The 114,235-nt window shown below is 59.8% G+C and overlaps 7 protein-coding genes across 37 annotated transcripts; 6 read left to right on the top strand and 1 right to left on the bottom strand.

The window, feature by feature from the left end:
* The first annotated feature begins 14,655 nt into the window (after positions 1–14,655).
* SEC16A (SEC16 homolog A, endoplasmic reticulum export factor) lies at positions 14,656–47,370 on the top strand. 5 transcript variants are annotated; one of them, XM_081590693.1, is made up of 31 exons: positions 14,656–14,933; positions 18,377–21,985; positions 23,576–23,706; positions 26,039–26,136; positions 27,777–27,903; positions 28,321–28,510; positions 28,595–28,769; positions 29,726–29,868; positions 30,533–30,594; positions 30,700–30,838; positions 31,187–31,426; positions 32,597–32,694; positions 33,087–33,168; positions 33,322–33,439; positions 33,589–33,700; positions 33,861–33,966; positions 35,110–35,250; positions 37,226–37,339; positions 37,473–37,665; positions 38,153–38,386; positions 38,777–38,859; positions 39,703–39,834; positions 41,721–41,801; positions 41,982–42,038; positions 42,143–42,254; positions 42,652–42,783; positions 43,024–43,100; positions 43,698–43,775; positions 44,239–44,298; positions 45,119–45,196; positions 45,924–47,370. In XM_081590693.1, exons 2-31 carry the CDS (start codon positions 18,446–18,448, stop codon positions 45,990–45,992), a joined length of 7,002 nt encoding a protein of 2,333 aa, XP_081446819.1. In that variant the 5' UTR covers positions 14,656–14,933; positions 18,377–18,445; the 3' UTR covers positions 45,993–47,370. The 5 variants fall into 5 exon arrangements, with proteins under 5 accessions (XP_081446819.1, XP_081446818.1, XP_081446821.1 ...); XM_081590692.1 differs by having other exon boundaries at positions 23,573–23,706; XM_081590697.1 differs by lacking the exon at positions 14,656–14,933 and adding an exon at positions 15,256–15,290 and having other exon boundaries at positions 23,573–23,706.
* Positions 47,371–47,796: 426 nt separating this feature from the next.
* Positions 47,797–58,724, top strand: INPP5E (inositol polyphosphate-5-phosphatase E). 8 transcript variants are annotated; one of them, XM_081590669.1, is made up of 11 exons: positions 47,797–47,869; positions 48,712–49,791; positions 52,980–53,103; positions 54,277–54,374; positions 54,920–55,044; positions 55,136–55,255; positions 55,498–55,605; positions 55,954–56,115; positions 56,212–56,327; positions 56,465–56,581; positions 57,072–58,724. In XM_081590669.1, the coding sequence occupies exons 2-11, from the start codon at positions 48,944–48,946 to the stop codon at positions 57,327–57,329; spliced, it is 2,076 nt and encodes a 691-aa protein (XP_081446795.1). In that variant the 5' UTR covers positions 47,797–47,869; positions 48,712–48,943; the 3' UTR covers positions 57,330–58,724. The 8 variants fall into 8 exon arrangements, with proteins under 8 accessions (XP_081446795.1, XP_081446798.1, XP_081446793.1 ...); XM_081590672.1 differs by having other exon boundaries at positions 56,465–56,601; XM_081590667.1 differs by having other exon boundaries at positions 56,465–56,605.
* Positions 58,725–59,300: 576 nt separating this feature from the next.
* On the bottom strand, positions 59,301–69,876 carry PMPCA (peptidase, mitochondrial processing subunit alpha). 3 transcript variants are annotated; one of them, XM_081590676.1, is made up of 13 exons: positions 69,353–69,876; positions 67,963–68,165; positions 67,453–67,532; positions 67,133–67,215; positions 65,427–65,521; positions 64,568–64,668; positions 63,925–64,188; positions 63,484–63,576; positions 63,019–63,137; positions 62,836–62,926; positions 62,689–62,751; positions 61,270–61,414; positions 59,301–60,300 (listed from the first exon to the last, which is right to left on the bottom strand). In XM_081590676.1, the coding sequence occupies exons 1-13, from the start codon at positions 69,715–69,717 to the stop codon at positions 60,131–60,133; spliced, it is 1,872 nt and encodes a 623-aa protein (XP_081446802.1). In that variant the 5' UTR covers positions 69,718–69,876; the 3' UTR covers positions 59,301–60,130. The 3 variants fall into 3 exon arrangements, 2 of the variants coding, with proteins under 2 accessions (XP_081446802.1, XP_081446803.1); XM_081590677.1 differs by having other exon boundaries at positions 69,798–69,876; XR_014082182.1 differs by lacking the exon at positions 63,019–63,137 and having other exon boundaries at positions 62,836–63,018.
* Positions 69,877–69,966: 90 nt separating this feature from the next.
* ENTR1 (endosome associated trafficking regulator 1) lies at positions 69,967–76,290 on the top strand. 13 transcript variants are annotated; one of them, XR_014082183.1, is made up of 10 exons: positions 69,967–70,191; positions 70,293–70,442; positions 71,172–71,240; positions 71,954–72,066; positions 72,292–72,696; positions 73,201–73,274; positions 73,679–73,790; positions 74,055–74,225; positions 74,476–74,639; positions 75,325–76,290. XR_014082183.1 is itself a non-coding variant. In XM_081590691.1 (10 exons), the coding sequence occupies exons 2-10, from the start codon at positions 70,397–70,399 to the stop codon at positions 75,351–75,353; spliced, it is 1,047 nt and encodes a 348-aa protein (XP_081446817.1). In that variant the 5' UTR covers positions 69,967–70,191; positions 70,331–70,396; the 3' UTR covers positions 75,354–76,290. The 13 variants fall into 13 exon arrangements, 12 of the variants coding, with proteins under 12 accessions (XP_081446817.1, XP_081446809.1, XP_081446806.1 ...); XM_081590691.1 differs by having other exon boundaries at positions 70,331–70,442; positions 74,055–74,117; positions 74,500–74,639; positions 75,329–76,290; XM_081590683.1 differs by having other exon boundaries at positions 70,331–70,442; positions 74,055–74,117; positions 74,500–74,639.
* Positions 76,291–77,399: 1,109 nt separating this feature from the next.
* On the top strand, positions 77,400–99,866 carry SNAPC4 (small nuclear RNA activating complex polypeptide 4). 3 transcript variants are annotated; one of them, XM_081590666.1, is made up of 23 exons: positions 77,400–77,449; positions 78,392–78,532; positions 79,414–79,460; positions 80,506–80,673; positions 80,796–80,921; positions 81,303–81,381; positions 81,751–81,832; positions 82,554–82,658; positions 82,738–82,810; positions 83,044–83,208; positions 86,010–86,157; positions 86,329–86,435; positions 86,527–86,621; positions 88,456–88,550; positions 92,245–92,324; positions 92,639–93,040; positions 93,788–94,028; positions 94,425–94,495; positions 94,902–95,006; positions 95,665–95,692; positions 96,217–97,775; positions 98,758–98,881; positions 99,688–99,866. In XM_081590666.1, the coding sequence occupies exons 2-22, from the start codon at positions 78,403–78,405 to the stop codon at positions 98,872–98,874; spliced, it is 4,023 nt and encodes a 1,340-aa protein (XP_081446792.1). In that variant the 5' UTR covers positions 77,400–77,449; positions 78,392–78,402; the 3' UTR covers positions 98,875–98,881; positions 99,688–99,866. The 3 variants fall into 3 exon arrangements, with proteins under 3 accessions (XP_081446792.1, XP_081446789.1, XP_081446790.1); XM_081590663.1 differs by having other exon boundaries at positions 93,785–94,028; XM_081590664.1 differs by lacking the exon at positions 77,400–77,449 and adding an exon at positions 77,518–77,650 and having other exon boundaries at positions 78,396–78,532; positions 93,785–94,028.
* Positions 99,867–101,399: 1,533 nt separating this feature from the next.
* Positions 101,400–108,901, top strand: CARD9 (caspase recruitment domain family member 9). Of its 4 annotated transcripts, none has more exons than XM_081590658.1 (14): positions 101,400–101,544; positions 102,804–102,989; positions 103,210–103,347; positions 103,919–104,223; positions 104,339–104,518; positions 104,595–104,747; positions 104,868–104,993; positions 105,751–105,942; positions 106,306–106,347; positions 106,616–106,664; positions 106,827–106,910; positions 107,937–108,013; positions 108,474–108,556; positions 108,643–108,901. In XM_081590658.1, the coding sequence occupies exons 2-14, from the start codon at positions 102,806–102,808 to the stop codon at positions 108,740–108,742; spliced, it is 1,713 nt and encodes a 570-aa protein (XP_081446784.1). In that variant the 5' UTR covers positions 101,400–101,544; positions 102,804–102,805; the 3' UTR covers positions 108,743–108,901. The 4 variants fall into 4 exon arrangements, with proteins under 4 accessions (XP_081446784.1, XP_081446787.1, XP_081446786.1 ...); XM_081590661.1 differs by having other exon boundaries at positions 102,804–102,993; XM_081590660.1 differs by lacking the exon at positions 106,827–106,910 and having other exon boundaries at positions 104,604–104,747.
* A 144-nt stretch (positions 108,902–109,045) lies between these two features.
* DNLZ (DNL-type zinc finger) lies at positions 109,046–110,861 on the top strand. The gene is made up of 3 exons (XM_081590662.1): positions 109,046–109,287; positions 109,732–109,871; positions 110,582–110,861. The coding sequence occupies exons 1-3, from the start codon at positions 109,087–109,089 to the stop codon at positions 110,763–110,765; spliced, it is 525 nt and encodes a 174-aa protein (XP_081446788.1). The 5' UTR covers positions 109,046–109,086; the 3' UTR covers positions 110,766–110,861.
* The last annotated feature ends 3,374 nt before the right edge of the window (positions 110,862–114,235 follow it).

Here is a 114,235-nt window from a genome sequence, read left to right as displayed (position 1 = left end):
TTCGTTTCTGGGACAAGAGGTACTGGGAAATGGAATATGGCAAATGGCTGAACTTTCATCTTGGAGGGGGCACTCAGCCTGAATTCTACCCAAAGAACTCCCAGCACCCCTAAATTACACTCCTAGGTGTACACCCAAGAGAAGTGAAAACGGGCTCTATAACCAGTCCATCTACACGTGTGCTCACAGCAGGCAAGAGGTGGGAACAACCCAAATGCCCATCAGCTGATGCCTGGTGAACCAAGTGGGGTAGGTCCACACTGTGATGGCTAATTTTATGTGTCAGTATGGCTGGTGGGGGGTGGGGGCACAGATTTGGCCACACATGAGGGATGAGATTAGCATTGCAATCTAGTCTGAGTAAAGCAGCTGCGCCATCCCCTGCCACCATGCGGGTGGGTCTCACCCAATCAGGTGAAGAAGATATGAATAGAACAGAAAGGCTGAGGAAGAGGGACATCCTGCGCCTGACTATTGGAGCTGGGGCATCTGTCTTCTCCTGCCTTCGGAGTCTCCATAATCACATGAGTCAATTCCTTGTAATAAATTTCTTTATGTATTGATACATCCTGTTGAGAGTTGGACCATAAACAAGGCTGAGCACCGAAGAATTGATGCTTTCAAACTGTGGTGCTGGAGAAGACTCTCCAGAGTCCCTTGGACAGCAAGGAGATCAAACCAGTCCATCCTAAGGAAATCAACCCTGAATACTCATTGAAAGGCCTAATGCTGAAGCTGAAGCTCCAATACTTTGGCCACCTGATGCCAATAGTTGACTCACTGGAAAAAGACACCAATGCTGGGAAAGATTGAAGGCAGAAGGAGAAGGGGACGACAGAGGATGGAATGGTTGGATAGTGTCACCGACTCAATGGACACAAACTTGTGCAAACTCCGAGAGACAGTGAGGGACAGGGAAGCCTGGCGTGCTGCAGTCCGTGGGGCCGCAAAGAGTCGGACACCGCTGAGCAACTGAACAACAACAGCATCCTGTTGGCTCTGTTTCTCTGGAGAACCGAGACTAAACACACACATGATGGACTATTGTGTGTGCGTGTTAGTTGTTCAGTCACGCCTGACTCTTTGTGACCCCACGGACTGTAGCCCACCAGGCTCCTCTGTCCATAGAATTCTCCAGGCAAGGCTACTGGAGTGGTTTGCCATTTCCTCCTCCAGGATGGACTATTATTCAGCCATAAGAAGGAATGAAGTTACCAACACCGGCTACGGCTCAGTCAAAATGCAGAAAGATCACGCTGAGTGAAAGAAGCCAGACACCAAAGGCTGTGTGATTCCATTTGTATGAAACGTCCAGAGTAGATAAACCCAGAGAGGCAGAAAGCAGACGAGTGGTTCCCAGGGCTGGGAGCCGTGGGCAATGGGCAGTGAATGCCCAGTGGGTCTGGGGCGTTACTTCACGTGATGAAATGTCTTGGAACTTGACAGAGGTGGTGGTTGCACATTTTTAATATGTTAAATGCCATTGAATTAGCTGTAAAATGGTTAATTTAATGCTCTATGAGTTTTACCTCAGTTATTTTTTTTTAAAGAAAGAACTCCTAGCAGTGTTTGTACTCCCAAGAAGTTTCTGGTGGTTGTGGGATTCCCACAAAGGCAGCAGGATGGGCCTCAGGGGACCTGTGGGTCTTAAGGAGCACCTCACTGCTCCCCCAAATCCTCGGGCCCCCAGCAACAAGGAGAATGATGCCATGTCAGGTTTAAACTGGGCATGCCCAGAACCTGGCCCTGCCCGTTGCCTTGCGGGCGAGTTCCTGGGGCAGACCAACCACAGCCACAGGCTGAGGGCTCTGCCCTCCCCTGTCTAAACCTCCCCTGATGCCCAGGGACGCAACCCCCAGCTGTGCCCAGGCTCAGAAGCATCGGCAGGGATTCCCCAGGCCCCAGGGTGCCCACCGCAGGCTGAAAGACAACCTGAGACCCGCCCACTGGGGCCTGAACCTACTCCCACAGCCTCAGCTCCACTGCCCACCAGCCTTTCTGCAGTTCACCATTCTCATCCTGGACACACAGTCTGAGCCGGCCTGCTCCACCATCTCTGTGTTGGAAGGACCCCTCCCAGGCCACGGTGTACCTCCCACAAGGGAGAGGACACGCCCCTCCCTCGGGGCTGTACTCGGCCAAGACAGCCCTGGCTTGGGGGTCTGGCTTTTTCTGGCTTGGGGCTCTGGTCCTCCCAAATTCATATGTGGAAGCCCCAGCTCCCAGGACCTCAGAATGTAGCTGTCTCTGGAGACTGAGTCTTTAAAGGGGTAATTTAGGTAAAGTGAGGTTGGTGGGGGGGCCCCAAGCCAACGTGACTGGTGTCCTCAAAAAAGAGGTGATCAGGACACAGACTTGCACAGAGGGAAGCGTGGAGATCCAGGAGAAGGCGGTCACCTCCCAGCCCAGGAGAGAGGCCTCACGAAATCCACCTCACCAACAGTTTGGTCTCCGTCTTCTGGCACCCAGAACTGTGAGAAGTGAATTTCTGTTAAGCCACTGGCCTGTGGCAATAATGTTTTTTTTAGCAGTGGGATCTTTGTTCCCTGACCAGGGATTGAACCCGGATCCCGGCAGTGAAAGCTCTGGGTCCCAAACACTGGAGCACCAGGCAATGGCGTGTGGCACTTGTTCTGGCAGCCCTAGCAGACAGACATCCCCGGGCATTCCAGTGCCACGTGCATGCCCACGGCCCCCACGGCCACGGCCAGCTGGCCCAGGCGTCTGCCCTGGTCACCTCCCCTCCTCATGGTGTCCCACCCCAGGGGCTTTTCAACCCGCAAAACACGTGAGGTCAACACGGAACGGCCAGTCCACCCTCCTGTCGTGCCCTCCTCTCCTGACTGCTTGCCGTCAGGGGCAGGGTGGGGAGGCACCTTCCCTGAGGCCTCCAGGGTGATTTAGAGCAGCGCTGTCTGCCAGAAAGGCAATGCAAGTCATGTGTGCAATTTCAAATATTTTATTTTATTTATTTATTTTTTTAATAAATTTATTTATTTTAGTTGGGGGCTAATTACTTCACAATATTGTAGTGGTTTTTGCCATACATTGACATGAATCAGCCATGGGTTTACATGTGTTCCCCATCCTGAACCCCCCAATTTCAAATATTTTAGCAGCTACGTTAAATGCGAAAAGAAACAGGTGATGTTTATTTAGTAATACATCTTAGTTAATCCAACAGACCCAAAATACTATCACCTCAGCATGTAACCAACACAAAATTAATGGGTTCTTTTACCTTCTTCTTTGGGGGTAGGAGAGGGGCTGTCTTTAAAAGCTTGTGGGTGTTCCAGGCTTACGGCGCACTTCAGTTTGGACCAGGCACAGCGCAGGTGCTTGACAGCCGCACGTGTGTACGGACACCTCGTTGGCCGGTGTGGATTCGGCGGTCAGGGGGCCTGTCGGCACCCTCAGCCCTGCAGGAAAACCCGAGGCCCATCACTGGTATGGGGTCTGCTCCACCTTGTCCCAGAGCGAGCCCCAGAGGTGGCTCTGCACCCCTCTGGCCAGAGCAGAGATGGGATCTGTGAGCCAGGAAGGACAGCATCAGGGCCCACAGATAAACAGACCCACAGGGCTACGCCGCGCCAAGAAGTGAGCGGAGCGTCTCAGGCCTTGACGCTCCTCGGGGGGCGGCCCGTAGCTTCCATCCTCTTTGCTGAGAAAGGCTCGCTTCCAGAGGCTGTGCTTAGCCTTGGAGCAGAGGACCACTCTGCGGCGGCAGCTTCATATCCCATCAAGGCTGATGGCGAATCCTTTGCGGGCCAGCCCAGATTCAGGAACTGCGCCCGGGAGTGCTGCTGGAGGGGCAGAGCTGTCAGCAGACAGGGATGGAGACCTTCGTACGCTCGCTCTCATGATGGGGTCCCAGGCATAACAGCAAAGCATTATTCCGTCAAAGTACTTCAATCAGGAACCTACACAGTGTGGTCCCACTTGACCCCAGGGCGAATGGAGGCCCAGAAGCCCTGTGTCCCAGAGGGTGCTTCATGGGTTTGGCAAGCGGCCCTGGGTCGGGGGATCCTTACCTGCAGGACCTCTTGGGCTCTGAAATGACGGTGTGCACCACGTATGCATGTGCAGTGGCTCCCAAACGGCTCACCGTTGTTGCAGAAGATGGTGCAGCACGGGCTGTGCCCGGGCTGGGAGGCGCTGCTCCATGCAACTCCATCTTAAAGATGATCGAAGGGGCCACACTGGTTGCTACTGAGCTTCCTGATTTGTGTCGCTTGTGTTTCCACCTTCCCGGTCACAGTCGGAGGACTGCAGGGAGGTGACGTGCTGTCTTGGAGACTCAGCCTCAGGGTAAAGCGGAAACGGCTCCAACCCACCCTCCTGGGCTGGTGGTGGGGCCGCAATTGTCAGGTCCCTGGCACAAAGCTCGTGGCACAAGGACAGGACTCAGAAATGGCACCAAGTTCTACAACTGCGTTCTTGGTGCTGCCTCCGGGGACCCGTGCGCTCGTGCGAGCCAGGCAGTGGCCGCTTTCTGTGGACACGTCACCATCCCAATCAGGACCGAGAAACCCAGGCTGGACGCAGTGATGCTCTGAGCTCCAGAAGCGTTATTTCCAGGTAACACGACAGACACCACGTGTGAAGGGCCTTGGGGCTACAGTGTTTACTTTCCTCTCACGCCCTTGAACCATATGGCGGGTGATGTTTTATCAATCACATCCGTAGCTGAACTCGTAGTTCTGTGTAGATTCATGGTATTTACTGAAAATCTCTGTGCAGGCGCACTTCAGAGATACTATGAGTTTGGTTCCAATGCATTTGGCTGCAATCAAATGAATGTCACAGTAAATTAGTGTGAATGAAGTCTGGACAGAAGTCTCATGAGTATTTCGGTTTCCCAGTGCACGTACAAGTTATGTTTCTGTTAGACTGTAGGCTATAAGGTGTGCAATAGCCTTATCTCTGAAAAAAATCAAGGTATACATCTCAGTGAAAAAATACTTCACTGCTAAAAAATGCTAACTATCCTCTGAGCCTTCAGTGAGTTGTATAATAGTAATAAATTCAATGGAGAAGGAAATGGCAACCAACTCCAGTATTCCTGGTTGGGAAATCCCATGGACAGAGGAGCCTGGAGGGCTCCAGTTCATGGGGTCACATGAGTCAGACAAGACTTAGCGACTAAACCAGCACCACCACCACCAATAACATCAAAGATCACTGTCCACAGGTATTGTAACAAATATAATGAAAAGTTTGAAATATTGTAAGAATTACCAAAATGTGACACAGAGACAGGAAGTGAGCAAATGTTGTTGGAAAATGACTCTGACAGACGTTTGACGCAAGTTTGCAACAAACCTTCAATTTGATTTAAAAAAAAAAAATCGCAGTATCTGTGAAGTGTGATAGAGTGAGGCGGGCCCATACCAGGGCTTCTGTCACCCTGTTTCTCATCTCTGCATTTTCAAAAAAAGAGTCTTGGGAAGTCCCGGGTGGTCCAGCGGTTACGAGTTATCACTGCCGAGGGCACAGATTTCATCCCTGGTTGGGAACTAAGGTCCCTCAGTTCAGTTCAGCTGCTCAGTCGTGTCCAACTTTTCATGACCCCATGGACCGCAGCACGCCAGGGCTCTCTGTCCATCACCAATTCCCGGAGCTTACTCAAACTCATGTCCATTGAGTCGGTGATGCCATCCAACCATCTCATCCTCTCTCGTCCCCTTCTCCTTCTGCCCTCAATCTTTCCCAGCATCAGGGTCTTTTCCAATGAGTCAGTTCTTCGCATCAGGTGGCCAAAGTATTGGAGCTTCAGCTTCAACATCAGTCCTTCCAATGAAGATTCAGGACTGATTTCCTTTAGGATTGACTGGTTGGATCTCCTTACAGTCCAAGGGACTCTCAAGAGTCTTCTCCAACACCACAGTTCAAAAGCATCAATTCTTTGGCACTCAGCTTTCTTTATAGTCCAACTCTCACATCCATACATGACCACTGGAAAAACCATAGCTTTGACTAGATGGACCTTTGTTGGCAAAGTAATGTCTCTGCTTTTTAATATGCTGTCTAGGAGGTTGGTCATAGCTTTTCTTCCAAGGAGCAAGTGTCTTTTAATTTCATGGCTGCAATCACCATCTGCAGTGATTTTAGAGCCCAAGAAAATAAAGTCTGTCATGGTTTCCATTGTTTCCCCATCTATTTGCCAGGAAGTGATGGGACCGGATGCCATGATCTTTGTTTTTTGAACGTTGAGTTTTAAGCCAGCTTTTTAACTCTGCTCTTTCACTTTCATTAAGAAGCTCTTTAGTTCCTCTTCTCTTTCTGCCATAAGGGTGGTGTCATCTGCATATCTGAGGTTACTGATATTTCTCCCGGCAATCTTGATTCCACCTTGTGCTCCATCCAGCCCAGTGTTTCTCATGATGTACTCTGCATGTAAGTTAAATAAGCAGGGTGACAATATACAGCCTTGACATACTCCTTTCCTGATTTGGAACCAGTCTGTTGTTCCATGCCCAGTTCTAACTGTTGCTTCTTGACCTGCATACAGATTTCTCAGGAGGCAGGTCAGGTGGTCTGGCATTCCCATCTCTTTAAGAATTTTCCACAGTTTGTTGTGGTCCACACAGTCAAAGGCTTTGGCATACTCAATAAAGCAGAAGTAGGTGTTTTTCTGGAACTCTCTTGCTTTTTCTATGATCCAATGGATGCTGGCAATCAATTTGATCACTGGTTCCTCTGTCTTTTTCTAAATCCAGCTTGGACATCTGGAAGTTCTTGGTTCACATACTGTTGAACCCTGGCTTGGAGAATTTTGAGCATTACTTTCCTAGCAGGTAAGATGAGTGTAATTGTTCAGTAGTTTGAGCATTCTTTGACATCGCCTTTCTTTGGAATTGGAATGAAAACTGACCTTTTCCAGTCCTGTGGCCATGGCTGAGTTTCCCAAGTTTGCTGTCATATTGAGTGCAGCACTTTCACAGCATCATCTTTTAGGATTTGAAATAGCTCAACTGGAATTCCATCGCCTCCACTAGCTTTGTTCATAGGGATGCTTCCAAAGGCCCACTTGACTTCACATTCCAGGATGTCTGGCTCTAGGTGAGTGATCACACCATCGTGATTATCTGGGTCATGAAGATCTTTTTTGTATAGTTCTTCTGTGTATTCTTACCACCTCTTCTTCATATCTTCTGCTTCTGTTAGGTCTACAGCATTTCTGTCCTTTATTGTGCCCACATTTGCATGTTCCCTTGGTATCTCTAACTTTCTTAAAGAGATCTCTAGTCTTTCCCAGTCTATTGTTTTCCTCTATTTCTTTCATTGCTCACTGAGGAAGACTTTCTTATCTTTCCTTGCTATTCTTTGGAACTCTGCATTCAGATGGGTAAATATTTGCTTTTCTCCTTTGTCTTTCACTTCTCTTCTTTTCACAGCTATTTGTAAGTTCTCCTCAGACAACCATTTTGCCTTTTTGCATTTCTTTTTTGTGGGGATGGTCTTGATCACTGCCTCCTGTATAATGTCACGAACTTCCGTCTATAGTTCTTCAGGCACTCTGTCTATCAGATCTAATCCCTTGAATCTATTTGTCACTTCCACTGTATAATCATAAGGGATTTGATTTAGGTCATACCTGAATGGTCTAGTGGTTTTCCCTACTTTCTTCCATTTAAGTCTGAATTTGGCAATAAGGAGTTTGTGATCTGAGCCACAGTCAGCTCCCGGTCTTGTTTTTGCTGACTGTAGAGATTCTCCATCTTTGGCTGCAAAGAATATAATCAATCTGACTTCGTTGTTGACCATCTGGTGATGTCTATGTTTAGAGTCTTCTCTTGTGTTGTTGGAAGAGGGTGTTTGCTATGACCAGTGCGTTCTCTTGGCAAAACTCTATTAGCCTTTGCCCTGCTTCATTCTGTACTCCAAGGCCAAATTTGCCTGTTACTCCAAGTATTTTTTGACTTCCTACTTTTGCATTCCAGTCCCCTATGATGAAAAGGACATCTTTTTTGGGTGTTAGTTCTAGAAGGTCTTGTAGGTCTTCATAGAACCATTTGACTGCAGCTTCTTCAGCATTACTCTTTGGGGCATAGACTTGGATTACTGTGATCTGGAATGGTTTGCCTTGGAAATGAACAGAGATCATTCTGTCATTTTTGAGATTGCACCCAAGTACTAAATTTCAAACTGTTTTGTTGACTATGAGGGCTACTCCATTTCTTCTAAGGGGTTCCTGTCCACAGTAGTAGATATAATGGTCATCTGAGTTAAATTCACCCTTTCCAGTCCATTTTAGTTCACTGATTCCTAGAATGTCGATGTTCACTCTTGCCATCTCCTTTTGGACCACTTCCAATTTACTTTGATTCATGGACGTAACATGTCCATGTTTCATGTCCGGTTCTAACTGTTGCTTCTTGACCTGCATACAGATTTCTCAGGAGCAGGTAAGGTGGTCTGGTATTCCCATCTCTTTAAGAATTTTCCACAGTTTGCTGTGATCCACACAGTCAAAGGCTTTGGCATGGTCAATAAGGCAGAAGTATATGTTTTTCTGGAACTCTCTTGCTTTTTCTATGATCCAACGGATGTGGGCAATTTGATTTCTGGTTCCTCTGCCTTTTCTAAATCCAGCTTGAATATCTGGAAGTTCTTGACTCACGTACTGTTGAAGCCTGGCTTGGAGAATTTTGAGCATTACTTTGCTAGCATGTGAGATGAATGAAACTATGAGCTGTGCTGTGTGGGGCCACCCCACACGGACAGGACACGGTGGAGAGTTCTGACAAAATGTGGTCCACCGGAGAAGAGAATGGCAAACCACTTCAGTGCTCTTGCCTTGAGAACCCCATGAACAGTATGAAAAGGTCCCACAAGCTGTGCCCAAAACAAACAACAACAACAACACGAGCCTTAGAAGAGTGTGTGACCTTAAGTAGGTTAGTTATTCCCACCAAAAGGAAAGAAAGGGAAGTTCACTGCCCCAAGCGACGTCCTTCCCGCCTCACCGGGCTTAGGACCTGCCAAGCGACCAGTGACCTAGTGGGTGCCTGCGGGTGCCGAACCTAGATCCAGCCCCCATGGCTGTGAGGACTCAGTCACTGAGCACAGAGCTTGAAAAAGCCACGTTCTCTGCTGTCCATTAAGCTCAACCCCGGGAGGATGTATGGAGCATGTACTGGGCTCTGCAGACCCCACCACCCTCCCAGTGTCCAGCGATGAATACCCTCCAGAGACGGCTGCAGTCTGGGCCTGATGCAAACTCTTTTCTCTGGCTGCCCCGAAGCCCTATCCTGAATGAGCCTGGGCAGTCCCTGACGCCAGCACCCAGAGCCCAGATCCAGCAGGGCGGTGGCTTTGCGGGGCCCAGCCGGCCCACTCAGAGGCGGCACTCTGCCTCCCCCTACTGGCAATGCTCTGCCAGGGTCCCCTTTCCAGAGCGGATGATCCCCAGGGGCACCTCCAGAGGGCCCAGTGAGAGTGAGTTTTGGCTGTTTACCGTGTATATGTCTGCACCTCACCTGACGCTCAGGGCCATCGCCCACGATGGTGCTGTTGTCCCATTTTACAGATGAGGAAGTTGAGGTTCGAAGAGGAAGATCATTTCTCTGAGTTTGCCCACTCAGGCCAGAGCCATGTGACTCCCCAGGCAGTGTCCTCACAACCCCTCGAGGGGCCACTTCCCTTTGGAGGCCCGGAGAGCCTCCCTTGCTCATTCATCACTGTTCGGACAGAGAAGCCCGTGCTCACGGAGGGGTGTGCCAAGCTCATCTTGCCAGGAGTTGAGGCCACAGCCAGCCTGGCACTTGGCAACCTGCAGATGTAGGAGTTTCTCCTGGCTCCGCCCTAGGCCCTCTCCAATCTGGATCCCCAGTCCCCCCGGCCTCCAGGTCCACATCTGTGACTTAGGTCACCACGATGCTGGTGCTCAGGGGTCTTGCCCTCCCGTCCTATTTGTTCCCTTGGCTGATGTGTGTGAAGCGTGTGCTGTGCCGAGAGGGTGCAGATGCAGCTGGTAGCCAGAGAGCCACGTCATCCGAGGTTCAGCTCTCCCCACCAGTCTGGCCCCCACAGCCTTGCCACGCCCCTGGGCACCCTGAGCTCCTGGCTCTGGCTACTGCTCTGCTAGACAGCCCTGGGGAGGTTAAAGAGATGATGTCATTCCTGGCTGGAAAGTCCCCCAAGGCTTCCCTCGCTTTCAGAAAACAAGCGTGAATCCCCTCACGGGGCCTGCAAAGCCTCACACAATGAACACCCGTTGGCTCCCACGCCGTCCCCCGCCTTCTGGGTCTGCCCCTTGTCCCTCCAGAAGCTTCTCTTCGTTTCTGCCACAAAAGCTTCTCCTTTCCCACCCCTGCTTCTCCCCAGCAGGTGGGATCCAGGCCTTGCCAGGTGCCCCCGCCTGCACTGAGCGCATTCACAGCTGCCCCGTGTCCAGCTCCCCAGGGGCAGAAGACATGCTGGTCTGCCCCATGGCCACAGCCTCAGCTCCTCCGGGTGCCCAGGGCTGCTCGGTGGGAGCCTGGCAAACATCTGTGTTCAGCTCTGAGACAGAGGGCTCGCAGGGTTTCCGGGGCCCCGTCGCAGCTAAGAACACAACGCAGATTTTCCTCGTGGCTCCCATGGAATCAGCATTTTCCTGCGTCCTCTACTTCACCCTTATTGCTTCCCCGATGGTTCAGTAGGAAAGAATCTGCCTGCAATGCAGATGCGGGAAACTCTGGTTCGATCCCTGGGTTGGGAAGATCCCCTGGAGGAGGAAATGGCAATCCACTCCAAGATTCTTGCCAGGAAATCCCATGGACAGAGGAGCCTGATGGGCTACAGTCCATGGGGTCTCAAAATGTCAGACAGGACTGAGCAACTGAGCAACAACATTATACGCTTAGTACTTGGCTATTATGAAAGAAGTTCTCTGAGACCTGCGAGGTGCCAGACACATTTCCAGATGCTGGAGGTGAGAGACAGAGCTACGTTCAGGCTACAGTGATACTCATGTGTTGACATTTACCAAGCCTGGCCAGGTCAGGGCTTGGCCTGGGTGTGGAACGTTCTCCTGTGAGGCCCTCCAGGGGTCTGGCAGGGTTCTAACGGTGCTGGCCTTACGCCTCACGGAGGTGTCTCCCACGTCTCACCTTTGGCCTGGCCACACACCAGTACAACCTGCACACACCCCGACAGGTGCCCCTACACACAGCCGCCCAACACCCAGGTGCCAGAGAACAAACTGAGAGGCCCAGCCCTCTGCACCTCTGGACCCGCCTTCTCCCGAAGGAACCGACTGCCACCCCTTCCTCTCCAATTGTTCAGTCCGCCTCAGCCCTATCCCTCTCTGGAAGCCCTCCCTGCAGCTCTTCCCACCTCTGAGGCCCTGACACGCTTTCTGCCTGGACCACCCAGCCCTCTCACAGAGGCCGCCCCTTCTCCCAGGCCGAGCCGGGCAGGTCCCCTCCCACGCCCTCAGCCTCAGCATCCAGGATTGGAGGTGTGGTCAGGGCTGGAGCAGAGCAACTGACCTGCCCTACAAGTCACACCCACAGGTCACAGCTGATGCCCCGAGCAGAGAGAGGGGCACAGGCTCCTGGCCACAGACCACCTGAGACGGCTGCCCAGTAGGTTGGTCATCAGGGGATACTGAGGGGGGCCCCTGACCCCCCGACAACGTGCTCACAGCTAGACCAGCACTGCCCAATGGAAATGTAATGCCAGCCGTAGGTGAGATTTTAAATTTCCTGGCAGCTACATTAAAAGGAAACATGAAATAAATTTGAATAGTGTATTTTATTTAACGCAATACGCCAACATATTTTCATTTCAACAGGTAAGGCTGTCACTGAGCCAGTTCACATTCTTGGCGCCAAGGCGTGGACTCTGCACTCGGAGCCCACCTTGGTTTATGCCAGCCACCGTGGAAGGCGCAGGCTGATGGCAGAGGCCACCATCACAATGCTGCACACGATGCAACAGGCCAGCCCGGTTCTCTGGCTCCGCCTCTCTCCACAGCAGTTCTGCGTCCCGTGTGCCCTGGATAAGGGGACTACAGCTCGGATCGCACCTTTGCCCCCAGGAAAGAGTGGCTGATTCTAGCCCACTTCTGGAAGTGGTAACATTTGTATCCAGACTCTAAGTATGAGTCAGGGGAGGAGGGGCTGGGAGAAAGGAGAGAGAAGTAGACACTGCAGGCAAAAGGAAGGGCGCCTGCCAACTCACGAACAGCAACGGCTGTCACGGCGGCATACCCCGCAGCTCACATGTGTCAGCAGTAGTACCCTCTTTCAGCCCCCAAACTGCCCAGGTGCTCACCCTGCTTAAAGCCCGGGTTGACGAGGTCAAGGAAGGTGACAAACGGCACACAGCACCTAGGCAGTAGCCTGGGTCTTAAAGCAGATAGTCTTTGACTCAGAGCCCTGCCTCCATGGCCCAGAGGTTTGATGGCTTGGCAGTGGGCCCAGGAACTCTCTCCTGCACACCAGGCTACAGACAGAACCTGAGAGGGATTCCACACAGAGGCTTAAGAGGGAGAGAGGAAGGGAGGGGAAAAGCCCTAAGACCTGATCTCAGCTTTCCTTAGTCACCACGTAGGAGTCTACATCATAATGCCTCTTTAATATCCTGCCCAGGGCCCTGAGGTCTCCAATTTGCCCTGGGCAGGTTGCTTTTTGCTGCTTCCGGTGTCTTCAGGTTAGAGCTCAGTGGGGCTGACCACAGGGCTCCTCGGGTCACCAAAGGGGAAGTCTGGGCTCCAGGTCTTGAGCGCTTTGAACTCAACTTGAGGAGCGCTGACCCTAGGAGAGTCACTGCTCTCCCCTCTGGGTGAGGGTGGGGGTGGGTGGTAACAGTGACATCTCCCTGCAGGGTGATTTGTTGGGACTAGCGATGGCAGACTGGTGGCTCAGACGGTAAAGCATCTGCCTGCAATGTGGGAGACCTGGGTTTGATCCCTGGGTCAGGAAGATCCCCTGGAGAAGGAAGTGGCAACCCACTCCAGTACTCTTGCCTGGAAAATCCCATGGATGGAGAAGCTTGGTAGGTTACAGTCCATGGGGTAGCAAAGAGTCAGACACCACCGAGTGACTAAACTTTCACTTTCAGTGACTGCAGAACACAATGACCACCAGGAAGAAGGGGCCGGAGTGGTGGGGCCCAGGGCTGTGTTCTACCACGTGTTCCCTAACTCTGTGTTCGAACAGGCTGGGAGCTTGATTTCTGCAAGGCAAATGTTAGCTTAGCACAGTGGCCACGTCAGGGGTTGAAAGTCTCCCCGCACCCGCCCAGGGTGCTGACAGCGTGGCTGCTCCCTTGCCAACAAATAGAACCACACTCCTTCCTTCTTCCTAAGCTTCTGGGTCCCACCAGCGCCCAGGGTGCCCTCCCACCCCTACCAGGCCAAAACACAGCGGGCAGCGCTGCTGGGAGCTCAGTGGCTGGGTGGGGGACAAGTGGACAAGCCCCACGTGCCACCCCTTCTGCCCTCCATAAGGCCTTGGGGCCAGCCGGACAGGCTGCTGCTCTTCCCTGTGCCAGGCAGGCGGCAGGTGAGTGCCCTGGGTCAGGCTGGCGGCTTCTTCACCTGCCTTTTCTCACTGGGAGAATGAGGGTATCAATGGCAGAATCCTCTCCTCCCTAAGATCCTCTATGAGTGCGATCGGATGGTGTCTCGGCTGGGCACCGGGAAGAGAGAGAAACCACAAGGAGACACAGGAGAGTGAGGCCTAGCGGCCCAGCCTGCCACTCGGTGTCTCGGGGTCGCCCTCATTCAGCACAAATATCCACTTGACAACGGTTAGGGAAAACCACATAGAGCCCCTAGCTTCCGTCCACAGGGCATCACTGGGCTAATGCTGTTCACTGGCAGGAGAGGTAAGGGCCTTGATGGGGCTTAGGGCGGACAAAAGGGGGTGCGGAGGCTGCGCGGCCAGCGCCGGGGAGCGCGGGGAAAGGAAGCGACCGGACAGAGCACGTGTCAGGGGAAGGCAACGGCCGAGCCGGGGTGGGGCGGCTGGGGGCTGCAGGTGGACAGGACGACCCCCCCGAAGCGGGAGCCTGGGCGGCTGTGGACTGGGGGCCGGGGCGTGTCTCTTCCTGCCCCATGGGTACGCAGCGGGAGGGCTTCCAGGGAGCTACCGGTGCACCGGGACGAGGTTGCTGGGCAGATTCTGGAAGCCCCCGCAGCCAGGGGCGGTAACTAGGCAACCCGCGCGCCGCCGCGAGCCGCGCACGCGCAGCCCACGGGGGCGAACGGCGCATGCGCGGTAGCCTTCCGCCCGTCTCCCAGGCTTCGGAAGTCTAACGGCAGGACGCGAGGAACGCGCCTGCGCCGAGGCGCCCCTCGGGTTCTCGGAGCAGCCCGGTAGCCGCTCTCGGCCGGGGTACCTGCTGGCGTCGGTCGTTCAAGACTGAGCTTTTCCTTGGGTCTGCTGGAAGGCTCCCGACTCTTCTCACATCCTCAGGCCAGAAGAGGCCGGGAGAAAGAGACAGCATAAGCCGTGCGGCGTCCCAGAGCGGTGCCTGACCGGGCAGGTGGGCGAGGGGCGGGGCCCCAGGGATGGGCGGTGGAGAACGGGGGGCGGGGTGAGGGGCGGGGCCATGAGAATGGGGGCGGGACTGGATGCGGGGAAGGGGCGGGGCCCAGGGATGGGCGGGGGCCCAGGGATGGGCGGTGAAGACCGAGGGGCGGGGCCATGAGAATGGGGCAGGACTGGATGCGGCAGGGGTGGGGCAGGGGCGGGGCGTCCCGAGGTCCCCTGCGAGGGGCGTGGCGCGCGCTGACGTCGCTTTCGGACACGTCGGCGGCGCGGAGGCCGCGGCCTCCGGAGCCGGATGTGCCAAGATGGCTACCGTGGCTGCCGTGTCGGCGCTTGTAGCAACCGCCGAGCCGTCTTCCGCGCGCGGCTCTTGAGGAGCCGGAGCCGGGGGTCGCGGAGGGGCCGGGCGGGAGCCGGCGGGGCCCTCGGCCTCCCTGCAGCGCGCCGGTGAGGGTCAGAGTTGGGGCGGAGGGAGGCGACCGGACCGGGCCCAGCCCGAAGCGAACGGGAGCGTCTCCTGGGAGCCGCCGGGGGGTTCGGGCGGGGGCCCGCCGGCCGAGTAGGCCAGGCGACCACCTTGAGTGCTGACGTGGCCCCACACCTGCACAGGCTGTCGGGTCAGTTGTGTGGACCCTGGCCGTTGTGGTCTCGATGTGGGGTTATGCTGGAAAGGCTGGAGGAAAAGCCAGACCTGCAACTCTTTAAGAGAGTAGAAACATCTCGGGAATTCCTTTCACAGTTTAGCGTGCCCTTTGCTTCGAAGGGTCCGCAGTTTGGTTTCTGCTGAACCGTGCCGGCGGTGGGGTACATTGACATTTGAACCGAGGAATGACAGCCTTGTTGCGTCTATTGGTAATCTCGTGGCGAGGTCACCAAGATGTTGCAACCGAGATCAGGCGCTGTGTTTTACATCAAGTGGCAGAGGAGTGTGTCCACCAGCCTGCCCTTTCTGTGATGAAAGTATTATTGTAGAGCGTCTCGGACGTGAGACAGCCACCTAAAATGTTTTGTTGTTTTACCTGTGAAGTTTTAAATGGCTTGGAGGCTGGGTTGCTTATTAAGATTTTGTTTTAAATACATTCGATGTAGAGGTTAACTGGAGAGGTGTGTCCCTTCCCCGGAAATGGTTAAGAAGCAAACTTGAGTCACAGTTGTTCCTAGGGTGATATTTGTTCAAGTCTCTGCACCAGCCTTCTTCCCCCCTCCCCCCACGCTCTTTCTTAGGGTTCCGGGTGCTCTTGTCTTATAGAGATCCAGCAAGAGGCAAAAAGTCCTTTCCTTCTTCTTTGTGACTCATACACCTTAACAGCAAATTGCTGCAGTTTAAGTCTCAAAAGTTTTCTTTAGGATAGCGTGTAAATTTTAATATGGTTCCCTCCTGCCTCTGTAAGCATCTTGACTTGACGTCAGGGTGTCCTTTTGGCTGTTGGTTGCTTTCGGCAGTGTTTAGAAACCCCCTTCCTTTTTCCTAACATCTAAATGTGTTTGATTCTGTACTCAGAAGAGTTGGAGTCTATGCTGTCTTTGTGGCCGGTGTCCCATAGTCTGATAGATATGTCGCGTAGCAGTCGCCTCAAGGGCAGAGCCTGGACTCCTAGGTGCTTCTTGGAGCTCTGGTTGGTTTACACACTCATGCTTGAGGCGGCTGCCCTAGTAGGAGAGAAGTGTGCTTTCATTATCTCAGTTCAGTAGCCAGGAATTTATATTGAGACAGGTTGTGCTTATTTCAGGTAGATCCAAGGCAGCTTAATTGAAGAGCTACAGTTATGAATAATGTATCTTTAGGAAGATCAGCTGGTTTCTTTGCAGCAGTCTGCCATTTTTAAAGCTAAATGACCTGAGGCTACAGAATGACTTACTGGACAGAATGAAACTCCCTATAGTCGAGATAAATGATATGTGCTTGCACTGTTTTTCTGCTGATGAATAGAGAAAAAGATCAAAAGAATAACGTTCACAGCAGAAGATTGTTCCAAATGGAAGTGATTTATTGTTGAAAAGCTCTTAGTTGTCAGGGGGAGAGAAGGGGAAGCTACTTTGTAGGGAAGTGATAGTGTCTGCTTATGAAGCGATCCTTAGGAGTTGAGAAAATAATGCTAAGAAAGTTTCTGCAAGGAAAATAATTGAGTATAAATGTTTTGTGAAATTTAGATTCAGATAACATTTCACTTGTAAACAGCCGTAGGGATTAGGGCCTCCCAGAATCCACTGTGAATAGAATTTCATAAGATTAAACCCAGAAGGGACTTTGAAACCATCATTTCAGTTCTCTCACTTTATAGATGAAGAAATTGGGTCACCTACGGAGCAGCGGTGTGGCTGAGCCATTCAGCTGGCGCCCAGTCTTTTTCTCATGATGACACCTGAGGAATTAATCCTGTGGGCCTATGCTCTGTATTTTATTTTTTAATATATACTGTTTAGTGTGATTGAGGGTTTCTCGCTTAAGCCTTCCAAGGAGGATGGCATGTCTTGTAAGAGGTCCTGGGTGCCTCCCTTTCAATATAAGAGGAAGAGGCTCTGCTCTCCTCTGGGTCCATGTAAAGCTGAGCTATAAGTGTTCTTTGTTTTAAAATGACAGCTTAGAACCAAAGGAAGTCCCTGATGCAGTTCTTCATAGATTTAATTCCATGAAATCTAAGTGAGTGTCAAAGTGCTTGTCTGTTGGAAAGGGTTCCCTGTTGGCCCCGGAGAAGACCATGTGCCAGCAGTAATTGTAGCGGATTCATAGGGTAACTTTTGTTAGTAAATAACTTTATTTAATATGCATTCATTCACTTTTTATTTTGTCTGAATTTCTTTTGTCCAGGGACAGAAAGAAACATTGTACACTTGCAGAAATATGTAGATTACACTGCAGAGTCCTTCCATTATTTCTTCCCTTGGTATTGACTTTTTTCTGTGATGGGCTTCCCTTAATCCATTTGTGGGGGTGGCCCTGGGGAGAAGGGCTGACACTCAGAAGAGGGCTTTGTAAAGATGTGGGACTTGGGTTTTTGTCTCAAAATCCCGGTTAACTGTTCAAGATTATACTTAGTGTGTTTTATTAAAAAACAGACAACCACAAAAAACGCTGTAAAGAGAATTTCTGCTCCTTTGTTATTTGTAAAGGGTTTGTGGGCCCTCTGCTTGTTACTGACAAGTTTTGAATGAACTTAGTTGGTCAGTTTTAGCGCTGTTTTATGGTTACTTGGGATTTTCATTCCAGGCATAGTTGTTACAACTCCAGTCATCAGATGCAGCTTGTTTTGCTGGTGGTGTGCAACCAGTCACAGGGTGGAAAAGGAGACATTTTACAGGGTGGGTTAAAAGGTGTTTTCAGTGCATGTAATTCAGATAGTTATTATTTTGCAGCTTAAGTTACTCTGTGCTTTATAACGCTCTTTCGTTAAAACGGAGGAGCAGGTTTTTAACTTGTGTTTTCCTTTCCAAATATAAAATTAACCTGTGTGAAAAGTACGGTATGTGGTCTTAATAGATGAGGTGGTTCTTTCCAGATCTAGTGATAATTTACTGGAAAATGTGGAGGCACTGTGTACCTGGTGCCTGGTGTTGGGTTCTGCTTGGTCCCTGAGAGCTTGCTGAGGGCATTGTGGAGGCGGTGGGCATTCCACTTGGGTATGTAGCTCAGTTACGGAGCTGAATCTCACAGAAGGGCAGTGACTTGTCTGAAGTCGCTCCGGCACGGCCAGCCTCGGCGCCCAGGCCAGTGCTCTCGCTCCCCAGATAGCAGTGGTCACGGGAGGGTGCGGGAGGGGTAGCCCTCAGGACTTACATGATGCGAAACTCTTTTCCCGGGTTTTTCTCCTTTCTCAATTTTCTTGATTGTAGCCAGGACTTTGAATAAATGGATTTTATGCTAACTTTTTTTTCCTTTTTTTCTTTTTCAGTTCGAATTAAGGAAAACCTCCCTCCTGCTTCTTTCTGCAAGCAGCATCTCATTGTACACGAGCTCAGTCATGCAGCCGCCGCCCCAGGCCGTCCCGTCTGGCCTGGTCGGGCCGCCTCCATCAGGGAGTCCTCAGACCATGTTCTGGTCTAGCAGCCCGTACAGGAGACAGGCCAGCAGTCACACTCCGGTGGCCTCGATAACCTGCCCACTGCAGCCAGTGACAGATCCTTTTGCTTTCAGTCGACAGGCTCTCCAGAATACATCGTTGGGTGGTTTGTCCAAAAGCAACCCACCCATTTTGCAAGGCCCAGCCCCACCGTCATCCCTGCAGCGTGCTGGTCTGCCTGTGCCTCACACAAACGCTGGGGATAGCTCCCAAGGACCCTGCGAACCTCTGCTGGGGCCTCCGTTGCAGCCCAGGGCAGACGCCAGCCCGTTTCCCGGGGTGCCGACGCCCTTGGCCCCACACGGGCCTGAGACGAACAGGAGTGCCGAGACTCTTGGCCCAGAGCCTGAGCTCCCGAACCCGCTGTACCCTCCACAGTACATTCCAGGAGTGGGGTCCAACGGCTCTCGTGGGGGCCTTCCACAGGGGCACATGCCTCGGCCCGACAGACCCCTGAGCAGGCCGAGCCCCCCCGACAGCGCCGCGCCCCCAGCAGCGCTCCCTCAGCCCCGTGAGCAAGTACCTGGGCAGTGGGGGCCGGGGCAGGGAGGCCCGCGGCCCTCAGGTCAGCATTACTGGCCCGGCCCAGAGGGACCCCCACAGATCCCAGGGCCCCACGCCTCCAGCGTTGCCCACTTTCCCCCTCCGTCCAGCCTGCATCAGCGTCCTGGCCATGAGCAGCTTGGCTCCCCGGCATCCTTACCAGGACCCTCAGGCAGTGACGGAAGAAATGAGGCCGTCTACCTGCCCAGTGGAGACCACTCAGCAAATAGCTTTGACCCAGAGAGCACGTTCAGGCAGAATTCCAGAGTTGGGAACACTCGGGCAAACCAGGAGCTCAGGTCGAGTCCTGGAGTGAACAGAGAGCAGCTGTCAGGTCTGGCTCCTGTTAGCCCACAGGCTCAGGGAAACAGCCTGGAGAGCCACGCGCTCCACCCGCTGGGGGCCGGGGGCGGCTGGACCCCACTGGAAGCGGGCTCGGGCGCACTCACCATGTTTTTCAAAGGAGGAGAGACAGAGAACGAAGAGAACCTCTCATCGGAAACAGCGGGCTCTGCCGCTCAGGCCGACGTGGATGGTTTCTGCCCCGGCCAGGGCCTCAGCCAGCTTCCCGCACACGTGGGCGCGGGCGGCGCTTACCAGGCCTTTCCCAGAGGCTCCAGCAGCGAGCCCGCGCAGGTGGGGGGAGAGCCGCAGCCTTACTTTCCTCAGTCTGCAGGCAGCCCACACGAGAAAGCAGTCTCTAAGGCGGCCACCGTGGACGTGTGGGCAGACTCGGCCCGTGCAGGCGCTCAGTACGAGAACGTTGAGAACCTGGAATTTGTTCAGAACCAAGAAGTTCTGCCGAGCGAGCCCCTCAGCATGGATCCTTCCTCCCCAGGCGATCCGCTCAGGTGCGGGCCCCTTCCCGGCCCGGCTGGCCCCAGGCTTGGCGCGGTGGGCCCTGTGGGCAGTGGGGGCCTAAATCTCGAAGCCCTGGATGTGACGGCGCACGCTGCACGGTCTGACAGCGTGTCCTCCGGTTATAGCAGCAAAAGTCACCGGGGCCTCCTGGGTGCAGCTTGGCCCCGTGACTCGGGTACCTTTATTCAGCAGGAAGTGGGAAAACCTGAGGATGAGGCTCCAGGGAGGTTTTTTAAGCAGATCGATTCTTCTCCTGTCGGAGGTGAGACGGATGAGACCACCAGCCAGAACTACCACGGCAGCCTGTCCCACCCCTCGACCCCAAGCCCCCCCAAACCAACGGGGATATTTCAGACAAGTGCAAACAGTTCTTTTGAACCCGTGAAATCGCACTTGGTTGGAGTAAAACCCGTTGAGGCAGATCGCGCCAACGTGGTAGGAGAGGTGAGGGGGCCCAGCACCCACCAGAAGCAGCACAGAGCAGCCGCTGCCACGCCTGATGCCACCCCCGGCAACCTGGAGCAGCCCCCCGACAACATGGAGACCCTCTTCCCACTGCAGCTCTGCGTGCCGCCTCTCACCACACCTGTGGAGGCTGGACGTGGGCTTCTGCAGGCCGCGGGGCTGCCCTTAGAAACGGTGCTCCCAACACCTGAGAAGAGGCCCTCGACCAGGGTGCAGGGGGCTGTGAAGTGTGAGAGCCCCGCAACGACCTTGTGGGCGCAGAACGAGCTCCCGGATTTTGGGGGCAATGTCCTTCTGGCCCCGGCGGCTCCCGCGCTTCACGTGCCAGCGAAACCTCAGCCGTCTGAAGTGATCCAGCCCCCAGATGAGGGGATGGCACGGCAAGTGGGCGCTGGTGTTCAGAGTGGGGACAGCCTCGGTGCTTCTGAGAACCTGGAGAACCCTCCCCAGCTGGGTGAGGAGGAGGCCCTCCCACCACAGGCTGGCCCCGGCTATGCCAGCCTGCTGTCCTCCCCACCCACTGAGTCTTTGCAAAATCAGCCCGTCTTGATCGCCCAGCCCGATCAAAGCTATAATCTGGCTCAGCCTGTTAACTTTTCTGTGTCCTTACCAAATCCTAATGAGAAGACTCCATCCTGGAGAGACTCTTCGGTGGGAGATAAGCCCGCAGTCAGCGTTGATCCTGGAGAGACTGTACCTTTGTCTGGGATGCCAGCGGGCTCTCTCCTCTGCTCGCCTCCGCCTAACCATCTGGCCCAGAGTCCTTTTCCACAAGTTTCTGGTACCTATGACATGGTTTCTAATCAAGCTGCTAATTTGCTGGTTCAGCTGCACTCTCATCCAAAGGCCTCGCTTCCAGAAAGTCAGAAGGTCCACAACGTGGAGAGTGCGCCTCCTGAGGGGGTGCCCAGTGCTGCGGGCAGCGCAGGCCTGGTGTTGGTGCCACCTGCAAGCAGCACCTCCGTGCCTGACAGCAGCAAGCCAGGCCTCTGTAGCAGTTGGGATGGAGCTTCGGGAGCCCTGGACTTCACATTCAGTAGGACTTTGGAAAATCCTGTAGAAATATACAGCCCGGCCCATGCTGATGGCCCAGCCTCTGGTCAGCAGACCACGGTCAGTCATCGGCCGCCTGGGCCTGGGGCGAATGCCCCAGACCATTTCTACCAGCAGGTGATGAAAGAGGCTCAGGACCAACCCTGTGCAGAGAGAGCCCAGCAGGAGCTGGCGCCGCCACTGCCCGCTCCGCAGGGGCCCGGAGCAGCGCTTCTGGAGCCTTCAAACCCAGGGAGTCCCCCGGTGCAGGCACAGCCTCTAGACCCAGCTGGGCCCGCGAGCCCAGCTCCTGCTGACATGGGTCAGCAGCTGCTGTCCCGGCCGCCTCAGGCCTCCAGCGCCTCTGTCGTGTCCACCAGCTCAAGCCAGGCGGCCCCGCGGCCCGACCAGCAGTGGCTGCAGCCACCGCCTCCTGACTTGGCGTCCTACTACTACTACAGGTCCCTGTATGACGGCTACCAGCCCCCGTACCCCTCCCCATACCCGCCGGATCCTGGCCCAGCCCCCCACTATTACCAGGTAGGGTCACTCTCTTGCGCGGTTGCACACTCTGACCGATGGTCTCTCTCTCGTGTCCTGCTCCATGGCAGGGGTCTGCGGTCAGTCTTGGGACCCGTGGTCCCCTTGCTGCCACACACCTCTTCATGAGCTTCGTGAGAAGAGTGCTCCCCGTCACAGCTCATTCTGCGGACCACAGCCCTTCTCCTGGAGAGCCATGCTGCATATGAGCACGTTTTAGTTGGGGAGAATCACTACTTCATCTTTGTGTAGCACAGCACACCCCAGCTTACGTGAGAAAGGACCCTCACTTCCTGTCCCGCCCACCGGCTCTCCGCAGAGCCAGAGTTCTGGGTGGCACGTTTTGGGAAACTGGAATAGCGTCTTGAAGCTTCTTTTTGGTTTTAACATCAAAAATCTACGTAAGAAGCAACAGGAAAACTCTAGTCTTTTAAATCCCTTCTTTAGGATAAAATTATCTAGGGTGAAAGTCAGGTTTGGGATGTAACGCAGGTGGAACAGTTAAGAGCAGTGTTGTATACACTTCCAGGCACCTGGCCGTGGCGGAGGGCTGCCCTGTGCTGCACACGGGGTCCTTTCTCAGCTCTCTTCGCGGTGATCCAGGCCCACGAGTGTTGCTTAGGTTCCATTTAATCCTGCATTAGTGTGGCAGAGCGTGATCCACGTGGACACACGTTTGTCTGCTTGTCGCCATCTCGTTCTGGCCCAGCATTGCCCAGCAGAGGTAGAAGGATTGTGGACCAGGAGTTTGGAGCCCCCTGCCTGACATGGGTGCGGACCCCACTCTGGACATCCCACACTCAGAAGCAGCTGAGGGAGCAGAGCTGTGGTGGGCTGGGGGCCTCCTGGGGGTGGGCGGCCTGAGGAGCTTCGAGCATCTCTGTATGCATGGGAACGAGTTACACACCTGACCCGGAGACCTGGGAATCTGAGAGCCAGAAGGAGCCCCACAGACTTATTTCCGTGGAAGGAAATGACGCTCTGCGGGAGCCCAGGGTGGGCCGGCAGAGTGGGGAGGGGCCCGAGTTCCAGCCGGCCCCCGGCACTGCTGTGTGGGAGCCCAGACTCCAGCGGTGGTCAAGAGTAAGTCCATGTTACGTGCTGTCTCGTCTTCTGCCAGCTCTTGACAGAGAGTCAGGCCCACAGACAGGAAAGACTGGTCTGGCTTGTGCCTGGATCACCCATCTTCAGGTCCCAGCGTGGCCCTAGGGCCACAGGGCTGCATCATCTGGAAGGGGCTGAAAGCCTCTTGAGGCTAGAGTGTGATCCTCTTTCTGGGGCTGCCTGTGCCTGCAGGACCCAGTCCTGTGGGACCCGGATTCTTTTGCTTACTTGAATTGGTGCCTGAGATGGGACCCCAGATTGTAGGGTCTCAGCACCTATGCAGGTGAGACCTCAGGAAGCAAAAGAGAGCCCTTGAGGGTCACCTGGCATGGCCCGCTGCCATATGGCCGTCTCCTGAGCCAGGCCCGGGCCGTCTGTCTTAGGAATAGAGCCCATGTGCGCAGCCTCACCTGTGCCGTGAGACCCATGTGAGGTGCTTGAGTAGGTGGCTTTTGGCATCTAATGACGGTGTCCTTCTTCCAGCAGGACATCTATGGCCTCTACGACCCCAGGTACAGGCCCTGTGACAGCGCTGCCTATGTGGACCCCTACCGCTACCCTGAGCCCGAGCGGCCCAGCTCCCGGGCCAGTCACTGCTCTGACCGGCCAGCCGCCAGGTGATTGAAGTTTGTGTTGCCGGCTGTGGTAGTAGCTTAGTGATTTGGAAGAGACCGTATTTGCAAAGAAGCATACAAACCTGTTGAATGTGTGTTTACGTTTCATGGGTATGGACAGATCGTAGGATGCATCTTTGAATTGAACTGAGCACGCTGCCTCAGCATGGTCACAGGCATGTTGTCAGGTGGTCTTGGTCAAGCCAGGCCCTGGGCGGGGCCACCAGGAAGGCCCCCTGCCCTCGAACAGGGCTCCTTCCTGCCTGGGCAGTGGTCCTGTTGCCGAAGGCCCACATGGCAGCTTTTAACCTGTGGAGGTTCTTCCCCATGCTGGTTGCGGGGGCGCCCAATTCCTGGGCCAGGCAGGCTCAGGCTGCGACATGAAGTGGCCTGTTGGCGGCAGCAGCTGGGAGCCTGGGCTGTCTGCCTGGCACTGCCTCCTGGGCCGGGGGCCCCCAACGAACTCTCTCTCATTCCTCTACCCCACTGAGTGCGTCTCAGTTTTGCAATTACAGACAAGGCGTTTCGAAAGATCCTTGGCATCGTGCCTTCAGCTGAGTAAAAATTTAAGCAGGTCACAGTTCTCCCACTCAGAGGTGTCAGTGGGTTAGGGTCCAGCCTCGCCACCTGCCATAGTGGCCTCGTGCACCCAGGCACCTCATCTTGCAGGGCCGGGTTTCTTCAAGGCTATGAGGCTCCTTCGGCTTGTGATAAGAGAGTGGCACAGGGGAAGACCGCATCCCCCATCGCCTTGCAGATTTACGGCTGCTCTTGCTGCTTCAAGTCCTTGGTCCCAAGCTCGTCTGGAGAGCAAGCCGGGCCTGTCTGGCCGGACCCCTGTCCCTGCTGCAGAGGGATGTGCTGAGCTGCGGAGCCCTGGGCACTGGGTGGGAGGCCGTGCCCATCTGGCCCCTGGAGGCGAGGCTGGTGTCACAGTGGGCTTTCTGATCTGGGGAGAGTAGCTGCTGCTGCTGCTGCTAAGTCGCTTCAGTCGTGTCCGACTCGGTGCGACCCCATAGATGGCAGCCCACCAGGCTCCGCCGTCCCTGGGATTCTCCAGGCAAGAACACTGGAGTGGGTTGCCATTTCCTTCTCCAATGCATGAAAGTGAAAAGTGAAAGTGAAGTCGTGTCCGACCTTTAGCGACCCTGTGGACTGCAGCCTACCAGGCTCCTCCGTCCATGGGATTTTCCAGGCAAGAGGATTGGAGTGGGTGCCATTGCCTTCTCCGGGGGAGAGCAGCAGGCAGGGGTTTTCTGGAAGCCCTGAGAGGCTAGGGAGGGCGGGGCCGGGCACACCTTGCCCTTCCTGTCTCCTCCTTTTCCAGCCTGCAGGCAACCCAAGGAGCCCAGAAGGGCTGTGGGCTGTTGTAGGTGACCGAGCTGAGGCGGGCCTGGCTCCCTGGCAGGGGTTGTCACCCAGCCTGTAGTGCCCAGGCCCCCTCTGCGTCCTGCTCGCCCTGCCTGTGTGTGCGTGTGGGTGTTGAGCATCCGAGTGTTGTGCTCCTGCCGGGTGGTCACGACCGAGGGGAGCTGCTGGAGGGGAGAGAGTGCCCTGGGTGTCCATGTGGGATCCTTGCTGCCGGGTGACGGGGCTGGGCGAGCAGCAGGGTGGCCGTGCCCCGCCCCGCTCTCGCTCAGGGCGCGTCTCTGGATCCCCGTGGTGGGGCCGGCGGTGCCCAAGTGCTGCCCCAGGACCCCTAGTCAGCGAGTGCTGTTCCTGCGGGGGCGGGGGGTCTGCTCTTCAAGGGCAGCTGCACCCCAGAGCGAGCCATTCCCAGGGGTTTGCAGTCACAGTTTAAAAATCAGAAGTGCTATTAAGTCTTTCCAAGGATCTTCCTGACCCAGTGGGCCCGGTCCCGCCCGTCCTGCAGTAAGAGCCAGCAGTGCTGGGCAGTCAGCTGGAGCAGACTCGGGGCCTCTTCCCCTCTCGGGGGGCACACAGTCATGGTCGGGGGGAGGCTGTTACAGTCAGCATCAGCTTGGTTTCCGTAGCTCAGTGCTTTTCGCTTCTGCTGAGCATGATTCCAGAACCGGAGAGCCTGCTTCACTATTGGTGTTGATAGGATGGATTCCTGAGCGCACCGAAAAGGATCCGTTCTCTTCTGCTCAACAGCACTTCGGGAGTTGGCTTCAACAGATAGATTTTAATTTGTTCTGTGGTAGGGAGTCCTGTAACCTTACTGTCACCAGTTCGGATCTCCTGACTGGAATTTTTCCACAACCAAGGTGCTGTGATGAATGCCTGTGGCTCTGGGTGTATTGACTGGAATTTTGTTGCATGTTAAGAAACAATTCCTCTTGTTTTTTAACAGCACTGTGTCTATGTTTTTCAGGCAAGCGTATCCTGAAGGTTACTATAATTCCAAAAGTGGATGGAGCAGTCAGAGTGATTACTATGCAAGTTACTATTCCAGCCAGTACGATTATGGAGGTACATTCAGAAACTGTCGTGGGCTTACCGCAGCAGACGCGCGTTCAGACCGTGATGCAGCCGGACGCAAGGTGGCGGCGCTGCGGATTTTCTTAGGAAGCTTTTCCTTTTGTTAGTCGTGTGATTTTTTCCAGTAGCCAAAGTAACCGAAAGTAGTTTGTATCTGGAAATAATTATATTGCTACTGTTCATTGATAAGTAATACCCTAGTCATATTAGTGTGTCTTTATCATGTTAATAGTTTTCTTTGACTTTCTAGCAAAGTGTAATTCTTGGTAGTTCTAGAGTATGTGGCTTGTCCTTATGTGACTGTTAAAGTCGATTAAAATGAGGGGCCGGCTGCTCCCTGCACCAGCCACATGTGATGTGCCGGGGGCCGCACGTGACAGGAGCCCTCAGGTTGGACAGAGCAGACTCAGGTGGCCCGCGCCCTCCCCTTCAGGTGCTGCCGCTGCCAGGCGCAGTGTGCGTCTTGGCGTGTGTCCCCTGAGCAGCCCTTCTGGGCCCCCAGCCTGGCTGTGGCCAGAAGCAGGGTCCCGACCTGCAGCCGTCTGTCCAACACAGCCACCTGCTTCCCCATCTTCCGGGGTTCCTCTTCTGCTTTGTGTTTGCACTGCTTTACGCATCATTCTGCACGTGCTTGCCCAAAATGGTATGTCTGGATTGTTTATAATGTTAATTAACATGCTTTGGAAAAATAATCTTTCAGTTTGAGAGTACTTTTTAGATTTTTATTTATTTTTCATTGAGGTATAGTTGGTTTAGTGTTGTGCCTAATGCCTGCTGTACACAAAGCTGCTGCTACTGCTGCTAAGTCGCTTCAGTCGTGTCTGACTCTGTGCGACCCCATAGACGGCAGCCCACCAGGCTCCCCCGTCCCTGGGATTCTCCAGGCAAGAATACTGGAGTGGGTTGCCATTTCCTTCTCTAGTGCATGAAAGGGAAAAGTGGAAGTGAAGTCGCTCAGTCGTATCCGACTCCTAGCAACCCCATGGACTGTAGCCTACCAGGCTCCTCCGTCCATGGGATTTTCCAGGCAAGAATACTGGAGTGGGTTGCCATCTCCTTCTCCAGTGCATGAAAGGGAAAAGTGGAAGTGAAGTCGCTCAGTCGTGTCCGACTCCTAGTGACCCCATGGACTGTAGCCTACCAGGCTCCTCCGTCCATGGGGTTTTCCAGGCAAGAGTACTGGAGTGGGGTGCCATTGCCTTCTCCGCAAAGCGGCTGAGTTATACACATATATAGGTTCTTTTTAAATATTTTTTTCCATTGTGGTTTGCCCCAGGAGATCAGATACAGTTCCGTGTGCTATGCAGTAGGTCCTTGTTTATCCATTGAGAGTATTTCTTAAAGCTCTTTGGACCACATTAGAGGACAGAGATGAATAAAATTTGTCTTTAATCACGTGTTCAGGGAAGTGTAGCCGGTGGCCTTTAGGGTCACAGTGGAGGAAGACGCGCCAGGTCCTCTCGTGTCTCACAGTTAATGTTCCCCAGGGTTGTGCTGCTTTTCAGGCGAAGAGTTTGGTTCCTCTCAGAGGATAGGAGCATCCTTCAGTCCTGGGATGGCCTGGTTTCTCCAGCGGCAGCCAGAGGAGTGTCTTTTTCATGTTGTACTGACCTTTTGACCTCTCGCTGTAGACCCAGGTCGCTGGGATCGGTTCTACTACGGTTCTCGGTTCAGAGATCCCCGTGCCTACGACCGGAGGTATTGGTATGATGCTGAGTACGACTCATACAGGAAGGAGAACTATGCCTATGGTGACAGGTGGGTAGAACAAACTCCGATACGGAGGGTGGGTCATGAGTCAGCCGGGCCTTTGCCCTCGGGTCCTGCCATCTGCTCGAGAGCTACGGGCACGTCTGGCTCCCGGGGACCTGCCACTGTCAGAGGAGGAGGGTGAACCCGAGCTCCTTTCTTTGGAGTTTTGGAGGAGAACTGACCTTAGAACCAGCACCGGAGTCGGTTCAGCCTCCTCTTCGCGGGTCCGTGAGAGGTGTGACTGCCTCGGAATGGACCCCCCAGCCTGTGTCTCTTGGTCTCAGGCGGGGCCTGAACTTGGCCGTGGCTGCAGTGACCTTGCTACAGTGTGGGCACTGGCGAGTGTCATTCCTGGGTCAGGACCCTGGGGGGCTCAGCCCTGTGCCACATAGGGGCCTTGCCTCTGCCTGCCGCCTCCTCCAGGCCCGAGAGACACGACGACCGCTACCGGTACGACCCCCGCTTCGCCGGGAGCTTTGACGATGAGCCCGAGCCACCCCGGGACCCTTACGGGGAGGAGGCGGACCGGCACAGCGAGCACTCGGCGCGGAGCCTGCGCAGCGCGCCCAGCCTGCAGAGCCGCCGCAGCAGCTTCAGCGCCCACTCCCACCAGGTAGGCGGGGCCGGGCCGCCGTGGCCGCCCGGGCTCACGGGGGGCGGCGGAGGGGCTTCACCTGTTCACTTTGTGCTCCCGAAGAGTCAAGTGTACCAGAGTCACAACATGACCGCTGGGCCCTACGAGGTGCCCCCTCCGTCGGGCTCCTTCCACGGTGACTATGCCTACGGCCCCTACGGGAGCGACTTCCACGGCGCCCCAGGCTTCCCAGAGTATGGCTACCCCGCTGAGGCCAGCTGGCCCTCCGTGGAGCAAGGTGTGTGTGGCAAGGCCCTGGGCACGCACGGGTGCAGAGCGGGGCCCAGCAGCTCCTGGGGTTGGCGTCTGTGCCCGTGGTGAGAAAGGGCTGAGTTACGACCCGGATAGGAACGGGTGATGGCCAGGCCTGGGCTTCTCTGCCATGCAAGGGCGCTGTGTCCAGCGTGCCCGTCCTGAGGGACGGCACGCTCCACGCTGCGCCGCTCACGTCCCTGCGGCTGCAGTTTGGTTCACAGGCCTGGGAGCTGCCGGCCTGTCCATCACATCCACTTTAGCATAGCACTGACTTCAGGCATCCTGCCCAGTTCAGCTCCCCACGTGGAGGGACAGCCCCCACCCCCACCCCCATCCCCACCCCCCAAGGCTGACCGCACGGGTCGTGGCTCTTAGAGGAAACCTGGTTCTCCTTGAAAATCTCTTGATTGTTTACTTGTCACACGTGCCGCACCTCGGCGCACCTTTGAGATACTTGATCACATGTTGTTTCTTGGAAAACTGTACAAGTATGTGAAGTTCAAGAACAAACAGTACAAAAGATAAATCTGATGGACTTTTTTGAAGTGTTCTGTGATTGGAGCTCTCCCTTCCTGTTTGCCTGTGGGGTCTCACTCTTGGTCGTTGCCTCACTGCACCAATGCTGCTCTGAGGTCGCAGCTGGGAGGAGCGTGCAGGGGCCATCTGAGCAGGTTTCTGTAAAAACACAGTGCTTCCTGATGGCTTTTAAAGGAAGCTTTTCATTTTAGAGGAGTATCTACTCATTTTTAATGTTCGTTTGTGTGACACATGTGTAAGTTCTCCTTTTTAATAGGATATTTAATAATTGAAAGTCAGTTGATCTGGATAATCTGTGATTCTGGCTGTCTGGGTATCTTGAAAATCTGAGCTATTGATCTAGTTCAGAAGCATTAAAAAGTGACAGGCTGATGGCTTCTGTTTCACTTGATTCACACGTAGCTCCATCGAGACCCACTTCTCCCGAGAAGTTCTCGGTGCCTCACGTCTGTGCCAGGTTTGGTCCTGGGGGTCAGCTCATCAAAGTGATTCCAAACCTGCCTTCAGAGGGACAGCCTGCACTGGTTGAAATTCACAGCATGGAGGTAATTCCGTGGGGAGCAGTTCCGTGTCGTCATTCAGCCCCTCCACCCTGAAAACATGCTTTGCAGTCTGTCATCTTCAACTTGCATGTCCTTGCCTGAAAAAGCAATCTTAAGAAACGTTACCTTCATGAGTCTTTGATTTGTAGGTTGTTTTGGTTCTGTTCTATCACCTTGTTTTCCTCTCAGAAGTCAGTATTTTGTTAGTAAGAATTTTGGGGGGGTTTTGTGTTAGACTTGGTATTATCCTGTGTTCATTTTTTGTTGTTTGATTTTCTGATTTTGGAGAGAGGGCCCCATAGATGCTCATCTTACCAGTGATCTGGAGAGTGGGCAGAGGTGCCTCATGACCTTGGGGGGCTGGTGTGGGGCACTGCAACCTGTGCCTGGCAGGCCTCTTTCATCGCGTGTATCCAGGCCCTGCATCAGAGCCTGGGCATGACGAAGTGGTCTCACTGCTTAAGTAAAGTTTAGAAGTCACTGTCTTAGAGCCAGCTTGCCCACGCCCCGTGATGGAGGCTTCACTGTCCCCGTGGAGGGACAGGCCATCTCCAGGACGGTGTCCGTAGCTCTGTCTGCCGATGTAGCCAGCAGACATGGCTGGGCTGGGTGTTGCTGCGCCGCCCCTGTGAACCGCTCTCCCTGTTCCTCTCCTGTCCCTGCCTAGACGTTGTTGCAGCACACGCCGGAGCAGGAGGAGATGCGGGCCTTCCCAGGACCTCTTGGCAAGTACGTGCCCACAGAAGCATCCTCGGTGCCCGTCCACTGGCGGTGCTGAGCACAGCCTGGCAGGTGCAGCGGCTGCTGTTCACCGAGCGTGTGTTCTTTTTGCAGAGATGACACCCATAAAGTGGATGTTATTAATTTTGCACAGAACAAGGCTGCAAAGTGTTTGCAGAATGAAAACTTAATAGACAAAGAGTCTGCAAGTCTCCTCTGGAGCTTTATTGTCCTGCTCTGCAGGCAGAACGGGGTACGTGTCTTCCCTCCTAGAGCATCGCTTCTCGGCGGCTGTAGTCCCAGGGTCCTCGGCCCCCAGGAGGATCAGGCAGGATTTCTGGGCCAGGCATGCCCGTTTGGGGGGTCTGCCAGGAAGCAGGAGCCCAGCAGGGCGCGTGGTTTGGGGTGAAGGGAGGTTTGGCCTCCCCTTCGTCGGCATGCCCGGCATGTGCAGTTTGCCTGTGTTGCTGCTGGTGAGTGGGGAGCAGCTCTGTGCCTGAGGTGGTCTGACGGGCCCTCGCCGACCAAGGCTGGGACGGTCTTGCGCCCCGCGGGAGGGTCTGTCTGTGGTTGAGCCTGCTCTCCCTCCTGGCCCTCGCAGACCGTGGTGGGCACAGACATTGCAGAGCTCTTGTTACGAGACCACCGAACCGTGTGGCTTCCTGGGAAGTCGCCCAATGAGGCAAACCTGATCGATTTCACCAACGAGGCCGTGGAGCAGGTGGAGGAGGAGGAGTCCGGGGAGGCCCAGCTCTCGTTCCTCACGGACAGTCAGGCCGCCAGTACCCTCGAGAAAGACACGGAGCGGTTCCGGGAGCTGCTGCTCTATGGCCGTAAGAAGGTGAGTGACCCGAGCTGGCGGGCGCGGGGGCGGCGGGGCCTGCACGCTGCCGGGGCCCTGTTCTGCCAGGACCAGCGCTTGCCTGCTGTCTCTGAAGGTGCGATCGGTGGCTGGTCCTGAGCGCTGCTGGGGTCGGAGCTGCCGGGCCCGGGTTCAGGCACCCAGCAGATAAGCAGGCTTGAGCTTGGGCTGCGCCCCTGCTGTGTGTGTGTCTCGGGATCCGTGTGTCCTCAAGCGGTTGGGGGAGCTCACCATCGCTGCTGTGAGCGGGCGGGGCCTGTGCTAGAGTGGACCGGCCCAGGGCCCAGGCGGGGAGCGCCTTGGGGACACGCCCCGCATTGGCTCTGTGCAGGCACCTGGCTGTGAAGAACGGGGGCCCAGCGAGACTCCTAGTATGATAAGTGATTGATCTTAATGTGGATGTTTTACAGCTGATGGAAATCCCACAATCTGTTCAATTTAGTTACCATTTGTCTCTATTAAAACATTTTTGTTTCTTGGTCAGAAGTTTTCTAAATTGCGACGCAGGTGATTTGGGGAAGAGGGGGCTGCAGTGCCAAAGGCCCTGTTGGTGCCAAGCAGATGCCCAGGGGTCATTCTGGGCCTGAGGAGTCAGCGTCCTCGAGGCCTTGGCCATAGTGGAGGGGCTGGCAGTGTGACTGCCCCACTGGCCCTGGTCCCGACAGCATGGAGCAGATGCCCAGGGGGCCCAGGGGTCATTCTGGGCCTGGGGAGTCAGTGTCCTCGAGGCCTTGGTCACAGTGGAGGGGCTGGCAGTGCGGCTGCCCCACTGGCCCTGGTCTCGACAGCATGGAGCAGATGCCCAGGGGGCCCAGGGGTCATTCGGGGCCTGGGGAGTCAGTGTCCTCGAGGCCTTGGTCACAGCAGAGGGGCTGGCAGTGTGGCTGCCCTGCTGGCCCTGGTCCCGACAGCATGTGTCCCCGGGCGGACGGTGCTGAAGGCAGGGCGCGTCCACAGCCTGCCGCGGGGGCTCCGACCAGGGGAAGCTTGGAACCCACCTTCTGTGTGTTTCTGAGTGGGACACGTGTCTCAGAGCCTTTGGTCCGTGTGGTTTTTCACCTGCAGTTGCACCCTCTGCTCCTTCCCGACAGCACACGCTCCAGGGCCCCTGTCGTTCTCAGGTTCAAACACGCTCTTGATGCTTTGCAGGACGCCTTAGAGTCTGCGATGAAGAATGGCTTGTGGGGTCACGCCCTGTTACTTGCCAGTAAGATGGACAGCCGGACGCACGCCAGAGTCATGACCAGGTGAGGAGTCCTGCTGGGGTGCGGGCTGTGGGTGTGCCCATGGGCCAGGGCCCGGCCTCCTGTGGTCTGGGGAGCCCACAGGCCCCTGAGCTCCTGGCGGAGGAAGCTGGGGAGGCCCATCTGCCACACCTGGCTGTGGGCTGGCTGGGCCCTCCTCCTCGGGTGATGTGGCTAAGGGGTTTAACTGTTTTTGTTGACTGTAGCGTTTAATTCTATAAAATCTGAACGGATTCTGTAGTCTTCCTCTACTGCAGCCTTTTAAAAACATTGGTGTGTGTGTTCTGCCCAGGTCAAGCCTCAGGCCGCTCACCAGACGGGCGGAGGTGAGACCAGGCTTGTTTGGTGTCTTGTGTTCTGAACTGGCTGAGCTTCCTCTTTTTACGTCTGCTCAGGTTCGCCAACAGCCTTCCAATCAATGACCCCCTGCAGACCGTCTACCAGCTGATGTCAGGGCGGATGCCGGCCGCGTCCACGGTCAGTGGGTCCTGATGGCGCCGCAGCCTCTGCGCAGAGCCCACTCCCACACTGCCACCCCGTGCCTGCTTCCTCCTCACACCCACGCGCTCGAGCCCTGCAGGGCTGAGTGTGTTCTGAGGCTGAGGGTTTTCTGCTTTCTTCTGGTTTCAGTGCTGTGGGGATGAGAAGTGGGGAGACTGGCGGCCACACTTGGCCATGATCTTGTCCAACCTGAGCAACAACGTGGACGTGGAGTCTCGGGCCATGGCCACGATGGGCGACACCCTGGGTAGGTCAGGGTGGACGGGGAAGGGGGACCTGGGCCGCGGGTGCTCAAGCCTGAGACTGTTCCTCCGTCCGGCGTGTCTGTGTGTCCTTGGGAGCACGGTGCTGTCCTGGAGACCCGGAGCGTGAGCTGCCTGCTTTGCATCCCCTCAGCCTCCAAAGGGCTCCTCGATGCTGCGCACTTCTGCTACCTCATGGCCCAGGTCGGATTTGGGGTGTACACCAAGAAGACCACAAAGCTTGTCTTAATTGGGTCAAACCACAGGTAAGGGACACGTCAGCATAGTGGCGCCTGTGTCCCTTAGAAGGGACAAGGCCCCATGCGGCTGACCTGGAGCCGCGCGCGTGGTGCGTGGTGCGTGGGGTGTGGAGCTTCGGCTTCCAGGGGGCCTGCTCCAACGCGACACAACTCCTATCCTCCACAGTTTGCCGTTTTTAAAGTTCGCGACCAACGAAGCGATCCAGAGGACAGAAGCCTATGAGTACGCACAGTCCCTGGGGGCGCAGACCTGCTCCTTACCCAGCTTCCAGGTGGGGCCCTGAGCTCCCGCTCTGACCTGGGTGTGGGGCTGGTCAGTGCTCACAAGGCTGCAGTTGTTAGAGGTTTTATTCAAAAAAAACAAAAAAACGATGAAACGTGTTTGGAAATCTCGAGGAGGTCTTAGTCTGTAACGCTTGAGAACGAAGCCTGTCAGATTGAGAGTTCTGACTGTAGTTTGGTTTTCAGCACTTCAGGTACTAAGAACTTCCAGGGTTTGGTTGCAAGTTCTTGTTTCAGGGCAGGTGGTACCTGACGGGACTGTGCGTGCATGTGTGGAAGGGGGCGGCGTGTGGGTGCCCGCTGAGCAGGGTGAGCGGTGCGTGTGTGGAAGAGGGCGGCGTGTGGGTGCCCGCTGAGCAGGGTGAGCGGTGCGTGTGTGGAAGGGGGCGGCGTGTGGGTGCCCGCTGAGCAGGGTGAGCGGTGCGTGTGTGGAAGGGGGCGGCGTGTGGGTGCCCGCTGAGCAGGGTGAGCGGTGCGTGTGTGGAAGGGGGCGGCGTGTGGGTGCCCGCTGAGCAGGGTGAGCGGTGCGTGTGTGGAAGGGGGCGGCGTGTGGGTGCCCGCTGAGCAGGGTGAGCGGTGCGTGTGTGGAAGGGGGCGGCGTGTGGGTGCCCGCTGAGCAGGGTGAGCGGTGCGTGTGTGGAAGGGGGCGGCGTGTGGGTGCCCGCTGAGCAGGGTGAGCGGTGCGTGTGTGGAAGGGGGCGGCGTGTGGGTGCCCGCTGAGCAGGGTGAGCGGTGCGTGTGTGGAAGGGGGCGGCGTGTGGGTGCCCGCTGAGCAGGGTGAGCGGTGCGTGTGTGGAAGGGGGCGGCGTGTGGGTGCCCGCTGAGCAGGGTGAGCGGTGCGTGTGTGGAAGGGGGCGGCGTGTGGGTGCCCGCTGAGCAGGGTGAGCACACTGGTGGCTCACAGAGCACGCGTGGTGGCGCCTCGTGGTCGCTCCGTGGTTGGGAGCTCTGATGGCTGTGTTCAGGGCGTGTGAGTTTCTCAGAAGCTTAGTTGTGTACTCTGATCTAGACTTGCTGGCGAAGGGGGCTGGCTCTGCTGTGGGCAGGCGGGTGGAGCACAGGGAGGACGGGAAGGACCAGGGCAGGGCCGGCCTGGGTGCTGGGACACCGCTGAGCCCGTCTGTCTGTCTCAGGTGTTCAAGTTCATCTACTGCTGCCGCCTGGCCGAGATGGGGCTGGCCACGCAGGCCTTCCACTACTGCGAGGCGATCGCCAAGCGCGTCCTGGCGCAGCCCCACCGACACTCCCCAGTGCTGCTCCGCCAGCTGCTGCAGGTGACGCCTCCCACGCGGGCCGCGGCCACGTGGCGCTCAGACCTCCCGACCGAGATGAGGGTGGGAACAGGTGTCTGCACCTCAGCACAGGGCCCTCAGGAGCTTTGGTGTGAGAAGGGCCCGCTTGCAGGAGGCCCACGTACCTGGGCACCCCTGCCTTGCACTTAGCACTGGGGGCTTTGCTGGGCTGGGTCCTGGCTGGGGCCCCGCAGCCCCAGCTTCTCGCGCCATAAGACAGAGAGTACGTGACGACCTCCTGCCAGTGCCCGGCGTCTGCATGTCCCTCTCCCTAGAGATGGCACTGACCCTGCGCGCTTGTGACACTGAAGAGTTTTGCCATGGAAGCTCTCAGAGCCACAGGAGCCACACAGATGGGGGCTGCCGAGCCCTCATCTCTGGCCCACCGCTCCAGGCGTTACTGCGAGGCCAGACTCGCTGCGTCTGTGCCCCCCACCCCTCATGGCCCCCCAGAGCGTGAGCGCATCTAGGTCGGGGGGCGCCTCGGCGAGTAGAGTCCAATGGAGGCGGGCTCAGTGCCCCAGGGTCCATTTGGTGCTGTGGCCTCCACAGCCAGGGCAGGGGGTGCTGATGTCCCAGGCTCCTCTCCTCACGTGTACACAGTCCAGGATGGTCCCAGACCCCTCTCCTCACGCGTACGCAGTCCAGGATGGTCCCAGGTCCTCTCCTCACGAGTACACAGTCCAGGACGGTCCCAGACCCCTCTCCTCACGCGTACACAGTCCAGGACGGTCCCAGACCCCTCTCCTCACGCGTACGCAGTCCAGGACGGTCCCAGGTCCTCTCCTCACGCGTACACAGTCCAGGACGGTCCCAGGTCTTCTCCTCACGCGTACGCAGTCCAGGACGGTCCCAGGTCCTCTCCTCACAAGTACACAGTCCAGGACGGTCCCAGACCCCTCTCCTCACGCGTACGCAGTCCAGGACGGTCCCAGGTCCTCTCCTCACGCGTACACAGTCCAGGACGGTCCCAGGTCTTCTCCTCACGCGTACGTAGTCCAGGACGGTCCCAGGTCTTCTCCTCACGCGTACACAGTCCAGGACGGTCCCAGACCCCTCTCCTCACGCGTACGCAGTCCAGGACGGTCCCAGGTCTTCTCCTCACGCGTACGTAGTCCAGGACGGTCCCAGGTCTTCTCCTCACGCGTACACAGTCCAGGACGGTCCCAGACCCCTCTCCTCACGTGTACGCAGTCCAGGACGGTCCCAGGTCTTCTCCTCACGTGTACGCAGTCCAGGACGGTCCCAGACCCCTCTCCTCACGCGTACGCAGTCCAGGACGGTCCCAGGTCTTCTCCTCACGCGTACGTAGTCCAGGACGGTCCCAGGTCCTCTCCTCACGTGTACACAGTCATGGATGGTCCCAGGTCTTCTCCTCACGTGTACGCAGTCCAGGACGGTCCCAGGTCCTCTCCTCACGTGTACACAGTCATGGATGGTCCCAGGTCTTCTCCTCACGTGTACGCAGTCCAGGACGGTCCCAGGTCCTCTCCTCACGTGTACACAGTCATGGATGGTCCCAGGTCCTCTCCTCACGTGTACGCAGTCCAGGACGGTCCCAGGTCCTCTCCTCACGTGTACGCAGTCCAGGACGGTCCCAGACCCCTCTCCTCACGCGTACGCAGTCCAGGACGGTCCCAGGTCCTCTCCTCACGCGTACACAGTCATGGATGGTCCCAGGTCCTCTCCTCACATACACACGGTCATGAGTGGCCCCAGGCCCTCTCCTAACGTGGACACAGTCCAGGACGGTCCCAGGTCTTCTCCTCACATATACACAGTCATGGGTGGTCCCAGGTCCTCTCCTCACGCGTACGCAGTCCAGGACGGTCCCACAAATGCAGCTCAGGGGCCCCCGTGGTGGAATACTGCGTGTCTGGTCTGGCTTGTCTCCAGGCCGCAGCAGGTTTGGTGGGCATCGCCTGTGGGAACAGAGCCCGTCTCTCTGTGTTCCCAGGTCGCCTCCCAGTTGCGCCTCTTTGACCCTCAGCTGAAGGAGAAGCCGGAGGAGGAGGCGTCTGCGGAGCCTGCCTGGCTGGTCCAGCTGCAGCTCGTGGAGAAACAGGTCGAGGTGCGCTGGGTGTGACGGGACCCTGCGTCCACACCGAGTGCTCCGGGCGTCCGTCCTCTGGGCATCTCTGTCGGGCGAGGGTGGGGGGCGGGCAGCGTCTGGCGGGGAGATGCCTGAGGCTCTTCTCCCTCAGGAGGGCGCCGTGGCCTGGAGTCAGGACAGAGCCTGCCCCCCGCGCTGCCCCAGCTCGCCAAGCCCTGAGGTGGGGCCCCGTGACGGCCCGGGACCCACACAGCTGTTGGGCCTGGGCGCTGACAACCCGCTGCTGGCCCCACCGGCGCCTGGCGCCGAGCTCTTCAGCCAGGACGTGCGGCTGCTGCCCTCAGGTGAGCCCGCGCCACCCTGGTGGCACCTGGTGGCACCTGCTGCCGTGTGCACGGTGCCCGGTGCTGCTGCCGCCAGCTCCTCGCCCCGTGGCTTTCTCTCTGGGCCTTCTCCCTTGATGAGCCTGTCGGGTCTCATGGCTATGAAAGTCAGGTTGAGGGGGTGGGCCGCCTGTGTGCCCCGGGGTGGAGGGGTGGAGGGGTGGAGGGGTGGAGGGGTGGAGGGGTGGAGGGGTGGAGGGGTGGGAGGGCCCCATGAAGGCAGAGGGCTTGGGGCGGGGCCGGACGGCTGCCTGCTGGGGTGTTGGGTTTTCCCGTGGCCTCAGCCCACACCCTGCGCTGTGCGGAGTGAGGCCTCGTGACGCCCCAGCAGCTTCAGCCTTCATGCTCAGACGGCGGGTTCCTGTCTCTCAGTGAATGAGACGTGCCTGTGGAGTCACTGGGGTGAGCACGCAGCCTCAGACGTTCCCTTCTCCACCGTCTCCCGCAGCTCCTCTGACGCTCCCCGACGGTCCACCGGCCATCCCCGCCCGGGTGCCCATGTTGCCTGTGCCACTGTCCTCGGGTCCTGTCGAGCTACGGCCTGTACCTGGCCCCCTGGGGGCTGTACCTGGCTTTCCAGAGCCCTCTGGGCCTGACCCTGTGGCCCTGTACCCCGGACCTGGCTTGCCACCTCTCCACGACCCAGACCACCTGCTCCCGGAGGCCAGGAGCCAGGACGCAGGTGGGTCTGCCCCGAGGGGCCGTCCTGAGGGCAGAGCGGAGTGGGTTTGCTCTTCAAGGAGGTGCCTGTAGGAGGAACCTAAGTCATCTGGACTGGGAGGAAGTGGGAATGGGTGTCCTGGGTGGGGGGGGGCGGGCAGCCTGTAGCCCTGTGACCCAGGGGGCACGCTGACCCTCCTGCAGGTCTGTCCCTGGCCGTCTGTCCACCTGGACAACCTGGCTCTTAAAGTGAAGCCTCATCTTTACACGTTTAGAGCCCTGCAGTCTGGGTTTCTGAAGGCCGCCTCGGGAGGTCGGGCAGGTGGGGGAGCCCTGCGTCCCCAGCGGCGGGCGTGGCCGCTGCCCTGGGCGCCCGGTGCCGAGCTCATTGGAGCCGCGCTTCCCTTGACAGGGGCGGTGCCGCCAGAGATGCCCGGCAGAAGCTCGCTCTCGGAGCTGGGAGAGGAGGAGTTTGGTGGGAACTTTGCTAATATGGTACTTGCCCACTTTGTCTGTTTTTAAGCTATTTGTTTTCTATAAACTCCACTGAATAAGTACTCTAACTCCTCTTCCTTAAATTGTAAGTAGATCAATAGTACTTAAACTTAGGAGGTTGTCTTTTGAATTACTTCATAAAGAGAAACCTTGAATCCTTAAAATATGAAGAATTAATGAAAATATTAATAGGGAGAAAAGTAATAGTATAAAAGCAGGTTGTTAAGGAGGAGAAATATGCGTCTGTAATGGAACTATCTTGTCAGTTTTAAATAGAGGACTTCTCTGCTTTCTGCATCTCTTTTAGGATCCATGAAACGTTTAGTGCTTCCCTTGAAGTTAAGATTCATTGTATCAGATGCATTTGACATAACACCCTCTCTGTGTGCTGTGATTTCAGTGGCAGGGGTAGGAGGGCAGGTGGATAAATGCTTTTATACCCATGTTCTGGAAGCTTCTTACAGATAGGCTGTTCTTTTTGGTGTTCTGGGAAACTCTCCTTGTGTGTTTTACCATTAATATGTTCTGTCTGTGAGAAAGTAAAAGTGACAGTTTAACTGTATTGAAAAAATTGTCTCGACCTGGGGATGAACATCTTTCTAAACAATTCTGTCTCTTAAACCGCCCCCTGTCCTCAGGGCTCGTGCATGTCCCACTTCCTCCATCCCAGTGGCCCAGAGAACTCCAGGACCCGCACTGGGAGGACCTCGGGCCCCTGGAAGACCTTGCTCTCAAGGCCGGGCGGCCCTGGAAGCGGGGCCTCCTCAGCCCCTTGCCTGTGCTGTGCAGGCTGTGACGCAGGCCGGGAGGCACCCCGGCTGAGCCTGCTCCGTGTCCCCCCAGGGCTCCTTCAGGACACCACCGGCCTCTGAGGCGCCGCCGCAGACCCTGCAGCCCCCTGCGCCGCTGACGCCCGCGCCCGAAGTGCAGAGACCTGTCCAGGCTGCCAAGAAGGAGAGCAAGGAGCCTAAGAAGGTGACTCACCCCCAGCTGGGCAGGGGTGGGGCGCCTGCAGACCCTCCTCATGCCGAGGCGAGGAGACAGCGTGTGTGTGAAGATGGAGCCCAGCGTGCTCTGGAAGGGCAGCGTGTGTGCGGTGAAGTGTGCGTGGTGTGTGTCTCTGTGTCTGTGTCCACGTGTGAACCACCAGCTCAGAGAGGGGGATGCTGCCCGCCCCATGGCCCGTGGGTCCAGGGCCCGTCCAGCCACCCAGAGGGTGGTGTCAGCACTGACCTGTCGCCACCGCTCAGGTTGAGCCTTTGCTGAGCCTCACGTGCAGGAGTGGTCCTCGCTGTGCAGCGTCTCATCGTGGTGCGCCCCGCGCTTCTGTCGTCCTTTCTTCCAATAACGGATGTTAGTTTTTTTTTAGTTTGCAGTTCCTAGGGATACAGCCGTGTAAGTCTTCTTGTCTGTGTCTCGTGGTGGTAAATGCACTTCTTTCCTGTGGGTGTATCCCAGCGTCACGGGACAGCTGTGTGTCCAGCTTTAGAATGTCCTGCTGGACAGGCCTCCTTGCTGGTTTACTGGGTGGCCCTTCCAGCACCAAGCAGGCAAGACCCCGGCCCCTTCATTTGTGGGGCTGCATTGTCCGCCCTCCTGACCGTGGCCGTCATGCTGGGGTTAGTGACGCTGCTGATGAGTGCTGACATGGGACTTTCCAGCGCTTGTTCCCCACCCGTCCTTGTCTGTGGGGGCCGCTCAGGTCTCCCGTCCTGTACGAGGTCATCAGGTGGGTGGCGGTCCTTCTCACATGGATGCAGGTTCTGTCAGATGTGTGTTATGAACGTTTTCTCCAGCCTTGGGTGGCCTCTTAGCCTTTGATGGTGGCTTGTGAAGAACGTGGTTCTCAGTCGAGTGCTCAGCGGACTGTGCTTTAATGGCTGGTTTTTTTTTTTAATTATTTTTGGTTGCTCAGAGTCTTGGTTGCTGTGCACAGACTTTCTCTAGTTGCAGCAAGTGGAGGCTGCTCTTGGTTGCAATAGGCTTCTCACTGCGGTGGCTTCTCTTGTTGTGGAGCACGGGCTTCAGGGTGCTTGGGCTTCAGTAGTTGGGGTTCCTGGGCTCTAGGGCGTGGGCTCTGTAGTCGGGGTGCCCGGGTTTAGTTGCTCCACAGCACAGAGGATCTCCTCGGATGAGAGATGGAACCCACGTCCCCCGCGTTGGCAGGCAGGTCCCTATCCACTGTGCCACCAGGGAAGCCCCCATGGCTGGTATCGCAAGTAAACACAAGTTTAATTCAAAATGTGCGCGCGTCGTGCAGGTGACGGGACCCCCCGCCCCCCGCCCCCAGCGCGGAGTCGGCCGCTCCGCGGCAGGTTCAGAGCGGGCGGGGGCTGTGGGGCTGCTGCTGCTGCGCTTGGTGCGGACGTGACGGGCAGCGTGTGCAGGATGGAGCCAACCTCCCTGCCGCCTGACCTCTCCCCGCCTGGGGGCGCAGGGGCCTGTTCTGGGGAGCCCGTGCGGCCTTGCCGGCTGTCACCGCTGCTGGGGAGACGGCCTCAGGCTGCTCGTCATTGGCGTTCAGATGTGAGAAGGTCCAAGAGGCAAATTATTGTCCTGATTTTTATAATTGTGGTAAAATATACGTCACACTGTCCAGTTCCGCTGTTTTTTTTTTTAAGTGAGCGGTTCTGTTGTGTAGCCGCCACCACCGTCCCCAGGGCTCTGTCATCTTCCAGACCAAAGCCCTGACCCCACTGGAGGCCGCTCCTACCTCCAGCCGCGGCGTCTGCTTCCTGTCTCTGTGGCCCTCGTGCCCGCAGGCCCTGACGGAGGGGCTCACACGGGCTGGCCCTGCTGTGCTGGGCTCGTTTCTCTCAGCGCCATGTCCTCAGGCTTTTTCTGGCGGTTTCTCTGTTCAGAGCAGCGAATCCTGGTTTTCTCGCTGGCTGCCTGTGAAGAAAAGGACAGAAGCTTACCTGCCAGACGACAAGAACAAATCGGTGAGTCCTGCCAGGTGGGCCTGGGGAGCTGGGGGGTCTGCAGCAGCAGGGCGTCCAGCTGTCTGCATGGAGCGTCTCAGCCCTCGGCGAACCTGAGCCAATGCCTCTCACGTGCTCAGGGTCTGATTCTGCTCACCTTGTGCTACTGAGTTTTCTTTTTACTTTTCACAACCCCGGCAGATCGTCTGGGATGAAAAGAAGAACCGATGGGTGGATGTCAACGAGCCGGAGGAGGAGGTGAGCTGGGACCCCAGGCATTCACTGGGACTCTGGGCGGAGAGGCCCTCCCCGGAGCAGGAGCTGTGGGGCGGAGGATCTCCAAGTGGGCTTTCTTTCCGCAGAAGAAGGCTCCACCCCCGCCTCCAACTGCCCTTCCCAAGGCTCCACAAACTGCCCACCCTGGTCCTGGAGGGCCCCCCAGACCCACTGTGAACATGTATTCTAGAAAAGCAGGTAACAAAGCCCAGCCAAAAGTTAGTGGTCGTCTGGGTCATTCGTCTGTCCTATAGACACTCCAGAGCCCAGAAAGGACCACACGTGTGTCAGGCGTGGTTTGTCTCCCGCGAGAGGGGGGCTGGTTCTCTGAGGATGAGTCTGGGGTGGGGGTGCCCGTCCTCCCGAGCAGTGAGTGGTCCTGGGCGGGGTGGATCCGATCAGTTGGAAAGGCAGCCTGGCAGCGGCATGGCGTGAAATGGGACCCTCACCTGAACAGAAGCCCCCGGGAGAGGCTCCCGGTCAGGGCCCAGCCTCCCTGGGGCTAGAAGTGGGGTCCCCATGCTCCCTGGACACGTGGAGGATGGAGCTGGGGCCCATGGCACAGGGGTGACCTTGCTCCCTCTCCGCGTTACAGCTGGAACCAGGGCGCGCTACGTGGACGTCTTGAACCCGGGGGGCCCCCAGCGGAGCGAGCCGGCTCCCACAGACCTCTTTGCACCCCTGGCCCCGCTTCCGATTCCAGCTCACCTGTTGGGCCCAAACGCAGGTACGCAGCCCGGGCAGCAGGGTGTCCACCCCTGGCTTGCTGACCTCGAGTCTCCTTCTTGGCCCCTGGCCTTGGTCCTCTTTCAAGAAGAGTGCCGCGGACACAGAGTGCAAAGCCCGCCCATACCCGTCTGCAGGCGTGTGTGCACGGGGGGCGCAGGCAGAGTGTGTCCTCTGGGGCTGTGCTCCCTGGGCCCCAGGGCCGTGTGGACGAGTGAGGGCCTCCCCCATCTCCCCGCAGATGCAGAGGAGGTGCCATCTGCCGAGGGGGCTGGCAGGGAGGGGCCGGCCAGGCCGGAGCCCGCCTTGGATCCCAAGGTGAGCCGTGCGCAGGGCGGGGGTGTGGGGGGCAGTGGAAGTCACCCTCCTGCTCCCCTGAGAGGCAGCCACATGCGTGTTCTCTGGGAACACTGTCCTGACGTTTTATTAGTATAGAGAGTTTATTTGTGTGAATTACAGTCATTTAGAGTTTGATATCTGAGGTTGGATGAAGCTTGAATTCAGCCCTGGTTCTCCATTACTTAGCTATTTAAAGTTTGGGGGTCGGGGGGGACTGGTGGTCCAGTGGTTAGGACCCTGTACTTCCCCTGCAGGGGCGACGGTTCAGTCCCTGGTTGGGAAACTAAGATCCCACAAGCGGTGTGGCAAGGCTAAAAAAAGAGGCAGGAGAGGGGCTCACTCAGCTCCTCTGAGCCTCAGGGTGTCGCCCCGTGGATGGGGTCACAGCGCCCATCGCAGGGCCGCCATGGGGCGCACAGCGGGTGCCCGGTAAGTAAGGATGCGATGCGGGGTCAAAGTAACAGGTCCGTGCGGAACCTGCAAGGCTTCTCAGAAGGCACCCCCGGGAGGCCGTGCCGCTCACCCCGGGTGGCCCACCTGGCTTTGCTGGTAGTAGCCTCCCCCCTGTCCCGACAGGTGTTCAGGCCTGCAGTGGCGTCGCTCCCTGGACCTGAACTCCCAGCGTCTGGATTGGATGGTCCCCAGGGAGGAGAGGTAAATGGCACTGGGGGCGCGTCTGCGGAGAATCTGGGCCTCAGAGGCCCACGTTGTCCGAATGGCTTCTCTAAGACGATGTTAACGGGCGGTGAAAGGGCAATTTAGAAACTAAAGAACCGGAGTAGTGTTGTGTTCCTTAAAAAAGTCACACTTGTGTCCGCAGAGTGAGGGCTACGAGTGCTCGTCAGCTGGGGTCCCCTCTGTCGAGTGGGCCCGTCCTCCGTCCCTCGGGCAGTGTGAGGTCAGGCCACCTGAGGCCCGGGGCTAGGCGAACCTCCCTCTCGCACGGGTCCTTTCCTGTAAAAACTGTCCGTGAAATAGGAGTTTCAGGCTTTCTCCCCATCGAGCTGTGTTGATTCTGGCAGCAGCATAGCTCGCTGGGGTTGAACGCCAGCCTGGAGCAGTGGCGCGCTCGCTGACCTTGGTGTTCGTCTGTGTCTGTCTTCTTGCTGTTTTGTAGCTTTCGCGCTGTAGTTCACTGAGCTCGTTATCACGGGAAGTGAGCCAGCATTTTAACCAGGTACCTGTGGCTGGCCGCGTGCGCGGGGCTTGTCTTTCCTCTGAGATCGCTGTGCTGCTTGGTCACTGTGCCCTGGCCGCCGACGTCACCCATCGCCGCTCAGCGGTCACACTCCTGAGAGCGCAGTGTTCCTTTCTTTCGATGTTCTCGGAGGGTGGTGGCGAATATCCAGGCACATCCACAGTCAGGCTGACTCCAGGACGCCCATAGTGAAGGGACAAGTGCTCTGGTTGTGCTCTTTCTGAACTGAGTTTTTCAAAGGACTAGTCACAGGCGTAGCCTCACGGGTGTGAGTGTGCGTGCTCCCGCGCACGTCAGAAGCCAACTGGGATCAGGACACTCATTTCAAAGGCAGAGTTTCTGTTTTCTGATCAAGCAGGAGAAAGTTTGTTTTAGGCCAGGCAGAGTGAGGCAGTGACCACTGTCCTGTGGTCAGGCTCTATGGGAGATGAAGGAATACTTCAACTTTTCTGTGCGTTGTGGAACTAAGCTTTTCCCTTGGCTCAGCAGAAAGGCTTCCTGGGACTTGTTCGTTTGTGAATTAGAGCGCTGGATTTTGTAGCTGGACGCCTGAGGTCTGGAGCGATCCCTACTGCCTGCTCCCCTCCCCACACTGCTGTGTGTGCATGTCCTGGGTTTACCATTTTTCTGAGACCCATTAAATAATTAAATGTAGTTCTGCAGTAAGGGCCTCTGACCTGCTTCTGTGGTGTCTTCAAAAGTGTGATAAACGCTTCCTCAGAAACAGTATCTGTATTTGCAAACGAACCAAGCCGCTGTGCTCGGTCAGAGGGTGAGATGACCTCTCTGTGCTCCTCAGGCTCCCGGTGCTCTTGCCTCCGCGGGGGCCCCTCCTGGGGCCGCGGTGCCCTTCTACAACCCTGCCCAGTTTGCACAAGTAAGTGCCCTCACTGTATCCCTGGCTCTGCCGCTGCTCTGGGGGTGGGGTGGGGCTGACCCCCTCCTGTGCTGACCTTGGCCCCTCTTCACCTGGTGGCTGGTGACCTTCAGGCTGGAAAGGTCACGAATGCTTCCTTTCTTTGGTCTCCCTCCCAGGCTCTGGCCTGGAGAGAAGGGACGGGGTGGGGGCAGTCTTGGAATACAGTAGAGGAGGGGGTCTGCAGGGAGGTCTTGGCTTTAGGATTTGGAAAACTCCACTGACCACGGGCCATCCCAAGGCAGACCCTGCCCTCACCACCCGGGGTCCTCAGCCTCGGGCTCCCTCGGGAGCGGGCCCCACGACTGCACCCTCCCTGCTCCCAGCTGCCATCTACATCTCCACTCCACAACTGAGGGGGTTCTGCTCCCCTGGAATCGTCACCTTGCTGATGCCTTCACAAAACTTGACTTTCACTTCGGTTGGGGTTTTTGTGGGATCCAGAGTAAACACCTGTGCTCCGTGCAGTCTCCCCAGGTGCTCCCTGCCTCCCCCGTCACCAGCCAGGGCTCCTCAGACACCCAGCTGTGGGCGCGGCCTCTCCCCACCACCCTGCCTCCGTCAGGGACCCGGGCTACACACGAGACGACAGCACGCACTTGTTTGCTGAGACCAGTAGTCTGTTCTGCTTGTTCCGCGGCCCCCCGGGGCCAGCAAGCAGACCTCAGTCCTGTCCCTGTTGTTTCAGGCCCCTGCCGCCTCAGGAAGCTCAAGGACGGGGAGGATTGGCCAGAGGAAGTACCCAGCGTTAAGCTAGAAAGGGCCGTGTCCTAGAGTGGCACTAGGACGGGAGGTGGCTGTTCTGCCAAGAGCTCAGGCCTACTGCCTGCGACTCCAGTCTGTCCCCAGACAGATGTGAGCGCAGCGACTCAGAAATGACTTACAGAGTGTTGCCAACATGAATTCCATACCTTCAAGATGCTGGATGAAGAGTGACTCTGATCCAAAGGAATGATTTAAGGATCCAGCATTTGCAGTCACTTGACGACGTGACACTTGAGTGAAGCTGGAGGCATCTTGGCTGCAGGAGGATTTTGCTTCTCAGTAACTAAGGCATCTCTCAAAACCTCACGGTGAATCGTTGCCAGATAAAGCCCAGAGGTCCTTTCAGACACCAGGAAGAAACAGTGCACCTTTGACTCGGAGAGGAGCTCGCCTGCCTGCCCTGCACCCAGAGGCGGTCAGCCCCCACTCCACGTTGTTGAGCCTGGAAGGGTGCTTCGTCTCAGAGGAAACTGGGCTTCCTTTAGCAGCAGTTCCATTAGGTTCTAAGAGCAGCCCTCGCTGCTGAGACGTGTTTTATCTCCTGGAGCCAAGACGTGGCCAGCTCTGTGTGGTCTCCTGTGGCCTCACCAGGACCAGGAGGCTTCTAGCGGTCAGAGGGACCAGCTGGGACAGAGCTGTTGTGAGTGACGGGTCCAGTGTCACAGCTGGGACTCCTAGGTTTGGTTGGGTTTTTCTGTGGACCCGCCAGGCCCTGCTTCCCATGGCCCGTCCCTGCAGTGCTGTCAGCTGACTGCTGCCTCTCACCGCTGCATCGTGTAGGGAGCTGGCAACATCCCGAAGACAGCGGCTTGCAGCTGTTCTTGTCTGAAGCTCCGGAGTCCTACCTTTCTGGCCCCAGACTTGTCAGCGGCTCACCTGTGACTCAGCCTGTGAACCTCCTGGTGGACCCAGCTTTAAGGCTTCATCGACTGTTCTCAAAACTTGACATTCTTCTTGTTCAGTCTAAAGAGACTAAAGAAAAGATTTAAATATTTATAAAAATCATTAGGAAATAATTTCTGTAGAACGCTGGGGGACGTGGTTTGTTGGGTTTTAATCCAAGTGTCAGGCTTGGGTGGGGTGGGGTCAGCGCAGGGCCCTCGGGTCCACTGTGTCATCTCGGAAGGACCCGCAGAACGGTTTCCAGGACACGTCACAGATTTGTCCTCTTGGGAGGCGCCAACCTCACTGGCGGGCGGTCTCATGTCCAGGGTCAGTGCTAGCACGACCGCCGGGCTGAGACCTGCCTGGCACAGCCCTGCCCGTTGTGTCGACCGCCAGCGAGTTTTGATTGAAGAAGCTTCCTCTGAGGTGGGAGCTGCTATTTTTCCTAAATGCAAATTGTTAAATAAAATATTTTGCGCTCTCAAGCTCTTTCACCCCATCTCCTTTTGTTTATTGACGCCTCTGGGGACCTGGGCCTCACCTGCACTTTGATTGGCTTCTAGGGCTCCCTGGGCCACTGCTTTCTGTCGCTCCGCCAGACCTGCCCGCCAGGGGCTCCTCTCCGATGGGCGGTGGGCGGGCCTGATAGGAAAACCCACCCTGAGAGCCATGAAGAGGGACCTGGGTAGCGCTCTGCTTTCTAGGCTCAGGTGCGCGCGAGGGGCGGGGCTGCGGGGCTGGGGGCGGGCCCTAGGGGCGGGGCTGGGGGCGGGCCCGGGGCGGGGTGCGAGCTGCGCTCCGGGGAAGGAAGCCGCCCGCGCTCCCGGCGCCCACCCGAGGGCGCTCTCCGCCCTCGCTCCACGCGCCTGGGTCCTCCGGCCGCCAGTGGCCGCTGCGGGCACCGGGATCCAGGCCGCCCTGCCCGCTGGTTGCCGGGGAGCGGCCGCTGAAGCCCGCGGAGCTGGGGAGCTGAAGCGTTGAGAGGTGGGGGCGGCAGTCCTGGAGAAAGTCCGGGGCGGGGATACGGGGCCAACAGGTCCTAGGCCCCGAGTGACCCCTGGGTGGGAGCGCGAAGGCCTTGGGCGGGACGACCCCTGAGCGGGGCTCGAGGACGGGGCGGGGCGACCCCGGGGCGCACGGGTCCCTGGCGCGGGATCAGGTTGCGGGATTCCCTGGCGCGGAGCGGGGGGCGGGGGTCCGTGGCGTGCCAGGATCCCCGGGCGCGGGTCTCGTCCTCCCCACCCCGTCCCCAGCCCCGCGGCTCCGGGCGGTTGTTACCCTGGGGAGCGCGCAACCGGCCGGGCCAGACTCGCTAGTCCTGAGTCAGGGGCCTTCGCGGCCGGGGCGCAGACCTGCTCAGGGTCGCCTGCTCTCGGGGCGGGGTCTGCGGGCCGAGCGATGGTGATGGGCGCGCAGGTGAGCGAGTTAGGGCCGTCTGACTCCGGGGAGGTCACGGGGTGGTGGGGGCGGGCGGGGAGAGGGGGCGGGGGAGAAGGAATGGGCTCGGGCCGGGTCCCCCTCCGAGGCTGTGCCTACGCCTTTGGGGCGGGAATTCTCGCTCGTCGGGCCCCTGGCTCCCCAGGTGAGGAGCAGCGCCCCTGCTCACCCCCAGCTCCCCGCAAGAGGGGGGCTTCCCTCCATCCTAAGATGCTGGACTTTTCACCCGTCACCTGGGAGGAGAGAGCGGGTCAGGACGCCTAAATGCTTGTTCTTGCTGGGCCACTCATGACCTGTCCACTCTGTCACCCTGCCCTGTGCTGTCCTTCAGAATCATTAAATGGCATCAGGGCCCGGTGATGAAGGCTAATCGCAGGGTGTTCCCTTAGGTACTTTCTGGGGACTCCGGACTTTTGGGGCTCCCAGCCATGCTGCAGCTGGTCCTGTGCAAGCCGGACCACCCCAGGCCCGAGGGGGAGCTGCTGCCATGCCTCTGCTCCACGCCCCACCTAGCCACGGCTGAGCACGCGGCCCTGACCCTGGGCGTCGGCAGCAGCACCCGGAGGAGCCGTTTCCTGGGTCAGCCAGGCTGCCCCCGGCCCTGAGGGCTGGCCCCGAACTATGCCATCCAAGTTGGCGAGCTTGGGGCACTCAGAGACCGCCTCCCAGCAGCCCACTACTCAGGGGTGTCTGCGTCCTGAAGGCAGCATGCTCAAGGGACTGCTTCCGAACAGTGATGAAGAGCCTGTCTCCTGCCTGGGGTCCCCAGCTGCTGGTGACAGTCGGGGACCTGAGAGGAGCCCAGAGCTCCCCCTGGACACCCCAGAGCAAGTCAGCAACAAGGATCCACAGGCCCAAGCGAGACCCTTCACCCCGAAGCCACCGCCCCCGAGGCCCAGGCTGGAGCGAGCGCTGTCCCTGGATGAGAAGGGCTGGAGAAAGAGGCGTTTTCGAACCAGCCGTGAGGACCTGGCTGTGCGGAACGGGGCCAGCCCCTCCGGGGGCTCCCTGCAGGACGAGGCCCCCGGGACCCCTCCCCGCAGTGGCTCCCCGCCCTGCCTGAGTGCCTCCCTGCAGGAGATCCCCACAGCTCGCAGGGCCCCGAGCAGCGGGGGGCCCTCCTCATGGGGAAACTGTCTTTCTGGGATGATCAGCACGTCCCTGGACCTGCTGCACCGGGAAGGGGCCTCGGCTGGGAGCACCCCCCGGCTGGCCAGCCTGCTTTCCCCGCGCCCGCTGCCCGCCATGGCCCGCAACGTGGCCTCCGAAGCCCTGCGGACGGCGAACAAGGTGGACTCGGATCACGCCGACTACAAGCTCCGGCTGCAGGCCAGGCTGTTCCGGGCGCATAGCAGCCTGGGCCCCGGCCGGCCTCCGAGCCCCCTGGCCTGCGATGACTGCTCCCTTCACTCGTCCAGGTCCACCTTCAGCCTCCTGGCGCCCATCCGTGCCAAGGACGTCCGGAGCAGGTAGGGCCCCGAGGGAGGCGGCCTTGGGCCTCGGTGAACCCTCAGAAGCCCCGTGAGAACCGCGGGCAGGTTCTCCTGGGAGCGTGTGTGGGCCGTCTCCTCCCACCCCCCTCTCCCAGCCGCAACCCCCAGCTTTCCTTCTGCGTCTCAGCCCCACGGGCACCTGTGAAATGTGGACGGTCAGGTGCATAGACCCCTCTGCATTCGGGGCGGGCCTGTTTTCTGTCCTGTTTCTTGCTCTTGTCGGGGGCAGCCCTTTGTGTGTGTGTGCAGGTGGGCCCAGGACTCTGGGGTGTGTCCCGGGACCCATGTCCACACAGTCCCTTTGCTGAGGACCAGTGTTGGAGGCCGTGCCCCGTGCACCTGCTGGCACTTTTCCAGGATGGAGAGCTGGATGGGGCTGGGGGCCCCAGGGCCGTGGCCAGGCTGCCCCCAGGGGAGGGTCCCCATGGCCCACCTCCAGCAGGGAGGGGCTCAGGCAGAAGCCCGACCTCTGTCCTTGACGCTCAGGAGCGCCCCAGGGTTTCCTAACGTCCAGGGCTCGGCCCCCGACCCCGTGGGCAAGGAGGATGCTGTGTGTCCAGCTTCACAGGGCTTGAGTGGTTAGTCCTAATTACAGCCTAATTTATATCTTGAAGGGGAGGGAGGTGCTTCCCCCATCTCCACCCCTGAACCCCCTCCCCTGAGCCGGAGCCTTGGGGGCGCACCAGACCCGGTCCCCAGGGGCTTCTAGCCCAATCTGTCCACACCCACCGGCTGTCTGTTGGCCTGTTGTTTCCAGGGGCTTGGGCTCGGGGCCCCACTGTGCTGCCCAGGCTGTGACTCAGAAGCCATCCTGCCTGCCCCCACTGCCCTGTCCGTGCTGGGCCTGGCCGCTGAACCTGCCTCTCGTGCCTCCTGCCTTGTCGGCCAGGGCTGGGCGGGTTGTTTGAGACGCACTTCTGGCCGCTGCCCTGACTTGGGGGGCCCCATGCTGCCCACTCCCTGATGTGATGCCCAAGGCCCCCCCGGGGGGGTGGGGGGAGCTCTGCCACCACTGCCCCCCGGCGTGCCCCTCCAATCCAGACCAGTGACTGTTTCGAGTCTGTGAGCCACGCGGTCTCTGGCAAGTGTTGACCTCTGCCGTGGGGATGAAAAAGCAGCCCCAGGCCACACACACCAACAGCATGGAACGCTTTGTTGAGGGAGGCTGAAATGTGAATTTCAGATCATTTTCCCTTGGCATAAAAATACTGCTTTTCCCCAACCACTGAAAAGTGTAGGGGATTTCCCTGGTGGTCCAGTGGCTAAGACTGCACTCCCAATCCCAGGGGACTGGGTCCCCTGGGAACTAAATCCCCCATCAGGGAACTAAATCCCACTTGCCACAATGAAGAATTAGCATGCCGCAACTAAAGATCCTGCATACCACAGCGAAGATGGAAGCTCCTGCGTGTCACAACTAAGACCCAGTTCAGTTCAGTCGCTCAGTTGTGTCCGACTCTTTGCGACCCCATGAACCACAGCACGCCAGGCCTCCCTGTCCATCACCAACTCCCGGAGTTTACCCAAACTCATGTCCATCGAGTCAGTGATGCCATCCCACCATCTCCTCTGTCATCCCCTTCTCCTCCCGCCTTCAATCTTTCCCAGAATCAGGGTCTTTTCCAATGAATGAGTCAGCTCTTTGCATTAGGTGGCCAAAGTATTGGCGTTTCAGCTTCAACATCGGTCCTTCCAATGAATATTCAGGACTAATTTCCTTTAGAATGGACTGGTTGGCTCTCCTTGCTTCACTGGACCCGTGACAGCCAAATAAACAAAGTCGTTGATTAAAAAGGAGTAATAGTCACACTGAAAGTGTAGGAGCGAGTCTCAGCTTGTGGGCTGCACACAGCCCAGACCTGGCCAGGGTCAAGGCCAAGGACTGAGGAAAGGGGCATGGACTGTGCCCTTGAGGGGCTGCCTTCTGCTCGCACTGTGGACAGGGCTGGTTTGGAGAAGGCAGCCCCTACAGGCAGCCTGACGGGATCCTCAATACAGGGCGGCCTCAGGGAGGCGCCTGCCTCCTGACATCCACCAGCTTTTGTCCTGCAGAGCTTAGTCATGGTTTAAGAGTCTCTCATGCGAGCTTTTAAGGACTGGACTCTAACTTCATCTCCTTCCAAGGGATTGGTGCCCATCTCTGCAAACCTGGGTCTACAGTCTTCTAAGCAAGTTGGAATGAAAAGAGCAAGTGAGACGTTTGAACTTGTCAGCTCTTCGCATCAGGTGGCCAAAGTATTGGAGTTTCAGCTTCAACATCAGTCCTTCCAGTATTCAGGACTGATCTCCTTTAGGATGGACTGGTTGAGCCTGGACGTTGGAGCCTGTGCGTTCCCCTCCATTTTTGGGAACCTGGTCAGTCAGGCACAGTCCTTGTCACGGGTCCAAGGTAAACAGTTTTCACACAGTTGGGAAGGAAAAAAAAATAACCAAGGCAGTGCTAATAGTCTTTCATGGACGTGTGGAAATTACTTGCATCTCAGGTCTCCTTGTCCCTAAATGAAGTCTCCCTGGCACTCGAGCATGCGCGAGGCTGCTCTCGGTTAAGCGGAGACAGGCGGACAGCCCCGCAGGCAGAGTCCTCGCCGAGGCAGCGGGTGTCAGACGCAGCCCTCGTCTCGGGGGCAGGGCCAGAGCCAGGGCTCTGCTGCGCTGTGTTAGGACCTCTGCGATGGTGTTTGACTCTCCGCACCCTTTGCATGAGTGATTCTGTGAGAGCCTACAGTGGATTGAACCTGCGAAGACAGAGGCATCCCGGGCAGCCTTTACAAGCTCCCAGTGCCAGATGGCGAGGCGGAGGCCAGAGCCCCAGGGAAGGGCGTGTCCCCCCAAGTCTGCTTACAGTCCAGAAGCCCACCTCGACCTCTGCAGCCCTTCCAGGGCCTTGCCATTAGAGGGTCCCCCCAAAAGTCCCAAACATCACCTGCCTGTCCCTTCCTCTCCAGAGGCCAGGAGCCTGTGGATGTCTGTAGAGCCGTGGACACGGCGAGTTTCCCTGGACTCGAGAGGCTCTCAGGGCTGTGCTCCCCCCCATCCCCACCCCAGGGTCCTGAGGCCACTCCAGCTCTGGGAGGGGCTCCCGGCCCCTGAGGTGTGTCCTGCTCCCAGCCCTTCCCTGGGTCCGTCTGCTGTGACCCCTAGCTCAGTCTGGCCCGTCTCTGCAGGAGCTACCTGGAGGGGAGCCTGCTGGCGAGTGGGGCCCTGATGGGGGCAGACGAGCTGGCCCGTTACTTCCCAGACCGGAACGTGGCCCTGTTCGTGGCCACGTGGAACATGCAGGGCCAGAAGGTAAGCGGGCGCTGACCCCTCACGGGATGGGATGGGATTCCTTCCGGATTCTTCCCTGGGGCACCCAGGGGAGCCTCCTGGCCGTCAGAGCGTCTCTCGCCCACCTCTCCACTGCTTCACGCGAAACGAATACTTCGGTTTGCAGAGACACTGTATGTTTTAGAGCAGTTCTAAGTTGACAGCAGATTTGGGAGGAAGGAGCAGAGATTTCCTGAGAGCCCCCCGCCACCCACCTGGCCTCCAGGTGGCCACACCCTTCACCCATCATGCGGCCCCGCTGTTCTAGTCACCCTGGGCCACTCGTGTGAATGCCTCCCGGATCCCAACAAGCGTGTGGGGACATGGGTCCCCCGATGCACACTGCAGGCAGGCGTCCACGCCATGGTCCGTGTCTGCCGTATCCATCTCCCGCCGTGTATTCCCGTGGTCGGGGCCCGTGTCCTCCATCCCGCCTGTGAGCTGGGGCCCCGGGGCGCGGGGTTTGCACGCTGATTGCTGGGGAAGCCCAGCAGGGGCTTTCTCTCCAGCCACCCCGTGTCTCCTGGGGTGTCCCTTCCCACAGCTAGGAGTCTCCGCTCCTGCATGCGGGAGGCTCCGATTCTGGGCTGGCCATGGGCTTCCTCTAGACGGTGGGCGACCTAACGCCCAGCGGGCTCTCCGGCCATGTCTGGAGTGCCTTCTGTCGCCCGTGTGTGCCGAAAAGCGTCCCGTCCAAAGAACGGAAGTGGCCATGTCCCAGGCTGACATCATCCAGGGTGATGGGTGGGGCTGCTTCAGGACAAACCCCCACAAAACCACCACCTGAGCAGAAGTGCAGGCGGGTGCCCAGGCTGCTGGCTCCTCTGTCCGCAGGGAGCCCCGGGCCGTCCGCGGCATGGCCTGCACCTGGGGCCCAGAGCGCCTGGGATGCAGCTAATGGAGTGGAGACCACCGGCCAGGTGCCCATTTCCCTCCCTGGGGCTGCTGTGAGGGCAGAGGTGTGTGTGTGGAGGTCCTCTTGTGGGCAGCCAGGCCCGGGCGCTGGAGGCAGCACAGTTGCTGAGTGTGGGCCCCGGCAAGGGGTGGGCCACCTGCCTGGGCCAGCGGCTCCCCGTGTATGGCTAAGGGTGCCCAGGCGGCGGAGCCCCCGCCGTGGGGCCCGTGCAGCCCCTGCCAGAAGCTGCCTTTCCGCAGGAGCTGCCCCCGAACCTGGACGAGCTCCTGCTGCCAGCCGAGGCTGACCTGGCCCAGGACCTGTACGTCGTGGGCGTCCAGGAGGGCTGCTCTGACAGGTAGGGCTGGGGCCCTCCCCCTGCCGCTGCCCGGTACTGTGAACCGGTCTCGGTCCTTTGGCTGAGACCCCCGTGTGAGGGGAGACGTGGGCTGTGGTCAAGCCTGGGCTCAACCGGGATCGCTTTCTTCTCAAGTGGGGACTCACAGAGTTTAAAAGAAATGCCATTTAGCTTTTGTAAATGGATAGCTGCTCCAGGAGACAGTGAGGGGAACACAGCACAGAGCAGCCCCCAGCTCAGCCCCTGAAAGTCATCGCTCAGCTGTCCCGGCCATGTGGTCAGTTCACCTGGTGACTGGGGCAGGGGCGCGGCAGAGACCAGCGGCAGCACAGGCCTGGCCACAGGAGGTGCCCAGTCTACTCCAGACCCTGGGGGGGGCTCTGCTCCCTGGGGGTCTGGCCTCCAGGGAAGGTGGTCCGCCTCCCTGGGCTCCTGCTCTTGGCTTCTTGGAAGCAGCGGAGGACCCGTGGCCGTGGCTGGAGACACAGGAGGAGGCCCAGGCTCGCCCTTGAGCTGTGCATCTCTGACCGCCCCCCGCCCCGCAGGCGGGAGTGGGAGACGCGGCTGCAGGAGACGCTGGGCCCGCACTACGTCATGCTGTACTCGGCGGCTCACGGCGCGCTCTACATGTCCGTGCTCATCCGCAGGGACCTCATCTGGTTCTGCTCAGGTGGGCACCCCGGGCCGGATGTGCAGGCTGGGGGCGGGCAGCCTGGCCCCCTCCGGGGATGGCCTGGGTCAGCCCTGCTCCTCCCGTACAGAGGTGGAGAGCTCCACAGTGACCACCCGCATCGTGTCCCAGATCAAGACCAAGGGGGCCCTGGGCGTCAGCTTCACCTTCTTTGGTACCTCCCTGCTCTTCATCACGTCCCATTTCACCTGTAAGTCCTTCACCTGTAGGCCCCCCTTCAGCTGTAGGCCCCCCTTCACCTGTAGACCCCCCCTTCACCTGTAGGCCCTCCTTGACCTGTAAGCCCCAGACCCCTCGAGAGGAGGGTCACGGTGCAGATGCTGGGTGATTAGACCTTGCTGGGTAGGGGATCTGTCTCAGACCGACCCCCAGGCACCAACCTTGGGCTCAGAAACCTGCCTGTGGAGAGGCCCCACCCTGCTGTCCTTGCAGCCGGAGATGGGAAGGTGGGCGAGCGGCTGGTGGACTACAGCAAGACCGTCCAGGGCCTGGCCCTACCCAAGAATGTGCCGGACACCAGCCCCTACCGCTCCGACGCTGGTGAGCAGCTTTCCCTCCCCCCAGACATGGCGACTTCTCTGTCGTTCTCCTGGTGGTTCAATGGAGAGGAATGTTTAGAGCTTTGAGAATCAAGGCCGGAAAAGTGCAGTCACTCACCAACCTGAAGCGCGGTCTGGCGCCAGGCTCCCCAAGTCATGACCCCATGACCCCAGAAAGCTGCGGACACCTCCCCTCCACCCCTGCCCCTCCCTGGCCCTGAGCCCCAAGGGTGTCCTGGGCTGCCACCCACTTCCGGGGGTGCAGGGGAGTGTCCTGACCCAGAGTCGGGCCGCAGACACATGGCGGCGGGGGCGGGTCTCACGCACTTTCCTGCCGCTCACACCCCAGCGGATGTCACCACCCGCTTCGATGAGGTCTTCTGGTTCGGAGACTTCAACTTCCGCCTGAGCGGGGGGCGGGCGGCCGTGGAGGCCATCCTGAAGCAGGACCTCGGCTCCAGCATGCAGGCCCTGCTGCAGCACGACCAGCTCACCCATGAGATGCAGAGAGGTGAGCGGGCAGGGCGGTGCTGCGGCCAGGTGGGCCCCAGGGGCCAGGTGACACTGGCCCTGAGCCGCCTCTGAGTCGGGGCTGTGCCCTTCCCAGGGTCCATCTTCAAGGGCTTCCAGGAGCCGGACATCCACTTCCTGCCATCGTACAAGTTCGATGTCGGGACGGACTCATATGACACCACCTCCAAGCAGAGGACCCCGTCCTACACAGTGAGCCGCCGCGGGGCTGGGCAGCGGGCACCGGGCCTCCTGGGGGCCCCCATGTGCAGGCACTCTGCTGGTGGGCAGCCGAGGGGGGCCCAGGCCGGCCCAGCCTGCCACCAACTGGCCCCGGGACCCTCCCGCAGGACCGCGTCCTGTACAGGAGCCGCCACAAGGACGCCATCTGCCCCGTCAAGTACTCCTCCTGCCCTGGCATCAGGACGTCTGACCACCGCCCCGTGTATGGCCTGTTCCGGGTCAAAGTGAGGCCGGGGAGAGACAAGTCAGTACCCCCCGGATGTCCCCGCTCCCGGGCCCCGGGCGGGGGGCAGCCTGGGAGTACAGCCTGGTCTCCTTGTGTCCCAGTGTCCCGAGGGGAGCGGGGTTCTGGGCGCCCTGGGTGGAGGTGGCTGCATAAGGGGTCAGAAGCAAACGTCAGGCGAGCAGTGCACTAGAGGGTGGGGCCCTCGCCCGCACCCCAAGCCAGCCAGGCCTCCCAGACACACGCCCCCCCAAAGCAGCCGGTGGGCGGCAGGGGCTTACCTATCGAGGGGCCGGCCTGGCACAGGCGGGAGGCAGCGTCCCCCGGCTCCCAGCACGCGGCTGCGGGTGGGCATGTGGCTGGTGGGGACGGGCGCAGCCCCAGGGACCCAGGCCTCAGCTGTGCCCAGCCCCTCCACATGCCGCCTGCGGCTGACACCCAGGCGCGGGGGCCGGGAGGACAGTGCCCTCCTGATGGCCCTCCCTCCCCAGCATCCCGCTAGCCGCCGGCAAGTTCGACCGGGAGCTGTACCTGCTGGGAATCAAGAGACGCATCTCCAGAGAGATCCAGCGGCAGCAGGCACTCAAGAGCCAGCACGCCAGCGCCATCTGCACCGTCTCCTGAGGGTGTCTGAAGAGGGCCTGTCCCCTCAACCAGGAAGGCACCCGACGCAGGACCCCTGGGGGGGATCGCCCCCCACTGATGAACCGCTGCCGGGGGCCGCCCCCTCCTTTGCGGACGGCCCATAGGAGGCCCCAGGTACAGGCCGTTCCCAGGACGGAACCAGCGCATCCCCGCAGAGCCCCCGCACAGGATGGGCTGCGCGGGGCCACCCCTGACCTCCCGCACTGTGGTGGCAGAAGGGCCACGTCAGGCTGGCCGAGTGCAGGTCTTGCGCCCTGCGGGCAGGCGCCCTAACCTCCCGTGTTGTTAGGTTATTACGTGTGCACGTCCAGGTTCACCGTTTGAAGCAGCCCCCCTCCCCCTGACCCAGACCAAAAGCTGCCCTTCTGGTGCCCAGTGGCAGGCAGGGGGCACTGCTGGGAATCAGGAGGGCCAGCCGCCGCTCAGGCCCACGGAACTGCCTCGCTGTCCTCCCCTGGCTGTTGGGTCCATCTGCTAAGGTCACGTCAGCCCAGAGCAGCAGGAGCGTGAGGGACACACTTCCGGTCCGGAGCAGCCGCTGAAGTGCGGGGTGTCACCACTTTGCTGGCCGAGGCCGCCCCACCAATGTCTTTTTTTCTTAAAGGGTTTAGAGCCCATTACTGACTTGTGGCTTACCCCATCTCTTAAAAAAAAAAAAAGCGTAGGCTTTGAATGTGGGAGAATCTAGGAGCATTCAATCTAGTCTTTTAAATTATTTATTTTTCCATATTTATATTTTTAAATAAATGCATATATTGAATCTTAAGCTCTTTCTGGCCAAAGGTTGGGTCCTAGAAAGACCAGTCTTGCACACCTGTTCTTGCAAGGCTCTTGTGAGCACAGGCTGTCACTGTGAGGGGGGGAGCTCAGCCTCACCTGGCCCGCCCTGCGCGTCTGCGTCTGCACCCACCCACAGCCCCAGGTAAGTGTTCTCGACAGATCCTTCCAACCAATACCATATCCAACTTTCATTAGCCTCAGCTTCCAAAATGAGTCTCCATTTTAAAGCGATACACACCCAGTCTTTTGATACAAATTTAGAAAATTCCATGAATGAGAATGCACGGCCTATCCCATCTGATTTCTGGAAATTCTTCAGACTGGATGTGTAAAATTTTGATGGAAAGAATGTACCATTGAGTTTTGAACCAATTAACAGGAAGTTTCTTGTTACAGATTTTTGTGGTAATGGGGGTCACGATGAGTAGAGTTTTATGGATTCTTTCTCAGCATTTTCTCTGACTCAAATCATGGAGAAGTTAGTGACACTGACGTGAATTAGTTTCACTTGAGACTGAGCTTCATATCCTGAGCCGGGGCGGGTGGGGCAGTCACTGCATACATCTCATGGGCCCACAGTGAAGCAGTATATTTTATGTAAGCCATTAGACTTACGTGAATGGGATTTTACTTGGAAAGTTAGGTTGAAATTCAAATTAATGCAAATAGAACTGACCAGGGTCTGCAAAATAAACTTCATAAAGAACTGTGAAATACAACCATGTGTGAGGGTGGTTTTTAAAACCTGGCTCTTGCTGTCTCAAATGTGCTGAGTCCTGCCACAGGCTGGCACCAGGCTGCCGCCAGGGCGTGGACGTGAACTGCCAGCCAGCCAGTCACTGCAGGTCAGCCTCGCAGGGGTGCCAAGGGGGCAGCCGACCGAGAGGATGATGAAGGGGCATGCAGGGCTCTGGGATCAGAGTGGACAGCGTGGGGGAAAGGCCCCCGCGTGAGGCTGAGTGCAGTGGGGGGCCCATGAAGGGGTGGGGGCAGGCGTCCAGCAAACAGAAAACCCCCAGGGCCCCCAGCCCCCAGAGCAGACACACCTGGCGGGGACCAGCTCCCAGGACACCTCCCTCTCCGTTCCATCGCCGTGACCACACAAAGTCCCAACAACTAGGCTCCTTGCTGCTGGCCCCCTGCCGCGTGCCCTGGGCTCCCACTCAGCAGACGGCAGCAGAGGGGCGAGTGAGGGCAGGGACTGGATGCCTCCCACCCAAGCCAGGGCTCCTGTGCGGCAGCAGAGGGACAGAGATGTGGCGACAGGCTGTGGCAAGGCGAGTGGACATGACAGATGACGCCAAAGCCGAAACATTTATTTGATGGCCTGCGATCACTCCTGCTCCCCGCAGGGGCTGCACTTGGCGTTTCAAAAAACATGGCCTGGAGTCGACTCTTCTCTACAAAGCTGTGCATCCTTTTCTGTGCAACCATCTGAACCACAGCAGCATCAGGAGGACGAGGCAGCCAGTGCAGTGCCCAGGCCCCACAGGGCCCTGTCGCCAAGGCCGCCTGACCCTGCAGGGCTCCACACACAGTCTCGGTGCTCCGTCCAGCACACCCCCCAGTCAAGTCTAAGAAGGCCCAGCAGCCCTGCCTGAGCGTCCGCACACCTCAGAGGTCAGGAGAGCAAGAAGCTTCCCCACATGAGTCAAGCAGGAGCGTCCGCACACCTCAGAGGTCAGGAGAGCAAGAAGCTTCCCCACATGAGTCAAATGGGACGAAGGGTCACCCTGGGACCCCTAGATGCTGGTGTGGATGGCCACAGCCTCCAGAAGTGGGCAGGCTGGTGGACCCTGCTGGCCTCCAAGGAGAGGTCAGGCCTCACCCACTCCAACACCACTGGTCTTGGGAACCGCGTGGTGCCCCCACCCGCCCAGATTCCTGGGTGAGCAGGAAGGTGAGCCTGGCTTGACCCCCATCAGCTGCTCCACCCTCCCCGCGAATCCCCTGGTTTCCCGCCACAGGGCCGGAGAGCAGCCTTTATTCTGCTGGTTGGCTGGCCTTCTAAAGGAAGCGTGCTCTGGTGAACTGTCCACTCACGTTCAGGGAAGTCCCAGCCCATGAATGTCTGCCCTGACGTCACCCCAGAGACACACACGGGGGGCACGCTGCTACAGTGCCTCTACCGGAAGAGCCGATACGTCCGGGGCAGGCGCCCGTCCTTGCTGGCCAGTGCTGTCTGCACGTGCTCATACGTGGGCAGGTCGCTCAGGTCCCCCAGCGCGGCCACGGCGGGCTTCCCGCGGAGCATCTTGGAGGCGACTCTCTTGATGTCCTCTGGCTTCACGTCGCCTGGCAGAGAAGCCGAGGTGTCAGGGCCACACCGGACCTGGCCCTATCCCAGTCCTCTCCACACTGTGGTGGCGGCCCTGGACAGACGGAGGGGTCCCCCCGCCGCTGCCCCCCACCCACAGGGAGTGGTGCTAGGGACCACAGAGCATCCAAGTGCAGCCAAGAGAGGACCACAGCGAGTCAGGGCGAGGTCTTAGTGAGCAGGCTAGCGTCAGTTTCAGACACACAAGGAGGTGCTCATTTCCACGGAAGTTAGTAATAACCACGGGAAAAAAAAGACCTCATCTGAGTCACCTACATAACAACTCCACAGGAGAGGAAAAACTACCCCTCAGGGCTGCATGGACAGAGAAAGGGGTTGGAACCAGGGGGCTGAGGGGCTGTACACGCAGCCCAGCCTCAGAGGACGAACTGACACCCCGGGAACTAACTTCCTACAGAAGGTGAGGCCTCGGGGAGGTCGGAACTGTGATACTCAAGGGTCAAGGGGCTTCTCCAAGCAAGGACAAGGGTCCACGCACGGCGGGTGGCGAGCGCGGTTCCCAGTGGGCCCCCACACCCGGAAGACACTTCACCCCAGTGAGACGCCTCCACAAAGTGGCAGGCGAACCCTTCTAGGGTTGCAGACCCCAGAGAAATCTGCAGAAGCTAAGAGAGTCATAGGCAGATGAAGCTTAGGGCATGCCTGGACGTTCAGGCAGGGAGACCACCGATGGCTGGCATAGAGCCGCCATGGGGGCTACTGCCCCTCCACGTGCAGCAGGCTCTGGGCCACACACGCTCCACCCAGGTCCCCACTGAACCTGTGTTAAACCTGGAGGGGCTGCGAGGCCCATGTGTAAGGGGGCAAAAAGCTGGGGTGGCATGAGAAAGGCACTGAGCTGGCGCTCGCAGGGCTGGGAAGCACGCCGGGGGGAGGGCGAGGCAGGGCGCAAGCCTGCGGGGCCCCCACCTGGGAACGATACTCACGGATGAGCGCGCACAGCTCATGGGGCAGCTTTCTGGAACGGGTCGCCAGGACCTGCCTCCCCACGTCCTCGAAGATGACGGGCCGAGCCTCCAGGTTCATCATGAGCATGGACATGAGCTGCGTCTTGGCACGCTCCAGCTCCACCTGTGGGGGCACGCAGCTCAATCCCCAGAGCTCACGCCCCGCCTCCTGGCCAGTGGCACGTGGCCCTGGCAGCAGAGAGGCTGACGGATGTGTCCTGCGGAGGGGTCTTCGCTCACCCTGGGCTGAATAAGGGAGGACAGCCCGCCCTGGCCCACGTCGCCAGCAAGTCCCGCTGGGCTTCATCCTAGGGGTTTTCCGGGTCGGGTGGGGGGGAGGAACTGCACTAAGGGGGCCTTGACCACATTCCAAACAGAGAGAAGTCCTGCCTCCCCGGAGCTCGTGTTTAAAAAGCTTGCCATGCGACACAAGCAGGAAAAACCTCAAACCCCCAAACTGCAGGACTGCAAAGGTAGCCGCACGTGGCAATCACAAGGCAAACAAACTGGATGCCAGCTTCAGGGCCGCCCGCAAGCCCAGGAGCAAGGCCCAGGCAGCGGCGCTCACGTTACCAGATCTCCACCTGGGGCCTCTGTGACCGAGAAAGTCTAAGACTGTGACAGCCCAGTGGGTCACGTCCCTGAGGCCCAACCCGGAGCTTGAGAGCAGAGGTGGGGCTGCGGAGAGGCGCTAGGGGCTCGCAGGCCTGGAAGACACATCAGCTGCTGACTCTGTATCACTGAAGTGTGATGAATCCTGACCTAAAAACAGGTCTCACTGACTTTTGCAACTTCAAGCAAATACTTTGTCTTAAATTGCCTTCTGCTGAGAGAAAAACTCTTTTTCTAGTAGGACGCTAATGGAGTCAAGTGTAAATTTTGAAACGTGTTTTTATTGTTAATGCCACGCTTCTTCTTCTGATTAGGAAGGGAATGTGTGGTGACTGCATGTTCTGCACATGGGGCATGCAGAGAGAGGCTCTAGGGGGAGCACCAACCCAGAGGAGACGGCTCCCGCGCTGGGCTCGCCGCTGCGCCTGTGGGTGGGCATGAACACGGTCTCCGTGTCCCGTGTATACAGAACCTGCTCATCTGCGCCAGCTCTGATCCAGGCAAAGACAAAACTTCTAAATGCTCATGGCATAAAAAGCAAACAGGGCAACAAAAGCTTAAGAACAAAGAACCATAAAAAGCAAGACCAACGCCCCAGGGGGCCGGCTCGCTCTGTGGGGCGCTTCCCCGGCTCCTCCGCAGGGACACCAGGGAGCACGGGCCCCCCGCCTGCCAGCTGCGCTGTCCTTGCTGAGACGCTGCTGGTGTGGGCACGGAACACGGGCCCATTGCTGGCTACCCCCACACTGCACGCTCCACCCAGCCCACACCACGGCATGTCCTTACCACGTCCACAGTCCCAGCCATTAAAACAAACTCCCTCGTGATGATTTCCACCATCTCTCGAACCTGCAAGAGAGCATGAAGCACAAGCATGCCTCCTGAGCCCCGTGGCCTCGGCCGCCGGTCCCGGGTGAGGCGGCCCCGCCTCACCTGTCTGGGGTCAGCGCTGGCGTGAATGCACAGCAGGCCGGTGTCCTCGTAGCTGTGGTGGTAGGAGGTCGCGTTGTACATCCAGTGGTGTCTGCGAGGGACACCGGAAAGGTGTCACAACCCCCGAGAGGGTTCGGCCAGGCCACGGCCCCAACGCAGCTGGACGCGGGGCACCCCACCCACCTGTTGAGCACGTTGAGGTAGAGCCTGGTGAACATGCCCTTGCCGGGCCCGCCGGCCGAGAAGGAGCCGCCCCCGCCCATCATCATGTTCAACACCGCGAAAGGGATGAAGTCCCCCTCCTGTGAGGACACGGGGCGGCGGGGAGGGGGTCAGTGGGGGAGGTGAAGGCCCCTCCTGTGAGGACACGGGGCGGGGTGGGTGGGGGTGAAGGCCCCTCCTACGGGGACACGGGGGTGGGGTGGGGTGGGAATGAAGTCCCCATCCTGTGGGGACATGGGGCAGGGTGGGGGAGTGATGAAGGCCCCTTCCTGTGACAACACGGGGCCAGGGAGGGGTGGGAATGAAGTCCCTCTCCTTCAGGGACACAAGGCGGGGCTCAGGATTAAGTCCCCGTCCTGAGGGGGAGGCTGGGGCAGTGCTCAGCAGGGCAATGCCTGCCCCAGACCCTAGGCCACTGGGACGCACCAGGAAGGAGCAGCTCTCCAGGCCGATCATGATGTGCGTGAGCTCAGGGAAAGGGGCGGGGCCCAGGCTGACGTTGGACATGTCTCTCTCCAGCTGCAACCAAGCAGAATGGGTGGGCGCGCTCAGTGACAGCCCACCGGGCCTCGGCCACTGCTCAGGCCAGGTGGCCTTCGCTCGGAGATGGACCACCGGGCCTCAGCGCTCCGCAGGCTAGGGGGTCTCGGAACAGGCCTACAGAAGTCGCGCATGAACATCAGGAGGCCCTGGAGAAGCGAGAGCCACTCGCGCCTCTGGCTCCAGCCCAACTCAGCTCTAAGGAGGATTCGGATTAAGGTGAAGCTGTGACAACACCATCAACTCTAACACCTGCAGCATAAACGTAAGACAGCACCCTAAACAGAAGCCCGAGAAAGCACGCGCAGCCCGAGGTCATGGCGTTACCTTGACGATGCCCCCTGTGTACTGAGCCACCGATCTGTCCACGTGCACGGCCGCCCCAGCGCCCCAGGCGGGGCGGGTCCCCAGGAGGTACTTGTGGGCGCACTGCACCAGGCGCTCGTGCTCGACCCCCACCCCGGCCAGCACCATGCGGTCAGGGGTGTAGTAGTTTCTCAGGTAAGAGTGTAGCACGTCCCGGTTGATCTTTCCGATGTTCTCTGCAGGGCAGAAACGGTGCAGGCCCACCGTGTTTTCCCTGTACGCAGCCTTGGCAAAGGAAGCGAGAGGAGCACAAGTAAGTGACAAAGGGAAGGCGGCCAGAGCCCCGCGAGAGCCGGCCCACGGCGATCCCCACCCGACGGGAAAGCCCGCCAGCTGCTTGCTTCAGCTACCACTTGGCGGAGCAGCTTTGAGTGTTTACAAAAATATAGGAAGATCTGCCTCTCCAGAATGAGAACTCACAACAAATGTAAAATAAAAGGAGCACCCCAGAGCTCTCATTGCTCTGAGGATTGGAAAGTTGACAACAGGCACAACTGACACACTGAGACTCCCAGACGCTCCGAGAGGCGGCCCAGGGCTGTCCCGCGCCGCCCCACCTCGTGAACCACCTTGGTGAGGCCCCAGGGCCGTCCCACACCGTCACCTCGTGAACCATCTCGGTGAGGAGTGGCTCCGGGTCGGGCCGCATGTTGAGGTCCTCCAGCTCAAACTGCACAGCCATGCGCGTCATCTCAATTTCCTCGTCTGCCAAGAACCATACAGAGGCTCAGACAGAGCCGCCTGGAGCCTGGGTCCCTGAGCAGGCCATGTCACTGACCCGTGGGCGCTGGCAGTCTCCTCTGCCTTCCCCCAGGACAATCCTGGGGGACGTATGTGCGAGTTGGGGGGGAGAGGGCACACCCCGCGGGCAGACTGGAGAACCAGGCATGCTCCGGGTCTGACACGAGGCAACCACAAGGACCTGCTCTGAGGCGCGACCTCCTCCCGTAAGAGGCACTTGGGTCCCCAACCGTCTACCCAGACACACGCACAGACCGTCGGGAGGCATTTACTCAGGTCACTGGAACAAATGCCAGAAGACCATTAATGTGGTCCTGTAGCCTGGGACCTCCGCTCTCCTCCACGGCCCCAAGGCCAGGCTGCTGTGAAACATCGTAGCCAGCCCAGTCTGGCCCCACTCCCGGCAGGGAGCTCAAATCCTGCCGTCTGTAAGGCTGGGGGCAGCCGGGGAGACAGGGACACGGAGACTCCTGGTAGCACACCGGTCAGTGTGTCAACACCGACCGAGAGGCCTGAAATGAAAGGGCCTTTTCACTACAGACGGTGCGGAGCAGCGCGAGCCGTGTCACGTATCCAGCATCAAGCAGTTTCTCACTGTGAGCATGGCTCCCAGCGCCCCTGTGCTAGCCGTCCCTGACGGGGCAGCCCAAGGCTCCAAGGACACCATGCACACCTCCAGGCACCCCACACCCAGGGACCCCTCAAGCAGCCTGAATGCACACCTGTCAGCCTGGGGTGCAGGACCACGTCTGCCAGCAAGCCCACCACCGTGTCCAGGCCCTTAGAATCAGCAGACACAGCATACATGGTGGTGTCTCTGGAAAAACCAAGAAAACCAACCCTGGGGGCACTGAGGTCACAACAGGTCTACGTGAGGTGGGGTGGGGGTAACACCATTCTGCATCCAGGGTCAGCCCACACCTACTGCTTCTCCCCTTTCCTGTCGTCGAGTGTAAACCCTCGGTAGGCACGAACCACACCTGCACGCAGGCTAAGCGCTGGAGTGGAAGACACTGTCCGGCCAAACTGGAGAGGCGGCTCTGAGCAGTCTTGACCAGCACAGGCTCCCTCCAAAGCTATTCCTGCCCCCCATGCCGAGTGTCTGGTATGTGAACTGTCCACGTGGGCGCACACCCGGCCTTAGACAGCTGGGACAGCTTAGACTGCATGTGACAGCAGCGCTGTGATGGCACAGCTGCACCGAGTCACCTCGGAAGGGGAAGCATGGGCGCTGATAACCACAGAGCCACACGCGGGGACGGAGGGGCAGTCAGGCAGGAGGCCACCGAGCGCGCAGCGGCCACAGGAGAGGAGTGAGCCCTGGAGCGGAGACGGCCGCCAGGGCCTCCGCAGGGAAGGGGCTGTCCTGAGCAGGGTAGTGATAGAGGACCAGGCGGGGAGCTGAGAGTGGGTGGGCTGTGTGGGAGCAGGACTCAGGCCCGCCTGACCAGAAGGGGACCCGGGGCCATGGAGAAGAGGCTCCAGACGACATCTCAGGCAGGGAGTCTGACTTCACGCACAGGCAGCTGGGAACCACCAGCTTCTCAACAGACTTCTTTTTGAACACGTGAACACAGAGGCCACGCTAACTCTTAATTCTTGTCATTTCACTAGGTAGCATTCAGGTGGAAATGACCAACCACTTAAAAAAGTGTGACCCGGGACTTCCTGGCGGTCCCTGTTAGGATCCCGCACTTCCACTGCAGGAGGCACAAGTTCGATCCCTGGTCAGGGAACTATTAGTAAGATTCCATGTGCCGCACGACATGCCCCGCCCCTAAAGTGCGATCTGTCTGCTCATCTCGTGTTGCCCTGAAGGGAGCTTTCTGAACACGCTCTACACTAGACAAATGCCACCTGCCTTTGTCCACCACAGCCCGAGCTGTCTGCGAACCCCTCTCCCAAACAGACCCCTGCCTCTTCAGGCTGAGCCTCTGCAACTGCTACTCTCCAGGTTGGAGCCGCTGTCTCCCCTCGTTCCACCTGGCAAACTCCCTCAAGAACCAGGCCCGACGTCAAGTCACCCACCATTCCTTTCCAGACTCCAGACCAAGTTAGAGGCCCATCGTCCACACTCCCACCACATTCTGGGTCCCTGGCTCTTCTGCCCGTCGCCTGTGGTGCAGTCCCTGCCTGATGTGTGGGCAGCGTGGAGACAGGCTCTGCTCCGCACCCCTGTGCCCAGCCAGCAGCCCATCTCACGTGACCAGGGAAATGGCCTTCTGGAGACCCTGTGGCCCTCAGAGTTTGCTCCTCTGTGCAAGCGTACCACTCTCCCAATTCACCAGTTCTCTGCCTGGACCAGGGCTTGCTTCTCACCATTCAGCTCCCCAGCCTCTTTGAGGGAGGGGTTCAGGGGACTCTGACCGAGGATGAGAGCAGCAGCTCCACGTGATGCAAGAGCAGTCTGCATGTGAAACCAGCATACCTTGATGTCTGGCAATCACAGATACCCCCGTGCTTCTCCAAGGTAAGCAGAATTTCATCTTTGCTGTCAAATCGATCAGTAGACTAGGAAAAATAAGAAAACCCAAATAAGCAGTCCAAAACAACCTCCAAAATACAGTTTTTAAGAAAATACTTAGTTTTGCTTTCAAAACACATTAAATCAACTTATTTCTTAACTCAAATACCTTTAATTAATATCAACTCAACAACTTAACCACCTATGGAAATAGCCATTCTAAAAGAGCAAAACTGGATAGGTTCTTCCCAAGCATAGACTCAAAATGACCAACTGACACTGACCGAAAATGCCAATTTTTCCAAAAAGTGAGCAATTCCACTAAGATATTTCGCTTCGTATCTTGATCCAGAGTTAATAAGAACTGGTGATAAAGAGAAAAATTGACAGATTAAACCAAACGGTCAAGAGAAAAGACTTAAGACAAACCTTTTAAAAGTGTGAATACAACTAAACAACCAAATTTAAACACATGAGGATGACAAGTATGTACGCTGTCTTGATTCTGAACATTTCATGGCCATATACATCTGTCAGTATTTACAGGATTGTTCACTTTATGTTCGTAGTAGAAAATTTTTAGAACAACAGAAAGGTAGAAAGAGGGAGGAAAAAACCCACCACCAAGATAGCCACTGTTCATTCTCCAGCTACTAAATTTTCAGATCCTATACTGTGCTTTTTCACTCAGGCTACAGGTCATTAACAATGTTTTAATTACAACTAACAGTCGACGGAGGCGTGTGCGTGTTACAACAAACAGGACCACCCACACCACCACCAACAGTACTCACTTCCTACTGTACAGAATTGTCCAAACTTATTCTGGGATGCCACACGAAGTCCATTATCCAGTGTGGTAACTTTGGTTTCAAACTTTTCTTGTCCATCAACCGTAGCAAAAACAGGCTTGGGTACTCCAGGCAAGGGGGAAGAGAGGGGGATGCTGGGGTAGGCGCCACCACTGCTGAACCGTCTGTATGCAGGGTCTCCAAACCTGAAACAGGTACAAGAAAAACGAGATGATGCAGACTTCCCTGGCAGTCCAGTGGGTAGGACTCAGTACCTTCACAGCCGGAGCCCAGGTTCGTCTCTGGCTGGGGAATGGACATCCCGCAAGACACCTGGCACAACTGCGAAAAAAAAAAGGAGAGAGAATGAAGAGCCTGTGGTGGCCGCCAAGGTGCAGCCGTGTTTCACATGCATTAAAAAATCCGTATCTCCTGGGCTTCCCTGGTGGCTCAGTGGTAAAGAATCTGCCTGCCAATGCAGGAGACGCAGGTTCAATCCCTGGTCTGGGAAGATCCCACATGTCTCAGAGCAGCTAAGCCTGTGCACCACAACTATTGAGCCTGCAGACCTAGGGCCCATGCTCATCAACAAGAGAAGCCACTACAATGAGAACCTGTGCATTGCAACTAGAGAAAAGCCCATGCAGCAATGAAGACTCAGTACAACCAAAAATAAATAAATAGATAATTTAAAAAAAAAAAAAAAAAAAAAAAAAAAAATCCGTATCTCCTTATGTAGAGAATCTCTACACCACCCGAGGCAGAGCAGAGGAGTGACCAAGAGCACCACTGAGGGAACAAATTCCGGCTGAGCCCAGGGACCTGCGGCAAGTTGGTGCCGTGTCTGTGAAACAGCAGTAACCGCCCTTTAAGGGTGGGGCTGTATGGGTTAAGTCAATTTCTACACACAGAGCGCTTGACGAAGCTCTGCCCTTCCACAGCCGCCCTGGAGTCTAAATGGAAGCCACACCTCTTCACCAGGTCCCAAAGGCTGTGTATGGTCTGACCCCCGACTCACTCTCCACACTCATCTCCTACCTGGTCCAGCCTCGCCACACCAGGTGCACCACTGGCCCGCTGCTCACTCTCTCAACACACTGGGCTCATCCCTCCCACAGCTGGGCCTGCCCTCTTTCTTCACCGGCACCGCTCACAGGGCTGACCCTTCTCTCACTCCCCACCTCTCTTGGCTTAAATGTCACCTCCTTGGAGGCTGCTCCTCTTTCTTCCTGAAGTTAAGTCTCCCTGCAGTGATTCCCACCGCTGAACTGCGGCTTATTCCCTTCAAAGCTGATACTTTGGGTGCGCGATTGCCGGAACCCACTGCCGGGTTTCTGCCATCATAGCACCCGGCTCCCACGCAACTCCTGTACACGAGAAGGCAAAACCCCACCTGTCCCCTAAACGAAAGTGCCAGTGTGGGAAAAGGCCAAACGTCCAGAGAAGGCACACAGCACCGCGGCCAAGGCCACGGTTCCGGCCACCACAGAATCCTGGCTCCGCGGGCCCCAAGGAGCTGAGGCCCCGCGGGCTGAGCCTCACAAGGGGGCACGCGGCCGGAAGGGGCCCGAGGCGGAGATGACACGTGACACTGGACAAGCCCCCCGACCGCCCGGGAGAAACGGGAGGGAGAGGAGAGGCGCATGAAGCTCGGGGCAGGAGCCCGGGACGCCAGGCGAGGAAGCGCCACCGTCGGCTCGGACACGGGGCCGGGGTCCCGCACTCCCAGCCCGCTAACCGGCCGCCGCGACACGACATGGGGAAGCCAGAGGCGGGGCATCCAGAAGGGCTCGGGCTGCCCCGGCCCCCGGTCGACCCCCGGCCCGCCCTCGGCTCACCTCAGCCGCGAGCGACCCCACGCGCCAGAGCCTCGCAGGAGCCGCGTCGCCGCCAGCACCATGGCCGCCATCTTGTGTCACCGCCCACCGCTTCTGTCGTCATTTCCTGTTCCGCCCCCCGCGCCCCGCTCCCCCCGCGCCCGCCCGCGGCGTTCGGCCTCGCGCTTCCGGTGCGCGGAGCGGAAGCAGCGGCCAGAGGCTCGGAGCGGCGGCCGAGCGGCTGGCGACGGAGGCGGACGACTCGGGCCGCGGCCGGGACGGAGCCGGGGCCATGGAGCCGCCGCTGCCGGGCTGAGGAGGGCCGGCGCCGCGGAGCCCGCGGCGATGGCGGGCTACGCGCACCGCCCGGGCGTCACCCCACTGTCCCGGGCCCGGAGCCTCGTCATTCCGGACGGTGAGCGGGCGGGGGGCGGGCCGGCGGCCGCGGCCCGGCGGCCGTGCTGAGGTCCAGGTGAGGCGGGCGCGCGGGTGAAGTCGCTCTTGTTGTTATTACAGCTCCCGCGTTCTTTGAGCGCCGGTCTTGTCTCCCCCAGCTAGACTGTGAGCGCCCCCCAGCCAGGGACCTGGAGTCCCACTTCCTCGGCATTCGGCCGACGTTTATGTGCTATATGCCCAGTCCGGTGCTAGCTTCCGTGGGAGACACAGGTGAGAGACGAGCCTCAGGGACCCACCCCCTCCCGGGGCCGGCGCTTGTTGTAGGTACCGCGCGGTAGCGCAGCTCACCCCCGGCCTCGCGATGACCACTAGCTCCACCTTTTGCCGGGCGCTGGGGAGTCCAGAAGGAAAGGGGCTGGGAGTCCCGCCCCCTGGAGCTCACAGTCTGATAGTGGAGAACCCCCCGCCCCCGCCCCACCCTCAGCCAGCCAGACAGTTCCAGTACACCGTGGTAAATGCTGGCTTAGAGGTAGGCCCAGGGTGAGCACAGGAAACCCTGTCTTCGAAGTGGGAAGGATGAGGGAGCCTTCAGCAGACCAGGCTTAAATCATTCTCTGGTCCCCCGCAGCTGGGCGGAGGCCAGCTTTAGTTCCTCTTAATTCTCCCCACGGGTCTAACACCGCTTGGCCTTCAGGGTATTCGGGAGGCGTTTGGGTGGTTCTTTCCGGGTCTGAGAGCCATTGACCACCCACAAGGGCGTTTAGGAGGTACCACAAGACGCCTGCCCCACTGGGCGTCAATCCTATCGGGAGGTTTTTCAGAATCACAGATGCCAAGGCCCATGGCAGCCAGACCATGTCCAGAGGCAGGAGTCCATGGACATGTGCTTTAGACGTCCTCCAGGCTGAGAAACCACTGCAGTAGAGACCCCGTGTCAGAGAAAGCTGTGGTCATAGAGCACTCGTGTGGTCACAGTGGGGTGATGGTGTCTCTCTGCAGATTTTGGCTATGGAAAAGGGAAGTGTGCTAAGCAAGGTCCACCAGGAGCTCAGAACACACACTTTGGAGGTAGAGTAGTTCGGTAATCCTTTGTTTTTCTCTCCATCCATGTCTCCACGTGCCATGCACGTGCCCAGTGGTGGGGCTGTAGATGTGACAGCCTTTAACTAGTATACCTGGAGCCCAGAAGAGCCAGTGGGAGTGGAGCCCCACAGATTTGATCTTCACCCTCAGGTGGAGGGAAGGAGGGCACAGGGCAGGAGGGAAGTCACGCCTGAGGGGTCTGAAGAGACGGGAGGGGGCTGAAGTCACAGGAGCCAACTTCAAATAGGACTGGCAACTGGGCTGGGCGTCCTTGGTGGGTTGAAAGGGCTGTGGTGTGGCTGCCTGGGTGTCCAGGGAGCGGGGGAGAGAGGGAAAGCTGAGGCGAGGCGGGAAAAGGCTGGTGGCAGAGCAGTGACTTGACATCAGCGTGCATCTGTACTGCTGGCTCCGCTGCAGGCTGCTCCTGGAGCCTCTGGCTGGGCACAGGCCCCAGGTGGAGCCCGTTGGCAACAAGGTGCAGGGAGCGCGGGGCTGGGGACAGGAAGGAGAGTCTCGAACGCCCGAGTCGGTCCGTTCTGTCCGGCAGCTAGTCATCTCCCAGTATCACTGAGGTCTGAGGAGGGACATAAGCATTCCTGATATAGGTAGGGTCGCGTTCAGGCAAGAGCAGTGAATAGGAGCTCCCTCTGAGGACCTTCCGGAGGCTTTTCGCCTGTGTGACACCTGGTATCTTTCAGATGATAAACTCGGAGATCTCGAAGCGGCAAACCCATTTTCCTTTAAAGAGTTCTTGAAGACCAAGAACCTGGGCCTGTCGAAAGAGGACACCGACAGCAGGGTTTACGCGAAGGTAAACCTGAGGCCACATTTGCAGCGATCCTAGAAACCCTCAGGAGAACATCTCTCTCCTGAGGTGTGAGATGAGGGGCAAAGCGGAGCAGCGGGTGCACCCTGCGGAGAAACAGCGTGGGGTTCAGGGCCACCAGGGTCCTTTCTCTCTGTGCCAACAGCAGACGTCTGGGAGGGACGGCCTGCAGCGGCCTGAGTCTGAGCGTTGCCTCCCTGCCTTCTCTAGGAAGCCACGAGGCACTCGCTGGGACTCGACTGCACCTCCCCAGCTTCCCAAACTGTGGGCTATGGCCTGGAATATCAGCAGCCATTTTTCGAAGACCCGACGGGGGCTGGCGACCTGGACGAGGACGAGGACGAGGAGGATGGGTGGGACGGGGCCTACCTGCCGTCCGCCATGGAGCAGACGCACTCCTCCAGGGTCGCCACCAGCTCATCACCCTGCAGCACGTACGTCTCCTTTTTCTCCAACCCATCGGAGCTGGTAGGGCCCGAGTCTCTGCCCCCATGGACGCTGAGCGACTCCGACTCTCGCATCTCCCCGACGGGGAGCCCCAGCGCTGACTTCACAGCCCACGGAGAGAGTCTGGGGGACAGGCACCTTCGGACGCTGCAGATAAGTTACGAAGCAGTAAGTGAGGGGGGGCTGTGCGTCGGCGCTCGTGCCTGAGCAGCATTCTCGGAGGATGCCGAAGCCCCCGATGCCCTCCATGGCCTGGGGTTTGGGCTCCAAGGACGAAAGTCTGTCGTGCCGCAGCTGCGCCAGAGTCCCCCTGTGCTGGGCGCCCGGAAAGTCCCAAGGAGAACTGCTGGGGGGCCAATCTCCAGCATGAACAGAGGCTGGGGGAGACCCTCAAAGCACTACCCCTCAGAAAACAGTCCACTCCAGCCAACAGCTTGGAGACAGCTTGCCCGGTGAAAAGATTACAGTCACTAAGAGTCGTTAGGTCTGAGTAAAATTGGAGTCGAACAGGTTCTAAAAAGCAGACGCTTTTGTTCTGTTTCTCTGTATGGACTATAGGGTGATCCTCTGGAATGTTTTTGTTTACTAAGAAGTTCCAGAGCCAAATTGTGAAAATGAAGACTCCTTTTGAGTGAGACACTGAATTTCTAATAAGGATTTTCTTTTTTGCAGCTGAAAGATGAGAATTCTAAGCTAAGAAGAAAGCTGACTGAGGTTCAGAGCTTCTCTGAAACTCAAACAGAAATGTATGTAAGCTTTTAGATAGGCTCGCAATTCAAACCATATCTTGACCCTCAGAGAAACCACTGTAAAAACGATAATGAAATATCAGAGTTGGACTGAGCCTGGGTTTTATCGCATTAAATCCTCAGTGTCAGGTCCGTTTCTTATGTTCTACGTTAAAATTTATTTGAAAACATTGGAGCAAAACCAACCACACTTGATGGCAGATCAGCAGAGCTGTCAGACGCCTCCCCCCACCACCCCGTCACCCCTGACCGTCAGCTGACTTGTGTCTAGCTCCAAGGTTGTGCCCTCCAGGTGCTCTTGTGGTTTTTATCTGATTAATCCAGTTAAAACTCCTGATAGTCTATCATTCTTAAAATTAGTCGCAGGAATTCCTGATAACCCAGGCTTTTTCCTTAACTAGGGTGAGGACGCTTGAGCGGAAGTTAGAAGCGAAAATGATCAAGGAGGAGAGTGACTATCACGACCTGGAGTCGGTGGTGCAGCAGGTGGAACAGAATCTGGAGCTCATGACTGTGAGCAGACAGGGTCCCTGTTCGCAGCGGGAGAGGCGGGCGGGCCTGCCTGGCCGCACCCTGTGAAGTGTTGGGTGTCGCTCCCTGTGGGGGCCCAGGCAGGGAGCCGTGAGCGGGGGTCCCTCACTGTGGGCTGCCCAGCCAGCAGGTGGGCCCGCCAGGTGACAGGGAGGGACAGGAACGGAGGGACGCGTTCTGCGTCCAAGCTACCATGTCAGTGATGGCTTTTTTTTTTTTTTTCTTTTTTGGTCTGGGGAATCACAGAAACGGGCAGTAAAGGCAGAAAATCACGTCCTAAAACTGAAACAGGAAGTCAGCTTGCTCCAGGTAACTAGCAAGAGGGCCTCACCGGTTCACGTTTGAGGGAAAGAGCCTCTCCTCCCCACCCTCCCCTCCAGCCCACTCCCAACAGGACAGAGTGCCCGCATCGGGACAGTAGAGCTGCCTTCTCAGGGCCTCCTGGTCGAGTCCCACACGGGGTTGGGGATGGGTCCGAGCACCCTAGATGGTGGGCGAGGTGCCAGCACGGCGAGAGGTCCGTGTCTTCCAGGACCCCCCCACTGCAGTCAGGGAAGGACGTCTCATCGTGGGGACGGATGGGGCGTCCTCTGGCCGCACTACCTCGGGTGCGGTGTTTGGTTTCAGTCGATGGCCTCTTAGCCACTTTCCTGTTCAGCCAGGAAAGTCGTAACATCTCCCCTCCCCACAGGCACAGATCTCTAACTTCAAGCGTGAGAACGAAGCCCTGCGGTCAGGCCAGGGCGCCAGCCTGACGGTGGTGAAGCAGAACACGGACGTGGCCCTGCAGAACCTCCGCGTGGTCATGAACAACGCGCACGCCTCCATCAAGTGAGTGTGGGGCCTTCGCCGCTGTCAAAGCTGCAGGCTGGGGGGCGGGGCTTGCAACCCTGTTCACTCCAGGGTCACAGGACGCAGCCTCGGCCAGCAGGGCCTCCCCATCCACGTGGGGATAACATAACCATTCTCACCTGGGAGGCTTGAGGGTTAACATCAGGCAGGTCTTAATTGCCTGCAAGACATCTACCAAGGTTTTGTGTGAAAAAGGATGATGGTACTGTCTGTCTTCTAAAAACACATAACTTGAACAATGCTCCCGGGAGGTGTCCTTGGCCGGCGTCCTCTGTCTCCCGCTGGGTTGAGCTCGGCAGGCGGTGGTGTCCAGCCACAACCGCAGATAGTGAAACCCGTCACTTTTAAGTTGAATACAGTAAATCTGATCTCGAACAAGCTGACCTTTTTGCTCGGGAACTTCTTTGCTTTAACACTCTGGGTTTTTTGTTTTTGTTTGTTTGAGGGGTTTGGGGGAGTATTTTTGTGGGGCAGGGGCGGGGTCAGGATGCACCACACAGCTTTCGGGTTCTTAGTTCCCTGGCCAGAGCTCAAACCCGTGCTCCCTGCAGTGAAAGCGTGAACCCCAAGCACTGGACCACCAGGGAAGTCCAGTGCTTCTGTTGCTGCCCTGGAGCAATTGGACTAACAGAAGCCACCCATCACCTCTGGGCTTTTGTTTCAGGCAGCTGGTTTCTGGAGCTGAAACGTTGAATCTCGTTGCTGAAATCCTTAAATCTATAGACAGAATTTCTGAGATTAAAGACCAAGGGGACGAGTCGTGAGAACCACGGAGATGCTTCCACCTCCCAGCTCTGTTTACATCCTGAAACCACTTCCCGATGGATTCCAAGATGCCGTGACGTCTCTGACTGTGCAGTCGTCACCCACAGTAAAACTATTTATCATGAGACACTAACTTCATGACCTGTAGCAGTGTTATCAGCCGCATGCAGGAGCCGCACCTGCGCTTCTGTGTAGCCTTTCTAGGTGAGCTCCATACCGCTTCATAGACGCTGATCATCTATTCGAAGGCAATTCTATAAAAACTAGTGATTTTTTTTTTTTAAGTTAGTAAAGGAAAGCAGCGGTTCTGTAGTGTTTCCCATCGTCATTCCAGAGCTTTAGCTGTAAGGTGAGTTACGCCGACCGTCTTTGCTTTTGTGAGGAGAGAAGCACTACACGAGCCGTAACGTACGTGCTTGCCTCGGACAGGGACGCGTGCCTTACTGCCCTCATTCCGCGCCCCTGGCCTGCTGGCGACGCCCCAGCTTCTGGCGGGGGAGGGCTCTTGCGCTTGGTGGTCTGAGCACAGACGCCCCATGAGGTGGTCGCTGTTGTCCCCTAGGGACCAAGGTCAGCACAGGCATTCCACGGCGGGACACTAAGGGCATCTCTCTATGGGCCTTCAGATTTGGGAACTCTTCGGCTGGAGGGTTTGATAGGCGTTTCCAGCGGCATCTTGTGCAGCAACATGCAGGATTCAGGGACGTGGAGCGTGGGCCGAGCCCCCGGGTCAGCTCGAGGTCTCCCAGGGTGCCTTCCAGCTCCTTCCTATCGGAGGGGAGCTGTAACATACACTACATGCCTTTTTGGCTGTTTTCCTGTGGGTGTTATTTTTTTAAATAAACGTCCTTTTCTCCTGTTCAAATCGGCAGTTTTCTTATTTAATAAACTCTAATAAAAGTCATGTGCAGTGTCCCTTTTTTTCCTAATTTAGCCTGCTCTTTATGTTTGAGAATCACATTGTTATCCTTGTTCTAACGGGTGGTTTGTGCTGATAATGAAGCTTGTGGGGTTAGGGTCGGCCCACAGCTGCTGCTGGGCCAGGCCACAGTGACCGAGCCCTGTGGACACCTGGAGGCACAGCAGGGTTGTGTGTCTCGAGTGGGACACACTGGAGTCTAGCGTTGGAGCATTTGCTGCAACGTTGGATTTTCAAGACGTTCAAATTGCTAGGCCCTCTGATTTTAGCTCCCAGAAGTCACCTATATCTTACCCCCACTCACCACCTCCTGCTCCCAACCTGGTAGTCTAGCGGGAAAGCGATAAGAGGGAGGGTCTCTGCCGGGGGTACATGTGATGGCAAGGGTGCCTCAGGCCACAGCCCTGCAAAGAGGGCACCAGATCACCATCTTTGAGTTCCCTTCACCCACTGGCCCACAGGGCGGGCTGGCTGGGCAAGAGGCAGGGCAGCTTGAAGTGTTCCACAGTAAAAAAAACAAAACTGCAGATGACAATTCACACTGGCTTGACTTTGTTGACCAGGCGTCTCTGCCTGTGGATCTCAACTCCGTGGGGTCCGGTCCTGGGCTAGCAGGCGGGTGCTGGGTGAGCGAGGGATGGGCTGGCAGCTCTGCGGCCCCATCACTGGATCACTGGAGGGGCGCGGGCCCCCACCCCTCCCGGGACCCTCACCGTGGGGAGACAAATGGGCCTCCCCCACGTGGCATGGCCAGGACAGTCCTGAGCACTCGGCGGGTTTTCTCCTCGTTTCCTCTAGCAAAACCCTGGAGACAACTCACGGAGAAACAGCACAGACAGGCTCGGCGGCGGCTGCAGGCGGTCCCCCCCTCACCCACTCGGGCGTGTGACCCAGGCACCCGGGGCCCCAGCCGAGTGCCTACGGACGCGGACAGTCCCAAGGCTGGCCGCGCGGGGGCACCACCGGCCCGCCCCGAGAGCCCGGTCCCGACGTGCCTTGCGCTTCTGCCGCGGCCGTGGAGGCGGGACTTCCGACACGCGGCAACGTAATCTCGCGGCTTCCGGAAGCGTGTGCGTGGAAGCTGAGGGGCCGGCTCCGAGAGCAGGTGAGGAGCGGGAGGGGGAGGGCCGAGAGGAGGAGCGACCCGGGAGGGCCCGGGGGCGGCGGGGGAGGGGCGGCGAGGGGCGGGATGCCGGCCGGCTGGGGAGCGGGGTCCGCGCAGGGCCTTGTCATCGCCGGGGCCCCGGTGGCGGCGGCGGCCCTGTTTGTCGCAGTGGAGGCCCCCGATCGCCTGCACCGGGGGGAAGTTGGGGGCGGCCACGGGTGGGAAGGGGCTTCTCCTGCGTGTTTTGGCCCCCTGAATCTGTGCTTGTGTTTCCTGGCGTTTCCGCTGCCGCCGGTTTATTCTCCCACTCCCCTATTAGACGTCCCAGACTGTTGTTTCCAAAGAAAAAGGTCCTTGTTCCTTTCTCAGAGGTTTGTTCAGGCTCAGTCCCGAAAGCCAGGTGCTGTGCTGGATGCTGGGGCTTCAGCAGGCCCTGCCGTCCCGGAGGGGGCTTCCTTCCAAGGCTTTGAACCCTGCCACCGGGTCGATGTGCACTTTGTTTGATGCCTGATGCCCTCTGTGTCCAGCTCTGTGCTGGGGAGCGAGCAGATGCACCTTGGGGTCATGGGCCTCGTCCATGTCCTCTAGTGACTTTGCCACCACACTCTCCTTTTGATGCACTGGGTGACCAACTCACTCGTGGTTCCGTGGTGGGAAGACAGACCAGGCAGCTGGGTGATGTTGTTATCTATCACTACCCACCCCCCCACCCCGCCCTGGTGCTGGTTGCAGCCTCAGCCTGGCTGACAGGGCAAAGAGCAGGAGTTCACAGGGGCCCGGGCGTGCCAGGTAGGCCCAAGGCTCCCCAGAGATACCGTCATCACACCTGGGCCTCTCGGAGCCCAGTGCTTGCTTTGGTCAGGCTTCCGCAGGCCCGAGAGTCTGAGAGCAGGAGGGGTTCTTGCGTGCTCTGGGTTTTTGACATCTCAGGATGTGCTGCAGGCAGGGGCGTCATGGATGTGGATGCTGAGAGAGAGAGGATCTCCAGGGAGATTGAGCAGCTGGAGAGGATCTTGGACCCCTGCTGCTCGAGCGTCAGCATGGACATCTCGGAGTCCAGTCTCGACTCGGATTCGGATGCAGGTCAGCGCCCATGCTCCTTGGTCAGAGCGGCCATGTCTGCCCTTGGACCATGGTCAGCCACAGTGTGTCACGCTGCTGGGTCTTTAGTCCGCTGGCCAGCATCACCACGCTCCCTCATCAGCCCCTGCAGGCCGTGCGTGAGCGCCCTGCCCCTTGGTGCCACAGGCTGTCCTGGGAAGGGGGCTCTGCTCTCCTTCTCAGGAGTCAAAGGCTTCTGGCCACAGCTTGTCGGTCGCCCCCCAGCTTGAACAGTCAACCATAGCCGAGACCCCTTGGATCGCTTCTTGGTGCTTGGGCAGCTGCCCTCTGTCTGAGGCCCCTGCTGCCAGGGCTCCCCTTCTGCCCACCCCATGTGCTCCCCGGGGCCCCGAGTGCCCCTCCCTGCAGCCTGCCTGTGAAGACCGAGCCATCCAGGGCCCCAGCCTCCCACCCCCTCAGGCTCAGGTGCAGCCCTAAGGCTGAGCCTCTCACGGTTCCCAGCTGCACGGGCCTTTTCTCACCTGGTAGCGGGCCTCTGCCTGTCCTCTCTCCCCCTCTGACCAGGTCCAGTTCCCCCAGGACAGAGCTGTCTCGTGTGAAGTCTGCCCTGGTTGTCCCTACGGTTCCTGTTCCCTCCATGCCTGGGGACACGTTAGGCTGACATCTCGTCTTGGGGGCTGATCCTGCCCTCAGCCCAGGGCCCGCTGCACACAGAGAGCAGTGCTCAGCCCCCCGAAGCAGGCGGCCCACCGCAGGCCTTCTATGCCCTGCGGACCTCCTCGCTTTAGCACCCCCGGTCTGTGGCTGCGCTGGCCGATTGGTCTCCTCAGCACCTGTGGGACCCATCACCGGCCGCTGTGTCCAGCACTGGGCGCCGACACTGTGTGCTTGCGTTCCTGCAGATTCGCTGCCCGACGAGGACTCGGACGCCGCTGGCGCACTGCTCTCGGTAACCTGCGGCCTGAGGTGGCCGTGCCTGCTGGAGGGACACACCACCCTTCCAGTGGGTCTGCGTGATCGAAGTACCACGGGTTTTGTCAGTCAAGAGAAAAGGGGTGTCATCAGAAGCACACATGTCCCTAGAGATACCGTCATCACAGCTGGGCGTTCACGCCGCTCACCTTCTCTTAGCTCCTCCCAGCTGCATGGACCTCAGCCGGACATGACACGGGGGAGGCTGAGCAGGCTGCCTGGTCCTGCCCCGTAGTCACCTCCCCGTGCCTTGGGGGCAGTGACAGCCCCGGTCAGTGCCCACGCACCAGAGCCTGGAATAGCAGCTGGAAGCAGAGGAAGCACTCGGGTCTGCCACTTAGTGGCTATCGTTTGTTTATTTTGTGATTTTGTGTTAGTTTGGGAAATTTTTATAATTGGTTTTTGTTTTTCCACTAAGTCAATAGACATGGAATTGCTTCCTGTTTGTAATAGTTGGGTGGTACCTTGATACAGACTTGCTGTAGTTCCGTAGCCGTTAGACTCACCACCTTGAGGTGGATGTTTGGGTCAGCTCTGGTTTCAGTCTTGCCAGCACTGCGGAGCCCACGTTCCCCCTCACCACATCTGCCAGCAAACATGTTGTACAGTGAGTCCAAGTTTTATGGGAGTTTTTACTATCAAAAGTGAAAATTGCTCATCTTCTCAGTTTCTCGCCTGAGGTATATTCTTAAAGATGGCATATAAGTTGGCTTTTTGTTTTTTAATCATCGTTTTTTTTTCTTTATTTAAACTTACTTATCTTTACTTGAAGGGTCACTGTTTTACAACATAGCATTGGTTTTTGCCGTACGTCAGTGTGAATCAGCCATACGTATACACGTGCTCCCCCCCTTGAACCTCCCTCCCACCTCCCGTCTAAATTGGATCGTTTTAAACGAGGAGACGTGTCCGTGTGCCGCATGGTCCAGTGTCAGGGTGGCGTCACAGGGCCAGAACGCAGCTCACCTGGGGCCCTGCGGGTGCGCGAGCGCCCCTCACCTGCGGCTCCCGCTCGTCTGCAGGAGGAAGAGAGGTGGGGTGCGGCCAGCGACGACGAGGATGATGCCAAGGAGAAGGCGCTCCCCCAAGAGCCAGAGACCTGCCTGCAGCTGAACATGGTTTACCAGGAGGTGCTCCGGGAGAAGCTGGCGGAGGTCAGCCTGCTGCTGGCCCAGAACCGGGAGCAGCAGGTGAGATGGGCCTGGCCCAAGAGGCGCCACGGCCTGGCCTCCGGGGACCAGGGCCCTGGGTCCCCTCCTCCAGGGGAGCCGCGGCTGGCCGACCCACCAGCAGCCCCCTGTGTCTGCCGCAGGAGGAAGTCATGGGCAACCTTGCAGGCGTCAAGGGCCCCAAGGTGAAGGATGGCAGGAGCCCGCCCCCGAACCTGTACCTCGGACACTTCATGAAGCCCTACTTCAGGGACAGGGTCACTGGAGTGGTGAGTGGCCTGCGCCCTGCTCGAGTCCCCACACCCTGCCGTGGGCGGCGGGACTTTCTCGAATTCTCAGGAGAGTGTTCCCCAGCCTTGCTGAACTGAAACCCTGCTGGCTCCAGGAGGGAATGTCAAGTCTGCGTCCCTAGGAGGTAGCAGGTGGCCTCACCCCACGGACAGGCCCCTGGGGCGTGTCCTGGAGAGGTGGCACCGACTCCTCCCCGCGGGGGCAGCCCCGCCAGCCCTGCGCCACCAGGTGGTGTCCAGAGCCACTCTCCAGGCCATGCTTTAGGGCCAGGCATCCACGCATGCTGGGGGACAGGGTCCCGAGTCCCAGCGGGGAGCACACTTGGTTGCGCCCACAGCGTGACACGACATTCTCTACAGGGGCCTCCTGCCAATGAGGACACGCGGGAGAAAGCTGCCCAGGGCATCAAGGCTTTCGAGGAGCTCCTGGTGACCAAGTGTACGAGCCCCGGCCCAGCCGTCACCTGCCTGTCCCCCCCCCCCCGCCCCAGCCGTCACCTGCCTGTCCCCCCCCCCGCCCCAGGAGTCACCCCGACCGCTGGCCTGGTCACCTGGGAGCCTGCCCTTCCACCTGAGTGGGGTCACGGGGTCGTGTAGTGAGGGACAGACCGGGCCTCCTCCGAGCTCGCTCGGCGCTCTCCCACCTCGTTCCTGCCCCAGGCTGAGAGGCTGTGCACTGGGGGCGCGTCCCGGGCGGCCTCCTGCACGTTCATCTCCATGCCACGGGCTGGATGGGGTGGGGTTGGGGGTTGTCACTGACGGAATGTGACCCCGAGTGACCCCTCTCCGCGTCCTCATCTCTCCGCAGGGAAGACCTGGGAAAAGGTCCTGCTCAGGAAGTCAGTAGTGAGTGACCGCCTGCAGCGACTGCTCCAGCCCAAGTTGCTCAAGTGAGTCCGGATGCTCCCTTCCCTGGGGCGAGGGCGGGGCAGGCTGGCAGCTCCATGGCCAGCGGCCGGTAGCCCCTGCCCGCTGCCCTGCCAGCGTCCCTCCACTGCAGTGGGAGCGGCACGGCTCCTGGACTCTCCCTTGGGTGGGGCGTGTGAGGGCCGGCCTGTCCTCCCTGTGAGTCGTCGGCCTGGGCAGTCTCTCTGGCCTGGGGTTAGAAAGAGGACTGTTAGCAGACGGGTGTCCCACGTGTGCTGGCAGGGTGGGGGCTCCTGACCATGCCACAGCACCCGGGGTCAGGCCAGGGGTCCCCAGGGCTGCCTCCCGGCTTGACGCGTGGGTCTGGGCTTCTCGTGGGGGCGGTGGGGTCACGCCTCGGGTCCTGCTCGGCTCGGCACGGAGGCGGCTGTCTCTGAGAGTCAGCGCGTCTGGAGACCGGATGATGTGCAGGCTGCCCGTCGTGTCGCCTGTGTCAGCACTGCCGTGTGCACTGCCTGCATGCCCGTCGCCACCCCTGCACGCTGGGCCGCCGCTTTCTCTCTGGGTTTGTTTAGGGGGGAGGGTCGGCCTTTGGAGCCTGTGCTCCCCACCGCCATGCCGCGTGGCGTGCTAGCAGGTGACCAGCCCCGCGGGTTCCTGCCCAGATCCATGGGAGGCCGAGCCGGCCGTCTGCGGGACGCAGCGTCACCATTGGCCCCACAGGCGCCTCTCCCTGCGTTTCAGGCTGGAGTACTTGCAGCAGAAGCAGAACAGAGCTACGAGCGAGCTGGAGAGGCAGGTCCTGGAGAAGCAGGCCCGGGAGGCGGAGAAGGAGGTGCAGGATATCAAGTGAGCAGTCCTGCTGGGGCGGGTGTGTTCCAGGGGGAGCCGAGGGCTAGCGTGACCCGTGCCCCCGCCCTCTCTGCAGTCAGCTCCCGGAGGAGGCCTTGCTGGGCGACAGGCTGGACGGCCACGACTGGGACAAGATCTCCAACGTCAACGTGAGTCCCAGCAGCCAGGGCGGGATCAGCACCAGGCACAGAGGCCGAGACCCGCGTGGCCACTCGGCCTGCCGGGACTCCCTCCAGTCACGTGCACGTCTAGCCATGAGGATCGCTTTGGGGTCCTCCCCACCAGCACTTCCAGGCAGCCTGGACAGAGACCCCACTCCCTGCAGCCCGGCCACTTTTGTCAGGGCACGGCCACATGGACGGGTCTGTCTATCTGTCTGCAGTTCGAGGGAGGCCGCAGCACGGAGGAGATCCGCAAGTTCTGGCAGAACTACGAGCACCCGAGCATCAACAAGGAGGAGTGGAGCGAGCAGGAGGTGGACCAGCTGAAGGCCATCGCGGCCACGCACGGCCACCTGGACTGGCAGAGGATCGCCGAGGAGCTGGGGGTGAGGGTCAGGCGCGGCCAGGGCTCGCCCTTGGAGCCGTCAGAGGGTCTGCTCCGGCCACTCGGGAGGGCAGCTGGAGGCGGTCAGAGGCTGCTCAGACTGCACCGCCTCCCGCGGATGCCTCAGAGCAGCCTCGGTGTTCCACCCGCTCTGTCTCTCTCCCGAGCCTCACCTCCCGCCCCGGGGTGTACTTTGGTGTCTGGGAAGACTGTTTACCTGGTGCCTTTGAGTTTTGTTCTTTCTCATCTCCTAACGCAGGCACTGAGTTCTCACCCTCACCTCTGTCTTTGATGAAGATGGTGTTTAAGGTCTGGTTTTCTGAGAGCAGCATGATGTGAAATGTCTCCTTTTTATTGTTTTTGGAGTGACTATGTTATCACTGCCTCTTTGGCTCTTAAGTTATGTAGCAGTATGTTGTATCGTTTTTAAACAGTGAGGTTTCTCAGAAACTTTTATCCTTCAGTTTGAATTTTATGGCAGTTTTTTAATTTATCCCCGTTTTGTTTATTTTTTTGGCCACCTCACATGGCAGGCAGGCTCTTAGCTCCCCAACCGGGGGTCAGACCTGCACCCTCTGCAGTGGAAGTGTGGAGTCTTAACCACCAGACTGCCAAGAAGTCCCTAAAATCTCCTGTTTTTTTAATTTCTCACTTTAGTGACCAAGTGTATGGTTGCAGCAGACTCAGCCAAACTTACCAAAGCCTTTTAAAAACAAAAGCGTGTCCTCTGTCCTGAGTCTGGGAGTCTGTGAAAGCCTGTTAAGTAGAGTTTGTTACATCCGTGAATTCTGCTCCAAAACAGTTGTATTCATGTGACTAGGCTGGAACCTGGCCTAACGGTGCAAAACAAGTCCTTTTGTCCTTTGTCTCTAATAGTCTCACGATCGCATTCAGATGCTGTGTCATCTACTACGTGTGCTTTTACTTACTTGGTAAATGATGCTTTAAAAAATCATTTTATACGCTGAGTCCTAATGACCACCAGGGAGTTCTTCCCTTTATGTCTTTACTTCCTTAGTATTTTTCTTTTATTTATGTATTCATTTCATTTTGGCTGTGTTGGATCTTCATTGCCGCATGTCGGCTTTCTCGAGTTGCAGTACGCGGGCTTCTCGTTGCAGTGGCTTCTCTTGTTGCAAAGACGGGGTCTAGGGTGTGTGGGCTTCATTGCTCCGAGGCATGTGGGATCTCCCCAGATCAGGGATCGAAGCTGTGTCTCCTGCATTGACAGGTGGATTCTTTACCACTGAGCCACCAGGGAAACCTGCTGTTTTTAAGACTGTCTTTTGTGTTTTTGTTTTAGCTGCACTGCGAGGCTTGTGGAAGCACGGCGTCTTAACCACTGGACCACCAGGGAATCCCCAAGGCTGGTCTTTTTTAGAGCTGTTTTAGGCTCACAGCAAAGCCTGAGGGGAAGGCACGGGGCTCCCTCACACACTCGCTGCCCTCACACACGCAGAGCCTCCCCCGTGACGGGCGTCACTCACCACATGGAGCTTTTTTTCTTTTTTACCAGGGCTAGGTCCACACTGACATGGGGTTCTCATCGATACGCACCTAAGGTTCCTCCATGTCTTCCTGGCTTGATGGTTCTCTTCTCGTTCACAGTGATTGGTATTCCATTGTCTAGATGGGCGCGAGCTCTCCTTTCACCTACTGAAGGGCATCCTGGGTGCGCTTACAGGGCTTGTCAATTATGAGGAAAACTGCCCTTAACATCCACGTGCAGGTTTTTGGGTGGAGGGACATTTTCATCTCCTTTGGATAAATACCTAGGCGCACAATTGCTGGATCACACGGTACAGACGTGTCTGGCTCTGTCAGAAGCCCGCAGGCTGTCTTCCGAAGTGGCTGCACCGTCCTGCGTTCCCACCACTGTCTGGCGCGTTAGGGTTCTGCCTCTTGGCTGCTCTTGTAGGATCTCGGGTTAATCTGCCTTTTCCTGGACGACTTGTGAGGGGGCACTCCTCCCCACATGCATATTTTGCCTTCCATACGTCATCTTTGGTGAGGTGTCTCTTGAGGTCTCGGCCCAGTTTTTGGTCAAGTTGTTCATGTTCTGATGTTGAGTGGTAAGTTTTTTGTGTAACTCAGGTAACTGTCTTTATCAGATGTGTCTTTTGCAGGCATCTTCTCCCGGTCTGCGACTTGTCTTCTATTCTAATTCCTTTGCCATTGTCTTCTTAACCTCAGTGAAGTCCCGCTTAGGAATTCTTTACTTTACGGATCGTACTTTTGATGTCTCACAAGACGTCACCACCCCCCGTGCTCTGTAACCAGAGAGCTTACTCTGGGAGAGACGACGCTTCACGTCACCACAGTGGGCTCGTGGAAAACCCCTTTTCCACAGGAGAGGCGTGAGGAGCGGATATGTGTAAAAATGTTTACAGCGGGCCCCGGGGGGCTGTGTGCTCAGCTGGAGTGAAGCTGGAAGCTGGGGGCCTTTACCTCGGAGCTCTCCCTGAGAGGGTGTCCCTGGACACAGGCACCACCCCAGGGACTCTCCAGCACCCCACCCCGACAGCCCCACCTCTCGGCTGCCCCGATGGGGGCTTCAGAGAGACCGCCTCAGGCTGCGGTCAGGGCCGCGGCCCGGCCTATAGCTCAGGACGCCTTTGCCGCAGACCTGGCCAAGCGGAGGCCTCCCTTGGTGTCCCGTCAGGGAGGTGTTGTGACGTGTGTGGACACACTTTGATGAGCTGATGTTGGGGACCCTCTTAGTGGCCCCAGGCCTTCTGTCAGGGTGCTCCCCGCTGTCCCCCAGGGCGGCCCGGTCACCCCCACCCCGCTCTGGCCCTGCAGACGCGCCGCAGTGCCTTCCAGTGCCTGCAGAAGTTCCAGCAGCACAACCCGGCCCTGAAGCGCAGGGAGTGGACGGAGGAGGAGGACCGCATGCTCACGCGGCTCGTGCAGGCCATGCGCGTCGGCAGCCACATCCCCTACCGGAGGAGTGAGTTCCGCACCCGCCCGGCGGGGCCCTGGGCCCAGTTTGGGGGGATAGGGGGGCAGGGGGCAGTGCTGTGTCGTCTCAGGCCATCTGCAGTCAGTTCCCTGTGGTCAGCGTGGCTCCTCTCTGGGTGACCCAGGAAGCGTAGCGCCAACCAGCCCCCTCTGTCTGCAGTTGTCTACTACATGGAGGGGCGGGACTCCATGCAGCTCATCTACCGCTGGACCAAGAGCCTGGACCCCGGCCTGAAGAAGGGTCTCTGGGCCCCAGAGGAGGACGCGGTACGTCTGTGGGACTGAGGACTGGAGCCTGGAGTTTGGGCAGGACTGGGGTGAGCAGGCTGTGACCGGCTCTGCTCCTGTCTCCCTGCAGAAGTTGCTTCAAGCAGTTGCCAAGTATGGGGAGCAGGATTGGTTTAAAATCCGGGAAGAGGTGCCAGGTAGGAGCGATGCCCAGTGCCGAGATCGGTGAGTGGGATAGCTCTGGGCAAAGGAAAGCTTGCTGGGGTTGCTTCTGGGTGGGCCACCAGACGGGCAGGGAGACTGGCCCAGGGTGACCTGCCGGTGTGGGACGAGGGTGTGGCCTTGGGGGCGTGGAGGACGGGGATGGACCCGCTCAGGAAGCAGGGTCGCTTCTTTTTGAAGCCAGATGTGTGCACGGGCTCCACTGGACATCCTTTGAGATCCCCCTGGTGGCAGTTTCCCCGAGCTTTTTTTTAAACAGTATTATTGTATAATTCACATATAAACCATTCATTTAAAGTAGATAGTTCTGTAGGTTTGAGTGTATTTCTTGACCTGTGTAGTCATCATCACAGTTCTAGAACATTTTGATCACCCCACAAAGAAAACACTATTCCCTACAAAAAAAAAAAATCAAGTATGGACCAAAGGGACTTCCCTGGTGGTCCAGTGGCTAAAGCTACGCTCCCAATGCTGAGGGCCTGGGTTCCTTTCCTGGTCAGGCAACTTGATCCTACAGGCCACAACTAATGATCCTACATGCTACAACTAAGACCCAGCACAGCCAAATAAATACATGTTTAGGGGAAATAAAAAACGTGCATGATGGACCTGAATGCACAGGTCCAACAGGCATATAAACAGCCACTGAGCACGTGAAAAATGCTAGCGTAGTCATTATAGAAATACAAGTCAAAACCACGGCAGGATACTGCTTCACACACTTTAGGATGGTTTTAGGATGGTTCACGTTTTGCAAAACTGGGAAGTAACAAGTGTTGGAGGGGCTGCGGAGAAATCAGAGCCCGTGTACACTCGCGGTGGGGTTGAAACCGGGCAGCCGCTGTGGAAAAGAGCTCAGGGATTCCTACAAAGATACACAGAGAATTACCATATTATCCTGGAGAAGGAACTGGCAACCCACTCCAGTATTCTTGCCTGGAGAATCCCATGGACAGAGGAGCCTGCCGGGCTACAGCCCACAGGGTCGCACGAGTCAGGCACGACTGAAGCGACTTAGCACACCGTGTTGTCTAGCAATTCCACCCTGTACCCAAAAAATGGAAATCAGGGACTCAGACATTTGTCCACCCCTGTTCCTAGCAGCACTGGGCACAACAACCAAAAGGTGGGAACGACCCACGTGTCCATCGGCAGATGAGCAGATAGACCAGGGGTGATTCTAACGCCGGAAGGACACTGAAATTCTTACACGTGTTACACCGTGACTGAACCTCGAAAGCACGCATGCATACTCGTTTTTCTCAGCTGTGCCTACGAGTGAAATCATCAGGTCGTGTGGGGATTCTGTTTGACCTTCTGAGAAGTGACCGTTTTCCATAGTGGCTGCAGCATCTTAAATACACTCCCACCAGCAGAGCAGGAGGGCCTCTGTCTCCCACGTCCCCGTACGCACGCACGTCCTTTTTGATTCAAGCCACGCTAGTGGTGTGAAGTGTAACCTCACTATGATTCTGGTTTGCGTTTCCTGAAGGCTGTTGATATTGAGCGTGTTGTTTGGCCATTTGTGTGTCTTCTCTGAAGAAATAGCTATTTCAGTCCTTTGCCCATTTTTAAACTTGAGTTATGAGGGTGCTTGGTATATTCCGGGTTCAAGTCTCAGCAGACACATGATCTGCGGACCCCCTCTTCTAATCCGTGGGTTGTCTTTTCAGTTTCTCGAAAGTGACCTTTGAAGCACAAAAGTCTCTAATTTTGCACAGGTCCAGTGTGCCTGTGCCCTGGGTGTCGTAGCTTAGAAACCGCTGCAGACGCCAGGACAGCGGCAGGAGGGCATCTTAGCTTCTAAAACGTCCCTTTGTTTTTATGTCGCCTTCAGATATCTCAGAAGGTTACATTTCAGCTTGAAAAAGGGACGATGGAATCCCAAAGAAGTGGAGAAGTTAATTGAATTGATAGAAAAATACGGTGTCGGTAAGTTCTTCCTTGTTTTCGTATTTTTTAGTTTCTCACATAGTGGTTTTAACATTTGCATGTGTCACGAAGTGATCGTAAGTCTGGTACCCGCCTGTCCCATAGAGAGTTGACCGTATTCCTTGCACTGTGTGTCACGTGCCGTGGCTTATTTAACTCCATAACGGGAGGTTTGCCCCCTCACTCCCCTCCTCTTGTGCTGTCCCACGCCAGCCCCCTCCCCTGTGCAGCCACCTGTTTCTTCTGAGTCGCTTTCTGTTTGTTTCATGTGTTGTTTTTAGATTCCATGTATCAGTGAGCTCGTGCTCTCTCTGTCTGACTGACCTCACTTGGCATCACACCCTCTAGATCCATCCATGTTGTTGCGGATGGGAAGATTCTTTTTCTTTCATGGCTGAGGAATATTCCATTGTGTATATGTGTGTGTGTGTATATACACACACTACATCTTGCTTATATTTTTTATCATCTATCAGTGGATACTTAGGTTGTTCCCATGTGTTGTTGTAAATACTGCTACGGACATTGGTATATTAACTCCTCTTCAAATGTTTTGGAAATGTCACTTGTGCAGCCATCTGGTCCTGGACTTTTGCTTGTTTATGGAGTTTTATTGTTATTATTACTGACTCCGTTTTCTTCCTGATAATCCGTCTGTTCGGAGCTTTTCTTTCTTCCTGACTCAGTCTCAGGTGAGTGTGCTCCTCTAGGCGTTTACCCGTCCCACCCGGGTCGTCCGAGTTTTTGGAGCGCAGTGTTTCGTAATGATCTTGTGTTGTTGTGCAGTCGCTCAGGCGTGTCCGACTCTTCGCAACCCCGTGGACTGGAGCCCACCAGGACCCTCTGTCCATGGGGCTCTCCAGGCAGGAATGCTGGTGGGTCGCCGCTTCCTTCAGGGGATCTTCTCGACCCAGGGGTTGAACCCACCTCTCCTGTGTTGCAGGAAGATTCTTCACCACTGAGCCACCCAGGAAGCCCATGATGATGGTCTTATACGAGCCGTCACATTTCTGTGGTATAGGTTGTAACTTCTTTCCGTTTCTGACTTTATTGATTCGGGCCTTCTCTTTTTCCTGATGAGTCTGGCTAAAGATTTATCAATTTCGTTTATCTTTTCAAAGAACCTGCACTTAGTTTCATTGATTTTTTTTTTTTTAATTTTTAAAATCATTTTATGTATTTATTTTGGCCGTGCTGGGTCTTCGTTGCTGCATGGGCTTTTCTCTAGTTACGGTGAACGGGGGCGTCTCTCTGGTCGGGGTGAGCGGGGGCGTCTCTGGTCGGGGTGAGCGGTTGGGGTGAGCAGGGACATCTCTGGTCGGGGTGAGCGGGGGCATCTCTGGTCGGGGTGAGCGGTTGGGGTGAGCGGGGGCATCTCTGGTCGGGGTGAGCGGTCGGGGTGAGCGGGGACATCTCTGGTCGGGGTGAGCGGGGGCGTCTCTGGTCGGGGTGAGCGGGGGCATCTGTGGTTGCGGTGTGAAGGCTTCTCACTGTGGTGGCCTCTCTTGCTGTGGAGCACGGGCTTGAATAGCTGCAGCACGTGGCCTCACAAGTCGCAGCTCCCGGACTCGAGAGCACACAGTGTTCACACAGGTCCAGTGGCTCCGTGGCTTGTGGGATCTTCCCAGACTAAGGACTGAATCCATGTCCCCTGCATTGGAAGGCAGATTCTTAACCTCTGGACCACCTGACAAGTCCCTATATGTATCTCTTAATTCCATCTGATCTAATGTGTTGTTTAAGGCAGTGTTTCCTTATTGATTTTTTTGTCCAGATGATTTGTCCATCGATGTAAGCAGGGTGGTAACGTCCCCTACTGTATCATGTTACCGTCAACTTCATTTTGCCTAATCCTCTACGTTTATTTCTAAGCGTTAGGTCAGTTAGGTCTCCAGTCTTGGGGAGGTGGGCTTGAGTGGGAACGTCCTCTGGGCCCAGTAGCACAGTCTTCTCTGGTCACCAGAGTGCTGTGCTCTGGGGGTGTCCCCTGTGTGGGGGGCAGGGTTGACTGCTGAGGTGGTGCTGGCAGGCAGGGCTGGGCCCTGGTTCACCGGCCTGCAAGGCCCCGCCTGGCGCAGTGGCTCTGGGCCTGCTGCAGGGCAGGGCAGACTTCCCGCGGGGTTGCCTGCACACCCGGGGTGCGGGTGGGTTGGTGCGGGGCTCCTCCCAGCCGCTGGTGGGCAGAGCCGTGTCTCTAGAGCTGGGAGGCTAGAGGGAGGGTTCCAGAAGGGCACCCACCCGCCTTGGTGCTACCACGGCAGGCTCGGCCCCCAGCAACGGCTGCTGCCAGCACCTCCCCGCCAGGGGCACCCTGCTGCCTCCTGCCTGCGGAGGCCCTCCACAGCCAGCTGTGTGTCTGCGCCAGGCGCCTTCCAACCCGCTGTCTCGCGTCAGACTGTGTGCAGAGGAGAGCCGCTGTCTCCCACAGCCCTCTGCTCCCGCAAACGCCCGCCCTGCTGGTCTTCTCTGAGCAGTGGTAATGGAGTGTCAGCGGGAGGAGTGAGCTCGCGGTCTGCCCACTCCGGGGTCTTGGCACCTTCCGCGAGTCCCGGACACGCTTGCTGGCCGGGTTTCTCACGGCTCTGAGGTACTGGTCTGCAGGTGCAGGCTGTAGTTTGGTCTTATCCCAAGCTGCCTCCCGGGTCACGGGCTCTTCTGCTCCATGTCCGTCTGTGTCTGTTTTGGCTGGGCCACGTGGCTTGTGGCATCAGCTCCCCACCCAGGGACTGAACCTCAGCACTGAGGCGCAGACTCCTGACCCCCGACCGCCAGGGAATTCCCACTCCGCCGCGGGGGTTTTTTTTTTCCCATCAACTCAGCAGGTGGTGGCGGTTTTTTGTTTTACAGACTAACTCACGTTTACTACAGGAAATTTAGGAGTGAAGACGCCTGGAAAGAAGGAAGGTGGCACAGCTCGTCTCCCATCACCGGAGGCAGCTGCAGGCCTGTGCCCGTCCGGGCCTTCCCTGTGCAGGCGGCTCTCCCGGAAGCCAGCTTGTTGAAGCTGAGTCTTTCCACTTCACTGAGCAGCTGTATTTCACTTTGCGCTGTGTCAGTGTGCCGTCTGTTACCAGTATTTCTCTGCGTCTTTACCCGTCCCGCGTCCTCGTCCTAGCCTCCGTCATCACGTGTCCCTTCCTGAGCACCAGCACACAGGTGATCCAGCCGGTCTTCTGATGACGGACTTCTGTTTCTCATTTTCTGTTACAGGGGCAGGACGGGCTAAGGCTTCAGTAGCTCTGTCCTTGCGTACGTTGGTAGCATCTCATAGAGCAGACCCTGAGATGTCACATGGCCGGGTTTGAGGGGCCTGTCGCACGCAGGCCGACTGCCCCATAGAAGCAGTGCCCGACTTGCCACCCCACCCGCACGGCGTGGAAGAAAAGGCCAGATAATCTGAGATGTCTGCCTTAGAAGCTTGGGCATACAGCTATTCCAGGGCCGTTTCACAGAAACGGGGGTAGCTCTTTAGTCATGGCTGTGTGTTTGCTAGAACCTCCCCGCAGGGCTGGTCATCCAAGAGTCAGATGCCCGCCTGTCGTCACCTGTGCGGGTTGGGGAGCAGCGTCAGGGTGTTGCTGGAACACGGTGCAGCCTGTGGGGAGCCGCCAGCACGCTGCGGAGCGGTGGCTTCGGGCCCGTGTTGTCGCAGCCCGTCTGCAGGAAGTAACGTCCTGTTGTTGTGCTCTCGCAGGTCACTGGGCAAAAATAGCCTCTGAACTGCCCCATCGGTCAGGCTCCCAGTGCCTGAGCAAATGGAAGATCATGGTCAGGGTGAGGCTTTCCTAAACGTCGGCCAGATGTCCCCCCGGCCCCGGGACGGGCAGCGTCACCCCAGGCAGGATGAGGGGACAGCAGCTGGCGGGGCAGGAAGGAGAGACATCTGGTCCGGCCTCGGTGTCTCAGCTTCCAGGCACCCAAGCTCAGAGAGACCTGGCCTCTTCGGGGGCGGGGGGAGGAGGGTCCAGCCCAGCACGTCCAGCCCCTGCCCCTGGCTCCCTGAGGGCACCCCTACTCAAGGCCTGCCCCCGGTCCCCCCTCAGTGAGCCCCTGGTGGCCAGGACCCCCAAGAAGCCCTTCCTCCACAGCAGCGGCAGCGGCAGGCCCGGCGGCGGGCCCCTCGCAGGGCACGCTGGAGCCCCAGCAGCGGGAGCAGCGGCGACAGCAGCTGGGAGGACTCAGAGCCCGAGGAGGCCCCGGCAGACGCCCCGGAGGAGGCCCCGGCTGGCAGCCCAGAGCCACCGCCAGCTCAGTATGCCGTGCCGGACATGGACCTGTGGGTGCCCGCCCGGCAGAGCACTGAGGAGCTGTGGGGAGCAGGCGCCGGGGGCTGCCCACGCCCTCCCAAGGGTCCTGACATGGCCCAGGCCACAGCCCCGGTCCCCGCAGGGCAGCTGGCCTCCAGGAGCCGGAGCACCGACCCAAGGCGTGTCGGGTGCTCGTGCCTGACCGTCGCTCACCACTGGAGCTCCGAGGGGCCACTGGGCAAGGTGGGTGCAGGGGGCAGCACGCCCCTGCCTGGGGATCGCCGGGGCTGCGCCTGGGCGGTGGTGGTGACCAGAGTGTGGGGGCAGAGGCCGCCTCGTTGCACGTCATGGCGCCCGCTCCTGGCACCTTCCTGGAGAGCTGCCCTGGACAGCGGCCGACTCCCTCGAGGCCACCCCTCCGGCCCCCAGCTTGCTCGCTTTTTTTTTTTTTGCCCCACTGCCCAGCCTGTGGGGTCCTGGCTCCCCGGTCAGGAGTTGAGTCCAGGCTCGAGCTGTGAGCGCAGAGTCCTCACCCCAGGACCTGCCAGGTCCCCCAACTCATTTGCCCTCAGCGCCCCGGGGCAGAGCTGTTGGATGGCCTTAGGGACTCACCGCCCTCCTCTGAGGCCGCCTCACTGCCGAGGGCATTTTCCCAGCAGCCTGGGCGCAGGGCGCTGTGGGGTCCGGGTGGGGAGCTGTGTGTGCGCCCAATGGCAGCCAGCCTCGCAGGGTGACTGTTCAGGGCACCCCTGGGGATGGGCCCGCGGGTGCTGAGGCAGGCACAGCTGCTCGTGCCAGCCGTAGCGCCCCAGGCCGCCAGGACCACCCCGACCGCCGCCACCCGCCTGTCTCCCACTCTGCCCCTCCCGGCGTGGGTGTCCCCCCGCCCTCTGGCACCCGGCGGCAGCGGAGGTCAGCGCGGGCAGGCATATGGCAGCCCCAGAGCGGAGCCCAGCCCGCATCCCAGAGGCCTCTCTCTCCCCACAGCAGGAGAGGCTGAGGCAGCCGCACCCGCCTGGCTCAGCCCCCGGGCCCAGCGCTGGCGGCAGCAGCAGTGACAAGGCCAGGCCCCGAGAGCGGCCACAGTGGGGCAGGGCTGGGCAGCGGCTCCAGGGACACGCCCTGCAGAGGAGGCTCCTGGAGCACAAGCTTCTGACGGCCGTGAGCCCGTGGGTAGGCGAGGTCGACCTGCTGTGCGCTCGCCCGAGGCCTGCCATGCGGCCCCGTCGAGGTACTGCCCTGGGGCCCCGGGGGGAGGAGAGGCAGGGGGCCGGGGAACTGCAGGCACATGGACAGAGGTCACACCTGCCCTGTGTGGGAGGGTAGAGGGACGGGGCCGTCCACCCGGTGTCGACCTTCAGGGGTTTGGTTCTGCCCCACCCCGTCCTGCTCAGCACGTGGCGGCCGGTTCAGGAAGGGGCCCGAGGCTCACCCTGGCATTCCGAGTGTGCAGGCGCCCACGTCGGGGTGTATGCTCCAGGGGGCGGGAGTCTCGGGGCTCAGGAGCGTCCGTCCCTGACCACCTGCCAGCCTGCCCTTGGGGCCCTCGCCCCCTTTGTGGTCGAGTGCAGCACCCGCTGGCGTGGTGTCTCCAGGCAGCTCTGTTCACATGCGCGTGTCCCCTCAGCTGATGGCATCAGGAGACAGCTGCAGGGCACCCACCTGGCCAGCACCTCAGTGTTCGCCCTCTTCATTCAGGTGAGAAGCCCCCAAGCACAGCTTTCTTCTCTTGAAACTGGTCCTTCCGAGGCCTGTGACTCTCAGCAGTTGAGTCAACGAGGGAGGGGCAGCCTCAGCATGTCCCTGCCACCGTCCCCGTGTGGGAGGGCCTGAACATCTGCGGGGCTGGGCCAGGGTAGGAGAGGTGGGCGGCAGGCAGCCTGGAGGACCCGAGGCCAGGCTGGGGCGGGAGCCACACGGCCACGGCCTCAGGGACTGTGTGGCCCGGGCCAGACCCCGGGTGTCGGTCTGCTCTGCGAGAGCTGCTGTGGTCAGCGCTGGCCTGAGTCCCTCCGCGGACAGCCTTGTGGGGGCGAGGGAGCCTCGGGACGGCGGGAGGGGCCTCCCGTCACGCAGTGCCAGCCGTGCGCCCTGCACCCTTCAGCTGTTCCAGATCGACACGCCTGGCTGCGTGGAGGTGGTTCGAGAGAGGAAGGCATGGCCGCCCGCCCTGCTCCAGGCTGGTGCCGGGGACCCGCCGCCCCCACAGGTGAGGACTGAGGGTGAGTGCCCAGCTCCCCAGGCTCCCGCCACCCTTGCCTCCCATGTAGCGGGGCAGTGAGGCGTTCCCGGGTCCCCAGAGGCTGGGCCAGCCCCCAAGAGCAGCCCATGCCCATTGCCGGGAGAGTCTGCCGGTCTCCAGGGCGGGCCTGGGACCCTGAGGGCCTCTGAGACAAGTCCAGGGGTGCAGGGTTCCGTGGGCACTCAGGCCCGCCTGGCTCCATGGCATGTCTCCCTGGTGCCGTACCTCCCCTGGGCGGGGGTGGGGGCACGTTAGGCACCTGCTGCTCTGGGCACTGGCCCCTGGGGTGGCAGCCGGGTGCCAGTGGCCAGGTCATTGGGCCACGTCCCTGAGCCTGGTCACTACTGGAGGAAATGACAGAAGAGCATTGCTGGTCGGAGGACCAAACACGGCGCTGTGGTGCCCTGTCCAGCCCTGGAGCCCTGTGCCCTCCCGCCTGGGCACCTGGACCCCCTGCCTCTCCCTGACCCCACCGACTCGCGTGCTCCTAAGGATGCCTTGGCATGGTGTCGCAGGACGAGGGGCTGGGTGGCCCCGTGGGTGGGGGTGAGAGGCGGCCTCGGGCAGCGTGGGGAGGCGTGGGGGTTGCCCTGAGGCGCTGACACTGCTCTGCTTTCTCTTCCAGGTACCCTCGAGTGCCCGCAGCGCCCCAGGTACTGCCTGCCTGCCCCTCCCTTTGTCTGGGTGGTTTGTGTCTAGGCCTGTCCCAGGCTTTACGTTCCAGCCCCTCGGGGGGGTCTCTGAATCCCACCTCAGGGGGCGGCCTGGCTGGTGTGAGTGGTCAGCCTTCTCCAGCCAGGAGCAGGGATGGCCTCTGGGCCCAGGTGTCGGGCGTGGCCTCTCCCGCCGGCGGCCACCTGTCCCCACACCGGCAGAATCTGGCAGCGGTCCCGGGTCCCAGGAGGTGACCGTGGAGGGCAGGGTGATGGTGCCAGCGTGAGGGTGTAAGGATGTTGGAGACGCAGGGCCATCGGGGGCTGGCTTTCCCCCCGGGCCCACCCTGGATGGGGCAGAGCATGGGGGCTCGGGGCGCCGTGTGAGGTGGGGGTCTGGGGATGCGCAGGCAGCCCGACAGCCCGCAGCCCGGATGCAGCCACCCCCGCCCCTGAGGGCCCTTCCCTGGGACACAGGGCCCGTCCCCGGACCTGCCTCAGCGTGCTTTCTGTCCTCCCCGCAGGCTGCCTCACCCAGAGCGTGCAGGCCCAAGGGGCCGCGAAGCGGAGCACCTGCCCTGAGGGGGGCAGAGGGCCGCAGGCGCCTACCCCAGCGCCGTGCAGACCCCGGCCCAAGCCCAAGACCGTGTCTGAGCTGCTTCGGGAGAAGCGGCTGCGGGAGGCCCGAGCCAGGAGGGCTGTGCAGGGCCCCGCCGTCCTCCCGGCCCGGGTGCTCGTCTCCTCGCCCGTGGTCCTCCAGCCGCTGGCTCCCCCAGGCGCCCCCGTCTCCAGTGCCGTGCTCTCTGGGCCTGGAGGCCCTCTGGTGGCCAGTTCTGGTGCTTTGGGCTCCTGGGCACCAGTCAAGGATGAGCGAGCCCCAACTCTGCACGCCTTTGCCCTCGGCCCGGCCGCCTCCAGGGCCCTGAGCCTGGGCCCCGGCCAGGACCCTGTAAGCTGCCCGCTGAGTGCTCTCGGACAGTCTCAGGCCCCTGCCACGTCCCGGAAGCAGGGCCTGCCCGAGGCACCCCCCTTTCTCCCCGCGGCTTCCAGCCCCATCCAGCTGCCCGTCCAGCCCCTCAGCCTGATGCCAGCCCTGGGCACGCCCGCGGCGGCCGGCACCGCTCTGCCGGTTACCTGGGTCCTCACAGCGCAGGGGCTGCTCCCTGTACCCCTGCAGGCCGTGGTGAACCTTCCAACACCCACGGGGGCTGCTGACCCCATGCAGCTGTCAGTGACTCTGACGCCCTCCCCCACTGAGACTCAAGCCATCCTGGGCCCTGGGCTCCCTGAGCAGAGCTGCCCTGGGCCGCCAGCAGCCAGCACAGACTCGGAGCCAGAGCCTCCCTGCAGGACGGAGCCCTTGACTGAGAGCCCCGCAGAGATGGCCAAGGCCTGTGGCCCCACAGGAGTCGCTTGCCCTGGGGAGGCGCTGGTGGCTGGGGAGACATCTGCACCCAGGACTCCCTCCCAGGACACGCCCCTGGCCCATCACCCAGCGGCCGGGCCCCCCAGCTCCAGCCTGCCACCTCTGCAAGGGGCCCCAGGGGCTGCCTCAGGCCCCGGGGAGCCCCAGCCTCTGGACCTGGAGGGGCCCCCGCTGCCCTGGCCTGAGCTGGAGAAAGGAGCCCTGGACTTGAGCCTCCTCTCCCAGGAGAGCAAGGCAGCCACGCAGGAGTGGCTGAGTGGGGAACGAGGGGTGGCCGTGCCCGCCCTGGGGAGCCGGCTGGCCTACCAGCCACCCATGCTGTGCAGCCTACGGGCGCTGTCCAGCCTCCTGCTGCGCAAGAAGGACTTGGAGCGCGGTGCCGCGGTCCTGGTGCCCGGCGGGCCGGCCGGCGCTCTGCAGGCCTCGCTGGGGCGAGTACGCGAGCGGCTCTGGGACAGCCCGGCCTACCTGCTCCTGAGGGCACGCTTCCTGGCCGCCTTCACCCTCCCTGCGCTCCTAGCCACCCTGTCCCCCCGCGGCGTCCCCACCACCCTGTCTGCGAGCACGGGGCCTGACCCTGAGACGGACAGTGATGAATTTGACCCAGAGGAGCTGGAGCTCACCGACACCGATGGGCAGCCGGGGGACCCAGCCCAGGTAGGCTGTCGTGGGTGTGGAGCCTTCGCCTGCCCGGAGCGGGGGTTGGTAGCAGGGGGAAGTCACGGCGGGAGGGTGGCGGCTGACCTCAGGAGGAAGAGGCCATGCCACGCCGCCCTCCACTTGCGGACTCCTGGGCAGTGGGAACATCACAGCCAGTGTAGGGGGTGGGAGGGGCCTGCCGCCCTGGCCTGTCCTAGTCGGCGGCAGCAGCCTCGGTATGTGTGCCCCCTGCTGCACACGCATGCCCCACCTGCACCCTGGGGAGGTCCATCCAGGTACCCAGACCGGCATGTCCACGTCCACAGCCTTCTCAGCTGCGGAAGCTGTGCCGCTTTTGTTTCCAGACAAGAACCTGGATACAGACACGGGGGAGGTGTCCCCTCCTGCTGTGTGCCCAGGGAGCCCTGGGTCGCCTCAGGACACAGAGAGCCCTCAGGTCCCTTGCAGGCGTTAACCCTCCCAGGAAACCCCCAGGAACAGCCTGTCCCTGTCACGAGGGGGTGACCACAGCAGTGAGGCTTGCTGCTGGACCTGTGGCCCCCCCATGTTCCCCGCAGCTCGGCCCAGTCTCCCCGTGGCCCCCAGCCCACTTCCCTTCCCAGGGGCACGGCCTTAGGAGTCCGAAGGGTCTTCCAGGTTGCAGCAAAGGGCGAGCTCTGCTGGCCCCCGGATACTGAGGGCAGGAGACCTGCTGTCCCCAGTGGCATGGGCAGCTTCCCTCGGGCCTTGTCCCCTGGCCTAGCTGGGGGAACCATGGTATAAGAGGCTGGCTCTTGGGGGCCTGCTCAGAGGGGATTGGAGTCCCAGAGTGAAGGAGAGGTGGGCAGGAAGTCAGAGCCCCGTGTGGCCCCAGGAAGACAGCACCTCCTGTCCAGCTCCAGTGGGGACAAGCCCAAGGAGCTGCCTGCTCCTCCCTGCCCCCGCTGCCCGTCGTCCGGGCTGGAGGGTTACTCTCGTTCTCTGCCCGGACTTCATCCAGGGAGCTCCGGACCGCAGCCAGGGCTCTGCCCACTCCTGCCCGGACAGCCCTGACGACCCAGATGTGTTGCGGACGCGGCGCTCGAGGCACGTCCGCAAGCGGAGGCAGCTGCAATGAGCTGCGGGTGAGTGCCCGAGAGTCCTCGCTCTGCGCTGGGCATGCGGGGTCCTCAGCTCGTTTTGGCTGCGGTGCTGTCGTGAGGGGTCAGCCGTGGCACACGGGCCTCCCCCCGCCCACTCTCCCCTCCCTGGCTCCACGCCCCCGCCTTCCCTGCTGCCCTGCAGCCAGCCCACCTGTGCCTGGGGCCTTGGCGCTGCCAGCCCCCTGCTTGGCCCTTTGCTCTTCCCGTCTGCAAGGCCTGTCCCTCCCTCCAGTCGGCTCTCTGCTTGGCGGTCCGCTCCTCAAACACTCTCCCCAGACGTTCTAAGAGAGCGTCCCTGTCCTGGGGCCCGGCCGTCCTCGTGGTGCCTGCCCTTCCCTGACACCTGACATTCATTCGTGTGGGTCCATCATCTCCCCAAGAACGTGAGCCCTTCGGGCAGGCGTAGGGTCCCCAGTGACCAGGTTGCCAGCACCAAGTAGGCCCAGCCTGGTGGGTTTTCACGAACTGAGACCCGTGCCCAGGAGGATGTTCGCAGAAGCAGGAGCTGGGGCCTCTGGGCAGTGTGGATGTGCTGCGGGAGGTCCTTGGTCCTGGAGTGGACAGAAGAGGACAGCGCACAGGGTCCGGGGTGGGCGGGGACTGCAGAAGGGCTGTCTGGACCGAGCCCACTCAGGCTCCAGGGCCTGTCTCCGCGGACCGCAGGCAGGCAGCAAAGCCTCGCTCCTCCCCGCCCGGCCCCACAAGGCCATGCTGTGCCTTTGCCTTGCCATCCCTGGGGTCCAGCTGGGGTCAGAGCACCCTGTCACAAGGGTGCTCTTACGTTCTAGGACCGCCCAGGGCCAGCCAGCCGGTGCAGCTGACAGGCAGGGGGGCCCGTGCTGAACCCGGGCGAGCCCACCTGGGAGGAAGGCTCCAGCAGTGACCACATCATCCTGGGCTCGGCTGCTCCCCACGGGCACCTCAGAACGCTGGAAGGAATAAAGAAATGTCCCATTCATAATTAAAAGCAAGCCATGGACTCTCTGTGGTCTCGTCCAGTTCTGCACATGCTGGCAGTTGGCCAGCTGGGTCCCGGGGTCCACACAGTGGAGCCCCTGCACCCAGGGCCTCTGGGGCCTGGGACAGAGGAGGAACAGGTCTTCCTGTTCTTGGCTCCAGGCAGAGTGCAGCCCACACCCACCCAGGGGCTTGGGGCTCTCCTGGTGCCACCGCGGGCGGGGCGAGCCCACTTCCTCTACCGTCCAGACCGCACAGGCGGGTCCCCAGAACCTGTGGGTGCCTGCTGCCCACAGGCCCCCCCGGCAGCCTGCACGGTGGCCACGGGCCAGTGCTCCTGTGATTTCATGCAGGCATTTCTTTGGCAGGAGCCTCGCTCCCTCTCTGCCCCTCCGTCTGAAGGAGCTCAGGTTGAGGGTTTGGTTACACCCTCCGAGGCTCAACCTTCTCCCAGGGGCTCTGTCCTTGCACGCCGCTTCCTCTGCGTTCTTTTTACGGGAGGTTCCCATGCAGAGCAACGGGGCACGTGCCCAGCATGTGTCCTGCCCCTGCCCCCCAGACAGCAGTCCCCGGGGTCACCTGTCTCCCCTTCGCCCATGCCCAGACCCCACGGGTCACACAGCCACGGGCTGACTCGCCCACCTGGGTGCATGTGTCGGTGCCCGGTCCTCAATTCACCAATTCCACCTTCCTTGTGACTTCTTCTGACCTGGGGGTTAAGACGTTTGTTATTCGATTCCCAGATACTTAATTTTCAAGCACACCGTGAGGAAGACCCCTCCACAGCCTCATTGCACAAAGTGGGGACACTAGCTCGTGGGGGCCCACACCTGGCGCTCTGCCCGCCAGGTGCTCAGGACCCGGGCTGCAGCTCACACCTCTCTTACACCAGGAGGATCCGCCCACCCCTGAGCACGGCTCCCCCAGGGGGAGCCCACCAGGACTTGCAGGGATTAGCCTGCTGGGCCAGGAGGCAGAGGAAAACCCGGGGGCTGAGACTCGGGAGCCCCAGGAAGGGAGCACAGGAAGCCGGCAGCAGCGGTCAGACTCCTGCCCACCAGCTGCAGTCCCTCCCTGGAGTTGGCGCTTAGCCCGGCAGCGGGCAGCTCTCAGTTCGGCCAGTGGGCCAGCCCGGTGGGGCAGCGGCCTGGGGGCTCCCCGGCCTGGGGCGGGGGGCTGGGTTCCGCGTCCCAGGGCCTTGCTCTCGCCGCCCCCACCGTGTCGTGGTGGAGAAGGGCTGCTCCCGGGAGTGGACAAGGCTGCACGTGGGCCGGTGGTGAAGCAGGGCAAGCAGGGCGGGGCCACCAACCTCGGCAGGCTGCACGGTGGCCCCAGCCCCGTGCCCTCCACAGACGCCAGGCTCCAGTCCTCAAGGGAACACAAGTGGACCCGACGGTGGCTTGGCCTTGTCCGGCCCGGGGGAGAACCTTGGCTCACCCTCCTGCCCCGGGCTCCCAGCAGCTTCCACTTCCCTGTCCCCGCCTCCCAGGGCCGCCCTGCTGGGGCGAATCAGGAGGCTGCGGGTGGGGGGACGGTCCCCCCTGCCTCTGGGGTGAGCCAAGCCCGTCAGGAAGTGCACCGTGGACTCTCACCCCAGCTCCGTCCGCCTCTGTCCTGACAGCCGGCACCTCCTACCTGGCACTGAATCGGACGGACAGGCGTGCAGGTGCCCCCCAGGAGGACCCAAGGTAGGCTGACCCCATGCCCTTTCTTCAGGTGGCGACCCAGCTCAGGCCTGGGGCAGGGGACAGAGTGTGGGGCAAATACCCAGGAGGGCACCAGGGAGTCTTGGCTCCATGGCCCCCCTGTACCCGCCCGTCACTTCAACAGAGGGAGCCCCGGGGCATCAGCAGGTGCGGGATGCGCAGACTTTAGGGTGGGCAGGCAGGGGCTGGGCCCGGTGCTCCAGAGACCCCGACCTGAGGGTGTTTTCATTCAGCGCCTCATCTGCTGCTAGGCAGGCAGTGCAGCCCGAACCTGCTGCCACCCACATCCCTAGGAGTGTGGCCCAGCCCTTGCGAGCTAGAGGCTCGTTCCCTCGCCATCACAGATTGGAGGCTTAGCCGGAGGTGGCAGGGTCAGAGTCTCCATCCCCACCGCCGGGAGGAGGCAACCCGCGGCTGCCCCCGGCTCAGCCCGGCCCTGGAGAGAGGGGTTCCTGGACATGTAGCAGGAGGGAGGAGCGGTGGGCCGTTCCGGCGGAGGGGGTCTCCTATTGGGAGCTGGGCTGGCAGCTCCCAAGAGTGAGCCGTCGTCCGAGAGGCGGAGAGGAGCCCAGATGACTGGTGCCCGGGGCCCGGGAGCCCACCCCTCCCAGGACACCCGGGCCTGCACCCTCCAGCGGGCCTCCACAGTCACCCTTCCCGGAGGGCGCCGCGTCGCAGAGCCTGATCCTGGGCCGGAACAGCCCAGCAGCTGCTGGGCAACTGTTGCATCACCGACCACCGGAAGAAGGCAGGCTGGGAGGACTGGATCTGAGGGCTGCTGTCCCGCGGGGAAGGAGGAAGTCCCGCAGCGCAGCCTGGCGCCTGGGCGCCCCGGCACTGGCCCCCTCCCTCATGTGCCAGGGAGGTCGTGCGGGTGGAAGGCAGCCTCCCACCAGCCCCTGCAGCACTTAGGGTGTTCTTGGGGGGCAGGCAGGGCCAAAGGAGAGCTGCGGTGCTCCGGAGTGTGTCCTCCTAGATGCCCCCCTAACCCTGGAGCATTTCCACGCCGTCCCCAACACTTATCAGGGTCCCTTGGGAGAGAAAGCCCAGGGCATCTGGAGGGTTGGGAGCAGGGCGGGGGGAATGGGATGCTGGGTGAGTCGATGGCAGCAGGGGGGCTTCTCCCTTCCTCGCACCCCGGGCTGGGCTCCCGGTCCCGCACCGCCCAGGGCCCTTGCGGCCGAGACAGCCTGCCTGGGCCCCAGCGTGGCCCGCGGCTCACAGGGGCCGTGTCCTCCCAGCCATGTCAGACTATGAGAACGAGGATGCGTGCTGGAGCGCCCTGGAGGGATTCCGGGTGAAGCTCATCTCCGTCATCGACCCCGCCCGCATCACGCCCTACCTGCGCCAGTGCAAAGTGCTGAACCCCGACGACGAGGAGCAGGTGCTCAGCGACCCCAGCCTGGTCACCCGCAAGAGGAAAGTGGGTCAGTGACCCGGTGGCCACGCTCTGCTCCCTACCCTGGTCCCCCGGAGGTCTAGCAGCCCCCCACCCCCACCCCGCCTCCGGCCCTGCCTGCGGCTGCACCCACTCCCCGCCCAGCGAATGCCCCTGGGAGCGTCCCGAGGTGGGGCCAGGCTGGCCCCCACTGCAGCCTTGCGGGCCATGCGCCTTCCACGCCCATGAGCGTCCTCTCTGGGTCACAGGAGTGCTCTTGGACATCCTGCAGCGGACGGGCCACAAAGGCTATGTGGCCTTCCTTGAGAGCCTGGAGCTGTACTACCCACAGCTCTACAGGAAGGTCACGGGCAAGGAGCCCACCCGTGTCTTCTCCATGATCATCGGTGAGTGGTGGGCGCAGGCCTGGGAGCGCAAGGTGGGGGAAACGGCTACCCTGATGGATAAACCGCAGGTGAAAGAAAAGGAGTGAGCCTCGCGTCAGAAGCTGCCAGCTTCCAGCCCTGTGTAGGGGTCCCTTCCATCCCGCTGTCCTGAGCTCATGGAGGGGCAGAGACTGGAGGAAAGGGAGCCTGAGCCCCAGGGTGCGGCCTGTGGGGGGGGGGGTAGGCACAGGCTGATTCTTGGCTCAGAGCCCCTTCTGCCTAGAAGGCCCTCTGACCTCGCTGAAGCCCTGCCCCTGAGAAGCCAGCGGGGTGGCCCCAAGTCACGTCCTCCCACCTCTGAACCCAAGATGACGACAGAATTAGAGAGGGATGGATGCCCAGACCCCAGGCCGTCCTGCCCTGGTGGGGTCGGGGTGGGGCAGGGTGGGAACAGGGCCCGGAGGTGAGTCCGCGCCTCACTTCATCTCCTGGGTGGGGAGCTGACCCCGTGGCCGAGCTGCCCTGGAGCCGCTCGGTCCTCGAGTGGGGGCCCCGGGAGGGGTGCGCCATCCGACCCCTCCCCGCTCCACAGACGCTTCCGGCGAGTCGGGCCTGACGCAGCTGCTGATGAGCGAGGTGATGAAGCTGCAGAAGAAGGTGCAGGACCTGACGGCACTGCTGGGCTCCAGAGACGACCTCGCCAAGGAGCTGCGCGTGAAGGACAGCCTGCTGCGCAAGCACCAGGAGCGCATGCAGCGGCTCAAGGAGGCCTGCGAGGCGGGCAGCCGTGAGCTCCAGCGCTGCAAGGATGAGAACTACGACCTGGCCCTGCGCTTGGCCCGCCAGAGCGAGGAGCGTGACGGTGCCCTCACGCGCCACCGCGACCTGCTGTTGGAGGTGCCCCATGGGCGTGGCGGGGCTGGGCTGGGGGGACAGTGGGGGATGGGGGGACAGTGGGGGGGACAGTGGGGGGCAGGGCCTCCCTGGATGACACAGCCCCCCGGCCCCCCAGATCGACCAGCTCAAGCACAGCCTCATGAAGGCGGAGGACGACTGCAGGGTGGAGCGCAAGCACACGCTGAAGCTCAGGCATGCCATGGAGCTGCGGCCCAGCCAGGAGCTGCTCTGGGAACTGCAGCAGGAGAAGGCGCTGCTGCAGGCGCGGGTGCAGGGCTTAGAGGCCTCGGTGCAGGTGGGGCCCTGGGGCCAGCGGTGGTGGGTGGGCTGGGGGGGAGCCAGGCCTGTGCCCCCCCAACCTTCTCCCTTAGCACCCGCAGGAGGGGAAGCCGGACCAGGGCCGCCCCTACATCCAGGTGCCGGAGGAGGACTGGCAGCAGGCGCAGCAGGACCTCCAGCAGCAGGCCACCACCATCTTCTCCCTGCGCAAAGACCTGCGCCAGGCCGAGGCCCTGCGCACCCGGGTAGGCAGTGGGGCCTTGCGTGGGGGCGCTGTCGGGGGCCCAGCCGCAGCCGGGAGCTGACCTCTGGCCCGGCCGGCCGTCGGGGCCGCAGGCGGTGAGGCTAGCTGGCATCTTCCGCAGAGCGTGGAGGAGAAGGAGATGTTCGAGCTGCAGTGCCTGGCCCTGCGGAGAGACTCCAAGATGTACAAGGACCGCATCGAGGCCATCCTGCGGCAGATGGAGGAAGTCGCCATTGAAAGGGACCAGGTAGGGATGCGCCGGCATGCCTGGACGCGCCGGCCTTTCGAGGGAGGCGGTCGTCAAGGTAGCCTTCGATGAGCTCTGATAGAAGTGGTTCCTGCTCGTTAAGAGCTGTGAACGCTGACATAGGGGGTATGGCTTAGCTTCCGGGATCGTTGCTGGAGACAGAGTCTGGCTTCCTTCAAGTCTGCCGCTGCCTCCCTGGCTGGTCACTTTGGGCTGGCCGCCTGGGCTGACCTCAGCGTCCCCACTGAGGGGGGCAGGCGTGAGAAACTGCGGGGCATTCGTTCTGAAGAACATCACATGGCCGTCAACCATCGTGTTCTTGGTATCAAGCACATCCGTGAAACAGGAAACACGGCTGTGTGCGTGTGAACACGGCTGAAGGTGCCTGGGAGCAGGGTGGGCAGGGGCACTTCAGAGGGGGTGCGTTCATCTCCTTTATGTTTTCTGAACGGTCCGCATTTGCCATCGTGAGCCTGGGTCACGTTTACAACCGCCCCAAACATGAGAGCCATCCTCAGGGAAGCAAGGGGAAGGGGCCGGCACTGGCCCCACCTGGCCCCTCCGCGGCCTTGTTGCTGGAAGTTCTCCCGGGAGCGTTGCTAGAAATCAGAGTGTGCTGAGAAGTGAGAGATGGGGAGGGGAAATGAAAGCCGGGCGGTGTGTGCGTGTGTGCGCGTGTGTGTACTGGGGCGCGGGGCCGGGCCATGCTTACAAGGAGGCTCAGCAAGGGTGCTCACCTGCCCCCTCTGCCCCGCAGGCCACCCTGATGCGGGAGGAGCTGCACGCACAGCACGCGCGTGGCCTGCAGGACAAGGACGCGCTGAGGAAGCAGGTCCGCGAGCTGAGCGAGAAGGTGGACGAGCTGCAGCTGCAGCTGTTCCAGCGTGAGGGCCAGCTGCTGGCCGTGCAGGGCAAGCTCCGGCGGCGGCAGCTGGATGCGCTCATCCTGGTGGGCCTCCCCTAGGGGCCTCCGCGGGGTCAGCCCTGAGTCAGAGCCACGGTGGGGCTGGGGGACGGGGTGCAGCCATGCGGGAGCAGGTGTGTCCTCAGAGACCGCATGCGTCCCTGGACCTTCCTGAGCCCCTCCTCCCTCCGGAAGTTTGGCTCCTCGCTGAGCCCCCCTGGAGTGGGGCTGCAGGGCTGGCACAGCTCAGGGCTGGGGCAGGGTGAGCGGGGAGGGAGGCGTGTTCCGGTCAGGCCCAGCCGGGAGGGGCTTCCTTGGGGTGGGGGGCTGGCCGGGACCCCACCTCATGCCCAGGAGTGGCTCGATTCCCTCATAGCCTGCTGATGGACCCCTATTCTGTGACCGCAGAACTCCGACCTGGAGGACAGCTCACCCAGGAATTCCCAGGAGGTGAGCCTGACTCTGCAGGTTGGGCCCACGCTGGCTTCACCGGACACTCCCAGCCATGGCCTCTGGCAGACCACAGTCCCGTACGCGAAGCTCTGGGAGCTTGGCCGTGCACTGCCTGCCCCGTGCCCAGCTGGGCAGCAAAGGTCCCTCCCTGAGAGGCCAGCACTGGGGGACGGTGGTGGGGACAGCAGCTCGGGGCGGGCAGCGTGGACGGTCAGGTCCACTCCCGGCAGGACGGCTGTCTGATCGCCCCATGTCTCTTGGGAAGTTCTCGCCCCCCCAGGACCTGGAGGAGGATACCCAGCTCTCAGACAAAGGTGAGGCAGCCAGCGGCCTGTCCCACAGGAATCTGACCAAGGCCTCCTCATGGTGGCAAGTTGGCACCTGTCTTGACCTTCGGCACACACGTTGCGAGATGCTGGTGCCAGGGGACGCATGCCCCAGCCCTGGCCCACTGACCTCCACGCCTCACTTCACAGATGGGCACACTGGGGCTCAGAGGGATGAGCAACCCCCAGAATGCGGACAGGAGCCCCATTTGAGCCTGGGGCCCAGGCTCACAGGTCAGCTTCCCACCTGGAGGATATGCCTGCCGGCAGAGCCCACTCGGGCCCGGGAATGCTGAGAGGAGGGGCACCCGCCCTCCGGAGCGGGGAGTGGGGAGGTGGCCACTGCCCAGGTGCGGCCTACCAAGAAGTGGGAATGGACAGGGAAGGGGGTACAGCTCCGGGTGACCACACTGGGGGCTTCAGGTGGCAGAGGCGAGCCTGGACACAGGGCATGGGGTGGCCCCAAGGGGATGATGAGGGCCTGGCTCCGAAGCTGGATGTCAGATGGGAATTTGGGGTGGTGGGGGTGGGGTGGGGGGAGGGGCGCTACCGCAGAGGTAGCGTGTGAAGCCAGACAGACTTCCTCAGCAGCAGACCCCAGCTGCTGGGGGGGGCGCCAAAAGAGGAAGAGGCGGCAGCAAATGGAGAAGTGAGGACTTGGTCCCTCCGGCTGCTGCCCGAAGACGCGCGCCCCCACATGGGGACAGGCAGGAAGGACCCACAGGCCGCGAGCGGGCGGGGAAGGCCGCTGGCCAGCCATCCCGGGGGCCCCAACCCCGGGTTGGCACGGCCCCTTGCGGGAGGTGGGGCAGGCTCCAGGGTCAGAGGCCAAGGAGGAGGGAAAGGTGTGAGCTTCAGGGAAAAGACCTAGGCCTAGGCCGCTCCCACCCCATATCCCCGGGACCTGGGATCCACCCCTCCACCCTCCCACCGCATCGTGGACAGTTCAGGAGTCAGCCCATCAGAGCACTTTTTCTGAGGGTTCTGAGCACTGGGTCCTTCTAGGCCCTGACAGATGTTGGGGGGAGCCCCAGTGCCCCAGCCCCTTCTCCCAGGGCGCCTGAGCCGTCTGCTCGGGAGGCGAGAAGTGAACGTGAGGCCTCTGAGCCCCCATCCCCGTGTCTACACAACGGGAATCCTGGCAGGTCCAAGTGAGGACCCAGGAGGTGGCACAGGGCTGGCCCAGGTTGAGGAGGTAAGAGGTACCAGCCAGCGGGACCCTGGCAGGTGGGCAGGACGGACAGGCACTCTCCCTTCCAGGCAGCCTGGCCGTCGGGGAGAGCCTGGAGCAGCCATCTGTGGTTCTGCAGGAGGAGCCGCTATCACTGACCCCAGAGGTAAGGCTGCCTGGGGTCCCTGGGAGGCCCCTGGGGTGGTTCTCAGCCTGGACACCGGAGAGAGTCCTCCACCTGGATGCCAGGAGGATGATCGTAGACTCTGCCCACGGACTCCTGGGGTGTGGGTGTTTGGAAAGTGAAGTGAAGCTGAGGCTCCTCCGTTTGTGGACAAAGCAGGGCAAGGGGCAGGGAGCAGTCCAGTCTTCTGGACAGGGCTCAGCGTTGAGTGAGTGTAATTCGGCCTCCCTGTCCACTGCACTGAGCCTGACAGCAAAGGGGTCACCCCAGACACGGTAGTGGAAGGAACCCTGGCCTGGAGCCGTGGGTCCCCGAGCCAGTCGTGTCATCTGAAAAGCGGGACAGCGCACCCCGCCGACCTGGTCCCCAGTACGCAGCCCCAGGGCCTGGAGTGGGGCCCACGGGGGCGCCGGCCAGAGTCCGAGCCTCGCCCCTCCTCCAGGACGCAGGCCTGAACGGCCGGGAGCCCCCAGAGAAGGAGAAGGGCCGGCGGCGCCTCAAGGAGAGCTTCGAGAACTACCGCAGGTGGGCACGCGCGGGCGGTGGGTGGGGCTGCGGGCGGGGGCCTTGTGCAAGCCCGCGCCCGCCTGCGCTGTCTGGGTCTCCCGCAGGAAGCGGGCCCTCCGGAAGATGCAGCTCGGTGCGCGGCAGGGGGAGGCGGACGGAGAGAACACCACGGGCAGCGACAACACCGACACCGAGGGTGCCTAGCCGGCCCGCCCGTCCGGCCCTCCCCGTCGCGGGAGGGGGGCGCGGCCCCGCCGGGCCGCCCCTTCGTCGGCGAGCACGGGCGGGTTCCGTCTCTGTGTGACGCGCACGCGTGCCGCGACCTTAAAGTGCAGCCTTGTCAATAAACGACCGCGGTCCGGACATCGCCGCCTCCAGTGGTCTCGGTCCAGCGCGCCCCTTTCGACCCCGCGCCGGCCAGCACGCGCCGCCGCCCGCCAGGGGGCAGCGGAGCGCGGCCAGCCCGCCAGCGCCGGAAGCCGGGGAGGGTCGCTTCCGCCGCTGCCCGCTTGCAAGATGGCGGCGGGGCGGGGCGGCCGGCGTGCGGCATGCTGCGGGCGGTGCTGAGACACGTGCCAATATTGTGGAGCCGCGCGCGGCCCCGCGGGCCCGGCCCGAGGTGGCTGTGGGGGCGCGGGGTCCGCCTGCAGGCTGCGGGGACAAGGCGAGCCTGGGGGTGGGGCTGGAGGCGCTTGAGCTCGGAGCCGGGACCCGGGCCGGCGCACTACCAGCTCGTCTACACCTGCAAGGTGGGCCCGTGGCGGGGGCGGTGCCGGGGGGGAGGGGCCTGGGCCTGCGTCTGGCGCGCGACGGCGCTGCGGGACTGCGAGGAAGGGTGGGGCCACCCGCAGGGGGCGGGGCCTCCCTGAGGGGGTGGGGCTATCATTCGGCGGCGGATCCATCTGGGAGAGGGCAGGGACGCGCGAAGAGATGGGGCTATCAGTGGGGGCGGATCCTTCCGGAGGTGGGGCTAGGTTGGGGCGGAGCCTTCCAGGAGGGGTGGGGCTATCACTGGGGTGACAGATCTTTCTGGTGGTGGGGCTAAGCCTTCCCGGAAGGGTGAGACTGTCATTGGGGGCGGATCCTTCCGGAGTTAGGGCTAAGCTGGGACGGGGCCTCCCCGGAGGGGCGGGGCTATCACTTCTGGTAGGGGCGGTGTCGCGTGGAGGGCCTCACTTCGGAGTCTCCACCAGGTCTGTGGGACCAGGTCCTCGAAGCGCATCTCCAAGCTCGCCTATCACCAGGGTGTGGTCATTGTGACTTGCCCGGGCTGCCAGAACCACCACATCATCGCCGACAACCTGGGCTGGTTCTCGGACCTGGATGGGAAGAGGTGAGGCCTGCCTGGGCAGGGCTGAGGACAGAGGCCTGTATCCCAGGGCTAGCCTGCTCCGTCCTCAGTCTGCGGCCCCACCCACCCTCCCTGGGGCACCGTCCTTCTAATGAGGATTACAGAGCCTACCTCTACAGCCCAGCTTCCTTGGCAAGAAATGCATCGTTGAACTTGAAATTCAGATGAACCATGATAACTTTTTAGTGCAAGTATGCCCCAAGTATGTGATCCTCTGCCTTAGGCCATCCCCCTTTGGCCCTGCTTCACTGCCTGACTTCTGCTCTCAGTACTAGCCTCGGGCAGGCAGGACTTCCCCCCTTAACAGGAGGGGGTCAGACTAGGTTGACTCTTAAACAGCTTACCTTTCGCTTTGTGGTTCCATCCTTCCTAAGTACCTGCAGGGGTCCTAGTGTGCACCTTTCTGTCCTCTCTGAGGCTGGCTGGCTGCACCATACAGGGGGTGTGTGAGCTAGTGTGATCTGGGGCTCTGGTCCTTCAGCGTCAGCCTTGCCCCCTCGTGGAGAGCAGTGAGGGGCAGTGTTCAGTGAGGGGCAGCGTGCAGTGAGGGGCGGCGTTCAGGAGCCTCTTGAGCTAGTGGCCTTGATGCCATACCAGTCAGGACCCACATACTAGAGCTTGGCCTGGGGTGCCCTCGAGGGGCCGAGATGCAAAACGGCCAAGAAGTGTCACAGCATCTCCCTCTTTCTCAGGAATATTGAAGAAATCCTGGCGGCCAGAGGGGAGAAGGTACGCCGAGTGGCTGGTGAGGGGGCCCTGGAGCTCCTTTTAGAGGTTGCAGGGTCCCCCAAATCCACCACTGCTGCGGAAGGGGCTGAGGACCAGGATCCCACCCAGCCCAGCAAGACGGAGCCCAGCAAGACGGAAGCCAGCTGACCCGTCCTCTGCCTTGGAGAAGGGTGCTCCAGTCCTGGGCCACTCTGGACTTGCCTGTTTTCTATCAATAAACAGACTTCACTGCAGACGCTGGGACCTGGGGCTCTCCTGTTGTCCCTGCTTCTGGAGTCAGAGTGAGTCATAAGCACGTCCTCCAGGCTGTGGGCTGGGGCCTTCTGTGGCTGACGGCTGAGTCTGAGTTGGGAGGGGCTGGATGTTGGAGTCTGAGCCGCCTCCCCCACCCCCCTACACCGGGCTACGGTATGTGGCCTTGGGCAGGTCGCTTTGCCTCTCTGAGCCTCTGTCTTCCTATCTTCTGATGAAGATGCTCACGGTGCCACCTTGTCAGGAGTTACAGACGGAAAGACAGGACTCAGGCACAGGGTGGCTCAGCCTTGCCCCAAATGTCAGGACCCGATCTTAATGGCCAATTAGCCGCTGTTCTTCCTGAGGGGCAGAAGCCCGACCGTGGGTCCTGTCCCTCTGGCCATGCACAAGGAGGCCCCACAAGTCCTTCTGTGCCACCTAGACGCACTGGTGAGCTGGTGCCAACCTCAGCCTTGACCCTTGGCCAGCAGCCAAGCAAAGTCGGCCGACCATGGTGAGCGGGGTGGGGGCTGGGGCTGCCGTGTGCGTGTCCCCCGCCCCCAGGCTGTGTGATTTGTCTCCCAGCCTAGCTTGACTGCCTTCTCAGGATGTTCCTGTGTTTATGAAAGCGCGTTTATTTCCAGAAGTGTTCTGGGCTGTGTGACCTTCAGCATTAATCACCAGCCACAGTCTTGGAGGATCTCTGCAGGATCCGAGCTCCTGACAGCCGCCCCCGTGGGCACAGGCCTGGGCATTGTTCTCTGGGAGCTGGCAGCCCGTGCTCCGCCTTGATTACCCTCCCTGTCTTTCCCGTGGCAAACAACCCCCTATTATCCCGCCCAGAACCTCCTGTGACATTTGCGGAGTTAGTCCTGGAGTCTGAGCCAGACCCCGGGCCTGCTTCTCCACGAAGGCCCCGAGGGACCTGCTGGCCTTGGAGCAGCAGCGTGGGGGCAGGGCCTTGCTGCCCGCGGAGGGTTGGGGTCCGATCTGGGGAGGCCCAGGGAGCCAACTGGACGGTGAGAGTGCAGAGCAGACCCCAGGAGTGCCCCCAGCCCGAGCCTTCCTTCCTTGGGCAGTTTGTACGTGTTTGCTTGTCACGTCTTTTCCTGTCTGCCTTCCGACACTGAGCTCGCCGCTCTGAGCCTGGAGGGCTGGTCAGGTCCTGGGGACGGTAGGGCGAGTGCACCCACGGCAGGCTCCGGACAGCTCAGGGTGGCCCCCCAGCCCAGAGCCACTGAAAGCCTCCACACTGGCGGGGCCGGCGTGCTGGTCCTGCCTCACTGAGCTTCCCCCTGGAGACCCCAGAAAAGAGCCCTGCCCTTTTCCTCCCCCTGCCTCCTGACTGACCCCGGCGCCCCCCAGGTGGCCCGTGAGCTTCAGCAGCTCCAAGCGGCCTTGTCCCCTGGTTGCTGGCCTCACCACGGTGGGGTCAGGACAGCATGGCCGCGCTCTGGCCACCACCACCCTGCTGTCCCTTCGCAAGACCCTTGGCTCACCTCCCTCCCTCACCCCAGGCCAGGACCCTCTCCAAAGCCTCATGTCAGGTCTCCCACCTTGCAGGCTGATGCTTTACCAGCTAGCTGAGCCTTCAGGGAAGCCCCAAAGCGTCACACCAGGGAGTCGAGTGTCTGGGCCAACCTCCAGTGGTCCTGTAATCCTCCAGGTGTGGTCTGGACGTAGAAAGCCTCTGAGAAGAGCTAGGCTGGGAATGCTGGCTTCCAGGCCATCAGACAACCTTCCTGCAGGACTGCCCAGAGCCTTTAGCGTCCTAACCTGGCTGGGAGCCGCTGAGACTCGGTGCCCCTGTGTTCCTGCAGGCAGAGTGCCAGGCTTCCCGGGCGCTGAGAACTCTCTGGGAGTTGGGGGGGGTTCACCTTGCCCCGTGGGGGCCTCGCCCTCCCGCTCCCTGCCTTTTCTTCTCCATCGTAGCGTTCTGACCCCACCCTGCAGCCCCTGCCCACACTTTCCCCTCCGGACCGGCTCCTCCTAGCCGTCCCCAGCCTCCCCACCTTTCTGGGTGTCCCCCCCCACCGCTGCCGCTGTCCGGCCTCCTGTGGTCAGCGTGGGGCGGCAGGGAGCAGCGGGTCACCAGAGTGAGGGGAGGGGCCTCTCATGCCTGCTCCCCCGTCCCCAGGCTGGTTCCTCACTGGCGCTTTCCCAGGCTGCTTCGCTGGGTGGTCGGGGGCACAACGGGTCTGCTGACCTCCCTTGTTCCGAGGTAGCTGTTGGGTGCTGGGCAGGTGGGTCACAGCTCTGCGGGCTGCTGGAGCCTGGATGGGAGCGGCCAGCCCCTGCCTGGGAGCAGTGAGGATGGAGCTGCAGCACCCGGCGGGCTGGCTGATGCCCCCGAGGCTCGGCCGGGCACCGTGCTGCCAGCGTCCGTGGCTGGGGTGCTCTGGAGAGTAGGCGGTCTGACCGGGCCCACCTGCCCGTCTGCCCACCATGCAGGTGGGTACTGGGGTGGCTGTGCCTGGCTGGCCCCACCTGATGGTCTGGAGCCCTGTTCTGGGCGGGGCTTCCTGCTGGGCGTTAGCTCGTGCCTTCCTCCCCTGTACCTCCCTCCAGAGCCTGTGCTCTGCACCCCCTGGCCCTGTACCTGGGTACACTCTAACGCTGCTGCTTCGCGCACCGAGCGGGTGACCGGGCGAGCGTGCTGCCGTGGCTGTGCCCGTGGGGAGAGGGCTCCCGCCTGCCAGCCCACAGGGCCTCCCTCCACGAGGCTGGAGTGCCGGCCCGTTCTGTCCCAGCTCCTGCATCCTGCGGCCCTGGCACCCACAGCTTCGGATGCGGCCAGAGGGATGGACGCTGTTCCAGGGCCCTGCCTGTGCCCCCCTGAGTGCCGGGCTCCAGTGCCTGGGGGTCTGGGGAGCCCACCTCCCGCGAGGCCTCCTGCACGCAGCATGGGACCCCTCGGGCTCCCCCGCCCCCAGGGAGTCCCGTCGCTGGAGTGCTGTCAGGAGCGCCGGGGTGGGGGGGACCCTGCGTTCCAGGGTGGGTCTGCCTTTTCCAGCGGGCACCTCCCAAGCAGAAGTCTCCTGTTGCTCCCCGGCCTGCTGGTGGCCTCCTGCTCAGCCCCACCGGGTGGGCCCTCGGCCTTGGCCTAGTAGACCCCTGCCCTGGCTCTGGGAGCACTATCCCCCCTCTAAATGCCAGAGGAGCCCACACTGTTACCTCCCGGGTGTGGTCCCTGAGTGGACCGAGGTAGGGGTCTCAGCAGGTGGAGTGGGCTCCAGTCAGCCTGGCCTGAGGCCTGGGTGCTGAAGGCTCCGGAACACCACGTCTGTGGCCAAGACTTAGGGCCCAGAGATGCAGGCAGGGAGCCAGGTGGGCCCCCGTTTCCATTTGCCCTTGGTCAGAACGCCCTCCTGCAAGTGGGGAGG

Source organism: Giraffa tippelskirchi, chromosome 4 (genome assembly GCF_054371585.1).
Source record: "Giraffa tippelskirchi isolate mGirTip1 chromosome 4, T2T-mGirTip1v1.2.pri, whole genome shotgun sequence".
Taxonomy (NCBI): Eukaryota; Metazoa; Chordata; class Mammalia; order Artiodactyla; family Giraffidae; genus Giraffa; species Giraffa tippelskirchi.
Note: the sequence above shows the minus strand (reverse complement) of the source record. Positions and strands in the feature narration are given on the sequence as shown.

Coding starts and splice junctions, on each gene's coding strand:
- ENTR1 (XM_081590678.1), top strand. CDS start 70,122: ATGGCGGGCTACGCGCACCGCCCGGGCGTCACCCCACTGTCCCGGGCC. Junction 72,697..73,200: donor TGCAGATAAGTTACGAAGCA/GTAAGTGAGGGG, acceptor TCTTTTTTGCAG/CTGAAAGATGAGAATTCTAA. Junction 74,118..74,499: donor AGGAAGTCAGCTTGCTCCAG/GTAACTAGCAAG, acceptor CCCTCCCCACAG/GCACAGATCTCTAACTTCAA.
- INPP5E (XM_081590667.1), top strand. CDS start 48,944: ATGCCATCCAAGTTGGCGAGCTTGGGGCACTCAGAGACCGCCTCCCAG. Junction 55,256..55,497: donor CATCACGTCCCATTTCACCT/GTAAGTCCTTCA, acceptor CTGTCCTTGCAG/CCGGAGATGGGAAGGTGGGC. Junction 56,606..57,071: donor GGCCGGGGAGAGACAAGTCA/GTACCCCCCGGA, acceptor CTCCCTCCCCAG/CATCCCGCTAGCCGCCGGCA.
- DNLZ (XM_081590662.1), top strand. CDS start 109,087: ATGCTGCGGGCGGTGCTGAGACACGTGCCAATATTGTGGAGCCGCGCG. Junction 109,288..109,731: donor AGCTCGTCTACACCTGCAAG/GTGGGCCCGTGG, acceptor AGTCTCCACCAG/GTCTGTGGGACCAGGTCCTC. Junction 109,872..110,581: donor TCGGACCTGGATGGGAAGAG/GTGAGGCCTGCC, acceptor CCTCTTTCTCAG/GAATATTGAAGAAATCCTGG.
- SNAPC4 (XM_081590663.1), top strand. CDS start 78,403: ATGGATGTGGATGCTGAGAGAGAGAGGATCTCCAGGGAGATTGAGCAG. Junction 81,833..82,553: donor CTCCAGCCCAAGTTGCTCAA/GTGAGTCCGGAT, acceptor CCTGCGTTTCAG/GCTGGAGTACTTGCAGCAGA. Junction 94,496..94,901: donor TGTTCGCCCTCTTCATTCAG/GTGAGAAGCCCC, acceptor TGCACCCTTCAG/CTGTTCCAGATCGACACGCC.
- SEC16A (XM_081590692.1), top strand. CDS start 18,446: ATGCAGCCGCCGCCCCAGGCCGTCCCGTCTGGCCTGGTCGGGCCGCCT. Junction 28,511..28,594: donor TCAGCGCCCACTCCCACCAG/GTAGGCGGGGCC, acceptor GTGCTCCCGAAG/AGTCAAGTGTACCAGAGTCA. Junction 42,784..43,023: donor CCTGTTGGGCCCAAACGCAG/GTACGCAGCCCG, acceptor ATCTCCCCGCAG/ATGCAGAGGAGGTGCCATCT.
- PMPCA (XM_081590676.1), bottom strand. CDS start 69,717: ATGTCGTGTCGCGGCGGCCGGTTAGCGGGCTGGGAGTGCGGGACCCCG. Junction 67,216..67,452: donor TGGAAAAATTGGCATTTTCG/GTCAGTGTCAGT, acceptor TATTTTTCCTAG/TCTACTGATCGATTTGACAG. Junction 63,138..63,483: donor TGGAGAGCTGCTCCTTCCTG/GTGCGTCCCAGT, acceptor GTGTCCTCACAG/GAGGGGGACTTCATCCCTTT.
- CARD9 (XM_081590658.1), top strand. CDS start 102,806: ATGTCAGACTATGAGAACGAGGATGCGTGCTGGAGCGCCCTGGAGGGA. Junction 103,348..103,918: donor TGTCTTCTCCATGATCATCG/GTGAGTGGTGGG, acceptor CCCGCTCCACAG/ACGCTTCCGGCGAGTCGGGC. Junction 106,911..107,936: donor CCTGGGGCCCAGGCTCACAG/GTCAGCTTCCCA, acceptor TCTCCCTTCCAG/GCAGCCTGGCCGTCGGGGAG.